This window comes from Thamnophis elegans, chromosome 5 (genome assembly GCF_009769535.1).
Source record: "Thamnophis elegans isolate rThaEle1 chromosome 5, rThaEle1.pri, whole genome shotgun sequence".
Taxonomy (NCBI): Eukaryota; Metazoa; Chordata; class Lepidosauria; order Squamata; family Colubridae; genus Thamnophis; species Thamnophis elegans.
Genome location: NC_045545.1, coordinates 51082636 through 51212160, shown reverse-complemented (window position 1 = coordinate 51212160; position 129525 = coordinate 51082636). Strand labels below are relative to the sequence as shown.

The following is a 129525-nucleotide window of genomic DNA, read 5'->3' as shown; positions in this document are numbered from 1 at the left end:
GGACTCGACCCTTCCAATACCAATTCCCTGCATTGTCATCCCTCTTGCTCTTCTGGATCTCCACCTCAGTTCGCTTTTTCCAGCTCCCTAGCAACTGTCCCCTTCCCGACTTGAAGCTGGTCAATATATCGGTGCCACTGTCATCCATCCTCGAGCTCCACCCAATATGAAGAGGGACCCATGACTTCTGTGGTATGTGCAGGCACCCATAGAGATTGACCGGTATTATTTTGGGCATATACTCGGTCACCTTGCTCAAATGTTCTGATTGTATTTTCCCAGTCTGAAAGGGTTTCTATCGAATAATCTGGATGTATTCTATCTAAATTTGATCTCTGGTGGCAACCCAGAAGTAATTCGGCTGGGCTCCTACCGGTGGCTACACAGGGAGTGATGTGTTGGTTGAACAAATACTTATTATGTTTCTCCTGATAGTCCCCCGGGCCCATCTAAGTCAATGCCTCTTTTGTCGTTCACACCATTCGTTCTGCCTGTCCATTACTTGCAGGGTGAAATGGCGCAACGAAGGCATGATGTATTCCTTGATTTGATAGGAATACCTCGAATGCAGTTGCCATAAATTGAGGCCCATTGTCCTATACCAACACGTCCGTCAACCCATGTGTTGCAAACATTTTGTTTAATACTCTGGTAACAGCATCTGTTATAGTTGACCTCAACATGGCCACCTCCAGCCATTTGGAATACGCATCGGCAACAATTAGAAAAGACATTCCATTTATTGGCTCTGCAAAATCAATGTGAATTCTAGACCAGGGGCCTTTCAGTGTTTCCAAGTCCCATGGTGGTGCTGAAGGAGGTGCTGGTCAATTCCTGGCATACTTGGCACAATGCTACCCACTCCGCGATATATCTATCTATATTTGGCCACCACAGATAGCTATGAGCCAATGCCTTCATCTTTACAATCCCAGGGTGGCCTTCATGTAAAGTCTCTAGCAGTGATTTCCTTAGCCTTGAGGGCATCACTATCCGGTCCCCCCAGAACTGGCAACCCTTTTGCACAGAAAGTTCATACTGACTTGCAAGAATGGCTTAAACTCTACACTTCCTGTCTCTTTAGCCTATCCCTCCACACCCAGTTTAACACTTGCATAACCGTTTGATCTTTTCTTGACTGGTTTGCCACTTCCACAGCTATAACCAGTTTTGATGCTCCTGGAGCTGGATCCTCCACTAGATTTGGTAGCGGACAATGGCTTAGGCCATCAGCATGGCCCAGTTCCATGCCAAGTTGATTATAAGTCTATACTTATATGCTGCTAAAAACTCCATCCCGTATGTCATCCTTGGGGACAGGACCTGTGGTGTTTGCCGTCCCACGCAATTAGTTCCAGCAGTGCTTATGATCTGTTACTAAATCAAATTTCCTTCCATAAACATATTCATGAAATCTCTTAATACTGGCAACTGCAGCCAACGCCTCTTTATCAAGTTGGCTATAGTTCCTCTCAGCTGATGATAGCGTCCTAGAAAAGAACGCTATTGGAGCTTCATGATTGTCTGGAAGATGATGACCTAAAACTCCCCCAACTCCAAATGGAGATGCATCACACATCTGGACTAATGGCAGGTGTTCATTATATTGGACTAGGACAATCTCCGAGGAAATTAATTTTTTCACTCCCACAAATGTGGCCGCTTCTCTGTGTCCTCAAACCTGCAGAGCCTTTTTTCCTAACAGCTGGTGTAGTGGTTCGGCCGCAGATGCCTTCTGTCACAAAAACACATTATAGAAATTGAGGAGTCCCAAGAAGGCCTGAAGTTCCATCTTATTCTTTGGTGTTGGTGCAGAATGTATTGATTGTACTTTCTCTTTAGTAGGGTGCAATCCAGACACATCAACCAAGCAACCCAGAAACTCGATTTGATTTACTGCTACTTTACACTTTTTTTCCTTTACCTTTAGCCCAGCCTCTTGGAATCTTTGTAACACTAGTTGCAGTCATTCAAATAGTTCAGGTATACTGGCAGCAGATATGAACATGTCATCAAAGTTGGGGAAAACTCCAGGGATGCCGTGTAACAACTGTTCCATTAGGCTTTGGAACAAATCTGGGCCATGCTTATCCCAACTGTAGGTGACGACAACAGAATGGGCCCGATGCATTATAATAGTTTGGGCTTCTGCAGTGGCATCGTCCATGGGGAGTTGTTGGTTAGCTTGGGCCAGATCTAACTTTGCAAAAATCTTACCTTCCCTCAGCAAATGTAATAGGTGCTGCACCACTGGTAGCAGATATGCATTCTGTTGAAGAGCCCTATTCAAAGTACATTTATAATCAGCACAAATCCAGACTGACCCGTCTGGTTTCACTGGTGTCACGATCGGGGTTTCCCACTTGGTGTGGTCCACCAGTTTCAGTATGCCTTGTTGAATCAATTTATTCAGTTGTTCGTCAACCTTGGCTTTAATGCAAATGGCACCCTTCTTGGTTTCATTCTTATTGGTGCCACTTTAGGGTCCAAACTGGGTACCCCTATATTGTCCCAATTTCCCATCAAACACATCGGTGAACTCTTTACTCAACTCTCTGATGGTCTCTCCCAGAATGTTGTGAACCCCAGTAATACCTAACCCCAAGGCCGCAAACCAATCCAGTCCCAGGAGGTTAGGCAGTGAGCCTTCTACGACAACCAATTGAAGTGGCACAGAGAAATCTTTATATTCTACGTGGAATGTTCCACTTCCTTTGATAGGGATATTATTTCCCTGATAATCTCTCAAATGGATAAAGCTTCGCGTAAGCTTCCGCTCAGCTCTGTGTGGCAACAATCTTTGTGGGATCTTCCAGGATACAATTGTTGTTGCTGACTTCCATCTGGCAGAGCAATCCTGCAATATGGATGGTAATGTAATTTTACTACTTCCCAGAAACCCAGTTTGATTGCTATTGGTATTTTTATGATGCCACGTAGCTCTTGGGTGGTTTCCGCCGCAACCTATGGATGAGGAGGACAGCCTGTGATCCTCGGTCACTCTGCGATCCTTGTTGGCTTCCCTCAACCGATGGATGTCAGTGTGATTATCTTCCTCATCTTTAGTGTCCCCCTGCAATTCTGTCTCTCCCCCATGGACAGTTGCTCCCCTTCTAGCCATCTGGCGGCTGCCTGACTTCTGTATCTCTTTAGTTGATCTTTTCGATGATTCAGTGGCTTGTACCTCCTCTACTGCTGTTTGTAATGTTAATGTTGGTTTTGCCAGTAATCGTCTCTGTAACCGAACATCCCGAACTCCACAGACCAATCTGTCTTGAAGGGCATCGTGTAAGTTGCTAAATTCACAGTAGATAGCTGCCTTCCGGAGGTCGACCATATAACAGCTGATAGACTCACCCTCCGCCTGGTCCCTATGGTAAAAAGCATGTCTCCTAACAATTCAAGATGGTCGGGGGGGCATAATGTTCCCGCAGTTTACCCAATAATCTGTTCCAAGGAACCATCTGAAGGGGCTGGGGCGCAATGAGGGCCCTTGCTATCTCAAACAGTTCTTTTCCACATATGCTCAAAAAAAGTGCTCGTTTGCAATTATCTGCGATATTTGTATAGTCATTAGCTTCTAATATACAGTCAAAAAGGATTAAATAAGAATCCCACATCTGTGTTTCAGGATCAAACGTTGCAAATTGTGGTGGGTTAGCTATTATCTTTCCAAAATGAAACAGTCGCCACTCACACATGCCTCTTAATTTTTGTGGCCTCTCAATTAGCCGTTCTCAATGTTGGCTCCAAGCCGAGGAATCCCACCTTTGTCACCAATGCAATGTTGTGCGTGGGGAACAGACAAGGAGCCACATTCCAACAATGCTGTTTATTCAAAATAAGAGCAGATTATGAACCAACATCCAGTTTACGGCCGACAGCTCCTTTTAAGGGAAGCTCTCAGCCAATTAACCAATAACTTTAAAATACATCCCGCACATGCATAGGAAAAGCCTCTGCTCATGCCTGCGTGGACATAACAGTATTTCCTCATTGGATCCCCAGGCCATTTGGCAGAGTCAGGTCTTCAACCTCTTGCGGAAGGATAGGAGGATGGGGACAAATCTCACCCTGGGAGATAACATGTTCCAGAAAGTGGGTTTTAGGGCACAGAAGTCGCTTCTGGATCCCAACAATCAGAGTTCTTTGACTGACAGGATCATATGATGTAGAGATGCACTGGTGGTTAAGGGCTTGAATAATCTATGAGTATAGCTTTCCTGTTTAGCTGCTTCATAGCCCCTTGCTAATGTTTTCAGGCTGTTTGTCCTAATGTGAAAGAGGAAAAAGGGATTATAATCTGTGGGCTTCCTTATTTTGGTAAGCTTCTCTGTCACCTCTTTCATCTTTGCATGTTGGAGACAATATACATCCCTTCGTAGATTGTCTGATCTACAAATTGCTGATTCTGTTCCTCTGAAAAGTGAGTCACACCTTTTTTATTTGGGGAAGTTTGAATCTTGTCCTGTCACTGGAATACTTGATGAAGTCTCTTCTCCGGTTGTCTGCATGTTTCCTTCCAGCAGGGGAGCATATGAAATCGACTGCTCCACTCTAGCAGGGCTGGACTGAACAGAAACATCAGAACAGAAATCGGGAAAAGATTTCCAATTCAAATTAGTCTTTCTTGCTTTAGTGCACATTAACAACAGTATTTGAACAAGCATCTTTTTATTTAAAAAAAGCCTCAGATGCAGAACTTTGACGTTTCAGCATTTTAAGGAGCAAATTCAATATTTTGACATTTGGATTTTGAACATATTCACATTTAAATGGGGCATAGAGATTTTTTTAGTTCAATGTTCACCCACAACTCAGAGACAGTCTATTGTGGAAATTGCAAGTACTTTCTTTCTTTCCCTCCCACTTGAGCCTTTCCCCCAAGGTTTGCAGGTCAGAATTGCCAATAAACAACAACCTTGACCAGGGCTGGGTTTCGACCGGTTCGCACCGGTCCCTGCGATCCTGTTGGTCGCCGAACCCGGAAGTAAGTAACTTCGCCGGGAACGGCGAAGCACACCCGCGCCCGCTCCTTACCCATTTTTTTTGAATTTTGCGCTTTCCACGCATGCGCAGAACGCCTGCACGATCCTCCAGGAGCAGCTGGAGCATCGCGCAGACGCTAGTATGCATGCGCGCGCCGCATGCGTGCGCGAGGACACCACGTGCGTGCACGCGTGCGCCGCGTGCGTGCGTGAGGACGCCGCCGGCCTCGTTCCAACCGATCCGGTTGGAACGGGGCGAGAAACGCACCCCTGACCTTGACCCAGCTATAAATATAGAAGGAGAGGCAAACAGAGAAGTTCAGAAGCAAGGGGGGGGGGGGGAGGCAGCAGAAGGAATGGACCTCCAGAGAAAGTAATGGGGAAAAGAACTACTTCAAAAGGAGTAAGATTGCCACCTGCTGGCTGTTAAATGTAGCAACAGAGAAGAAAAAATAGATAAGTAGAAGAACATGATATTTAAGAAGAAATCGTCAATGTATACTAGATAGTAATAAAGAACGATGTTGTAAAGTGTAGATAGAGTTCCTCAAAGTGGTCAATATTAACTCCCAATGGCTCAGTGGAACTATCTTATTATTTGTAGCGCTATTATTTAAAGTAATATTTATTACATTATTTAATTATGAGTACAGTATCCCAAAACTTTCTCATACCATCAAAAACCTTAATAAAGCAGGATTCCAATTCACAGAATGAAGTTTACACTATGCACATTACAGCAAATATGACAGTATGTTTTCACAGATCTCTAAATGAAATATATGGTAACAGTTTCTTAAACTTGTACATTTAAATCAACACTGAACAGGTTCTAAAGTTAGAAGTATTTAAAATATTTAAATACATATTAAAAATATTTAAAGAATTAAAGTGTGGCTTTATAATCTCCCTCTCTCTTTCTCATTATGTACTAATGAACATATTAAATAAGATATAGAATTCTTTATTGGCCAAGTGTGGACACTTTATTGGACACACAAGGAATTTGTCTTTGGTGTATATACTCTCAGTGTACATAAGGAGAATAAAGTACATTCATCAAGAATAAAAAGATACAGCACTTAGTGATAGTCAAGGTTACTAATAAGCGATCACATTGTATTAGGAAATAATTAAAAACAATATAAATTGAAAGATACAAGCAATATGGTTATAGTCATAAGTTGGAAGAGATAGATACTAGTAAGGAAGACAAAAATAATAGTAATACAGTCTTAGTAAATTATTTGACAGTGTTGTGGGAATTAGTTGTTAAGTAGAATGATGGCATTCGGGGAAAAACTGTCCTTTTGTCTAGTTGTTCTGGTGTGCAGTGCAATATAGCGTCATTTTAAGGGTAGAAATTGAAACAATTTATGTCCAGGATGTGAGGGGTCTTTGGATATTTTCACAGCCCACTTTTTGACTCATATATTATACAGATCCTCAATGGAAGGCAGGTTGGTAGCAATTGTTTTTTCCTCAGTTCTAATTATCCATTGAAGTCTGTGTTTGTCTTGTTTGGTTGCAGAGTCAAACTAGACAATTATGGAGGTGCAGATGACAGACTCAATAATTCCTCTATAGAACTGAATCAGCAGCTCTTTGGGCAGTTTGAACTTTCTGAGTTGGCGCAGAAAAAACATTCTTTGTTGTGCTTTTTTGATGATGTTTTTGATGTTAAGTGTCCATTTTAAGTCTTCAGATATGATAGAACCTAGAAACTTGAAGGACTCTACTGTTGATACTGTGTTATCTAAGAGGTGGTAGTATAGGAGGTAGTAGTATAGGAGATTTTCTTCTGAAATTCAACACCATTTCTACAGTTTTGTGTGTTTAGTTCAAGATTGTTGTGGTTCAGTGGTGGGGGTTCAAACATTTTTTACTATCGGTTCTGTGAGTGGACTTTGTGGGCATGGTGTGGCTGTGTGTGTGTGGCAGGGGAAGGATACTGCAAAATCCCCATTCCCTCCCCACCCCACTAACCTGCTTCCCAGCTTCATTCTCCTGTTCAGGGCAACAAAAGAAGATCAGCTGGGAGACTGGGAGGCAGTGGGGGCGGGGCCAGCCTATTTGCCGGTTCTCCAAACTATTCAAAATTTCCGTTACCAGGTCTCCAGAACCGGTCAGAACTAGCTGAATACCACCTCTGTTCTGATTGTACCACAAGGCTAGTTGTTCAACCTCCCGTCTGTATGAATAAGATATCTCGTCTTTCAAACATGGATCAATCAGGAAGACTAGGGTTGAACTTAGCACAATTTAATATCAAACATTTACAATAAAATGCCTTGAAATTTGTTTTAATGAAAAGCTTATTTATTAACAGTGCATTAGTGAATGAATTGATGGTCTCAAATTAATGGGATTTAGTAAATTAAGATTGCAATAGTTCTACTTATGCTTGGATCCAACTCTTTATTAACTAGCATAGTTCCCAAGGTTATCTGGCTTTGACTTACTTATTTTTGATAATTGTTGAACTCAAACAGAAACTGAACTTGCTAAGTACTTGTCACAGCAGCTAATTTGTCCTTTATTACTTCTGAAACATTTGAGAACAGCTTATGGCTGATTGATAACTTATCACGGATTTTCTTTGTTATTTTCTTAACAGAACTTTAAAAATCACTCAACTTCTTTTGTTTTCTTTTTTTAAAAGCAAGGGCACATAGATTTAAATCTAATTTAAAAATTGCCCTTCTATCCTACACAGCAAAACAAATGTAGATTTTTGGTATGAATCATATAGGTAGCCAAAAGTAAACAAAAAAATCACTAGAGGGCAGTTATTGGGAAGAGAAAGCTAGGGACACAACAGTAATAACTCTGCACATAATTTCTGGATCAATATTGACCCTGTACATCATGAAGTGGGTGATTCTGACACTGATGTATCTCCATCTATCAGAGGGAGTGGAGGGTGTGTGTGTTTCAATCAATTGTGATAGGACTAAGGATCTATCAAGGTTGGCTAACTGAGGACAATTTCATGGCAAAGTTATAATCAAGAGCCGAGGTGGCGCAGAGGTTAGGGTGCAGTACTGCAGGCCACTTCAGCTGACTGTTATCTGCAGTTCAGTGGTTCTAATCTCACCGGCTCAAGGTTGACTCAGCCTTCCATCCTTCCGAGGTGGGTAAAATGAGGACCCAGACTGTGGGGGCAATATGCTGACTCTCTGTAAACCGCTTAGAGAGGGCTGAAAGCCCTATGAAGCGGTATATAAGTCTAACTGCTATTGCTTTAAGTCTAACTGCTATAATCTTATTTTTTAATCTTATGTCAAAAATTAAAGCATAAGGCTTTGTGAATGTATTTCCTCTATTTCACAAAGTTCCTTGTTTTAATAGTAACTAGCAAGTTTTGACATTAGCAATTTTCAGTGATAATGTAGAGGTGATCAAAAAGGAGGCAAGAGTAACACAGAAAGGATAAGGAATATATGCTTCTAGCTGATCCTGAAGGAGTTTTTTTTTTAAATTCTGTGCAAAAGAAAAGAAAATCCCTCTAGGACACTCTTCCACCTAAAGAAAAAAGGGATGCTGGAGGAAGGAAGGAGGAACCTTTCAAGAAAATGTGAAGAGAAAAGGCATGTTGGAGTAATTCCTGAAGAAATAAATGGTCCATCCTGCTCTGAAATGCTACTGAATCTGAACTGGCATTTCTTATTAACTAATAACGAATGTTTGTGAATATTAAAAAATACAGATTCATAACCCTTTTTTTTAAAAAAAAGATGAATTTTGTGACTTAGGAAATAAATGAACTCATTAATTAGTTGTTGAACTCAACAAAGATAAGGTATAATTTAACATCTCATTTATGAGGTAAGATTTTTCCAAGCTGACAGTGTCCAGATGTGTTAAACAACAGTTCCCATCTTTCCTAATCAGCCACTGGTTGTTAGCTTTCAGAAAAATGAATTGAATAAGCATTGCATGCATTGATGTCACTGGAACATCCTTTTTGTTTTCATTATAGCAGTAATGGATTTCCCCATCCCTATGACACTCCAATTGAACTATTGTTTTTATTTCTGATATTATATGAATAGTCAGATTGACAGACTGGTAACAGAGAATATCAAAGACGGATTTAATTTCCATAATACAATTTGTTCTATTTAAAAATGATGTGTTCCTGGATATGCATTGAATTATTTCCCCAGTAGATCTTTTTGAACAACAGTTATTGTAGAACTGAGAGTGAGATCATGCTCATAAAGAAAGGTTGTAAGAAAATAATTTCCCCAGAATATTAAAAAATAGAAATCATATAATTATATAAATAAACTGACTTTATAAATCTTCCCTGAATGTTTAAGGCTCTCACTTTTTAATCCCTTCAGAAAGAACTCCAGAGCTAAAAGTCTGTAGCGATTCTCAATCATCTAGGTCATGGTTGTCACAAAGGTGCTTTTTCAGGAGGCAACTGGACTTTCTTGTTTTTCTTTGAAGACATTTTGCTTCTTATCCAAGAAGCTCCTGTGAGAGCTGAAGAAGCTTCTTGGATGAGAAGCAAAATGTCTTCAAAGAAAAACAAGAAAGTCCAGTTGCCTCCTGAAAAAGCACCTTTGGAACAACTCCAGAGCTAGTTTGCTGTTCATCTGTTTCTGTAATTGAAAACTTTAGCATATTTATTTTGTAAAGGAAATCAAGCTTCACTGTTCTTTAGAAGGACTGAAGCTCAAATACTGTGGCCACCCAATGAGAATTGAAATCTCATTGGAAAAGACACTGACGTTGGCAAAGATTTAAGACAAAAGGAGAAGGGGACGGCAAAGGATTAGATGGCATGAGAGTGTCATTGACACAATGAACATGAATTTTGGCAAATTTCGGGAGACAGTGATCCATGGAATTGTGAAGAAGCAATTGAACAACAACAAAAATAAATAACACATTTACTTTTTTTTTGTCCCTCCCTCCCAGCAATTATTTTTGGATATCCAGTAAGAAGAAATTATACAAATCTGTTTCCTGGTTCAATACTTGTAAACCTCCTTTAGGAAATAAATCATCCATCTATTCCATTTCATGTCCATGTCTTCATCCATTTTATTGCTTACAAGGGTTAAAACTCCTTCAAAGTAATTTAAAAATTATCCATTGCAGCTTGTCCTTGATGTATAAATTGATTACTTACAACAGGATTTGTCCATTTTATAAAGCAGTTTATCTATTTCCCCCTCCAAAAAGATAGGCAATAGAAAGCACAGTAACTTCTGTTATGGAATTCTGTTCCCTTCTTTTCTTATCAGAAAATGTCAAAAACAAACACTGGTTTGGTTTGGTTGGTTGGTTTGGTTTATTGGATTTATATGCCACCCTTCTCCCAAGGACTCAGGGTGGCATACAGCATTAAAAAACCACATATTACAAGTTAAAAAAATTAACTATTTTCTTATTATATCAAACTATAATTCCAAATCAGTCTGGACTGATTTGGACCCTTAAACTCATATTTATTTTATCATATTCATTAGATTTGTATCCTGCTTTTATTACTTTATTAACATTTAATTTTTAATTAACTTTCTGAAATCCATATTCTGGGCATTCTTTTGCTGTTTAATCAAAAAATTCATCTGTTCCAAAGGTTCTTAAAATCAAATTTGTACCATCTTCCTCTAAGGGCGAAGGGGACTCATCCAATGAATATAGAAAAATCTTGCTGATCTGAAAGGTCTTTCTCTGTCCAATAGAACAACAACAACAATAATAAAAAGAAACCCAAAAAGTGATTAGGAAATGAGGCTTGGTAGAGGCTCATGTCCATCAAAGGCTGTGTTGCAGGGATGAGCTTGGTAGCATCCTAACTCCCAACTGCTCATAAGCTACCCACAAAATAGAGGTAGGTTTCTACCGGTTCACATCGGTTTGGGTGAACCAGTAGTAGTAATTTGGCCTTGGTCGCAAAACCTGCAGCGACCCAGGCTGGCCATGCCCCCGAACCAGTTCCCCAGTCACCATTGCTGGCATGTTTTTTAGTAGTTTTTCATGTTCTTTGTGCATGTGCAGAACAATTTACAGTAAACTGTGCATACATGCCCAGTGCACATCTGGTGTGTGCACATGCGAAGCAAAACCGGTAGCAATGCTGGTAGGAACCCACCCCTGCCACAGAATGACAATTTCTGTAGTCTACTCAAGAAAATTGGTTATCTGGAAATGTGAATCATCTCAACAATCTCTCCTCCCTTTGGAGAGCTTTTCCTGGACTGGATCCTGCACCAGGAGTAATTTCCTTATAAATACAATCTTGTAATTCAGTGGGATGTCAGCTCACCATGGGCTCAGTGGAAGTCATTGTGTAGTATACTAATCTATGATTACTAAAGAAAAATGTGGAAATCTAGAATAGTAGTTCAGCTAATGTTTCTCACAGATAAATGAAACATGAAAAATGTTTTTATAAAATATATGAAGGACTAGCAGAAAATGTGAATTGGAAACATCTCTGGCACATTGCTCCAGTTAAGGATCTGGGGTTCTTTTATGTCCACAACTGGGAATGGAAGGATGAATTGACACAGTTATGTTCTGGAATATCAACTTTCATGCAGGACAGAACCATCATGCAGTTTTCCAAGGTTCAACAAAAAATTTAGCAAGCATAAACTAAGAATTCTAAAACGTAATTCAATCAAAAGTAACATTGTCCAACCTTACTAGAACAACTGATCCTTACTAGAGCAACTGGGATTATTCATTCATTTTCCATTAGCTCTTAAAACAATGGGAGCAGCTTCCAAGGAAATTGATTATAGTTTTTCCATTTTGATATATTACCATGTATTATCTTTGCTAGTAGGTAATGCTTTGTGAAGCCAAATTCTATTTGTTTTTTATTTAACATCAAGGGCAAAAATTCAACTGAAAGTAATTCAAACAGGGGAAAGTTAATTCCTATTATCCATAAGAAAAGGTATGTTGGCATTGGCTTAGTATAATAAGATTAAAGAGAGAGATAAGGGGCACAAGAACAAAGAGATTAAATAGCCGAGAACAGTTGCCTTGGATATAAAAGTGGAGTCACTGTAGCCTAGCTGTTGGCAAAAGTTTTCGATTCCCTGAGATAATTCCCCAAGAAGCAAAGTATCATGAAGTGGTTGATCCTGGCATTAGTTTATGTCCACCTGTCAGAAGGTTTTCATAGGTGAGTCTCTCAGCTAAAACCATACATTAAATGAAAATAGAATTGAAACAATCTAAAGCACATCGCTTTTAGTCAAAAAATAATGGCAAAATTATGTTTTTACCATTCCATGGGAAGGTTTAGTATTCCTGCTTCTTCACTTCTTCATTTGTTTGTGTAGTACTTGGTTGATGGGATATTATTCTAACAAAAATATTAAAAGTATACAGATACAATAGTTGTGATAGTGAAGGATATTCTGGCTCTCTTTCTTGGTATGTAGAATCATTCTGAAGAAAGGAAAATCCATTCGTGAAAATATGAGAGAGAAGGGAGTGTTGGAAGAATTTTTGGAAAAATACCATATTGATCCTGGATTAAAATATCAGTTTAATAAATTCAGTGCTACGTATGAACCAATGACCAATTATTTGGACGTGAGTATTTAAACCACAGAAATCTGTATTTTCCTTTCCTTCATCTGACTTTGTAACTCTAGCATTTAAATTTATTATTGGCACATTATGATAGCTCTTCTCAGAACCAATCAATAGGATGTTATTTATGTATAATGAAGTATCACTTAATTATTTCATCTTTCCTTTCTCCTATGAGCAATTATAAATTGACTTCTGATGCCTGAGCTCAGGAAAGAACTCAATCCATTTATTTATTTAAGTCAATTTTGATGCTACCTGATTATTCAGCAACATATTTTTCAGATTAATATTTTTTGCTGGATATTATTTTTTCTGATTATTATTCAGCAAAAATAGTTTTCTGTATTTTTTATGTGACACATGCCAATCACAAACATGTGGTTGTACCATTGTTTCTGACAATAATACCCAGATATGCCTATCTTGTTAAAGAGTAACTTAATGTAATATGTATTTGGGATAGTTTTTTTTTACTATGACTGGTGAGGATTCCGGGTTAGGGTTGCAATTTCTCTTTATTGATTTACTCCAATTGAATAAAAGACAGCAACCAGGAAAGTAGTCTGTGCATCACTTACTCTGAAAGAAGTGAGATAATCTACAACTGGAATAATAAAACCATTTATTTCTGAGTAAGTCACATTAGGGACGCGGTGGCTCAGCAGTTAAGATGCTGAGCTTGTTGATCAGAAAGGTCGGCAGTTTGGCGGTTTGAATCCCTAGTGCCGCATAATTGAGTGAGCTCTCATTACTTGTCTCAGCTTCTGCCAACCTAGCAGTTCGAAAGCACATAAAAATGCAAGTAGAAAAATAGGAACCACCTTTGGTGGGAAGGTAACAGTGTTCCATGCGCCTTCAGCGTTTAGTCATGCCGGCCGCATGACCACGAAGATGGCTCTTCGGCTTTGTAATGGAGATGAGCACCACCTCCTAGAGTCTGGAACGACTAGCACATATGTGTAGGGGGAATCTTTACCTTGGATCCAAACACTATGTTTGATAGTAACAAGAAAACTTGGTTTAAAGCATCATACAGTACAGTGTACACTCTTCAATGAACACGTAACCAAAGTTTGGTTTATTTGTCCATTTCATATTCACTAAAAAGATAAGTAACCCTTCAGATTTTAAAATGTTTTTTCTCTTTTTCATGGAGAATGGGCAATGTGAGACTAGGAAAAAAAAAACCTGTTTCCTAGGGCTGCCAAGATTTGGGCTGCAAAAATCTGGAGACTGTTAGACAGCCAAAAACACTGCACTGTGCCTCTTTGCTGTCATGTTGTAGTCATCTGAATGTTTGTAGCCCTAGAACAGGTTCTTCAGAGATACTTTTGAGGTCCCACTAGATGGCAACATTTCAGAGAAGTGACTGAGGATGTCTCTCCTATTTGATCTCAAAGATGGGCAGGTACTGCCAGGGAGCGATAGTATCTTACTTATTTATGGTAGTTACCAGTACTCCAAAGTTTTTGTGAAACCTTCTCACAAATATTTTCATTTGACAGTCTTTTTATTTTGGAAAAATAACCATTGGGACTCCACCACAAGATTTTCTTGTTCTTTTGGATACTGGCTCTGGTGTTCTGTGGGTACCTTCTACATATTGTACAACAAAGGCCTGTGGTGAGTAGTCTACTCCCTTGCTGAATGTTTTGAATGTTTGCTTCTAGACAAAATATTTATTTTTATAAATATAAACCAAATATATTTCCCCTTATTTTAAAACATTTATACCTTGTCCATCGGTAAGGAACCCTTTTGGGGTTGCAGATCAGTGGTGGAATTCAAATTTTTTTACTACCAGTTCTGTGGGTGTGGCTTTGTGGGTGTGGCTTTGTGGGCATGGCAGGGGAAGGTTACTGCAAAATCCCCTTTCCCTCCCCACCCCACCCCGCTGCTTTCCAGCTCTGTTCTCCTGTTCAGGGCAACAAAAGAAGATCGGCTGGGAGGCAGTGGGAGTGGGGCTAGCCTATTTGCCGGTTCGCCGAACTACTCAAAATTTCCGCCACTGGTTCTCCAGAACATGCCAGAACTGGCTGAATACCACCTGTGTTGCAGACCCCAACTCAGCCTTCTAGTCAGTGAGTGGATCACTGAAGGGAGGGGAGCTGAAAATTTGGGCTCTTTTCCCCCCCACTGTTTTAGGTGGTTTGAGGGGGTAAAGTTAGGAATTAAACAATTTTACCTGATTATGGTCTTACCTGCACCCTTATCTTTGTTTTTTAAAAAACATAAATAGTTGGTAGCTACAGTACAGTATTGGATTTTCCATTTCATAACTGCGTATTTCATTTGCCAGGGCAAAAATGACAATCAGATTATCAGGGAAAAACAATCAAAATTCTAAGTGTGTGACTGGCTCAAAATGACTAGAGCCATGATCAGCTTTTTCACAGTTTTTCACAGGAAGTGCACTTCCTAATACCTTGGGGGATTATTTTAAAATGCTGAAGATTGTCATGTTGCCCATACTTCTGCTTTGATTGGGTCTACAAAAGAGGACATCTTGACCTGGATAAGGTTGTTTCTTATCCTTGTCTTTTTGAAAAAATGCCTCTTTCAAACTCTTTCTACCACCCTACCATTTCAGTGTGAGCAAATATTTTGATGTGGACTTTTCCTACAACATGAGAGAATGAAAAAGTGTGGGTTAGTAGTGAAGTAAAGTGTAGATCTGTTGTGATTTAAGTATAAGGAAAAAAGATATTTCACTACACATAGAGCAAAGTTTCTACTCTATTTTTTCTTGTTTTCTTATAGAAAACCACAGTGTGTTTAACCCAAGACTGTCATCTACTTATTACAGCAATAACGAACAAACTTACATCCTGAGATATGGATTTGGTAGCTTGAGTATAATGCTAGGTTATGATACTGTGCAGGTGAGTGGATTTTAACCAAATTGTTAATTTATTAACTATGCAACACTGATTAATTCATTAGAATTAGCTCTTATTATTTACATTTACATTTATTTAGGGGGGCAATGCATAAAATAAGCATTAAAATGACCATAAATCTAAAGAGAATAAACATAATGGAAGTAAATTGGTATCATAATAAAAGCTATAGAAACAGTGTTCTGATTAAAATAACATACCTAACACTGAAGGTCCAACATTAGATTAACACATATAATCAGGGTATCTCTTATCAGCATCTGCAGGGGAGTAAGAAAAAAAGGCAATATAACAGAACTGCAGCAAGCAAAGCCCTGCCCTTTTCATATTTGTGATCAGCAACAAAAACACAACATCTTGATTCTTTCATCACTTCCCACAGACAATTCTGTTTTCACATATGGATAACCTCAACTTTTAGCAAGCCACCACTGTCCTTGCTGGACAGTGGCAAGCTATTCCCATGCTATTGCAAAGGAAATGATATGGAAGTCACCAGAAATCAAGCTTGACATTAAGACATTATGCTCACCATACTGTATATCTTTATTATAGAATCACAGAATCATTATCTTTATGATAAAGATATGCAAATTTCAAGAGAAAGTGCAGAGTTGTTTCAATGCTATGAATTACAAGTGAAATCCATTTTTCAATCTTCTCTCTCAGATCGAGAATATTATAGTTCAAAACCAACAGTTTGGATTGAGTGTGGAGGAACCCAACTATCCCTTCTACTATGGCGACTTTGATGGGATTTTGGGTTTGACCAATCCTACTCCAAATACCGTGGGATCAAACACACTCTTGCATCAGATGATGAGTCAAAACCAGATTTCTGAACCCATTTTTAGCTTTTACTTCTCACGGTAAGATTAACCGCATTATATTTGTGCCATAGCATGTAAGTATAATTATGGTTTTCTTCCAGAATGAGTTACCTGGAATACAGCAATTTACTTGTATTCCATGGCTCAATCCCATCATCACAAATATAATCAAGTTCAACATTCCAGCAACGAATGATATTGAAAGAGAGGGGAAGCATCAGGATAAGAAAGAGGTTTAAAATTATTTTTGAATTAAATCATTGCTGATTTAAAAACCTATGTTGTTAAGTGCAAGCAACCAGAACAGGTTCCAGGGTTTAGTCAAGAAGTTTGTTTACTGTTGATTCACCAGTTCTACAGAGATCACCACCTTTTCTTGGGAAAGCCTGATTTAATCCTACATGTTTAATCTCATACTCTTCCCCTCCCCCCCATAGAGTCCAAGGTGTAGAGTGTATCTCTTAACTCCTCCTATTGGGACCTCCCTCATTTCAGCTGTTGATTCCACCACATGTACTAAGGATTACTTTAGTCGCAGTATGAGTATAAGAAGAAGATTTGTACCCTCATTTGCACCTCTAATTATATTCTTATCTCACAATTGGAATTGTGAAAAGTTGAATTTTCACCTTTAAAAACCTGATTCTTAGTGGAGTGGGCGGTTAAGTGAAGGGCGTGCATGTCAATGGGGGAACCTGAGATGGGTGGATATTCAGCATTAATGCACAACAATGTGTACTCAGTTTACTTCTTTGTTATTTTGTAATTTTATTCAATAACTGTTTTTTAAAAAAAAACTTTCTGGCCATATTTCATGGTGAAAATGATCCTAGGACAGAGGTGAAATCCTCCCAGTTTGGCTTGATTTGGCCTGATTCAGCCGAACCGGCAGAGACGATTGGCATCAGTTCTCTGAACCAGTGCAAAAATTCCTGATGGTCCCACCTACGTCCACCTGGTCACCCTGTCGTCACTCACCTCTTCCAGCCGCTTGACCTGCCCACCCAATCTGAACGTTTCTCCCTTCGTCCACAGCAGAGCTGCTGCAGCCTGTCCCTTTAAGGTAGACCCAGGGAGTGAGGGGGATGGGGGGGACCATAAAGGAAGCAGCAGCTCTGCTGTGACCAGAGGGAAAAACGTTTGGATTGTCTCTACCACAGAATTCAAAGTTAAATGTAGCAGAGACAATCCAAACGTTTCTCCCTCCAATCACAGTGGAGTGGCTGCTCCCTTTATGCCCCCAGCCCCTCCCTCCCAGGGACTATTTTAAAGGGACAGGCTGCAGCAGCTCTGCTGTGAATGGAGGGAGAAACATTCAGATTGTCTGTTTTACATTCAATATTAAATGCAGCATTCACTAATGAGTGACATCGAGTTGACCATGCCCACTCAGTCACTGGACCCCACTACCAAGCCATGCCCACAGAACCGGTAGTAAAAAATTTTGAATTTCACCACTGTCCTAGGGTCTATACAAAAAGATCACAAGCAGATGAGACGCTATATCTAAAACTCTTTCTTTTGCCCATTTTTTTCTCTTTCCTCTCAGCCAACCAACTGTTCAGTATGGAGGAGAACTTATATTGGGAGGCACTGACCCCCAGATGTACACTGGGGAAATTACCTGGGCCCCTGTGACTGAACAGGCTTACTGGCAGATCGGTATAGAAGAGTAAGTGATATTTTTTTCTTCCTGATTTGTATCTGATTCCATTTTATTTGAATGAGCTGCTTCTTCACCCTTTATAAATGATGGAAAGATAGTCCTCTCACCTGTTGGTTAGGTGTATTAGAGTTTTGGCAGAACTGATTAATCCAATACTTATTTGCTACTTCTAAATATGTTTGTGGCAAGGAAAACAGGCCTTCTGCTGCCTAGGGTACAAATTTGGAAAACAGATGGGTATATCACTTCTCACCATCCACCCATCCAGCTAGCTAGCCAGTCAGCCAACTCCTCAATTGGCAAGTACTGTATCTGCCATCCTTGGGCGGAGTGCAGATCACTATAAAACATACCGGTATTGTAACAATAGCAATAGCACTTAAACTTATATATTGCTTGACAGTGCTTTACACCCCTCTCTAAGCGGTTTACAGAGTCAGCATATTGCCTGCAACAATCTGGGTCCTCATTTTACTGACCTCAGAAGGATGGAAGGCTAAGTCAACCTTGAGCCGGTCAGAATTGAACTGCTGACAGTTGACAGAATTAGCTTGCAATACTGCATTCCAACCACTGCCTCATCATAGCTCTTATTGTAAATATAAAACCAACAAACAGTCCAATGAGCAAGAATCAGTCAGCAGCAACAATAATAGTAACAATATTCATAATATCAAATCATCTTAATAAATCTAATTATATAATGAGTAGTATTATAGTTTTATTTCTAAGAATAATAAAATATTTTAAAATAACTCATTAAAAAAAGGCTTCATCGTTGAAAAGAATGAGATGTAAATGTCAAGTGAGTCTCTTATTAGGGAAATTTGAAACTATTACTGCATTCAGAGGTCTAGTAAGTTTAAATAAGAAATAAAGAAAAAGAAAAGAAAATATTGCTTTAAATATCAATAACAAATAAGTAAAATCAACCCTTCCATTAAGAACATGGAATGCCTTATGAGTGTTGGCTTACATTTATGGAAAAAAAATGATAAAAACCCATTAGCAATACAATCCTAAACATGTTTGGTCAGAAGAAAATGCTACTGAATTTAGCAACTATACTGCTGAACAAATATGTTAAATAACTTAATTTGCTGTGGAGTATGCAATCTGTCTAGAAGATACATTCTCTCACACATGAATCTATCTAATGTTTGAAGCTCATTCATTTTGCTTTTTTGTTGTTATTACATTTGCTGGTAATTGGCTTCCAAAATTTCTAATAGAGATCTTTCCAAGAATCACTTGCAATATTCATGCCTATTTGCTTCTATAAATACAGCAGAATCAGAGGTGGGTTACTGCCGGTTGGGTCTGGTTTGGTTGAGCCGGTAGTGGTGATTTGGCCTGGGTCACAGAATTGGCAGCGACCCAGGCTGGCCACACCCACAAACTGGTTCCCCGGTCTCTTCTGTCATTGCCAGCATGTTTCTGCACATGCACAGAACAATTAACAGTCAACTACGCATGCACAAGCAACACATGGTGGGCACGAGTGAAGTGAACCAGTACCAACCGGTACAGGAACTCACCCCTGAGCAGAATGTTTAGTGGACATACTAATTGTAAAATACTGAGCAATATTTATGCAATATTCATGGTCATAACTATGGTGCCAATATTTATGGGTAATCCTCCATGAAGATGCACTTGAAATGCAGATGCACTTCTGCATTTAAGTGTCCCACTGATTCTTAGGCATATGTAATAATCTTGATCAGCCTTCCTCAAATTCATGCCTTCCACATTTGTTGGACTTTACAATCCTGAATCATCATAGCCTTTGTGGGTTAGCCAGTTGGTAATGGCTAACAGTAACAGAGTTGTAAGGTATCTTGGAAGTCATCAGTCCAATCCCCTGCTCACGCATGAGACCTGTACTTGGGACTTGAATCGCCAAACTGCAGACATTTCTGATCAATAAGCTCAGTGTCTTAGCCACTGAGCCACCTGACCCACCCGAGCTGTATGTAGATTAAGAATCCATAGGCTTTTATTTATTTTACCAATTGTAGTCTGCTTTAGGTGTTTGCAACGGTTTTAGTAATATTCGGTGTTCTCATTATTTCTATAGATTTGCTATTGGAAACAAGGCTACTGGCTGGTGCAGTGAAGGCTGCCAGGGCATTGTAGACACGGGAACATTTTTGCTAACTATCCCACAACAATATTTAACGGATTTCCTTCAGGCTGTAAATGCTGCTAATGATGGTTCAGTAAGTAGAGGAAAGAATCTTGAACAAATTTTGTGATTGTTCAGGGAACTGTTACCATTACGAATAGAGAAATCTATTAATTTTGATTTCATGCAGTTCCTCATTTTCTTATTCTTATGTTTGTTTTGGCTGATTTTCACAAAAGGATGTGAACTTGTTTTAGGTTTTTAAAACATCTACGTGAACTATATGCATTTTGGAGTATGTACTCCAAAATAACAGGGGGTTGGAGTGTTGCATTCTATTCCTTACGACATACCTTTTTGTGCACACTTGAACATGGTTGGGCTACAACCATATAGAATACAATTTTTAAAATTGCAAAAAAAAGTTTTGCTAGCAGTTTGTAAGTAAGCTCAGAAGTATAAAATTTAAGCCTACTCAAAAGAATGCAAAAATAATTATTTTTTCTGTCACTCTAGTGGCCATAAACAGCAAGTTTGACAGACTAAAGAAAAGAGATAAAGGTTTATAATGCTGCTGTAACCTGGCCAACCTCCCTTATTGCCTCAATTTAACCTTCCCTTACATTTGTTTTTTCACAGTATATCGTGGACTGCAACAATGTCCAGAATATGCCTACCATTACCTTTTTCATTAATGGTTCCCAGTTCCCACTTCCTCCTTCTGCTTATGTCTCCAATGTAAGTGTGCTTTTCTAAATTCTATGTACATAGGAAACCAGTTCATTTTAAGATTAATTGATGTTCCATACCTCAATAGTAATGTCATGTAGAAACAGCATTATGCTGATGCTACTTTATTTATAATGAAAATATGTCCCTTAATGTGGAGCTATCAGATCTGTAATACTCCTTGTATAATTCAGCCAGAATACTTGCAGATGACACAGATGGCTGCTCTTGAAGAATTTGCTGCATATTGAAGCACATATAATATGGATTTTGTACCATGTCCTTTCAAGCAAAATTATAGAAAATTATACTCCTACGCAATTGCATAATAACACGGAGAACTTGAGTTAGACAATGTTTTTATGTCGTGTAGTTTAATCACAATCCAAATCCAGATTCCAGTAAAATATGATTGTTGTTCCTTCTTTTCTGCAAAAAGGGCACAATCTAAAGCAATTTGTTTCTTTTACAGAACAATGGCCGCTGTTCACTTGCAATTGAGCCAACATATGTGCCTTCCTCAACTGGGCAGCCTCTATGGATCCTGGGTGATGTCTTCCTTAAAGAGTATTATTCTATTTTTGACATGGGAAACAATAGGGTTGGTTTGGCAGCATCAGCCTAAATGAATTCGAATTTTATTTCTGGATTAATGGAACTGATTTCTGGATTCCAACAAAATATTTCAAACTAAATTTGTACAGCAAATTGTATGTTTCTCAACTGAAACTCAATCTTAGCCCCTTTACATAAGGTTTGTTCATGTAAGATCCATTGCTACAAAGAAATAAATTGTACCAAGACAAACTTGTGTTTGTAATATTCATTCTTTAACAATGTATATACTTTGGATTTCCTTCCACACTATATTGTTTTTTGTCCACAATGAAATTTCATCCTTTTCACAGTTGTTTTTTGTAGTAAGAAAAAAAATGGAAAAAGCTGGTTCAAAATATGGGAAAATGAAAATGGAAAATAATATGTCCTAACTGCAAAATGTCATAATTGAGATAAAGCATTTTGGTGATGAAAGTTTTTTCTAGAAGTATTTTTACCAGGATGAAACAAGTTTTGCAATACTGCCACCTAATGGACTTTGGTCCATTTATTGGATCAGTCAGAAGTTTGAATATTTCAGATATGAACCTTTTCTTCCTTGTCCCAAGCGTGTTTTTTCAAAAGGCAACTGGACTTTGTTTTTCATTGAAGACATTTGCTTTTCATCCCAGAAGCTTCTTCAGTTTTGACTGAATGGTAGAGGATGGAAGGATTTATACTCCTTGTAATCATCTGGTCATTAGCACTCCTTCTGAGACTGTTGAGGCCACCTGAAGGTTTGTTTATCTATGCCCTCAGGATCACCTGAATAGTGCAAATGGGCAGAATTGGGCAGAATGGGACAACTCGTCTCGGCCATGCTGTGGGACAGCTCGCTGTGAGACAATTCCACAATTCCATTTACTTATTTAAAATAATTTAAAAAGTTATTTTAATTTTTGTCATTCACTTTGTCCCTCCTTTGACATCTTTTCTTTAATCATTCTATTGGATATTTGATAGTACTGTAATTCTTGTTCCGTAGCAAGATGAGTTGGCCATGGTAAGTTGCTCCAAAGCGAATTGGTCACAGCAAGTTGGCTATGATGAGATGGCCATGGTGAATTGGTCATGGTGAGTTAGCTGTGGTGAGTTGTCATAGATCCTTCTTGCTGAAAGAACTGTATTGTAATCAGGAGATATGTAGGTGGTGTCATATCCCTCCTCCCCTGTTGAGAGAGGGCTGTTCAATTTTAATGTAGATGCTTTGACCCCTCTTTCAAACCAGTGGCCTCTCTATCCAGAATTTGGACTGTGCTGATTTCAAAAGAATGCCCTTTTGTCTTTCAAATGCAGGTGGACTGCTGAATCTTGTCTTGATGGGTTTGTTCTCCTGTGTTGTGCCATGTGTTTATGAAGTGATTGTTTGGTTTCTCCAATGTTAAGATTACAGATCTGTACATTGTCTCACTGCATTGAAATGCATGTCTCACTGCATTGTAATGCATATATAAGTGATATATACTGTAAGACTAAATGTTATTGCTATTCATACCCTATATATCCCAAAGCTTGTTCAAAAGAGGTGCCACATAATCTAATAGAACAGAAACAAAAGTAGAAAGGGTTTTTTTTTTTTAATAAAAAGGGATATTTCTGGAATATTTGCAATTGATTACATTATTTTGGTAATATTTTCTGCATTCTTTAATTGATATTACTTATTCTCAGCTCTGTGATTTTCTTATTAGCTTATTTAAGTTGTTCCAGTTTGGTTTCCAATTTGAGCCTGACACCTCCCTTGTATATTTCTGTATGTTGTTAAACAATGCTTGCAAAGTAAAGCAGACGTGGCACAATTCTCCTAAGCTTCAGTAATTGGCACCTTGATATCTTTATGTACCTTAGACATTTTATTAGAAACAATATTACCACACCTATTCATTTTGTTTCATTGAGACATATTTTTGTAAATGGCATCCAAAACTTTATTGTAACACATAAAATATAGGGAGTCTATTAGAACAGCTGCAGTACTGAAATATATTTTCATACACTCGACCACTTAATTGAGATCTTTCTTTTCAGGATATCATCAACTTGTTTATTCTATTACTTTATTGAGGCCTTAAGGGTGAATTATATATCAACATGCTGATGAATGAACAAATATTTTCTATCAAATTGTAATTGGTCAATCAGTGTATTTTGGGTTGGAAATCTGTAGATTAAAAACTTTAGTGAAATGAAAAATGTACTTCCCCTTTCTTATAGGGCATACTCATATGATATAGGAAGTGCTATCTCATTAGCATTTTCTCACTTAAAATACCTTCTAAGGTCACCAACCGTTGTTACCGTTGTTACATCAAAATACAGTAATGAGGAAAGACTTTCTATCATTTCAAAACAGCTGGATGATCCTATAAAAAGAGTACAAGTCTCTAAGTGTGAAATGTCCAATGAAGAAAAATATCAGTACATATGGTAAAAACATACACAATAATTATTTAAAACATTTATTTTTAATTTTGCTGCCTAATTGTTAGATGGGCACATTTAATGTTGAAAGATTTTAAAAATAACTGCTTATCTGCTGAAGCCTAAATTCTTGTTAGAAACATCATTTTATTGTTGTATACCATATAACATTGGGCTCGATGCAGAGGAACTGATGATTGGATTATTGAAATGAAAAGAACATAAGATTACTATGCCTCTATATTTCCCTGAATATGGTCTAAGTTTACACAGGCTGTAATAGTTGAAGCCAGAAAGAAAATTATTCTGAAATGTCTGGGACTGGAGACTTCAAATAGAGGGGAGCAATGAATAGCATTTGCAACATCAGGGGAGAAATGGAAGTAATGCTGGGAAACTTCTGTGCCTGGGAAACAGCATCACTCCTGTTTTCTCTGCCTTATACATAAAAGAGAGAGGGAATAATCAGATAGAGAAGCTGGTAATCAGGAAGCGCTAAAAGATATAATTTTATTTGTTTGGTCTAGGGCTTCTTGATATTGTTTCCTTTTAAGAGTAACATTTGTTGAAAGGAGATTATTTACACTTAAGTTTAAGTGGCGGAGACTTATTTCATATGGGAAACACTGGTTTTTATAGATACAGTCTTCTAATTTCATACCATAAACACTGGCTTAGTGGTTTAGGCTTGCATGAGTAAATCTTAATAGTTGAGATTGAAGCAGGATCACCCATGTAGTTAATGGAAAGTGTTATGGATTTATAGTGAAGTTAGTGTACCACCCATGTGTTCTTCTAGATCAGGGGTGTCAAACAGGCAGCCCATGGACTGAATGCTTCATGTGCGGGCTACACCCATCTGAGCTCCATGAAGGGAAAAAATGTCACGTTACGTTACATGATGGCAACGTGACACAAGTTTGACATCCGTGTTCTAGATGTATAGATATGTCTTAAGGCAAAGACACTTCTGCATAGCCACCAGCCTCCTTCTTCTTATCCTCTGCAGTATCTTCACACAATTGGATGAGCATCTTGGCTGAATTCTATCTTCCCATATTGTTGGCCATACCCCAACCTCAATTATTCCTCCACCTTGCAATATTTATTGTTAAAAGCAACTAATTGGTTATGGCAAAGGGTAATGATAAAACTATCCCCTCCACCACACAAACATTAAGGAGGATTCAGATAGTAGCATGGCACCATGTGGCCTTTCCATCTACTGCAAAGGGGGAAATCCTAGGAACCTTGACAAAACACCTTCAAAGGAATTGCTGCAAAATAGCCATTATTGGTTTTTTTTTGTTGGAGCAGGAGGTGAACCAGTAATTAATCGGCTCAGTTTCCCAAGTTCCCTGAAAGCTTCATAACATCATGGGGCTAAGAGGGGTTTTACAAATCTGATTTGGCTTCTCCCTTTGCATGTAGAAGGGGCTCACAGTAAGATCATCAGGTACTTAGAGGAAGGGCTCATGATTCACAAGGAGGTCAGTATATGACCACCCATCTGTACCTAGACATGTTAAATCTCAATCCTTTGGATTAAAGGAAGGGTGATTCAAGTGCTTTAAGGAAAGATACAACTGATTTACAAGAAATTCATGAGTCACCTGCAGATTCAATACTATTTATGTGGATTTAAGTACATGGCATGTTACTATAAACAGATGTTGATAAGTATCAGACACTATTCATAAGCACTATATATTATACTTATAGTATACAAGTAACTAACCAAACTTCCCCTGTGAGCATAGCAGAGTACATTATATAAAAGGCTTGTCATAATTAATACCCCATTGATTTCACCAGATTCCTCAGATTAAATAAAGGACCAACCAATAATGGGTAGAGATTTCTATTTCTACAATCAAAGTCACAATCAGAACTGACATTCAGCCAGTTCTGACCAGTTCTGGCGAACCAGTAGCGGAAATTTTGAGGAGTTCAGAGAACCGGCAAATACCATCTCTGGTTGGCTCTGCCCCTATCAATTGGCTGCCTCCTGAGGCAGAGCTGATCGGCTGGGTCTTCTGTTGCCCTGCACAGGAGAACGGAGCTGGAAAGCAGGTTAGTGGAGTGGGGAGGGAATGGGTATTTTGCAGTATCCTTCCACTGCCACGCCCACCAAGCCACACCACGTCCACAGAACCAGTAGTAAAAAAATTGAATCCCATCACTGGTCACAATGGTAAATTTTGCATGCTACAGTATAAGACAGCCATATTCATATTTTTGTTTTGTTCAAAGCTAATAAAAGGCAAATCATGAGAACAACCCTCCCTTATTGTTCAGAATCTCTCTTTCTTGAAACTATCCAACTCTTAAGAGTTTATGTTAATTTTTTTGGGAGTAATACAGCTGAAATCAATGGGCATTCCTCTGAGCATACAAGTATAGGTTTGCATTGTTAAATTAATAATCTTGTCATGACTGGATTCAACTTATATGTATAGATATTCTTACATTTGGCTATTTTATGTATTAATATTCAGAATATCAACTTTCTTTCAGTAGCTCATGTTCTCTTTCTTATACTATCCATTCTCCCATCCTTCCAAAAATCCATTTCCAGTTTTCAAACTCATGCCCATAATAAAAAATAATATAAGTGTAACATATAGAACCTAAGTAAAGTAAACTGACTGTCCTTCTCAATTAAAAGCAAAGGCCTAAATCTGAAGTCCCCTTTAAGCTTGATAACACTTTTTCTTGCTTCCCAGCCGTGCCTCCCCCCATTAGCTCAGTAATCAGTCAACTCTAGACCAAAGAATTGAATTTTTTATTCTTTATTGGCCAAGTGTGATTGGACACAAAATTTGTCTTTGGTGCATATGCTTTCAGTGTACATAAGGATAATAAAATACATTAATCAAGAATAAAAAAGTATAACATTTAGTGATAGTCAAGGTTACTAATAAGCTATCAAATTGTACTAGGAAACAAGCAAAAACAATATAAAAAACAATTGTGTTTTTTAAAGAATCAATGGATTTTCCCTCTCATTTTAAAAATGTGAGTTATTCCTATTAAATAATTATATTATGTATTTTAAGAGATTGAAGGCATAACAACATTTTAGCTAAGGTGACCAGATGTCCCGATTTCCCGTGTCCCGGGGCGTTTTTAAAAAGTCGCGATTTTCTGGCTTCATGTTGAAAGCCCAGTGGCTTAAGAAATCCTAACCGGGGCAAGACAAAAGACACTCTGTCTAACCTCTCTCTCTCTCTGTCTCAGTACTTTCATTGAAGATATTAAAACTTTAAAGCAAGAAAACGGACCCCCCCGCCCCTTTTACTCACTTTTATAAGAAAAGATGACCCAGTACCATAGAGCTTCAGGAAATACTTGGCTAGAGAGGTAGCGAGTGTTCCTTCCTGGATTTTCCGGAGGGGAGGGGCATGGAGGTTGGAGGTCGGCTCGTGTGGAAAAAATGGTGGCAAAGTTTCTTTGAAAAATATTTCCCTGACTAATTTCACCATTTTAATTTGCTCAGTTCTTTGTATTAACATCTACATCATTCTAGATTGACTTGGAGTTCCTGCCTGCTGGTAAGTGAGCTGGGTTTTTTTCTTTTATTTTTTTAATGTATTTTAAAATAATATTTTATTTATTGTGCATAGGATTATTTAAAATAGTTTTATTCTGTTTGGATTCTTTTTTTAAATTGTCTTAGACTATTTAAAAAAAGATTCTATCCAAAATAAATGGAAGTGAAACCATTTTTAAAAATTCTATGCACAATACTTTGAAATGTTTTACTTCAATTTATTCTGTGTGGATTCTTTTTTTAAATTGTCTTAGACTATTTAAAAAAAGATTCTATCCAAAATACAAAATACCAGCTGCAGTTATTCACTTAAGAACTGTGGCAAGAAAGGTGATATAGTGACCAAAGTTACAATGGCATTGAAAAAAGTGACTGATGACCATTTTTCACACTTAGCGACCATTTTCACACTTAGCGACCGTTGCAGCATCCTCATGGTCACACGATCAAAATTTTGATGTTTGGCAACAGATTCGTATTTATGATGGTTTCAGTGTTCTGGGGGTCATATAATCACCTTTTGACAAAGTCAAATGGGGAAACCAGATTCACTTATGTTACTAACTTATCAGCTGCAATTATTCACTTAAGAACTGTGGCAAGAAAGGTGGTATAATGGGCTTAGTGACCAAAGTTACAATAGCATTGAAAAAGTGACTGACGACCACTTTTCACACTTAGTGACCATTTTCACACTTAGCAACCATTGCAGCATCCTCATGGTCACGCGATCAAAATTTTGATGTTTGGCAACAGATTCGTATTTATGATGGTTTCAGTGTCCTGGGGTCAGATAATCACTTTTTGACAAAGTCAAATGGGGAAACCAGATTCACTTTGTTACTAACTTATCAGCTGCAGTTATTCACTTAAGAACTGTGGCAAGAAAGGTGGTATAATGGGCTTAGTGACCAAAGTTACAATGGCATTGAAAAAAGTGACTGATGACCATTTTTCACACTTAGCGACCATTTTCACACTTAGCGACCGTTGCAGCATTCTCATGGTCACATGATCAAAATTTTGATGTTTGGCAACAGTACAATTTACATCTGTAAATTGTAGTTATGTTGAAATAAAAAAATATTATAATAGTATTTTTGCATTGTATGAAAATTTTTGTTACTCCGTATAAATTTTTTTAATCACCCCCCCCCCCCTCAAAGGTGTCCCTCTTTACCAATCTGAAAATCTGGTCACCTTAATTTTAGCCCAATGTTGGAAGGATTTAATGTCATTGTTTGTAAACTCGAACAAGATGCTATTGTTAAAAGTGTTATTTTATATGCAAGAAAGAACCAATAGCAGAAATCCTGGATGATGCTTAGAAAACGGAATAGGCGAATAATAATAATAAAAAAGAACTCCAAAGGCTATGAATTTTCTGAGAACAGCTCAAATTTAAGGCGGGAACTCTCTGAACTACAATTCCCAGCGATCCACGCAAGAGGGGCGGAGCCAGAAATGGTTGAGTGCTGCCCTCTTTTGGGTATGCCTAGGAAGTTGAGAAACGAGAAGGTGACAGTAAATGAGGGGGACAGAGAGCTGACAATTAGGGGTCCCGGGACGGCGGCGAAAGTTGTAGAAGGAAACTTCTGCAACAGGTGGACTACTTGCTGCCAAGAGGAGCGGCCCAAGGGGAGCCGAGCAGCAGACGAGACCAAAACTTAAGTGAGTTGGCGAAGCGGCTTGGCGGTAGCGGCGGGCTTACTTTTTCTCCCTTAAGAGATTTCAGCGGTTTCCTGACCTTCACGGCAGGGTGAGTAAGGAAAGGGTGGGAAACATTTCAGACGGGCCGGGGAGAAAGGCTGAACACTTTGCAGTGCCTCTAGCCGGTGTTAACCGGGGCCGGCAAAAGTAACAGTAACCCTTGCCGCCGCTGTCTCTACCCACCCCCCCCCCCCCACATCCGCTGGTTGGGGCGGCAGCGGTGGGTCCGGCGCCTGATTTGACCCGAAAGACATTCGGGATTCCTAAGCCAGCAGGTGCAAGAGGGCGAAGGGAAAGAGGATGCAGCGTAGGGGGCAAAACCTCAAGCGGTTCCCGAGAGTCGGGGGGGAAACGGCGGGGGGGGGGGAACGGCGGACGAACCAGCGGACTAGGCGGAAAGCCTCGAACTCGGCGGGGCGTCCCCTGCTTCGCCTCTGGTGAGCGGCTCCCGAGCAACTTCAGGGAGGGCCGATGGACCCGGAGCTTGGAGTCCTACCACTCAGCGCTTGGGGTCACGCGTGGCGACAGGGAGTCGGGGTGGATGGGTGGGAAGGAAACCCGGGAAAGAAAGTTCCTTGGACTTCCCCCCTCTCCGTTTCCCCCCCCCCTTCCCCCAGGCGGCGAGAGTTGCACTTCCGAGCCGGTGGCAGAGCCGCAGAGCAATTGAGGAGGAGGGAAAAGCCGAGAGCGGCTGACTTCGCCCGCTGCCAGGCGGCGGAGGCGGAGAAGGGTGGGCGCTCAAATAAGAGAAAGGAGGAAGCGGGGCTTGGAGGTGGGGCTGGCCCGCCTCGCCTTTTCCGCAGCGCCGCCAGGAGATTACGGGGATCCAAGGAAGCTTTACATAACTGTTACTTCAGAAAGTGGGGAAATTCGGCGGAGGCTACCGAAGTTCCGGTAGTTTTGCTCTAGCCGGCAGGAATAGGAGGATTCCTGCCTCGGTTCCCCCCTAGGCTTCGTCCCGTTCGCTGCCTTCAAGAGACGAATCCCGAAAAGAGGCGAATTTATTTCTTTCGGCTTGTGAAACGGAAGTTTCCGAGGAGAAGTGCTGGAAGGCTTCTCGTTAGCGATAATTGACGTTTATTATTGTCCTGACAAAGTCTCGGGGAGTTCCCACGTGCTTTAGAGGTGTGAAAAAAAATGCCGGCCTCGTCATCCAGCGCCCGGCCTGCCTCAGGCGCTCTTGGATAGTTAGGGCTGCTTTAGATGTAATTGCCTCGTGTTGGGGAAGCTCTACCATGTGCCCTGCTCCCCAAACCTGCCGATGAGTAAACAGAATATAAGCCTTTCCTAGTGTGGGAAGGAAGGTCCCAGTTTCTCTTGCAGACTCCCGCTTTAGTGCTTTCTAGCAATGGTGGTTGTACTGGAAATGTAGCTGCTTGGAGGTTTTGTTTTCCAAGGGAGTTTACAAATTTGTACAAGGGAGGGGAAAAAAATGACTGAGCGGCAAACTTCTATCAGAACTTTATTGTATCAAAAATATCCTGGCAGATCAAAGTTAAGATCTAGGAATCGCATACTTGGGCTGCAAAAAAGATGTGATCATCATCACTGGTAGCAAAAAAAAAGTATCTTAGAACATTATTGCCATCTTCTAGTTTACTGTATTTATGCAGCTCTGATACAATATATTTATTAAAAGCGTTTCCCTGAAGTTTCTGATAGCAGTAAATTTAATGAAGGTGTGAATGTATTTATAGCTTTGGTGCTAATATAAGTTGTAATTTATTGCTGCAGTGCTTTAATGCTCTGCATAATCCTTAGATTTCTGAGAAGTACTGTACTCAGAATATTTTGTTAATGCCTGTTACTTTGAGGCTTGCACATTTTTTCTTAATGAACATGGGGGGGGGGGGAAGAAACCCTGAACAGATGGTAGCTCTGTGGACGCATTTTACTGTTGGTTGTGCTTTTAATTTCCTCTACCATATTTGTTTAACTTCATGCATGGCTACTTCCACCACCCGTATGGGGGCTGGAAAGACAGGTCTCTGCCTGATTTTTCTTGAGTCTATTGCTTTCCTTTTCTGTTTACAGATGCTATATATGCAGGTCACACAGTACTGGATAAGCAGATGCAAGTAACATGTCCTTTGGAGAAGAATTAAAACAAAACACGGAGTCCTGAGGATTCCTAGGGCTTGCTACCAAGATATACCACATATACAACCTCCATGGCCATAAAATCAACTGCTGAGGAGTAGCTGGGATTTTATGGCTAGTAGAGGCTAATCTCAAATTGTATCTTCTCAACATATGCAACAGGAAATATAGTGGGTCTAGTTTCTGTACTTTTGTAAGAAATGTGACTTACAGGTGGGAGAGTTGAGTAATCTTTATGGCCATCATTGACTAGTTTGGACGTGAAACCTCTGCAAAGCTGGGATTTGATTGTTTTGGTCTGTCCCTTGTTGGAGCATCTTCATTCAGAAAATAAAGCTGCTTGGGAGTGTCCATGTAGAGTTTTCTGAGTAGCTGGCAAGACTTACATCTAGGAAACATGCCTGTTTCAGTCTGGATGGCATAGATTTTTGGAATTGGAGGTGTATGTCTCCAGTTCCTATTCTCGCTAGATATATTTTTCATCTTTTACAAACACGGAATGAAAACAAGCTCTCTTAAAAGCTAAGACCTACAGCCTGTTTTGTCCATTGTGTTCTGGGAAATTTTCTAGTGTTGGCTTCTCTGTGTATATTAGAAGTGATAAATGTTTGCCAAGGATGGAGTTTTTTTCAAAGGCAGTTTAAAAAAAAAGCAATTATAAAACTAATTTTGAAAAGTTAAGTTTACATTCAGTGGTGTTAGAAAATAATTGGCAGGAATATGCAAATTCAATTATTTTAAATTTGGGCCACACATTTAATTAAGTCATGGTTTAACTATGGTTTACCGAATCTATCATAGTGGCTGCCATTATGCAGTATGTTGAAAAACTTGCTAAAGTGAACAGACTTCGGAAAATCCCATTCCTTAGTGAAGCTTTGTTGTTGTTAGTTGCAAAGTCGTGTCCGACCCACCCAACCCTTTGGACAACGTTCCTCTAGGCCTTCCTGTCCTCTACCATCCTCTAGAATTAAGCTCACGTCTACTACTTCGGTGACTCCATCCAGCCACCTCGTTCTCTGTCATCCTTTCTTCTTTTGTCCTCAATCTTTCCCAACATTAGGCTCTTCTCCAGTGAGTCCTTCCTTCTCATTAGGTGGCCAAGGTATTTGAGTTTTATCTTAAGGATCTGGCCTTCTAAAGAGCAGTCAGGGTTGATCTCTTCTAGGTTTGATTGCCTTGCAGTCCAAGGGACTTGCAGGAGTCTTCTCCAGCACCATAGTTCAAAAGCCTTAATTGTTTGGCACTCAGCCTTGCTTATGGTCCAACTTTCATTACAACTTACATTGCAACTGGAAAAACCATAGCCTTGACTATGTGCACTTTTGTTGGCAGGGTAATGTCTTTGCCTTTTAATATGGTGTCTAGATTTGCCATAGCTTTCCTTCCCAGGAGTCTTTTAATTTCTTGGCTTCAGTCCTTATCTGCGGTGATCTTGGAGCCCAGGAAAATAAAATATATCACTCCATTTCTTCCCCATCTATTTGCCAGGAATTGAGAGGTGGAACTGCCAAGTCTGAGCATGGCTCTTGTATTTTTAAAATGTTGTTCAATGTATTAAGCAAAAAGCAGCCAAGCTATATTACTACATAAATTATTAATATTTTAATCATGATTTAACATTGTGTTTATTTAATAAACTCTGTTTAAACAAACTGTAGCTTGGCATGAAGCTAGCACTGCCCAATTGTTGTACCAAAGAGAAATCCATCTGATGCCCCTGTTATTTTTCCACATTACAGAAAAAGCTGAATGGTTTAAAAACTAAAAAATGGCTTATTTTTCCTCTTACTCACAATGTCTAGATTACCATATTTTTGGAGTATAAGACGCACAGGAGTATAAAACACACCAAGATTTTGAAGAGGCAAATTTTAAAAAAAGTTTTTGCATGCTGTAGATCTCCCAAAAACGGCCTGTTTTTTTGTGAAAATGGCTCCTTTTTTGTCAAAAAATGTATGCATAGCCTTTAGGAGGCTTATAGTGTGCTTCTGGGGCTGGGGGGGGGGCAGAAACGAGCAAAAAATGTCCTGTTTTTTACTCATTTTTGCCCTCCCCACCCCTCAGGAGCACTCTGGAAGCCTCCTAAAGGCTATGCATGGCCATTTTTGCAAAGTGGGCGGGGTTATGGTAGGCTAAAAATGAATACAGATTCAGTGTATGACGAACCCAGATTTTCACCCTCTTTTTTTGGTTGAAAAAAGTACATCTTATATTCTGAAAAATACGGTAAGTGGTGAAAAAAATGTGACCTTTTCTTTGTGACCTTTGGAAGCATATAGTATGAAAAAATGCTAGAGTGAACACACCTTTCATCAGCTTTGCATTTAAGGGCTCCTTAGATCCCCATAGGTAGCTAGGAAGTGTATTCAAGTGAAGCATGAACTGATATGGTATAACAAGTAGATAGATAGCTCATCATCGGTTCTTGCTTGCTCATCAAACTGGAAGGAGCTGTCGGTTTTGCATATGGCACAACATTGAGAGAAAGAGTCAACAGTTAAACAGTGAGAAATATATCTCAATTAACTAGAAAATAGCAGAATTAAATGTAACAGAGAGAAATTCAATTTTTTCACTTAGGAAACAGGTTTACCAGAATATGGTACATGGTATTTTGCTTGATAATACAGTAGTCCTTTGGGAAAAAATATTGGAATAATTTATTTGCAAACTGAATATAAACCAGCAATATAATATGATTATGGAAGGGACAAATGAAATTTTAGGTTGCATCAGGGGAAGTATAGTTTCCAAATTACAGAACATAATCCCATGATTTTATTTTACTTTGGTGAGATCCCATCTTGAATATTCTGTGCATCTCTGGACCACATACTTTAAAAAATGTTCAGACTGGAACAAGTTCAGAAACAAGCAGTAAGAATGATTAGGAGACAGGAACCAAATCCCATGAAGAGACATTGAAAGAACTGAAGATTCTTAGCTTTGAGAAGACCCATTAGAGGGAATTTGATAGACATCTTCAAATATTTGAAAAAAATGTGGGGTTGGAGTTTTATGGGGGTGGGATTTTGATTAAAGTTGGGTATGGGCCAGTTGCAGAGGTTTGAAAAGCCTGATTTGTTGTGTATTTCTTTGCTAGATTTATATCTCATATTTTTTATGAGTTCAAGCTAGCTTACATAGGGGTCATCCTCCATTATTATTCCCACAGCAGTAAAAGGCTGGGCTAAGAGAGATTGATTGACTCAAAGTAACCCAATGAATTTCCATTGATGAGACAGATTTGAGCCTGGATTTCCACTCCTAATCCAGCACTGTATTCACTACATCACAGTGGCTCTCTTATTATACATATATTGTGGTATGACCAACAAAATGTTGAGTTGCTAAACAATCTGCAGTTAAAAACAGAGTGGGATTTAATTATAGTATTGAAAAAAATGTTTAGAATTAAAGTATTTTCCTCTTTGTCACCAGTAGAAATAGTATTTCTTACATAACTGAAATAAAATGGGACAACTAGTGGAATTTAGAATGGATGCGTGAATATATTCATTATTCTTTATTTGGTGTTATTTCACAACTTGATATTAAACATAGAGACTTTTTAAAAAAATACATATTATTGAACAACCTTGGTATTCTTTTCTGTTGACTTAATATATATTTATTTATATGTAATATATAAAGGTTACATGATTCATGAGCCACATTTTATGTGACCAAAGCAACTATTCATGCTATCTTGGTATCAAAGAAGAAGTATCTAATTATTACAAGGAGAACAAGAGGAGATGACTTTAAATGTTGACTCACTAAATGATAGGTAATTGGCAGAGTTAATTTGATCTCCCAAAATAAAACTTGCTATTACTTGTGTTAAAGCGCTACTGCAATAAGCCCAGGGGTATATTATCCATCCCAGAAGTATTCGCTGTGCCACCAATATAATTTTATGCAACGATTATTCAAATACAGCACAATGTTGTCACCACATGCTAGAACTTTGACTCATTCTGTGCCTTATCCTATTATGTCTTGTGAATCCCTCTTTCTTTGGTGCTTCAGTTTTTTCATCTTGGTTAACATTCTCTGCCATGGACTAAAATAGTTTTAAAAGAAATTATTGTAGATGTGCACTTATATTAAATTTAATGTTACATTCTATTTTCAGAATTTGGTGGTGAGCCTTGCTTTTTATCTAACCAAAACATCACCCCCTGACTAAAGAAAAACGTTGGCATATTTTCAGAAGCAGATGTTCTCAACAAATAAAAAAGGAAAGATTTATGCAATAAGTGATGTTGCCTGCCCAATAAGAAGTGAACTTTGCCCATGGATAAGGAATACTGACTGTCTGCTAGGAGAGTGAAAAATGGGAAACAGAATTGAGTATTTTGGAAGAAAATATTTGGTTAATTTTATGTATTTATTAGACTTTACGTCATTTTAAAATACATTTATGAGGCTTCTCAACTCCCAAAAATTTAGTGCAGTGTACAAGAATAAAAACAGGAAAGAAAACAACCCAATCAGCAAAAAATGATCAGCCCAGAGGGGAAAACCCCATATTCTTTTAACACTATCATATCCTTGAGCCCCTCCTCCCCATCCAAAGTCTAGGCAAAGAGCCAGTTCTTAAGGGCATATCAATAGGACAAAGTATGGAGACCATCCAAACCTTTGGGGAGGGGATATTGTTCCAGAGGGGAGGTGTCATAACAAAACAGATATAAAAAGGAATATTGTTTATTGCCTGTACTGTGGTATTCTGAACCAATTGCAGTTTCTGAGTAGTCTTTAGGGCAGTGCCATGTAGACTACATTGTAAAGTCCATGCACAAAGTATGAGTGACCACGAGTGATCCCAGGAATAGGCTCAAATGGTACACAAGATGAATTTGTGCAAAGCCCCTCTTGGCCACAATTTCCATTATTTTTTGAGCAGGAGCTGAAAGTACAGGAGGACTCCCAGATTATGCACCATTTCCAAGTGGAGAAGTTCAATCTCACCCAAAACTAAAGGTCAAGGGCTCCAGATCCAAGTGCCCCAACTCAGCAGCAGTCTTGCTAAGGTTGAGCCTGAGTCTGCCCCCTCCTCCTATTTATGCTTCAGCAATCTCCAGGCATTGGGACAAGACTTGGGGGGCATCACTTGGTCAATTTGGGATTGAAATATATACCGTAGCTAGCTATCATCACAGTACTGTACCAGTTGACAGATGACCACACCCGGTGATCTCATGTAGATGTTAAAAGGAGGTTTAAAAACATTAAACATTCTGGTACCTTATAGATCAGGGGCTTTGGGTTTGATCTTTCCTTCTTGTCAGTACTGACTGCAAAAACAAAGGAGGAGAAAAGAACAGGGCAGAATACTCTCGTCAGACTAGTAGACAATCCAGAAGGAATAATAGTAGTAATAATAAATTCCTTGTAGTAAGGAAAACATTACACAGTCGATTTGAGGGAAAAGTGAATAAAGAGATAAAAATAACATTTGGCATACAATTTGGAACATTAAAAAAAGAAACAGAAGGCTCAATTTTTGGCTGCTCAGGAGCAAGCTATTCAAACTAATGCAATCAAAGGCAGAATGGAAAAATCAAATGATTCAAAATACAGATTGTACAAAGAGGCAGAAGAAACAATAGATCACACTCTGGAACATCTGTAAAAATTACAATGTGTCAGTAAATGAAAAATTGGTGCGAAATAGAGTTGAAAATGAGCAGGTTTGTTTGTTTGACTTGTATGCCGCCCATCTCTGCTAGAGGTTTACAAACATTAAAAGACAGAACATCTAAACAATAAATAATAAATTGTGGGATTTCCAAATATAAACTGATAAGTAAGACCTACCAGATTTAACTGAAAAGAATAAAGTGCAGATCATTGATGTAGTAATATCAGGGGATCATAGACTGAAGAGAAAGAAGACCAGAAAGTATCAAGTATCCACACTGGGATATTTTGCTGCAGCCTCACTTGTACCTTTCATTCCATAAATTCACCGTGCCATAAAACACACCAAATTGTTGCAGAATATCCTTTCTATTTTGTGAGACTCTTTCCATTGTTTCACTGTGAATGTTGCTTTTAAAAAAATCTGTTGTGTATTCCTGATACGTGCAAATATTTGCCTTCCACTTTCAATATATGGATATTGAGATACTTTCCGAATGACACTGGATGGCCCAAATCCAGGAATTCTTATCTGCAGGAAGCTGTAGGAGGGTGCAAATGTAATTTTATTTTCCCCTTTCTTTCCATGCATCCATAGTTATATCTTAATGTGTTATATGATACTTAAAAAACAGACTGGTTTCATTCTGCAGTGTAGATTTGTTAAATAAATTGTTCTTTGGAAATAAAAAAGATACTCAAATGTTTTGATTTCCTTCCCAGAACCCAGAATGATTAGTATTTATATGTGAACAATATTCTTGGCTACATTTACTAAAACTTTCTTTTAAAAAATCCAATTTTTAATGATCATTTGTAATATAAATTAGTACCAAAGTGGGAAACAGATGATTTCAAGGGGGGGGACCTTGATTTTCTAATAAATACTCCCTCTTGTCATAATTTCTCTACTATCAACAAAATTACCAAGTGTTGATAATTATTATTTTAGTACTTGACAACTAGCAATTTCCTTCAGACTTGTGACTCTATGTGGTTTTGATCTCACTTTTGAACTTTGTGACATCATTCAATCAAAAAACCTACAGTATATGTACAAACCAACTGGTCTATATGCCATGTGAAAATATGTTTCCATTGTCTAGATTCACACAGCTCACTAAGCCATAAATCAGGTTTACAAATCACATCACTGTGTTCACAAGTGGAGCAAATCAATTTAAGGATGCACAATTTAAGGAAAAGGCGGTCCAGGATTGTTGTAATCCTGTAACGTTGATATTGTAGCAGGATTTCTTTCTACAGAATCCTTTTAAAGTACAATATCTGGTCAAGGACTAGAATGGCAATTGTCTCTCGCCACTCAGATTGTACAAACTTTAGAAATTTTTAGTGCTGAGCAGGCTTTGGTGAAGCCTAATGATTTTTGTTCGTTGCTTTAATGGCATTAGCTGAGTTTTCCAGAGTTGCCTAGCAGCTGTATAGTGCATTTGGCACAAAGCCTACTGGGTGAACGGCTGACCGAGACATGGACATCATGTTTTAGAGTAATTGACTTTAAGCTCTCTTTTAGATTGGATAGACAAGCTTTTTCTCAGGCAAAGCTTTGAACTGTTTAATGGACATGGTAGTGAGGTTCCACTGACATTAGGTGTGCATTTATTGATTTTATGCGATTTGACACTGCGCCTTTCGAAAGTGACTTTGGATGGCTCAAAGTGTATTTCCTCTGTGTGTATGTAGATGGTTCAAAATCCAGGATATTATAGTAGCGATTTCTTATGATTCAGGTTTCTCAGCAGATTTTCCATCTGTTTATTGATAAACTATCAAAAGTCTTGTTTGCAGAATTAAGGTAACACGGGAGTTTTTGCAGATATTTATCTTGAGAAAGGGACATATGCTTTCTCTTAGAGCAAATTATTTTAGGGTGTTTTAATTAGCAAAAGGATATACTTTCTTAGATCCTACAGGGCTTGTCTATGAAATTGTCTATGAAAAGCCTCCTTCCATAGAAGATATGTATATTGCACTATTGAAGGAGGACTGATAAGGTATCTGCAGACCCCTCAAATCCTGGGAATAAACTATTTCAACTCCTCCCCTTGGGACAGTGCTATAAGCCTTTGCGGGCCAAAACAACTAGACACAGGACAGTTCCCGCCCCCAGACTCTCATTCTGCTAAATACCTAATTCTTGAAGTACTGTCTAGGTGTATTATTCAAGTAGTATGGCTGTAGCATTATTATTTATCCTTCTGACTCCGATGATGATGATGATGATGATGATGATGTTGTTGTTGTTGTTGTTGTTGTTGTTGTTAATCTTTGGTGAGATTCACAGCCTTTGGGGCTCGTTGGTAACTCAACAGCTCGAATCCTAACCAAGGACCTAGGAACTGTTAAGGTAACATCGGAGGATATAAGCTGTCCCAAGTAGGGTGGTTTTTTGTAGAGTCAGAATGTTCAAGTCCGATAAATTTAGAATTTCCAAATAGCAAAGTAGCCCTTTAGGTATTGCTCCAAGGGCTCCAATTACAATCGGGACAACACTTGATTTCTTTTTCCACAGTCACTCAACTTCAATTTGCAAGTCCCGGTACTTTGTGATTTTTTCTTGCTGTTTATCTTCAATTCGTGCATCTCCAGATATTGCAATGTCAACGAACCATACTTTTTTCTTTTCAACTATTGTTATGTCAGGTGTGTTGTGGGCCAAGTGCCTGTCAGTCTGAATTCTGAAGTCCCACAAGATCTTGATTTTCTCATTCTCTAAAATCTTCTGAACCTAATGTTCCCAGTGGTTTTTGCTGTACTCAAATCCAAACTTTTGGCACAGTTTCCAGTGAATGATCTTAGCAATGCAGTCATGGCGTTGTAGGTAGTCAGTTTGTGAAATTTTACTGCATCCACTGATCAAGTGGTCGACTGTCTCGTCTTTCTCATTACAGAGGCTACATTTGCTGTTGGTGGTAACATGTTGAATTTTTACCTTCATGCAGTTTGTGGCTAAGGCTTGTTCTTGAGCTGCCAAAATAAAGCCTTCTGTTTCTTTTTTCTGTGCTCCTGATCTTAACCAGTTCCAAGTTAGCTTTTGGTCAGCTTTGCCTTCAATACTTTTCAAGTATTGGCTATGCATAGCTTTGTTTTTCCAATTTTCAGCTCCCTTCTCAATTACTTCTTTCTTATATTAAGCTTTTGACTTAGTTTTCTTTAAAAGGCCTCCTTTATTTACTTCCTTAATCAGTGGTTCTTCACTTTTCTGGATGTAATCATTCAAGCTGTGTTTTTCTTCTTCCACAGTCTGTTTTACTTGTAGGAGTCCTCGACCACCCTCTTGGTAGATATAATCAGTCAACATCACTTTTAGGGTGCAAAGCATGATTCATTGTCATAAGCTTCTTTGTTTTTCTGTCCAAATTGTCCAACTCCATCTGGGTCCAGTCAATTATTCCTGCAGAGTATCGAATCACAGGTATAGCACAGGTATTTATGGCTTTTATGATGTTTCCTCCATTCAATTTGGACTGTAATATCTTGCGAATTCATTGAATGTACTTGGCTGAAGTTAATTCCTTGGCTTTATTATGCATTAAGTCAGAGGCCTCTAAAATCCCCAAGTACTTGTAGCCTTCTTCTGGTTTTACTGCCTTTATCATTTCTTCATTCTCAAGTTCTATTCCATCATCTTCTATGACCTTGCCTGCTTTGGTTGCCATTGTTGCACATTTGTCAATTCCAAACTGCATACCAATGTCTTGGCTAAATTCTTTTGTGCTTTCAATTAATAAATTCAGTTCAGCTTTTGTTTTACCAAACAGCTTCAAATCATCCATGTACACCAAGTGCGAGATTTTCAGTCCTTTCTTTGCAAGTTCGTATCCATAGTTCATCTTCTTCCAAATGATTGTCAGTGGTAGCATTGAGAGTATAAAAAGTAGAGGTGAAAGGGAATCACCCTGGAAAATGCCTCGTTTAATTTCAACTTTACCCAGTACTTCTTCATTAGCTATAAGCTTCGTTTTCCAGAGGTTCATTGCAGTTTCCATGAATTTTTGTATGTTGCTGCTGATGCCAAAGATTTTCAGGCATTTCTTGATCCAGCTATGGGGAACTGAATCAAATGCTTTCTTATAGTCTATCCAAGCCATGAACAGGTTGGTTTGTCTTTTCTTTGAATTCTTTAGGATTAGTTTGTCCATCAGCATTTGGTCCTTTGTTCCTCTTGAATTTTTGCAGCATCCTTTCTGTTCTACAGGAAGCAAGTTATTTCTTTCCAAGTATCCATAAATTTGGTTTGCAATGATACCAGTAAGGAGCTTGTATGTTGTTGGCAAACAGGTGATTGGCCTATAGTTTCCAGGATCCTTTCCTTTTTCTTTATCTTTTTAGATCAAAGATGTCCTTCCAGTTGTCACCCATTAATCATTTTCAGGTGTTTTTAAGATCTGGTTCATTTGGGCTGCCAATCTTTTGTGCACACTTGTAAGTGCCTTTAACCAGAAGCCATGTAACTCATCTGGTCCAGGTGCACTCCAGTTCTTCATGTTTCTTGACTGTCTTTGCACCATTTCTTTTGTTATTTTCACATCTTCCATTTTATGCACTTTAATAGAATCCTCAATCTGTTTGATCCATTTTGCATTTCTGTTGTGCTTCTTGTTGTTTTTCCACAAATTCTTCCAGAATTTCAAAGCTTTCTCTTTATCAGGCTTTTCATTTGTTGTTACTCCATCTCCACTTTCTAAGCTCTTATAAAACTGGTGCTGATTTGCTCTGAACTGTGAGTTTTCCTTGAATTGAGTTACTCGGTTTTCATATCTTTTAATCTTTTCAACAACGGCAACAACCCTCTGCTTCAGCTCTTCAATTACTATCACAATCTCTTTATTCTCCAAATCGTATCTTGCTTCCAGGCTGCTTTTCACCTGCTTGTTCTTTAGCTGACCTTGCCTTAGGTTCTTCAAGTTGCTAAAGTCTCCACGAAATTTTTTGATCTTCAATTCCAACCAAATTTTCCATTTAGGCTTCCTCTTCTTGCCTCTTTGGTTCTTTTGTATTTTCAAACCCAATTCTTGGTGGTTATGAAGGCTGCTGCATACATCAGCTGGTTTGTTTCAGCTTATGGTTTGAATGGTTTGCACAGCCTCATTGACCTTTTTTAGTACATTTCTCAATTCTTTTCAGTTCACTTGGTTCAGCTTTGGCAAACGTGTTCTTTCAGCATCTTCCCTTTGATGCCTTATTTTCTCAGCTAATTGAGCAATGTTGGTGTTTGTTCTTCAGTGCTTCCTTGTTCTTTATCTTCATCCATTTCAGCATCTTCTTCCTCCCTTTTTTCCTCAGTTTGCTTTTGAGTCTGCAAATCATTCTTGATGTTACTCTTCTTTGTTGGTATACTTAGACCATTAGTTGCTTTCTCTTCGATTCCTATTAATTCTGCTGTAGTGAAAAATTTGTGGCTTAGAATTACATGTCGTTGGTCCATTAGCCTTTGTTCACTGATATTACAGCCTGTGTGGTTTACCTTCCAAATATGATACATTTGTTTTTGAAATCCACGTTTTGCTGGCTCAGACTGATAGTAAGCTTTCATAATAGAGATGTTTTCTTCCCTAGTAAAGATTTTTCACTTTTTCTTCCAGTAGCTTGTCAGCTCCATGCCCTGGTTGCCTAGCAGAGGGAGCTGAGCCCTGTAGCTCATTTTGCGCAGAATGCCCAGGAGCCATAGCATTCAACGGAACCCTTGTTAATCCGGGCAATGGTTCAGCTGGCATAAATTTCATTTTTTTTCATATTCACCATATTTGAATGGGTTGTGGAGCAAAATTTGTCTAGTCCTTCACCTAAGACCTGTCTGATGTGGTTGTAGCTGTTCAGCATATCCCTTAGGATCATTAGAGCACACAAGCCCCACCAACATCACAAGGTAAAGCTCCTCGGAGGGGATTATTATTATTATTATTATTATTATTATTATTATCATCATCATCATCATCATCATGATTATTCTATTGCTTTGCATGCACACTGAGAGCTTCTGCACTGAAGCCAAATTACTTCTGTATCTAATCACTCTTGGCCAAATGAAGTATTCTATATTCTAATATATTCTACTATTCTATATAAAAAGAGATAAACCTTTCTGGCTAATAGCATGCTTGGTTTCTAATCTGAACAAAATGCAAGAAGAGAAGTAGATTCATTTAGTGATTGCTTGAAGTTATGACCTCACTGAAAAAGTAACTTGCAACTGGTCTTTGCACTTACACCTGTCACAACATCCTTGCAGTCGAGATCAAAATTCAGGCACTTGGCAACAAGCATATGTGTGCAACAGTTGTATCATCTGGAGTGGTTGGGGGGGGTGTCATGTGATTGTCATTTGCAATTTTCCCAGTTGGCTTTAGTCAAGTAAAGTCAACGGAGGGAAACAAGATAACACTTATGTCATAAGCCATAAAATTGGTTGCAACTGGCTTAATGACTGTCTTGCTTAATGTCAGTCCTCCCAGGTAAACCAGACAGAAACACCGCTAGATGAGCTGATTTCACTTTATTGTAAGCCTACATTAACAGAATCTTGCAGGTCTGAAGGTAAGAATTTCCCAACCTTACCTTTAATTGCTTGATCAATTAGAGCAGAACATTCCTAAGTTTCTTTCTCTGGCCATTAAACCACTGAGAAACACTCCCCCCCCCTCTTGTCTCTTGTCTCTTCTCCTCATTCTCCAAGGTCATCCACCCATTCCATTACACTGACAGACGGAATTTCCAATTGCAATTGTTATAAGTCGAGGACCACTCACAGGCCTGAGGCTCAAAATTCCTTTCATTTCATTTAAAGCTGTCCCTATTTTAACATATATTGATATAAAACAGATTGCTTCCAGTGCATTTTGGCAGCCCATTTCTGATGAACTATCAAATTAACAACTGCTGCCAACAGATTACCAACAGATTTTAACAAATGGGTTACTTCTCCTTATAATACAATGAAAGAAGATGGGAAAGTAGATCACTTACCTTCCTGCTAATATGCAAAAGGAACACTTACGGAACTCTTACATGTGAGGTAATCTTTAGAATCAAAATTGGGACAATGGGGCAAACCCAAGAGAGCCTTTGATTTGCCCCATTGAGGAAATAATCATCTCATTTTCTTAGGATGCTGTATTGTAGAGGTATACCATTTTAAATGAAAAGTGTATTGTATTTTAAAGAGGAAGATGATGGCTATATTTTCCATACATCATGTTTTTAATTGAGAAACAGTTTGTTGTAATAGTGAAAGACATTGGTCCGGAAACTGTAAACACTTAAGAAAGGAAAAAGGTGATTAATAAAAACCAGCATATAATAGTCACAAATAGGTTATGCCAGACAAATTTTACTGCTGTTGGAGAGGACATTTACTAAATTAGAAGCCCAAGGGAATTCTGTGGGTACAGTGCGCTTTGACTTTGGTAAGACATTTGATAAAACTGGCCATAACCTCCTTCTGGGTAAAATGGGACAAATGCAGTTAGTTGAACATCTGTAGCCAGCACTTGGTCCTTAATATCTAGAAGGAAGGAGTTATATGGTGGGGTTCTTTGAGGTTTTGTCTTGGGCCCAGAATGCCAAGATTTTCATAAATGTCTTGAATAGGAGGATGCTCATTGAATTTGCAGGCAACACAAAACTTGGGGGATTCTAAAACTTCAGAAGATAGACTCAAGATTCAAAAGAATCTTGATAGACTTTAACATTTGGCCCTATTCTACAATATGCAGGTCAGTAATGAAAAATGTAAAGGTAAGGAAAGTCAGATGCAAGTGCATGAAATATGGCGCACTTGGCTTAGCAACAGTACTTATGATAAGGATTTAGTGTCCTGATGGAACATAGATTAAGCAGGAACTACAGCATACTGCAAGTGTAATCTTGCCGTGTTACCAGGCAATGCAAGCTTAAGCTTTATCAATAGAGATATATTGAGAAGTGATAGTTCTATGTTGCACAGGTTCATCCAATTCCAGTTGCCATAGTTCAAGAAGAATGCTGAAGAAGAGTGGAGAAAGAGTGCAGAAAATAGCAGCAAAGATAATGAGAATCTCGGAAGAACAGTTAAAGGAACAGGGCACACATAACTTAGAAAAATAAAATAAAAGGAGAGACATGATAGTGGCCTTCCGAATCAATGAGTGGAAGCTTTACCAAACTCAAAATAAGGAAGAAGTTTTTGGCTGTTGAACAATTTGTGAAAACTTCCTGTTTCCTAGAGATATGGGTGATCCATTACTTGAGATTTGCTGAAGTCCTGAAAGTTTGTTCCAACACTATGATTCTGTGATTTCAGATGACAGAGCCTCAAGCTATGATTCTGTATACTAAGCTAGGGCTTAAGCATAATTCATATTTGATATGATGCCTGATATGTATGGAAAGTATGCTATTTCCATATACATTGTTGAAAAAGTAAGGATTTGTTTAAAGTACTACATTGTTCCACCCTAATTTTGTGCAGGGAAAAATCAAAAGAACCATTTCCCTAAATTCTCCAGTGATAGGATGAACTGTTCAACAATTCATTGGCCAATCAGTAAACAGGTTTTGTTCATATGTGTGCTTATTTAACTTAACATATTTTTATTTATTCTCTCACTACTGCAAATGGCAGCAACAGAAAACTCACTGGCATATTGTGAAGAATAAAAAATGGAAACCAACTCCTTAGATATTGCAATTTTTGTGGGTCACAGAAGGAAGTGATGAAACGGACAGAATAATAGCAATAAATCTTTTTATTTGTATATTATATCTCACAGTACAAGGTTAGGCCCTGAGCGGAAGCATTTTCTCATTACATGTATGCTTTTACATTCAACTCAGATGATTGAAGGGGAAACAGATGGACTGAAAAGGGAAATCCCCTGTGTATCAGGCTAGCAGATAGTGAGATAGAGAATAAGCCACCAACATCCTACTTTGATGTTTCTCTGCTGTCATATTTACAGAATGTCTTCTTTGAAAACAGCTCTTATTTCACTATTAAATGACTGACAGCACTTTATTATCAGTGTAATGTACTCTCAGTATTCTATATCAGTTAGCAGCTTGGCTGCTATCATTTTGCTAAGTTTCTGAATATTCTTCAACTGTAGCCTTATAGAAAGCTCATGTCCTAGAACTTTGTAGGATCCCTCAAACATTGTGGTTTCTGGAAATCTATGCCTTTTCTGGCAACTTAGCATGGATAACTGACTCAGGGGCAGCCACATCTGGTGCTCCAGACATAACTGAGCAAATGAACTACTTGCCATTCTTATTGTTTGGGAAACCATGCACAAATACAAGCCAAAGATTGCTCCCATAATTTCTCTCTCAATGCAATTCTGAAAGTCATGCCAGAACTTTGCTTCCCTACTAATAGTAGATTTATTTGTTCAATTTAACATCATGTTCATGTTAACTGTTCAAGGGAAATGGCTACATTCTTGGAGTTAGATGCAAAAAGCAGTAATGCTATAAGTCATTCACAGGCTCCTCACTCCTCACTCAAGAACTAGATGACTTCTCACAACTGTTGCATATATCTACAGAAGACAACCTACCGGTAAATCCTCTTCAAAGGTTTTTACCATCTTGTTTTCCAAGACTTGGGGAATGTTTCAACCCTTCTTTCTAATGTAAAGTTATCTATTTTCCTCAAAGGAGTAATCAGGGACTCATTCCCCCAACTCTCTGTCATAGGAGATAAGATGTTACCTTCTGAGATACCATAGGTTAATGGCTTAAATATTAAACATTACATAAACATTAGCCAGTTTGGTCCAGTGGTTAAGGCACCAGCCTAGAATGCAGGAAATCATGAGTTCAAGTCCTGCCTTAGCCATGAAAGCAAAGCTGGGTGCCAGTTACTCCCTCTCAATCCAATCCAACTCTCAGGTTGTTTTGTGGAGAAAATAGGAGGAGAAAGATGGGTATGTTCCTCGCCTTGAGTTATTTATAAAAATAATAAAGGTAGGGTACAAATTAATTAAATAAAATAATGCACTAATAAGTAAATAAGTAACTGAAAAGGGTCTGATAGGAAGGACGGCAACCCCTAAAAAACAGTGCCTCCTATCCTCAGTCAGAAAGATCCTGTGATTGATAATATTGAAAGGTATTGAGAGACCAAAAAGAACTATCATGATTTTTGGAGAATTTAGTTCCCACTTTGGTCAACCATTAACACAGCCAAAGAAGACTCAAGCTTATACAGTTCAAATCAAATCAAGGGAAAAATTAAGCAGATTTACTAAGAGTAAAACTGGCAATTACAATTATAAATTTTACAGAATTGGACTCTTCATATGTCATGAAATTGATTTGAAAACAGAGATTCTTAGCATACGTTATTGAAACGTGCAGCTAAGTAGCCCAGTATATCTACCAATCTAACTGCAATCCTCTAATTCTATGCTCTTTAAGTACTTCCAAAAATGAAAGAATAAAAGTAGCTACCGTATTTACAAAAAGCAGTTTTGCATTTCTTCCTGGGAACACCCATGCAAAAAGAAGAAAATTGTCTCACACTCAAGCCTCAAGCAAGCAGGCATCATATTCAAAGCATCGGGAGAAGAGGAGTGGGTGGAAAAGGAAAAAAATATTGTCAGCTTGAAAACATTTTCCTCATCCTAAATCAGTCTGTTCCACATGTATCATTTCTCCTACACAATTGCTCACTTAAAGCAAAGTGAGGCTAAATTTCATGTTACATGAAAACACAAAGCAAGTGGCTATCTTTTTGTTTATACATTTGTTATGTTTACAAGCATACTTAACCTGGTTAACACTATTTTGAGTCATAACAAACAAGCTGGTTTCATATACTACCTGCTAAATCACAACAAAAGAGCCCTAATAAAGTTTAACACAGATTAAGTGTGGCATGCTGTGCAAATACATCTGCTGGGTATTTCGTTGACATGGGTAAGTGTGCTATGTGTCTATAAGAGCAAATTCTTCTACATTCCTAGCACTGATAGATGGACTACCATGAGATGTGGTGTTGGTTACCAACTTGGCTTTCTTCAAAAAAAGAATAGAACAAATGTATGGAAGTCATGTGGATTAACAGCTATTAGCCTAGGTGACAGCATGGCTGCAGAGAGACTAATGGGCTTCTTTGTGCAATTGGTTGGCCTCTGTGAGAACAGACTGCTGGAATAGATAGGCCAAGACGCTGATGCAGCAGGGCACTGCTTATGCCCTTCCTTCCTTCCTTCCTTCCTTCCTTCCTTCCTTCCTTCCTTCCTTCCTTCCTTCCTTCCTTCCTTCCTTCCTTCCTGTCATTTGGAGGATTACAACGTATGTTACTACATGCATGCAAAAAAGCAACAAAAGAGCTACATGCTATGCATTTATGCATTACAGAGTTTAATTATTTTGAATTATCATAATATAATAGTTATACTATGGATTAATGGTTTAATAAAGGTTAGTGGAATGCAGATAGAGCAATGTATGGAATTTAAAAAGTCAAGGCCACTAGCTATTTGGACCTGCAAATAATCATGTTTTCTTTTTAATTTTTGCCAGACTCTATAGCTCAGTTATAGGAGGTCACTAATTTGGTCTGTCCTTGATCCCTAAGTGGGAATATAATGCTGTTTCATTGTGAATATGAAATATTCTGCATTTGTCAGGTAACCCACAAATTTCCCAAACTCAAACAGCAGAGTTCTGGGACTCCTCTAGATGCAACCTCCCCAAAATGCAATGTGAATTACACTAAGGAAAAAAAATCAGCCAGTTTGGTTGTACTTTCCTTGCCTACAAACTATGCAAAGCTCAATCCAGTCATGTCTGTGAAGTGAATGGCAATTCATGATGCCAAGTAAAAAATATGTGTAGCAAACATGGCCAAAAATAGAGGAAAGTTGTATTCTTTTCCAAATATTACCACAGAATTGCTATACTACTTCAAACATCTTCCCTCTATTTTCTTTCCATAAATTTTAGTTCAAATTTCTCTCATCATCCCAATATTCTAAAACAGTTTATATTAAACTTTGTAAATCTGCGGCTATTCACCCCAGTCACTTACAACATATTCCAGCATCACTTAGTCAATGAAGTTATATAAATTTCATTATATTGTTGTTGTTGTTGTTGTTGTCGTCATCATCATCATCATCATCACAATTGTATCACAGCGGCTAGTTGTTTTGGCGGATTTGGCATTGATTACTAGTCGGGCCCCACCCAGGGGCCTAGGACGTCGTCACGTATTTTCGTAATATGCATGCGGATCCGAGCAATGCAGCTTTTTGCATTTGACATGATGATTTTGTCAATTTTTAACTGTTTTAAATGTAGTTCCAGTGCTTTTGGAATAGCACCCAGTGTGCCGATTACCACTGGAATTACCACTGCTGGTTTGTACCATAATCATTGAATTTCTATTTTTAAGTCCTGGTATTTTGTGATTTTTTCATGTTCCTTCTCGTTGACCCTGCTATCACCTGGTATTGCGATGTCTATGATTGTAATCTTATTTTTCTCAACCAGTGTGATGTCTGGTGTATTACTGTTGTTGTTGTTGTTGTTGTTACATCAGAAAAATGATGATACTGAAGGAAACTATAAGTCTAAAATGAACGCATGGCTCTAGCAATTATTTTCTGGGAACTAGTTATTCTAGTATTCTGGAAAGAAACTCAAAATTCATTGATTTTCAGCCCGTTTTATTTTGACAACCCCTTTCTTACAATCCCAAGGTCAGAAATTTAGGATAAATCCCATTAATTTAAATTTTGGTGCATTCTTAAATGTTCCTATATTCACAACTTTTCATTGTGAATATAAACCCTAGGAAATGTCCATTTCTGCAATGTTTGGGATTTGGCCTAAGTTCTTCTGATGTATATTTGCATATATAAAATATTTGAACACTTTTTGCTGAATACTGTTGTAGAAAGAAATATTGTAAATGGTGGAGTTAGGAAATCATTACAGAGTCCTTGATGCTCTCTGAGCTTGTCCCCCCACCCCCTTGCAGTCATTCATTACCTCACTAGGTAACATCATCAGTGCTGGTGAGTATGGGTTTGATCCCTGTTGATATACAATCGTTTGCCCTGATGTAAACATCTGTAAGCAAACAACCAAACTCAGAGAAGACTCCACAGTTCAACGCCCGAGATACATATACTCTGTGTCCCCGTCCCCCCATGTCTTGTGCTAATCACATTGGATTTAGCATACTCCACAGTTCCTGATCTACAATCTCTACATCTTTCCATTTAAGATTGGCTCTAGGTTTTCTTTGGTCTTCCTCTTCTATTAGGCAATCATTATTAATAAGAAACTAAATTGGTTTCAGCAATTTTATTTTTAATATGTCAGTTAGATTGCAGAATCACTGCAGATTTTTTATCATCTAACAACCAACAGAATACAAGCAAATTCTATTCAGCTGATTAAACTGCTGTTCAGTATCTGTTAAATAGTAGACTATTTAAAGTTACACAGAAGCCTTAGGATATTTTCCATAATACTTAATTCATTTATACCCAACATCAGAATCACAGAATTTATTTTATAAGTTGAAGAAAAAACATTGAGAAGGAGATATTTTCTGCTACATTATCCAGCTGCAGGAATACACACTTTCTCTTCTTCTGCCTCCATACTCTTAGAAGACAGCTTTTGTGGCATCATCAGCAACTGAACCTATTGTTGCTTCATTCTTTTCACATTCTTTAAATTGATTGTCTGTGATTTGGGGAGACAGAAGGGTCAAGTGCTTATACCAGTGATGGCGAACCTATGACACGCATGTCAGTGCTGACACGCGTAGCCATTTGGGGTGACACGCACAGGATTTCATGCGATTCATCCTCGGCTCCTGCACGGCCGCCGAGGATGAAAGAATCTGTGCTGGAGGAACGGGGGGGGGGGGCGGGACGTGTGATCTCCCCCGCCCACACTCACTTACTGTATCGCCACCGCCCCTTTCTGAGCGCAGGAGCTGCTGGTAAGGCGTGCGTGCCGTGTGCACACACGTCATCAGCGCGGCGAGGGAGGACCCGCAGGAGAGGAGCGCGGGAACAGTGTGCGCCTCTCTCCAGTCAGGCCGGCACAGAGAGTCTACTCCTGGTTAGTTAAAGAATTCGCCCTCCCCCTCACTTATCTCAGTTCACGGCAGGGCTGTGGAGTCTGCTGCTTCCAGCTCCACGTCCTCATCAACATGCCGCTCCAGCCCGCCCCCGCTATGCATATTCATATTCTTTGCCCTCGCGTCACTAGGAATATTCATAGCAGGGGCGGGCTGGAGCGGCATGTTGATGAGGACGTGGAGCTGGAAGCAGCCGACTCCACAGCCCTGGTTCATGGCACCCCAAACAAGTTCAATAATATCAAGGGCAACATACGAAATCGACTGATGAACAAAGAAGTTACTAAGCAGGTATGTTAAATAATTTGTTTTTGGTTTATTAAATACAATTATATATTGCAATTATACATTTTTGTAGTTTAAACTATAAATTGCGCAAAATTATGTTTTTGTCGAAGTGACACACAACGTGAGTTATGCTCGATTTTTTGCCGATTTTTGACACACCACACCAAAAAGGTTGCCCATCACTGGCTTATACCAATAATAGGGCATGTTATACACATCCGAAGGCAAGGAAATTTTGTAAAACCTCAACCACAAATCTCTGTGGATCTAATTTCCTCCCATCCTTGAGACAAGAGCCTTAATTTGAGACCCACTGTCTCCATGACTTTCCTCTTGCTGTGACTCAGGAACAAGAGCAGCAGGATTGCTGTCCGCACAATAATGACATTTCTCTACACTGCTGCTGTCAGAGGAGGAGTGAAAAGCATGGGAAGACATTCTTCTCTGCTGTCTGTCCCTCTTCATCCATGGGCTGAGCATGGATCATTTGCTTCCTTTACTGGCTAGAAAGCAGGATTGTGGCCCCAACAGTAGCAGCAGCAGGTCATAACCATCACCACATGGGAACTAAATACAGATCCCTCCAGGGCTGATGGCTGACTGTAGCTGTTGTGGTTGAGAGGCGTGATACTGTTCTCCAGCAAGTGCAGAGGGTAAGAGAAGGTGCAGTGAGTAATAAAGGAAAAGCAATGGATTCAACACTGTGCTGTGAGAGACAGAAGAAACTGAGAAGACCTCCTTCCCTGACCTTCATTCCGCTGACAGAATTGCAGCTTGGCCTGGATGCTTGGCTATGGGGTACAGACAGAAACGCAAATGGGAGAAGGAAGACGTGGGATAGGAAGGAGTCTGAGGTTGGTGTGATGGAAGGTGTGGATTGTGCAGAAGTTACGGGTTGTGGAAGGTATTCTATGAGGATGGTTTCTGAACAAATGAAAAAGAAAAGAATAATTTGTCAAAGGGTATTGGCTCTTTGGCAGCCCAGCCAAAAGTGGTCATGGAGGTATAGACATAGCAGGATGTAGGAAGTTAACACCCACCCCTCTCCTAGAAAAATGAAATATTCTAGGAAATATTAAAAATGCAGAATATTATATTTTCCCTAAGGAGAAACATGTTTCTAAAGACAAATTCAGAGCCTCATCTCCCTGGCCCCCACCAGCATATATTTTGGTGCCAACCTATCTACAAGACAAAGGCTGGGCCAGTTTATCTATGACACAAAAGACATGGCCCTCAGGACATGATAAGATTAGCCCTCACTCAAGATCCAAACCAGGACAAAGCCATTAAGCCATAATAGGAATGGACCAAAGCCTCTTCATTACATCAGCACCCAGCAAGATTCAACCAGGCCTGGGAGTCTGACAAACAATCAGAATGCATTTCTTACACAGGAAGAGGAAGCTCCAAAGTGAGGCCCAAGAGAGGGTATAAATCTATTTCCCTTTCTCACCCATGTGCTCTTTTTGCCCAGGACCTTAAAACCATGTGGTCGTCCACCATTAAACCATCTTTCCAAGCAGCCTCCATGTTTCCAGTGTCTTTCTTCCCACTTGGAACTGAACCCAGATGGACATTTCTTCCAACAAGGACGAGAGGGCAACATTTCTTTAGTGAGTCAACTACAGGTCATTGGCCTCCCTGAGATGACTCCTTTGTGCAGCACAAAAGGTTTATGCAGTATACTGACTTTTGTTTTCTGATGGAAAAAGTTTCTTTCCATATTTTTTAAAAGTCAGGGGCCATCTTAGAGCAAAGAGGCTATTAAATGAGTCTAGGTTATCAATAGGAAAGAACCAGATGATGGTAGCAGAGGGTAGCAAAATTGAAGCCCACAGAAATTTTGAAAAGGACATATAAATAAACTTTCTGTCTAAAAGTGAGTTTTGTGAATTATGTATAGTAAAAATGTACCTTGTGTGCATTCATGTACTTTTGTTTTTTCACATTAATTAAAAAAAAACCTAGTGATTGAGTCATTGGGTTAGAGAATTGCTCAGCTTCCTAAATCAATTAAAAAATCCTAATAAATCTTCCTCTACTACAATGTTGCTTAACTGTCTGGTTCAGGAAAATGTTTGACCCGGGATAGTTTTTCATACTGTGGTTGCTGAAAAAAGCCCATCCCTTTTGCAGCTGTGCTGGTTTTCCAGTGAAAATGGTGATTGCTGATTGAATATTATGGTATCACTAATGAACACAGAAATTATGAAAGAAAGGCAGTTGCACTTGGCAAATGCATGTCTAGGCAAAGAAGAGCAAGTGGTGCTTGTAAAGCCACTACATTGTGGCAGTTTTTCTTTGAGCTGCTTTTTATGTCATGCTCAATAAGGCATTGTTAGATAAACTATGACTTTGTGCGGTGCACAAACCAGTTCAATGAATAAAATGGATCCCTCCAGTGCTCGCATTCCTGTGTAAATAACCTAAAGACTTTTTTATATGCCTATAATTCTCAGTTACACTGACCATTGGCTTCCTAGAGCAGAGGTGTCAAACTCACGTCACGGCGGCATCATGTGACATATCAGGACTCCCCCCCCTTCACTAAACCGGGCATGGCGTGGCCAGCAACTGATGCATCCAGCCCGCAGGCCAGGAGTTTTGCAGCCCTGTCCTAGAGGATTATGGGAATGGTAGTCCAATACTTCAGAGCGGCACAAGGTTGGGGAAAGCTTCTTATGCTGTGGCATTAACACAAGACAGATTCACACATTGCATTGATTGGTTTTTAATCTACCTTGTTGTATGAAGCCAGCCAATCTGGTTATATGGCTTACAATGATTTAAATCCAGATACATTTAGAATTGACTATAGCTTAGTCATAGTATTTTGCAACAAAAATAATCTTCACTCAGAACTTCACTTCTGTACTCACATATGCACAAACTGCACTGCTTCTTTATTGTAATTCTTTGTAAATAGTAATAAATGTCACTGACTAACCTCTGTGCTCCAGATATGTCTGCATCAGTTCCTATCTTTATTCACCCTCTGACATGCACCTATAAATTTATTATGTCATAGACTTTATGGAGCTGAATATTATATGAAGTAAAGCTTTCCTTGATTTGCTGGATTAAAGTAAAATGTTATTTTAGTGTTTGACCTATGTAAGACCCTCTTTCTTTTCCTTGATAAAGGATTGTAATGTAAATATTTGGAGAGAAAGATGAGAATGAACTTTAGTTGCTCTGAAACATGATAGTAATTTATCTGTAAACCTTATGAAATTTTTTAGAAGATGTAAATGTATCAAAGTAGTGGTCAGTAGAATTCTTCTTATATTATTTTTTTAGAAACCTATTGGCAGTTGTTACTTGTAAATGTATAGCCATGAGAAGAGGTCATGAAGAGCAAAGGAGAAGTGCTTGTGAGTTTGATTTGTGCAACAGTCGAGGTCTTATTCGGAAGTTAAGTCACAGTCTGTTCTTTTCACTTGTTTATTATTGGGAATGAAGGACAGCTGCAGCCCCTGAACACAAGGGAGATTAATACAGCCACTGAAATAATTATATAATGGTAGCCCTCCCAGTAGAGAACTGCATATTTAAAAATATACTGCCTAGAACTGTGTGGCATACTTGCCAAATAAACCAGGAGAAACAAAGAGACAGTCTATAATTTCCGAGAGTCTAATTTCTCCCAAGTAAGTTTTTAAAATGGTTTGTATACTTGTGAATTTAGTATTGGTATAGAACTAGTATGAATGGTCTTTCAAGAAACTGAATGCAAAACAAAATAGTACTATAAGTTGAGGAATATGTTACGCTGCAAATGTTAAGGAAGTTTACTTAGTAGTACTTTATAAGAAATGATAATTTCAATTCATTTCTGATTATTATAATTATGTGATAAAATATTATTATATTTTCAGCTCATTTTCCTGACCCATGGGATGTGGTTGAAACCTGGAATCGTCATTTTTAAATTCTAATGCTGCTATATATAACTCCTTATTTTCTAAGCTATATCTGATGAGTGGACATACATTTCATGGCATATGCAAGTGGGGATATTATTTCCTCTTGCAGCTTTGTATGTGTAACAAAATTCAATTCTGCACTTTTATGGTATTTGTAAATTTAAAAGAGAATTGTAATAAAGGAGTTGGATTTATATTTGAAGCTGCCTTAAAGTCAACACTGAACCTGCAAAAAGAGGAGTATCAATTGCCCATGTAGACTGTAAGGATTGGAAGGGCTACTATGTAAGAGGCAGAACCAGTGGTGGGTTCCAGATCCCAGTGCAACAGGGCCCGGCGTTCACCACATGAACGCGTGCAGTGCGCGCATGCATACTTACTGTCTGCGATGCTCCGTGACGCCTCCATGACGCTCCAGCTGCTTGGCGGAGCATCACGCAGGCGTTGTATGCTCCGTGCGCGGAAGCCCTAAAGAGCTCAAATACAAGTAAAGATGGCAGATGGGCCCTCTGGAGCACCATACCGGAATGGTACCCGGTGCTCCCGTCAGGCACTGGTACACATTTACCGGGGTGTACCGGTCATAACCCACCACTGGGCAGAACTCTAGAGAATACATCCATCAACTAGCAGTCAGAAGACATGATGAAACTCACTAATCTTACATCACATGGACAGAATCCAATATAGTTTCAAATAGAAAACTGTAAGTATCCGAGATCAAGGTAAATCCAAAAATACTAGAGAAATCCTGGAAACTTGGCACTCAGATAAAGCAGCTATTAACAGGTCTATAGAGATAAACAACATTTACACACCATTCAAGAGAGACAATAAAAAAGCTAAAAAGGAAACAAAAAGACCAGAACACCTCCTCACCAACTATCGACACCCAGGTAAGCAGGAATTAACATTAGAAAAACAAGTAGGAAATAATGCTCTAATCAAAGGACTATCAACTCAGACAATCAAGCAGTAAATTACAAGGAATTATCTAGGAGAAAAGCACCCCCACCAATACTGACAGGACAAGCCAATATAAACAAAGAGCCTGTGCATATATCTACTGCCTTCTAGTACTAAATATGTTACGTGGTTGGGTAATGAAACATCTGCAGGAAAACAACCAAACTCAGAGAGCACCAAGAACTCCACAGTAAAAGAAACTGTTTCCCCACTCAAGATGCTACCTCCCCCAATAAGTGATAACAAGTAAAGCTGGCTCCATCATTTAACTCTCTGAGTCCAGCACTATTCCCGAGGCCACAGGCTAGGCTAGCTGCAGGGTTTCTGACATATAGTAATGATATATTACAGTTGGTTAACTGGAATGGTCAACCACTGTCTTTACTGTATGCAACCAGAGGTTCTGTGCATATAAACACTAAGCAACATTTTTTGTGTGTGTGTGTGATCAGGAGTACAGAAAGTTCCTTGAAAAAACATTAAATCTGGCAGGCTTCTGTTGTACGTAGAAAATAACGTTCTTATGCTTTACTGATTTTCTTTCCTAATTTAATTGTAATTTCTACAATTAAAGCAATCTTTGATGAATTTGCCCCAGAGAAAGCATGCATGCATGCATGCATGAATGAATGAGGTAGTAGTAAAATTTAGTCTTCAGTATGGAAGAGGGAGTCATGTACTTAAATGGTACAGCACATTGATTAGAAAGAAAAGAGATATTAAGTTATATGCGGTGCTCAACCTGATTAACACTACTATGATATTGGAGTCCACAAGTGACTTTTGATAAAGCAGAGTAACTTGCGTAAGTCACTTCTATGTATAGATAATATTTTGTCTTAATTTGAGAAAGACAGGAAAATTGTTGTGGACATTCATGCAAAAATCCAAACACAGGATTATTCAAGAGCTGGCACAAAGTGTCACTTTAGTTGAATAAATACATGCTTAAAAACTGCATCCAGTTTTGGTCACCAGGAGGTAAAAAAGATGTTGAGACTTTAGAAATAGTGCAGAGAAGAGCAACATAGATGATTAGGGAACCAGAGGCCAAAACATATGAAGAGCAGTTGCAGGAACTGGGTATGTCTAATTTAATGAAAAGAAAGACTAGGGGTGACATGATAGCAGTGTCCCGATACCTCAGGAGTTGCCACAAAGAAGAGGGAGTCAAGCTATTCTCCAAACCACCTGAGGGCAGAACAAGAAGTAATGGGTGGAAACTAATCAAGGAGAGAAGCAAGTTAGAACTAAGGAGAAATTTCCTGACAGAACAATTAATCAGTGGAACAACTTGCCTCCAGAAGTTGTGAATGCTCCAACACTGGACGTTTTTAAGAAGTGATTAAACCTTTTGTCTGAAGAGGTGTAGGGTTTCCTGCCTAAACAAGGGGTTGAACTAAAAGACCTGCGAGGTCCTTTCCAGCTCCTATGCTATGCTATGCTATTCTATGCTATTCTATTTTATTCTATTCTATCCCTGTCTAGTCTAGTCTTTTAGACTTGATTTATTTATCTAGGTAAAGATAAAGATTCCCCTCACACATATGTGCTAGTTGTTCCCAACTCTAGGGGGCAGTGCTCATCTCCATTTCAAAGCCAAAGAGCCAGACGTCTGAAGACGTCTCCATGGTCATATGGCTGGCATGACTAAATGCCAAAGGTGCAAGGAACACTGTTATCTTCCAAATACAAATTCAAATTTAATGAATTTATATGCTGCCCAATCCCGAAGGACTCCGGGCATCTTACAGAAATACATCAAAGATAAAAATTAAAAGAAGAGAGAAGAAAAGCAGATTAAAAAAAAACACTTCATGCACTCAATCTAGGTGGAGCTGGACCTCATTCCTGAGGTCAACAGCCCCAGGCCTGCCGGAAAAGCCAGGTTTTAGTAGCCTTTCGGAAGGCCGAGAGAGTGGGAAGGGTCCGGATCTCTGGGGGTAGATCGTTCCATAGGGACGGAGCAGTTACAGAGAAGGCCCTCCCCCAAGGAGTGGCCAGACGACATTTTCTGGTTGACGGCACCCGGAGAAGGCCCATCCTGTGTGAACTTATAGGCCATTGGGAGGTATGTGGCAGAAGACGGTCTCGCAGATATCCAGGTCCTAGGCCATGTAGGGCTTTAAAGGTGATAACCAGCACCTTGAAGCGCGTTCGGAGACCGATAGGGAGCCAGTGCAGCTTGCGGAGAATAGGTGTAACATGGGTGTATCTCGGTACACCCAGTATCGCTCACGCGGCTGCATTCTGGACCAGTTGTAGTCTCCGAACACTTTTCAGGGGCAGCCCCATGTAGAGCGCATTACAGTAGTCAAATCTTGAGGTGACGAGGGCGTGAGTGACCATTTGAAGTGCCTCCCGGTCCAGGTAGGGCCGCAACTGGTGCACCAGGCGAACCTGGGCCAAAGCCCCCCTAGTCACAGCTGAGAAGTGATGTTCTAATGTCAGCTGTGGGTCCAGGAGGACACCCAAGTTGTGGACCTTCTCTAAGGGGTATAAAGTTTCACCTCCCAGGCTTAGAGATGGAATATCTGGACTGTCCTTGGGGGGCAACATCCATAGCCACTCGGTCTTGTCAGGATTGAGTGCAAGCTTGTTCACTCCCATCCAGGCCCTGACAGCTTCCAGGCACTGGCACATCACTTCCACCACTACATTGAGTTGGCACGGGGTGGAGAGATACAGCTGGGTATCATCCGCATATTGGTGGTATTTAATCCCATGCCGGCGAATGATCTCACCCAGTGGTTTCATTTAGATATTAAATAGGAGGGGGGACAAGACCGAGCCCTGCGACACCCCATATTTAAGGGGCCTAGGGGTCGACCTCTGTCCTCCAACCAACACCGACTGCGACCTGCTCGAGAGGTAAGAGGAGAACCACCGTAAGACGGTGCCTCCCACTCCCACCTCTTCCAGCCATCGCAGAAGGATACCATGGTCGATGGTATCGAAGGCCGCTGAGAGGTCAAGGAGCACCAGGATAGAGGAATGTCCTCTATCCCTGGCCCGCCAGAGATCATCAGTCAGCGCGACCAAAGTGGTTTTGGTGCAATAACCAGGCCTGAAACCAGACTGAAAGGGATCTAGATAATCTGCTTCATCCAAGGTCCGTTGGAGTTGAAAGGCCACCACCTTCTCAACCTTCTAAAAAAGGGATGTTGGAGACTGGACGATAGTTTTTGAGGATAGCTGGGCCCAGAGAAGGCTTCTTAAGGAGGGGTCTTACCACTGCTTCCTTCAAAGGTTGCGGGAAAGATCCCTCCTGCAGAGAGGTGTTCGCGATCCTCTGGAGCCAGCCTCGAGACCAACCAGGAGGGACACGGGTCCAGGTGGAGGCACTTATCGCTCCCATGTCCTTGTCCACTTCCTCAGGGGTGACAAGCTGGAACTCACTCCAAGAAATCTGATCAAGGCCTTCCCTCGGCATCTCCACTGGTACTGTCCAATCTCCACTGGTACTTCCCACCAAAGATGGTTCCTATTTTTCTATTTTCATTTTTACATGCTTTCGAACTGCTAGGTTGGCAGAAGCTGAGACAAGTAATGGGAGTTCACTCCATTATGCGGCACTAGGGATTCGAACCATTGACCTTTCTGATCCACAAGCTAAGCGTCTTAGCCACTGAGCCACTGTGTCCCTCATTTTTTTAATTTACACTAGTTTTAATATTAAATAGAAAGGCTTTTGCTACTTGTGCCAGCTTTTGCCAAAGAGGAAGCTAATAAAACTTCCATACATTCTTGTGTGCTTTGTGAAGTCTCAGGTCATCTCTTTGTTAAGGATGCTGCCATTCAATTTTCTGGGTTTGCAATTAACATGTATATTTCTGCAGACAAATTGTTTTTTTGTATCAGTAGAATAGTTTTAACTTCTGGTGCTAGAAAGCTCATTATATTTTGTTTTTAATTGCATCTTGGATAATCTATTATTCTATTTATTGTTCTTTGAATCAGATTTTTGTCTAAATTAGAAATATCAAAGTGGCTAACAATGATATATGGATAAAATAATGAAGTTAAATGATTAAGAAACATAAACTAAATATATTAAAAAAACAGTAACATTAACATATTTAAGTTTATTTCAACAAGATAACAAATGTCAAAAGCTTTTCTCTATAGAAACATTTTTGACTATGGACAAAAGAATAAAACAGGGATATGAAGGTAGCTTGGGTTAGGGTTAGGGTTAGGGTTAGGGAACTGTCTCTAATTTTCTACTTATGCCAGCATCTAATGCCTCAAATGTAGATGAGTCTTTATCCTCACCAAATATAACACGTTACCATGAATTTCTGCAATAGCTTCCTTATACATGCCCTAAAAAAAGAATCTGTTGGCCTTATTCTTCTGCATTGTCCTTTCTATTCATCTTAGTCTAAGAATTTATTTAGACTGTCTTTTATCCAATTATCATGGACAGCTGCATGACAAATATCCCATTCTTCTCCTTGAATATGTGAATACTATAATCACATCTAGCAAACTTGCACAATTCAATGCAGTTGATATAGCAATTAGTTATAAGATTGTTTAGTCTTGTACTATAAATCGAAGTCTTTAAATGTTTTGTTCGTTTTACATAATAATAGTAGAATAATAATATATAATTGGTGATTAACTACATTGCTTCCTTTTATACTTCTTTTGATTGTACAGATACTCCTCATTTAGCAGCCCCACTTCAGACTGGTAACTCAATTGTTAAACAAAGTGGTTACTAAGTATTTATGATCTTACTTCAGCTTTCTTTCTGCTTTACAGACTTGAGAAGGTAATAAATGTGAGGATTGATTGTAAAGTTACTTTCTCATCACCATAAATGCAAATGGTTGCTAAATGAGGTAGTCAGTAATCAAGAACTACCTATATTGTACGGTTTGTTTTGGTCAACTGCATAATTATTTATTATTATTATACAATTGTATCACAGTGGCCAGTTGTTTCGCCAGATTTGGCATTGATTACTAGTCGGGCCCCACCTAGGGGCCTAGGACGTCGTAAAGTATTTTCGTAATATGCGTGCAGATCCAAGTAGTGCGGCTTTTTGCATTTGACTGATGGTGATTTTGTCAATTTTTAACTGTTTTAAATGTAATTCCAGTGCTTTTGGAATAGCACCTAGTGTGCCAATTACCACTGGAATTACCACTGCTGGTTTGTGCCATAATCGTTGAATTTCTATTTTTAAGTCCTGGTATTTCGTGATTTTTTCATGTTCCTTCTCGACGACCCTGCTATCACCTGGTATTGCGATGTCTATGATTGTGACCTTATTTTTCTCAACCAGTGTGATGTCTGGTGTATTATGCACCAGTATTTTGTCCGTTTGTATACGGAAATCCCACAAGATCTTGACCATCTGATTTTCAGTGACTTTTTCAGGCTGATGTTCCAACCAGTTTGTTGCTGTTTTAATATTATAATTTTTGCACAAATTCCAATGGATCATTTGTGCTACTGAATTGTGCCGCAATTTATAATCAGTCTGCACAATTTTTTTACAGCAGCTGAGTATGTGATCAACAGTTTCATCAGCTTCTTTGCAAAGTCTGCATTTCGCATCATCAGAGGATTTTTCGATTTTGGTCTTAATGGCATTTGTGCGGATAGCTTGTTCTTGCGCAGCCAGGATTAGTGACTCTGTTTCTTTCTTTAATGTACCTGCTGTTAACCATAACCATGTTTTTTCACTGTCCACTTTATCTCCCCCCCCCCAGAAATTGGCCATGCAATGCTTTGTTCTGCCAACTCTCCATTCTTGATTTTATCACATCTTTTCTGTACTCTTGTTTCGTCTGTTGGACCTTCAATAGATTTTTGTTCTTTACTTCGATTAATAGATGTTCTTGACTTTCTTTTAAATAATCAGCCAGTGCATGTTTTTCTTCTTCAACTATTTGCTTCACTTGTAATAATCCTCTGCCACCTGATTTTCAGGGCAGGTATAGTCTATTAGTATCACCACGTGGATGTAAACTGTAGTGCATTGTCATTAGTTTCCTGGTTTTTCGGTCCAAAATGTCCAAATCAGCTTGTGTCCAGTTAACTATACCAGCTGTGTATCTTATAACTGGTATTGCCCAGGTATTTATGGCCTTGATTGTATTTCCACCATTCAATTTAGATTTCAAAATTTTCCTAACTCTGTTGGTGTACTCTCCCCTGACAATAGTTTTTACTTCTCCATGCTTGATGTTATCCAACTGCAGAATGCCTAAATATTTGTAGGCTTCATTTTCATTGCATTTAATTAGTTGGCCATTGGGCATTTCAATTCCCTCACATGTAGTGATTTTGCCCCTTTTTATGGATACAGTGGCGCATTTTTCCATGCCAAACTGCATTGAAATATTGGTGCTGAATACTTGGACTGTGTTTGTCAGTGATTGGATTTCTATTTCTGACTTTCCATAGTTTCAAATCATCCATATATAATAAATGAGAAATTTTTTCAGCTTCTTTGGCTGTTTGGTAGCCTAATTTCATTTTTTTAAAGATAATGGGATCATTGCGATGATGAAGAGAAGAGGTGAAAGTGAATCACCCTGGAAAATTCCTCACTTGATATTAACCATTCCATAGGTCTCATTCCCTACTGCCAACTCAGTTCTCCACTGTTTCATCGCCTTTTCAGTAAAAAATATTACGCCTTTTTTGCTAATGCCAGTTGTTTCTAAGCATTTTATGATCCAACTATGTGGCAATGAGTCGAATGCCTTTTTGTAATCAATCCAGACCATATTCAAGTTCGTTTTTCTGTTCTTACAATTTTCTAATATCATTTTATCAATTAGGAGCTGATCTTTTGTGCCCCTGCTCCTTCTTTTGTTGCCTTTTTGCTCTACTGGCAAGATGATGTTTGTTTCCAAATAATCCATAATGTTATCTGCAATAATGCCTGTGAGTAATTTGAAGGTTGTTGGCAAGCATGTTATTGGTCTGTAGTTTTCAGGTATTGTTCCTTTAGTTGCATCCTTCTGAATCAAGTATGTTTTTCCAGTTGTCAACCATTCATCAATTTGACCATTTTGTAAAATTTCATTCAGTTGCCTGGCCAATATTGCATGTAAACCAGTCAGATATTTGAGCCAGAAACCATGTAATTGATCCTTTCCAGGTGATGTCCAATTCTTTACTTTTTTTATTCGATTTTTGACCATCTCAGTTGTTATTTCTAATACTTGCATTTGCTTGTTGCCAACGCTTTTCTCAAAGTCATGTATCCAATTTGCTTCCTTATTGTAGTCCTTTGCATTTTCCCACAGTTCTTTCCAGAATTCAACTGTGGTCTGCTTTTCTGGTTTTTCACTTTTGGTGTCACCATTCACATTAAGACTTTGATAAAATGCCGTTGGTCTGATCGAAATTGCTGATTTTGTTTATATTGGATGATTCGTGCCTCATTATCTTTCAATTTTTCTAGCTGTTGCTGTTATCTGCTGTTTTACAATCTCTACAGCTTCATTGATGTTTCTTGTATCCAATCTATATCTTCTGATTAGGTGATCTATGATTTTGCTGTTTTTAAGCCATTGATCATGCATGTTCTTTAAGTTGCTAGCATCTGCCCTTAATTTTTTGACTTTTTGTTCTAATCGGATTTTCCACTTTGGCTTTGATGCTTTTTCCATTGTGCAACTAGGTGCTTTGATTTTAATGCCTAGTTCTTTAGTGACTATTACAGCTGCACTGTACATTAACTGATTCATTTCCAAGATGGATCCCGGTTTGATTGTTGAAAGCACCGCATTAACCATTTTCATAATAGGGGCCAAAATTTTCTTAGGCACAGTTTTTAATGATGGTAAATGTTGCCTTTCTTCATTAGACAGAAAATGCTCCATGATCTTGTTCTTCAATTCTTTTTGTTTTTGAGTTAGTTCATCAGTTGGTTCAATGATATCTGGTTCTGGTGGTAGTGTTGTTATTTCCTCCCCGACATCTTCTTCTGGGAGTTCTACTACAATGTCTTTAGTTGTGTCTTGAGTATTGGTTGTTTCCGCTTGTGATGTTGTTTTTTTATTTTTGCAAATTGCCTGAATTTCCTCAAGTTCAACTTCACTAAACACTTTATTCCGTATAATAAATCACCTTTGATCTGCTAGCCATTGTTCACTAACATTTGAATCTGGATATTGTTGTTTCCATAATTCATACATTCGCTTTAAATAGCCTCTTTTTTCTGGCTCTGAGTTGTAATAACAGGCCATTATGGCACGATTTTCATCTGCACTATTGGCTGGTCCACTTGTAGCCCACTTGTTGACGGATGCCCAGGGATCTCAACATCCGCCGCGGCCCTTGTTAACCCGCACGATGACCGGTATAGAACTGGGATAAGCAGAAGTTTGATACTGTTAAAGGTGTTGTTGCAGGAGGGAAAGCTGCCTTTTGCAATTGACTGATAGTGATTTTGTCAATGCTGATGATTTTCAGGTGTGCTCCAGATGTTTTTGGGTTGCATAAAATTTGCTTTCCTTTGCCACAATTGTTTTTCTGTTTGCAAATATTTGTATTTTGTGATTATTCCCTTAGTTCTTTGTGTTCTATTTTGCTGGCTTATTATTATATACATAACAATGTGAATTCACAGATGGCTGTTCTTTAACTGGTATTTTATTTTTTTGTATCCTGTCGTTATTATTTTTACAAATAACTCAAAAGTATTGGTCTTCATATACATCAAGTTTTCTCAATAAACCTAGGGAGTTATAATGTATTGGCATAGTATATATCAGACTTGTGGCCTTTTGTAATTGATTTTATCAATGCACAGATTTTCTAAGTGCCATTCAAGATTCTACAGCAGTTTTTAACTCTGTTGCTACAGAGTAGTAATATGTAGTAATATATTGCACTACAATATGTAGAGTCTTCAGATTGGAATGGCATATAAATATGAATAAGTAAATTATGACATGTTTGAGAGACCAAAAACATGAACTGGATTGACATTGTTTTTTTTTAATTTCAAGAATATTTTGTAAAATCCTTTTGTGCCATGATACACTTGGCAACATTGCTCAGCATGTACAGTTGGAATAGTTAGCATGTTGGTGCTGCCAGGAAACCAAAGTCTGGAGAAAGCTCAGATGATGGTGTAAAATGACTACAGCTGTGTCACAAGTGGATGAACTCAGGACTTTGTTTTGGTTTTGGAACAGGAATTTTTAACTCTGTTACATCTATTTTAGGATTACTTTTCAATTTTCATCTATTTTCCACTTTAAAAGGTAGGAGAATAAAATCAGGCAGTGTAGTCAAAGACGATTCTTTGAACTGTAAAAAAAGATAGAGGGACAAAGTTTGGGCTTATAATCAGTAATGTAAAATGTTTTTCTTTTAATTCTTTGTCCCTTCTTCGTATTCTTCCCAAATCCCCCCTCCCCCGGAATTCCCAAGTATTCCCTAGTATTTCAGTTAAAAACATTCATGGAACTTGAATTATACATTGTTGATTGTTGTTGAAAAGCTCTTAAACTTTTTAAAGTTTGTTAAAATAAAAAATCGTCAGTGAAAACATTAACATTGAATGAATGAAAATCTAACAAACACATGCTATGTAGGTAGTAATCAGGAATGTGAAGAATGTCATAGGATTAACCAATGCATCAATTGTTTTCTGTGGAAAATCATGTTGGTAGTCTCTCAAATGAGCCCGTCCACTTTATTTGGAGTTATCATTCAGGATCTGCCACCTACCCAGAGTGGTAATGTTTTCACTGTACTAAATATCTCAGCTTCTTCAAACTGTGGTATTTGAAGCATGGAAGGAAAAACATTTGGCCTCTGACCCATTTACTTGTTAACAACACAACAGCCTACATCGCTGGAATGCCTGGGCTAAAACATTCTCACAGTTGAGTTGCTTATGGGCAGTGCTGTACAACTCTTGCTATTATTTGCAGCTATCCTCTGGTCTGTAAAACTGCAAAACTGTTGCAGAGGTTATTAATAGGTTTCTTCTCCTCTTTGAGCCAAGGGAGTAATTTTCTACCAGTCATCATGTCTAGTTATCATTGTATATCTCAACCTGGCTGAAACTTCATGGAAGAATTCTATTGTGTACTCTTGGGCTTAATAAAGATTCCAATAACCTCAGTTGCTCTATAGTTACTTTTAGAATGATTTCATGGAGGGGGGGGGGAGAATCAGGTACAGTTAAAAAAAAATGTCCATGACCAAGAATTAGTATACCACTGTCACTCTGTTCTGCAAAGTCCAATGACAAGACAGTGAGAATGGAGATCAAATCATAACATTCTTTTTAACTTAAAGTACTCTGAAAGCTGTACTGTTTCAGAAACATAGACTACTTCACCTATGGCAAGCCCATTTTCATTGCTATCATTTTAATTTATTTTACTGAGAAGATTTATAAAATACATTTTAAACTAAGCATTACAAATAAAATATAGCCAAACAGTAAAAGAAACCCAAACAACCTCTCCTCCAGATATGTTAAAATTACTGTGTTGTTAATAGTGTATTTTAATTTATCTTGCCCTATTTGTTAATTTGTTCATTTATTGCATTTACATCTGACAGCTCCAGGTTTACAGATGGTGCCCCCTAATTTACCTGCAGAGTAATGATTGTAGACTAAGAGAAAGTTAACTAAATTAATCTAAGAGAGGTTCATCATGGTCTAAAGCTGATATCTTAACCGCTATACCTGTATCATTCTTAATTAGGTAGATCTGTATCTCTAACAAAGGAAGAGCTAAATAATTACTTCACTTAAGTGTTTGTAAAGAACTACAAATAGCCCTTCAATGGTGTGGAATAAATACTTTTAAGTAGAATGAAAATAAATAATAAATAAATCTGTCTGCTGTTAAAAGGAAAGCTGCTTAATTGTTAAAAACAAAGTAGCAAACAGATTGCATTGGTTGGGTTTTAATAAAAGATTTGTTGTATGGATGGATTGGCATAGTCTCTTATATATTCCTCATGAGAAAATGAAACTAGCTACAAGCCTGAAACAAGTCTGTAATTCTTCTGTTTAGAGAAAATTCCAGTGTATACTGAGGTATAGTTGGAGTCCACAGGATCAATTCCATGCCACTACAGCAGGAATTTTTTTTGGGAGGCGGTAGAACATTATATGCTTCTACCTATATGCTCAGATGTCCTCTTCCAGGTACTAGTGATCTTATAAAATAGCTGCTTTCCATTAGGAAAGTACAGTACATTTTTCTGAAGAAAACTGAGGACAAAGACTCCGTACCTGATAGAGTTTCTTTTCCACAAAAGTATGCTTGTCCCAATGATATGGTGGTATGGAGAAAAGAGACTACTTAGAGCTGCTCACCCAACCCTACCTATTTAGCCTGGCTAAGCACATCAGAGAAACCAGCCTGCTGCGACTAAATCCTGAGTCTTGGAATTCTTTTCTTGTGATTCAGGCTTTAGCGAGATCTGTCAGCATCTGAGAATAGCTAAACGTCACCAGAAATCAACTTGGTGCCTTGCATCTCAGCAAGTGCTTATGGGATATTGTTTTCTGTTTGTTCCCCTAAGTAGGGTTATGCAAAAGCTGGAGTGTTGCTTTCTGAGGATAATTGTAGATGTTGATCTGAACTTTATGGGGGGTTCTAATGCAGTATTAAACTCAAGTTTTCTCACTTTTGGAGAAAAGTGACTTGCAATCTGGTACACTGCGTAATTAAGAAGTATTGCAGACTTCTGCATAATACAGGGTATATGCAAGCACAACCATCATGAGTGTGAGCTTATAATGGTGGCATACTACTGTTTCTAGTAGTTTTCCTGCATTTACAGTATGAACAATTCCTTCTTTGAATGAGTAAACAATTGATTCCATGTGGGAAATTTGGGTTTGGTCTATCTGTGGTTGATACTAATGGAAGGCAGTTCCAATCTGCTGAAAGTTGGCATTTCAGGGAATGCCTTCTTGATTAGGATTGAGCTCTCTGAGTTTAGTAACTGAAGCCTTCTGTATTTTCCACGGTTATTTAAAGCTTCCAATAAGGGAAGAGCTAAAAATAGTCTCTTCAGCTGGTCCTTGGAATATGTACAGTGAGTGGCATGCCTTGAGTGTCCTCTGAATCTCATACTCAAAAGAGAAAATGTGAGATGTATCTGATAACTAGTAAAATGTACTTCTCTTTGGCACCGTTTTTTATAAAAATAAGCTGGCTGTTTTACAGATTTCTTGCATTTCTGGTTATGAGCATGAGGCTTCTGGCTAGTCCCAAGACAGTTCTATCTCATCTCCTACATACTTAGCATGCCAAAATATTTGCTATCAGTGATTCAATATATTTGTGAGCCATGTACATCAACTATATAGTGATGATTTCTTTTTATAAAGAAATCTGTATTTCTGGTCTGTATTTATTTAGTAAATAATTATTTCAAGCAGCAGGAGAATTATTTCAAGCTTTGAAGACATGGCTGGTACCCCATTTTCTTTATATATGACTTACAACACTATTTAAAACAAAAATAATAATAAAGTTCTTTGGAAAAAAGATGAGCCTCCTTTGCAGCCTATACTCACTTCTTACAAACATGGTTATGGGTCTAAATGTGGCTAAATGGAATCATGTGTGTTTCTTTGTACAGATATCTGCATCTGAATGACAAGCAACACATCTTACACAATTGACTTCCCCATAGGATTAAGTGTAATGTGGTAAAGGAGAAATATCCATGTGGATGTATTTTTTACACGTGACTGACTTACCATGTTGAGAAATCTTCATGCAGTTGATATTTTAGGCACCTACAATCTCTCTAGTTGAATGAACTGAACTTCAACATTTTCTGGTTTTCTCAGGAAAACATCTTTTGAGTAGCAGCAACAGAAACCCACATCTGTACTTGATGTGTTTTGGTACTGCTTGAGACCTTACTAAATGCCTTTCCTGACAAAGCCTTCCATATGTCTTTGATTGTGATTCCAATTTATGAGAGGTTTTCAGTGGCTTTCTGAATGTGAGATGTTTTGTACAACTTATGGGAAAATAATTATCTCCCATGTAAAAATTCTTCTAGAATATTACTATTTACAAATGGTGGTCAAATAGCTATCTTATGCAAGCCAATGTGCTGTTATTATTATATTTGGTCTTGGATTGTTTTGGTTTGATTTGTGTAATAATGTTCCACCCTCCAGATGTGGTTTGACTGCATGGTTGTTCTGACTTCTGGAATTAACCATTCTACCATCTCTGGAGCAAGTCATTGTTTCTATTCTTTTATTTATATATTCTTAATGATTTATTTAAAAGATTTGTATGGGTACCCATCTTCAGAACCTTGGGAACGTCATGGATAATTATGCTCATGTGGTCCATTGTCCTTGAGAGGATGTGTGCGAGACATATGGAACTATAAGAAAGGGTCTTATAATGTGTTGCACAATTATTTTTATTATAGTTGTGTTGGAAATCACTTGGAATAAATGTTAGAAAGAGTGAATTATTTTAAACACTATATATTAGTTTCCTAAACCACATGATTATTTGCAATCATGATGATTCTTTGGCATTAAGGTTAAGCATACCTTTCAACAAGGAAGTGAAAAAGACATTCATTCTGTATATAAGAGCCTTGCAGTATTCAAAGAAGAATCCTACAAAATAAGAGTCACATGGTTATGTTCTTCACAGATGATAATAATCAGTCTTCCTAGGTCTAGGAAGACAGAGGAAGAGAGATCTGTGTTTGTTTGAATTAATATAACAATATACAGTTTGCTGGATCTCTTTGGTCATGCCACTATGTCCTGACCAGCTAGTATTCTTTTGCTTTTCCACTGTCAGAATGTAATAGGACATTCAGAGGGTGCTGAAAATGTAGGCAGGGCAAGGTATTGCTATACAGAGTTATTTATTGTGTTCAGTGTAAGGGATTTATCTATTTGTTCATTCATAGGAGGAGAGATCACTTTTGTATCACTCAAAGTCATGCGATTGGCAAATATTACCACTGAGCTTGTTAAACTCAACTCTGCTTTCCTCTCTGGATAAAGAAAATGTGCAACCTTTTGAAGTAGAATTCAGTTGTTGAATTTTCAGGGGCCTGTTTGTAAATGGAGATGACCTTTTCAGTCAAAGTTCCAAATGCTCGTCAGCTACTAAAGATCACATGAAAATATGTCAGGAAATGGTCAAATTCCAACAATGGTACTTACGTATAAATACCATCAAACATCAAACCATTCATATTTATATTGCAGTGCAACACGTATTTATCTGGCAGTATGACTCATTGAACTCAGTGGAGCTTTAGATAGTATGAATTGGAATGCAGGTAGTGTTTGCTTAGTGACCATTCAAAGTTAGGACAGACTTCCCCAGAGTTATTTATCCCCTGGTTCCAGAGCTCTGTTCTGATTTAAGCTTCCCAAAATCCTTGTCCTGACAAAACCCCTTTTTATTAAGCTAATGTGAATTCCTCTCATTCACATCCAGCAAAGTCCTGACAGTCTTTCAAGGGTCAACCACAGACCTTATCAGGCTTGGACAGCTGCCAGGCAATGCTACACAAGAAAATACTTGGCAAGGAGTCTCTGAGGGTCTTGAACAATTAAATCTTCACTCTAATTAAATAAACTACTTGTCTCCTGCAAACTCCACTCCCCGTTCATTCCTCTTTATTCCCTATGGGAGGGGCCATTCACCGTCCACCTGTGTTATTACTCCTGAGTCAGCCCTTGTTCCAAAACTGTTCCCTTCTCCTGGCAGCTCTGCACATGCACACATCGGGAACAGGCTCCAGCTGTTCTTCTGCCCCACTGATCTCCAACTCCGAAGGCAGTTGATAACTGTCGGACGGCCCTGGCCCCATCTCTGCATCTGATGCAGAGCATTCATCAGAGCCTTCCCCAAACTCCAGGACTGGCCCATGTTCCTCTCCAACTTCCTCACTGTCTGAGTCTGCCACCTGCTCCACTGCCCACTGGTGGGCCACAACAAGCTACAACAATGGCAACTTCCCTCCTTCATTCAGGCGATTTCATTTTGGCAGTTCACATTTAAGGTTATTTATAGGGTCCCATGGTCATGTGACTGTGATTTTTTTGGCATTTTTGGTCAGTTTCTACTATTTACTTCTGGTTTCCAGCATGGATTATTTTTATCCATTGAAGAAAATGGGTTTGTGTAACTACTATGGCTTCAGTTAACAACCACATTTGATTAATGATTGTCACAAAAAGTAATTAAATAGGGCACAGTCACATGGTGACCTAGTTAACGACTGCCATGACATATGATAATAATTCCAGATTCAATTCCAGTCATAGGTTGAGGACATCTGTGGTACTAAAAGCTTGACCACATTTGCTAAATTGCTTTTATATGAAATCTATAATGTTATTAGGCTAAGAGGAATTCTATCTATATTAAATTGAAGTGCCTTTGCCAGGTTTCCAAATTTTATTTTGAAAATCTGAAATGAAAATAATTCCATCCAGATGAGGGTAGACTAGTAATATTCAGTAGAGATTCTAAAAATATAAGAAGCCTGTTTTTTCAACATCAGAAGATGTTCATGTTTGGAGGTGGGGGAGGAAAATGTGAACAAGGGAGGTGGAATTCTATGAAGAAAAAATGGGCAGGAGTAGAGGTTTTAATTCATTCTCAGAAGCCAATCATTCCCAAAGTGACAATTTCTCCTGTTGTTAAGGAAGTTTCAGGACTGTTTCTAAGTAACTGTCCACTTATTGTATGCATTTGAGCTGTCATTGGGAAATAAGTGGACTCTGACTTGTATGTATTTTAAAATGGTGCCAATTAAAGTAAGGATTAAAGAAAGTAAATTATGCTCTTATTTAAACTTGGCCCTCTAATTAAACCAAAGTTTTATAGTTTAGTCCCAAAGAATAACTTCTTTTGCACAAATGAACTCAAAATGATCTCGTAATTCAGTATTCATTAACTCAATCTACATCTTTTCAGTAGTTGTCTCAGATTGATACTGGTATGTTGTTAAACCTCTTTAGGATTTTGGACTTGCTTTATGTTAATATATTTATATTTAAATCCTTGTACTTTACATGGTTAGAGGACTTTTGCCAACCTGTATGTATGACAATGCTAATGGATAGGACATTATTTCTCAGGAGTGAGATGAGTTTGCATTTAGTAAAGTGCTCTTAATCGTTAAAACAGAAAATATTAAAGGGATATAATTGAATACCCGAGTCATGCTTCTTTGGCAGAATGTAAGTGGGAGAAAGAATTTTAATAGAATTGTGAGAATCTCAGTTTGTACTCTAAAATGGAAAGTGTCTCGCATTCCACAGAGGCAAACTTGAAAATCTGATTTCAGTATGATGAATGCAATACAACTGCAGCTATGACAGTATGTGGGGAACCACAGAGATAAAAATTGTTTGGGTATTTTTGTTGCACTGACTTGCTGAAATAGAGCAAATACAAGATTACTATCTTCATTAGGGAAATATAAATGTTTATTTCTACTTCTGTACAGGCAGCATTTGAGAATGAAAGTAGCATTTTTTTGGCTTTATTTCATTTCATTCCTTTTTATTTCCTATTTTGGCTTTATTCCCTACAGACATATCAAATCCAGTGTGTCTATAAGCACAAATTTAGCAAGTAGCTAGATATTTTGGAGGAGGAGTTATGGAGACTTGCTGGTGACTCCTAACACAATTCCTAGTTGGTGGTTTTATAGCCCATTGGTAAGTTTAGGTCATATCAAGATAATGAGCTAAGTAGTCATGCTGTGTTGCAACTTCCTGTCTCTATGGTTGCTAAACAATTATTTTTTTAAAAGTCCTAAAATGAGGAAATTAAGGGTTCTAGTTGAGAATTTCAGATTAAAGAGTTTACTTGACGCAGAAATAAATAAGGAAAGGCTCCTTTTCTTCATTTTGGAAAGTAGCAGACAGGAATAAGCTATTCAACCAAAGCATTGGTTACTGCATGTGAGTCACATTTGACTATATGAATACCTTTTCCAAAACAACATATCAAATTTAGAGATTAATTTAATTTGGTCAATCCTGACATTCAAATCTGAAATCTTCTTTAACTTGTATGAGTCAGGAACGTCAAACCAATTAAAGTCTTCTATTTTGCTATCACAAATTGTGGTGCATTTGAATTAGTCAGCTAACCAAGAATCTGTATATCACTAATCGAGTCCTGAATTTATAGTACTCCTATGGTTGTATGAATTAACAATATATGGAGAGCAATATTTTCAATGAAACAAGAACTTTGTCTTATTTTTCTATTGTTGAGAAATTATTTAATGTGGAACATTTTCTGACTGGTGTTAAAAGCAGGAACTCTGTTTAAGGCAGTGGTTCTCAACCTGTGGGTCGGGACCCCTTTGGGGGTTGAACAACCCTTTCACAGGAGTCGCTTAAGACCACCGGAAAACACATATTTTCAATGGTCTTAGGAACCGAGACACCAATTTTATGGTTGGGGGTCACCACAACATGAGGAACTGTATTAAAAGTTTGAGAACCACTGGTTTAAGGCAATGTTGTAGCGATTTTCTTTTTGTCCTGAATTAGAGAATTAGAATTAGAAAACTGATAATAATTCACAATATTCCTACTGCAAAGCTTTAGCCTCTTTTGCTGTGTTTAGAAGCAAAAATGTAAGTTATCCATTGCTAAAACAACCTCTTTGCTGTTGTTTCCTAGATAAATGATTCAAAGTTGAGTGATAACCTGATGAGTCTAATTATTAGGAATTCATATTTGAAGTTATTAGAATTTTAAAAGGATTGGTCAGGATAGCCTTCTTCTTCCATGTAAAGTTCTACCATCAGGCTTTTGCTTAAAGGTAAAGAACCATGTGACTGATTCATGCAGAATAACTTTTTAATCCAATAATTTAGCCAAGATTGTGGAAACACCTTTAGCACATGTTTTATTGGCTGTGAAGCATGCAGTGTGGCTAAAATCCTATGTCTGTCTGTTTGGAATGCATTCTGCTGGCCATTGTGAAGCTTACTTCTCAGTGACTGTGTATGATGTTTAGACTGCCAATAGGATTGGTTGACTGATGGCCTACTGAACAGGGAATAATTGCATTTCTCTTAGTAATCCAACCTAGATTTTTTAAGGTAAAAAAAATGCCAAGTTTTATGTGTAAGGAGACTCCACCCAAATATTAATAACCTTTTAATGTTGTATGTGTGTGTGTGTATCTTTATAAGTTTTTATGAACTGGAACTCTCTTATTTCAACTTGTGGTCCATGGACCCCTGGGGGGCTGCGCTGTCATCACAGGGGGTCTGTGAAAGCTTGAAGAAATGTTATGATTTAAATCTTGGTAGTCTGTGCTCATGTTCCTTGGCACAAAAGGTATTTAAAGGGGATTGTGGTGAAGAAAAGGTTGAAAACCAGTGCTCTAATTCAACCAGAGATTATACAGTTGGATCACTTATAAGGGAAAGTTAATTTCTCCAGTAATGTGCATTTCTCTGCTTAGAATATTGTTTCAAGTGCAGTGTAGTTCTTAGAGCAGAGAAAATGGGTGTCTCTTTGGATATTCTGGGATCTAGGTACCATAGTTAGCTTTTCTAGTGTTTCTTCACACTGCATTTCTTGCTTTGAGAAGCTAGAGCATTTATTTATTTAATCAGTGGGCTTCCACAGCAGTGTTGTGTGTGTTGGTTTTGGCATACATTTGAGAATGCTGCCCTCCAGTATGCTTTTTCTCTGCTTGTTTCTTAGTGGCACTCAGAGAAGGAAATATAGAACAAAAAAGAGAAAGTAATGACAATAAGATTCTCTGCCTCCCCCCTAATCTTTCTTTCTTTTCTTTCTTTCTTTCTTTCTTTCTTTCTTTCTTTCTCTCTCTCTCTCTCTCTCTCTCTCCCTCCCTCCCTCCCTCCCTCCCTCCCTCCCTCCCTCCCTCTTCAGCATTTTGTAATTACTAGACCTCTGCTGGGACCTTAGTGCTGGCAAAGAATTTTGAAATAGATCTGATGGTGAAGTTGATTTTTATCATTCATAAAACTTCTCTTGTCAGCCTCAAAGTAAATGTTCTTCCAGAATCAGAAATGTGGGGGTGAGAGTTGATATTCTGCAACATCTGTTTTGTCTTGGACAAATTGCAACATTAGCAACTAGAAATAGAAGAGCTTCTCTGCAGCTCGGATAAAATTTTAGTATGAATTCTGGGAATATTAGAACAGTAAGAGTGTATTGAAGAGAACTCTAAGCATACGGTCTCACTTAGAGTAGGCGTCTCATCCCATTCTTTACCCTTATCTGATTGCTTGCCGGATGGCTCCTTGAATAGATAATCATCATCTCATCTTGAGGCAATCATTCCCATCCCTGTTATGATCAAGCAGATCTAAGAAGTGGAGCTACACATAAAAATCTCTGGAACTAATACAAAAGCTTCTCAAAGTAGTTGATCCACATTTTGCTAATCTTGTAGATTTAGTTTAATTGAACATCTGAGCTAACCAGTATACTGGACATTCTTAAAGGCCAAGTAAGAAAGCAATGGTAGTTCTCCTGCTCTGCCCAAGTTCAGAACTGTGAGGCATCACTCTTTTCCTCCAAGAATCCTGAACTAATTTTGTAAGCTACCATCTATATCTGGGATCTCCAACAGTTTCTGAGAAGGATGTATTGTCATTTGCAAATAGTGATAACATGAAATTTGTGGAAGTCTTTTGAAATTTGTGGAAGTAGTCTTTTTGAGCTTTTCCACTATTTCCTGCAAAAAACACCTTCAGAACCCCTAATTTTGCATTCACAAAGTTTGTAACACTATTATTGAGGGTTAGCAATGTACAATTCTGAATTGAATTTCTCAAAGAATTAAAATCCACATGCTTCTTTATTTGAAATAGATATGTCACATTGTGCTTTAACAATGAAAAGTGCAATCAGATCAACAACTAGAAATTGTGCTTTTTCTCTCTCAGCTCCTAAAGAAGAATGATTTAATATCATAAGCCATGTTGCCTTCTTGAGTAGAGTAAAAGCTATGTAATCTAACCCATCCCTAGGCATTTTGAACATGCTATATAGTTGCAGTCCTCTTAGAAGTTTATTTTCGTCTGTCTTCATAAATACATTTTATTGTCATTAGTCACTTCTTTCCCCCCTCCTCACATCAATGTTTGGAGAGTAGAAAGTTCAAAATTGATTTAATTTGAAACAGGCTAAGTTAATTGTTCTTACTGTATTGAAAAGAGTAATATGTACATTTGTTGTTCTGTATAACAAGTTGTATGTATTATGTGATATTGAGCAAAGATGCTTCTTGAAATCAATAATCATTAATTCTTGAACAAGCACAACAATTCCTACCAACAAATCAACCTTATAATAAAGCATATTAGTTGCTAAAGTGCAACTTTACCATGCAGTAAACTTAAAGCAATAGCAGATAGCACTTATTGCAAGAGTTAACTTACTAACTTAACTCTTACTGCAAGAATTATGCATTATAGATGAAAATGTTCTGCAATAGTGGTGGCATCTGCATCTTGTGATATACCATTGTTTTCTTGCATAAGAATACAGGCAAAGGGAAACATTAAAGATTGCATACAACAGACAACCAAGCCAGGTAGAAGATTTATTTTTCAGATTTGTTCCTGCACACTCTAATGAAGTCAGCTTGCAGCAGTTTACAGCGTTGTATATTGATGCCCCTTGGAGCTTATTACAGAATTTTCAAGGAAACGAAACATATTAATAATGGGGGTTTAAACTATTCAGACATATAAGCAGCTATGGTGGCCTAGGGCTGAAATGCTCTCTTCCCACTCAGAAGGTTGAGAATTCAATCCTAGGCAGTGACAGATATATCTCTATCATGGTGCAAAGAGAAAATATCTGCTGCAAACTCCATGGAGGCATTAGGAAGGGCATCCGGCCGGTAAACATTTAGTTCCATTCAGTCGCCCGACGTATCTTGAAGCAGCAATTATAGGGCCATAAAAAATAAATTATCCAAACATATGTTGGAAAAATCATCTCAGCCAAGACTGCAAGATCCCCCAAATTCCTCAGTGATCTTGCTGTTTCATCTTTTTTTTGGGGGGGGGGGGACCCTGATCAGTTTCTTGAAGAAACTCTTAAAGAGCAAGCAAGAGAATAATAGAAGAGATTTCATGGACAGAAATTCTCAAAGGAGCAGTGGCGGCTTAGTAACGTCCAGAAAATGAAGTACTGAAAATTCGTAATTTGTGATTTAATAAATTTATATGCCAGCCCAATCCCATAGGACTCCGGGTGGCTTACAAATACGAGAATAAAACAAAAAATAAAAATAGGGAAAAGACAAGAACAAGTTTAAAAGGAACACAACATACACTCAACTTAGATGGGGGCTGCACCTTATACATGGGTCAACAGCCCCAGCCCTGCCAGAACAGCCAGGTTTTGGTGGCTTTCTGGAAGGCTGAGAGAGTAGGGAGGGTCCGGTTCTCTGCGGGTAGATCGTTCTACAGGGCTGGAGCAGCTACAGAGAAGGCCCTCACCTGAGGGTCTGCCAGCCGGCATTGTCCAGTCGACGGCACCCAGAGGAGGCCCAGCCTGTGAGTTCTTATGGGCTGTTGGGAGGTATGTGGTAGGAGGCGGTCTCGCAGATATCCAGGTCCTAGGCCATGTAGGGCTTTTAAAGGTAATAACCAGCACCTTGAAGCGCGTCCGGAGACCAATAGGAAGCCAGTGCAGCTCACGGAGGATAGGTGTAACATGGGTGTATCTAGGTACACCCGATATCGCTCGCGCGGCTGCATTCTGGACCAACTGTAGTCTCCGAATACTCTTCAGGGGCAGCCCCCTGAAAGTTTCTCTGGACACCATTCCAGTGAGAAGAAGGAAGCATGTGTGTGTGTGTGTGTGTGTGACCCTCTGGGAACTGCCCAGAGTGCTTATACAATGAGATGGGCAGCATATTATTTATCGTATGGCACATTCCCATCACATTTCAATTAAAAAGCACAAGAGATTAAAATTATAAAATATGAAATCTAAATATTATAAACATATATCTAGATTACAGATATAATTTTTTGCTTCTTTTGTCATGGCTAGGAAATCAGTAAAGTCTCCATCATAGGCTCTGTTTTGGCATTCTGTCACTATATGTTGGATATAGAGCCACAGTCACTATTCGATGATGCTATTTTGCTTCACTTATAGAAAGTAGTCAGCACATCTTCCATGGCCAGTGTGAATTAAGTTCAGTGTAGTCCATCTCTCATGGGGCTGGTCAAATCCCACTGTTTTTTCAAGATGCAAGGCAAACTTTGACATTGTGTGTGGCAGTTTTCTATTCCATGCTGTTTTCACATACTGTGTATGTCAAATCATCATCTACAAGTACTTTAGCAATAGAAATAGCTGGATATTTGAATCTGAACCTGTTTCGCTCCAGGAATGCTACATCGTTCAATATTAGTAGTTGGGAGTTGTGTGTGTATGTGTACGTGTGTCTGTGGGTGGCGAGAAAATTATTTAAAAGTGGCCCGTGTAATTTTATATGCTTGAGAAGGAAACTACTCAACTCCTTGTTGAAGCCAGATTGATGATTCATGATACAACCCTACTGAATAGATAACTACTGATATGGTTTCAGGTCCAATTTAAAATAATGGCCATTTGAAAGACTGCTTAAATGAACTTGCACTTTGTCTTAAGATCACATCCAGTCAGTTATGAAATATGTTAGTACTACATCCTTTCCTTTTCAGATATAAATATTCTATATACTGGTAAAGTTCCTAAAGCTTGTTTATTTTCTCAATATTACTTCCCAGTTTTGTTTCTGTTTGTTTGAACTGGATTGTTTTGAAATGGTATATAAAACAAATCAATACATTTGAGCTATTTCTGTTAGAGAAGAAGTAGAAACAAAAACAAAGGTGATAGATTGCATGGATGTTTCTCTGCTGTCAGTAGGAATTAAGCTCAACTTGAAGGAACCTTTACTTTTGTTTTGTTAAACTCAGGAACTGAAGTTTTGAAATTTTTAATGCATTTATGTAAATAAAACCTACCAGCAAATAAATACAGGGAACAAACATCCAATGGCTCTGAAAAACGTTACCTAATCCTTGTTTGATTAGCTTTGATTATCTTGGCAAAGATGAATTTTCAAGTCAGATATTACAGATTCATTCATCCTGGAATTACCACTGTTATTCTGACATAGGCTTTTAATACGTAGCATAGATAGAATTTTCTCAGTGGATTTCCCTAACCACAAAAATCCTCCCCCAATCTTTTCTTTCATGTCCTGTCTATCCCATAAATTCATTCTTATTGTCTTCTTGCAAAGTTTATTGCTTCTTAATATTAATGCTACATGGTAGTATTCATTGATTTTAACTTTTTTTTAATGCTTGTGTCAAATGCTGCTGACTTCCATGATTATCATGTTTTGTAGTAGGAAGAATGAATCTTCCAATATAAGGATTTCATACTATAATTTCCCTATAATATGTTAATACATAGCAATATAATGTGCATGTTTTTATACAAGACATATGTCGTTAAAAGCATGCCTCAGTATGGTCAGATGAGTGACTTTGATTTTCTCCTTGTATGACTGTAGGAAGCCATATTGAAGAGAGATTTGAAGGAAAGATAACATCCCATATGTACCTCCCCAATCCTTGAGGACATCAAAAGAGGCCCTATTATAGGTGCCCCTTCCAACTTAAATTGGTGAGTAACTATTAGTTCTAGCACCTTTCTCTGCAGTGAAATCATTGATTGTTGGAACTAGTTGGAACAAACATTAACATGTTTCAGCTCCCCAAATCTGGACAACCACTAGTTCCAACAATTCTTACCAAAGTCTTACCATAGAGGAGAATCAAGGATTTTGTTAAGAATGATAAAGCTTTTCTTGCTATTACTACTTATGTGTTACTATAATTCCTATGTTACTGTTATATGTTACTTTATGACAAGAATTGGTAAATTGTCATGTATTGACAGATTCTTAACATAATTCATTTGGTCCAGAGGTGGGTTCCTACTGGTTCGGACTGGTCGGCCAAGTAGGTAGTAACTTGGGCCTACCACACCCCTAAAACTGGTTCTAGTGACGCCGGTGCCATCTTGAATTTTGGTTCTGCGCATTTTCTCCCCTTTTCTAACATTGTGCGCAGGCACAGACCTTTTTAGACGCAATAATTTTTTGCATGCTGAACCAGAAGTAATGCTGGCAGGAACCCACCCCTGACTTGGTCCCATTTTTATCCAAGCATAAAAATAACAGAAATCTCAAGGGATTGCCAACTCTGTCATTATTTAATAATCTGACCTCAGATGTCAGGCAAGAACAACAAAATTTTGTGAAATTAAATATCACAACACATACACACACGCATACACACACACACACACAGGCACACACACACTAATGTAATCTCTTTCCTAAATAAAACTTTTCCAGGGCCGTTTTTTTTTCTTTATACATTTCTGCTTCTGTTGTGATTTACTTTGAAACAACATAAAACATAAATTTCATAGCTGCAGAACATTGATAAATTGTAATGTACTGTAAGAGATATGGTCTCCTGAAAAATTTTCAGAAATTACAAATGCTATAAAAGTTAGTAATCTGTAACTGACTGTTGTGAGCATGCTAGTTATAAAAGAGTCACACTGGTTATTGATTCATTTCTGTAGTTATTTTAAACCACAAGCTTTGCCTTTAAGGCTATGGGTAGGTGGACAAATCTGAACATTGATTGACTGTTTTTTTTTCCCAAACAAACCTGCTTATTAAATAATATCTTAATCAGATATCTGCTCCATTCCTAGCTTTAGGCAGGATCAGTGGAGAAAATATTTGTAGTATGGCACCAAATTTCCTTCTTCACTGGTAATCTAGGTTATTGTGTTTACAGCCCTCGGAGAAGGTTATGAAGTTCTCAATAATATTCAATTGCTTTTAAATGCATATTTATTCATTTATCAAAGCAGTTTATCTTTTTCATCCAGAAAGACCTGGTGAAATAGAACATAATAAAAGAAAGAAAGAAAAGGGAATGGGAGGAAAAAATCAGAAGGAAGGGAGGAACAATAAATTCAGTTACAGATAGTCCTCTACCTATGTTCATTTGGTGACCATTTGAAGTTACAATGGCATTGAAAAAAGTGACGTAACCATTTTTCACACTTATGACCATTGCAGTATTCCCATGGTCATGTGATTTGCATTTGGATGCTTGACAATTGGTTCACATTTATGACAGTTTGCAGTGTCCCAGAGTCACGTAATCCCCTTTTGCAACCTTCTGACAAGCAAAATCAATGGGGAAGCCAGATTCACTTAACAACCAGTTACTCACTTAACAGCTTCCACAATTCAGTTAACAAATGTGACAAGGAAAAGTCATAAAATGTGGCAAAACTCAACAAATTTCTTACTTAACAACATAACTTGGGGCTTAATTGTGGTCATAAGTCAAGGACTACCTGTACTATTTCATAAATAGTCTATATTATGATTATGAGTCTGCTCCCCTTTATAAATGATATATTAACGCATAGTTTTTATTTATAAGGTTTTAAAAAATCTTTACTTTGTTAGCTGCTTTGAGAGATAAGGCATATAGAGTTCATAGATTGCACTGATCATCATTTGCTTGACATTTCACTCAAATCATTGCTACCTTGAAAGGTATAAATCAATGTTTTTCATAACTTGGCAACTTTAAGTTGTGGGCATGCTGCCTGGAGAATTCTGGGAGTTGAAACGTTCATGTCCTAAAGTTTAAGTTTGAAAACACTGGTCTAAATGGTGACTATGGACACTTTATAACTACTATCTCCTTTCTTACTGCTATCTTGCACACTGTTGTTCAACATGCGATTCTGGTTGGAATACCAACTAGAGGAAGCACACATGGAGTGCCAGAAGCCAGGATCTTTTCAACATGATGTGAATACTCTGCATCTATGTCCTGTCACTAAGTCTCTTGGTTCTTTAAAGAGAGGAAATAATCATTCTATTACCAGATACATCATTGTTATATTTTATGGTTTTCAGTTTGGTCAAGATGACTCTACAAGATCACTTTAAATCTAATTTCCAGCTTTCATTTTAAAAAGTGACAACATGCACTTCACAGCTGCTAATATTATGGAGTCCACTCAATGAAGCAACTGGAACAGAGTTGGCTCATTTTCCTTCCCAACTAGTGAAGGGAAAGTCCAAAGCAAAAATTTTGTAGATAACTGTGGTATATAGGCAGAGCAATATTTTTGCACATTGGTTGATATAATCTTTATGTAGCTATTTACAGCAGCTACTTGTTAGCTGTTTAGAATTCTGGATGGCAAAAACAGGATAATGCAATCTCCTCTCTATATTGGCATAGCTATGATCTGAGGAAGAGCAATATACAGTACTATTAAGATTCCTGGCCTCAACACATCATTAGCTAGTTATATGGAGCTATCTTTCTGTACAGCCCATGGCAGCACCCACTGGCCTTGTGAACATATCTTTTCTAATGAATTATTTTCTGGTTCACTAAAATAAATGTTACATTTAAAGTTTAAAGGAAAGAATTCACAATAATAATTTGTGAATGAAAGGGGTTGTTTCTCATGCGCTGAAGAACAGAACAAGAGGCTTTTGAAAGCAAGTGAGTAAACTTGGTATAATAATGGTGGCCTCATCAGGTAAAAGCTTTTAGCCAAACCTGTATGATCTGGGAAGTCAAGTAGGATCTGTTTAGCATTTGGGATGGGTACAATGTGAGAATTCCAGGCTTATGGGTTACAGTGGCAAGTTGAAAAAACCCAGAAGACAGTGGCAAATCATGACTGTAATGTTGCTAAAGAAATGTTGCATGGATGAACTGAAATTGTCTTTACTTTTATGAAGTATAGATAAAAGTTCATGCTGCTAGAAATGAATATATCAGTAGAAGGTAAATTAATGCAAGCAAGCGACTCAGAGATGCCTTCCTTTGATTGTCCTTCGTGCCTCTGTAGTGCACATATTCATTTAAGATGACTTTGAAATTCTGGGCATGGAAGGTCCTTGATTAAAGAGAACCTCCATCAGAGACACTTCACTTCTGTGCATGAGTGGTATCAAGAAGGGAGTCAAAAAGACTGGAGATCCTAAGCATACATATTTAGCAATAGGAATAGCAGATTTATATACTGCTTCACAGTGCTTTACAGCCCTACTATGTGGTTTATAGAGTCAGCATATTGCCCCTAACAATCTGGTTCCTCATTTTACCAACCTTGAAAGGATGGAAGGCTGAGTCAGCCTTGAGCTAGTCAGGATCGAACTGCTGACAGTGAGTTAACCTGCAAAACTGCATTCCATCCACTGTGCCACCCAATGCTCTTTAGGAATAAGATCCCGAATCCAATGGAATTTACTATAGAATAAGAGCAGATGGGTTTCCTTGTATTTGGAACTTAACATAAAGAATCCAGTTAACTCATTTTGTTACATATAAAAGGTTAAAACAGCTCAATATTTAAATAAATTCCCTAATTTCAATCTCAGTTTACATGGAGTAAGGGGAAAGTGTTAGATCAAGTGATAATTTGCAATCAGTATGAAAAAGGAAGGTTTTTTAAATTGTAGAAAATCAGTTATTTCTAGCATTTGCCATCAGTTTTGGTGTAGATTTTTATGGTAAATCAGGAAATGTTGGAAAAGCACTAAAAATATAAAATTCAGCTCCCTCCCCCCCCCAAACAGTTCTATTTTACCATTGTCCAACCTGCAAAAAAAGTTGGGAAAGCGTCTCATAACTTCCAGCCACCTGCCTTCACTCATAAAAATAAACATTTAGTTCTGTACAATTCTGGAGATTATACGCCATTGCCCACTTCTGGGATTTTTTTTTTTTGCTTCCCAGTCTGGTCTATAACTCTGGAATTTCCTGGGTAATTTCCCACCAAGTGCTATTCAGGTTCAACTCTGCTTTGTTTATTTTTTGAGGGGAGGGGGAGGAAGGAGATAATCAAAGTCATCCCAAAAAACTCTGGCAGTTGTGACAGTTTTCACCATACTGTAATGTTTGGAAATTATGCAGTCCCAACATATCCAGAGGGTACCCAAGTAGGGATGGGGCTGTGTACTGACCATTTTGCCTGAATTTACATGTAATGAAATGTTGAAAAGATGGAGCATTTCTTTGGACACCAGAGAGCTTCCATTCAAGATTAGAATTGCAAACTTTGAGCATCGCTCAAAGTGATGCTCTTAAGGGGCATATTTTACACAGTGTCAAAAAGAGGAATTGCATTGTTAATCAAGGAAATATTTTCATGCAACTGCACATGCAAATTTATATGTATAAATACACATTCAGAAATAGTGTCTAATTTTTAAAGAAACGTCTTACCAAGAAATGCCTGTTCAGCCCAGTGTATAGAGAGCAGTACTAGAAGATAAAACAACTATATTCTGCTTCTGAACAACAGGTACAAGCAGGGCTTTCTGATCAGTAAATCAATAAATAGGCCACCTGTTAGAGCTAAGTAAAAGGTAAAAACTACCAACTAATAGCTGGAGCACGAGCCAAAAAATGAGAAGAATTTGCCTGTGAGAACCTGAAGTTAAGAAACAGGCCTTGCTTGTCCTGAATAAACATGATCCCTCTTACCCCATGAGCGATACGATATTTATCATAATTACAATTCTAGTGGGAAAGGCACAGTAATTGTTGATGATATTGAAGAATCTTGAATTTGCCAATAACTTTCATGTTCTATTTCTTGAATGAATCTTTTCAACCTCTTTAATAGTTTGTTCTGCTCTGCAATAGTGCTATAGGATGATTTGATGAATTTCGAATAGTATTCTCCATGTTAGTGTTCTTAGTACATTCTTAAATGCATGTTAGAAATTGGCTTCCAGATGTATTTCATTAATTTGTATGAAAAAATAAGAGGGTCCATGGTGGCGGGACACGGCACATGATGGGGGCCCTCATGCTTAATTTTAAACCTCTCCTTGCAAATATTTCTGCTTCAAAGAATGTGAAGCGTTACCACTACATTCTTCTGGCAATCTTTCCCTGTTTTTCCACTGCATTGATATATTTTGAGTTACCTTTATTTTGTGTTCCCTCCCTCCCTCCCTCTCTGATAGTTCAGTTTAATTTTTCAAGGCACACGTCAGAAATGAGGCTATTTTAGTAGATATTTTTTTAACCAGAAGTAATAGATTAAGACCAAAACAGCAATTTTGAGACTTTCACACTGCCACCATTTTCCCTCCCCCAAACTGCCAAAGCAGTTTGAAAGCAATTGAGATTATTATCACCATCTGTTGGCTTGAAATGCTAAAAACAGGAACAATTTTTTTGTCTGGCATCAACAAAATCCCCATGGTCATACTCTAAACAAAAGGAAGGCAGAATGAAAGAACGAACCAGTAGCCTGCATCCTGTTGCAGAAGAAAAAGGGGAACTGATAAAAGTCTGTCAGTGTCATCCCTCCTGATAAAATTTGTGCTACTGAGGTGGAGTTGCAAAGTTGTCGAGCAGCATTTTATAGGAATGCTTTTATAGCAGTGATCTCCAACCTTGGCAACTTTAAGACCTGTGGACTTCAACTTCCAGAGTTCCTCAGACAGCAAAGCTCTGGGAGTTGAAGTCCACAAGTCTTAAAGTTGCCAAGGTTGGAGACCACTGCCTTTATAGGACCTGAAGCCTAGGAGCCAGGACAAAGAGTGGGGGAAACAGTTTCCTCCATTGGAGAAAGAGCATCATGATCATCTCAAAAATGAAAGCTAATTTTGTAGTAGTTTCAAATATTATGAAGCTGAGCTGGTAAATAGGTCAGCGTAGTTCTCCAATCACTGAGGTTATAGGAATTCTATTCTTAAACTTAGCTAGAATTCTTCTATGGAGATTCCTCTTGTATGTTTGGATAAGAATTGCTTGAGGGGCTGGAGTAGTGATTAATAGAGAGGCATAATAAGGTTGTGAAACACTTTGGATTCCAAAGGAAAAATATGCTCTGGAGAGAGAGGGCTGTGTGCATGCAGCGTCTGTCAGCAACTCATGCTTTCCTGGGATTATGCTGGCAGCTGAGGAGGTTGCCCTCATTTAGCAATCACTATTGGGATTGGGCAACTTTTTGTTAAGCTAAATGGTCACTAAGTAAATTGCAACTGTGTTTATGATTTTACTCCAGCTTTCTCCTAGCTTTACAGAACTGTGAAGGTTGTAAATCTGAGCATTGATTGCAAAGTTACTTTTTCATCGCTGTTATATCTGGTAACAATTACTAAATGAGGCGGTTGTTAAACAAGGATTGCCTGTAATTGTTTTGAGGAATTGTTTATAGATGCTACATAAGCATCCCAGTGCTTAGAATCCAAAATACTGCAGCGCCTGAAAGCATATTTTATTCACTTTCCTCTGGTTTACATCCATTTTTGTTTAAAATCCATGTTTTTATTGTAAGAGTCAAGAAAATATTGTAAAAGAGCCAAAATTTCCCATTTCTCCCAACGTGAAACTTCCACCGATGTCAGAATCTCACAGGAATTCACAATGGAATAAGGAGAAATCAAGAATATTCCTATTCAGAGTGTTAACATTATGTGAAAGAAAGTACATCTTCTTAAAGGCCCATTTAGAAGGTCTAGGGGTGGCATGTTAGCAGTGTTCTAATATCTCAGGGGTTGCCACAAAGAAGAGGGAGTCAAATTATTTTCCAAAGCACCTGAGGGTAGAACAAGAAGCAATGGGTGGAAACTAATTAAGGAGAGAAGCAACTTAGAACTGAGGAGAAATTTCCTGACAGTTAGAACAATTAATTAGTGGAATAGCTTGCCTCCAGAAGTTGTGAATGCCCGAACACTGGAAGTCTTTAAGAAGATGTTGGATAGTCATTTGTCTGAAATAGTATAGGGTTTCCTGCCTAGGCAGGGGGTTGGACTAGAAGACCTTCAAGGTCCTTCCAACTCTGCTATTTTAATTTCAATGACAATTTCTAGCTTTTTAAATCTATCCATCTACATTTTGGTTGAATCTTAAAATTCCTTCTTTTATACCGAAGTTTTGATAATACTGAAAACATTTCTGAGTAATTATGCATAGACTTCTTCGGTTTTCAGTTTATTCATTCATTTATTTTGTTTATTTCTTGCCTTTCCTCCAAAAGAAATCCAAGAACAATTTACACGAGACTCTTCATTTATTCACACAATAGTAGCCCTGTGTGGTAGATTGGGGTGATTGACCGAAGTCACCCCATGACTTCTTTGGTTAAGGGGAGACTTGGGTCATACCTTAATGACTGAACCACACTGGTTTTCAGATCTCCTATCCTATCTTCTCCACCCCTCCCCTCCCTGTCCATCCTGTGAGTCAGAGTGAAAGCAGAAGCTGGTGAATATTACATAGGGTGAAGCCAAGCAGAGCCAGAAGAGCTATTTAAAACTTATCTTAGTTTTGCAGTTCTCCTTGTCTTTTAAACAGCCCCCTTTGCTCTGATCAAGATCTTGTGATATAAAGGAATTTCCTAAAGGGAAAAACCTGGTAAATTGTTGACACTGCAATATTGATGATTGTAATTTTATAATAAATACATGGGAAGTGTCAGTTAGAATAGAGCTGGAAGGGCCTTGGAGGTCTTCTAGTCCAATTTCTTAAAAACCTCCAGTGATGAAGCATGCACAACTTCTGAAGGCAAGCTGTTCCACTTGCTAATTGTCTCAGTGTTAGGAGGTTTCTCCTAATTCCAGGTTTCTTCTCTGCTTGATTAGTTTCCATCCATTGTTTCTTGTCTTACTTTCTGGTGCTTAGAAAATAAGTTTGAGGGCAGCCACTCAAATACAGGAATATTGCTATTATGTCACCCCTAGTCCTTTTTTCTAGTCATACCCAATGCCTGCAACCATTCTTCATATGTTTTAGTCTCCAGGCCTTTAATCATCTTAGTTGCTCTTCTCTGCACATTTTCCAAATCTAACATCTTTTTTGTAATGTGGTGACCAAAACTGGATGTAGTACTCCAGGTGAGATCTTACTAAGAATTTATAAAGTGGTGCTAATACTTCACTTGATGTTGATTCTTTGCCTCTGTTTATACAACCAAGGATTGTATTAACTTTTTTGGCTGCTGTTGCATACTCCTCTCCATTACAAACTATACACAATGAAAGAGCAATTGTGATTGTAGCAGTGGAAGGAAAAAAATATTTTTCCTGAAAATTTACTGAAAGGAAAAAATATTTTTCCTGAAAATTTATTGGATTGTTAATTCTGATCATTGTTAATTCTGATCATTTTAAAGATAATCTGTCAGTAGGGATTCAGCCAAACTCTGGATTTAGGAATGAAGCACTGTTCATTCTGTTAGCAATTGAAGCATTATTCTTTTATGGCTGATAGCTAATTTTGAATAGTTTAACAGACTGAAAGGAAAAATGACAAATTATGAGAATAGTCGTGCATAATAATAGTAGAGCAACAAGCAGAATTTTTACACGAAAGACATTTCCAGTCTGTATATCTCCTGCAGAGATTTTATTTTATATAAAAATAAAGAGAAACAGATTTTTTTAAATATACCACTAAAATATCTATAAAGTACGGATAGAATCTGGCAGAGGTTTTTTACATTTCATGGTCTTTTTGGCTGTGGTGTTTACTTTTTCACCTCCTTAGAATTTTTGGATGTCTTCAGGTCCTCAATAGTTCTCAGGTAAAATATATATATCTAATGACACCACAGTAAGCCATGAAAGTTTATGTTGCATCAAAAAATGAAGGCAAATTAATTTTTCTTATCCTTTCAGTGCAATGAAGTCACTGTTTTATGCTACCACTTAATTAGCCAAGCTGGGTATAATTCAAGATGATGTTATTAAGTGCTTCATGACATAGGGCTTGGCTGCTTGGGGACTGCTTGTTTCCAAATGTTTCCGCTTATCAGGTAAGATACGTTGAGTTGGGCATGCTTTGGGTCCCATTGATTAAACAACAACATTGTCTAGAACCCAGAAAGCATGCCTTTTTTGATGTGGTGCCCTCTAGAATGACATTGCTCCAGGAGAGCCATATAATTCCCACTCTAATGCACAATCAAGAAACTATTAACATTTGGTTGTTCACCCAGCCTTGGGGATAGGATGGTTGTGGAATTGCTATGATTTGATTCTTTTGGTATTGAGCTAACTTCCTGGTGGTTGTGGTTTCTTTTATTTTTTACTTCTCTTTTAATTGTAAGCTACCCAGAGTTGCTAAGGTGTGGGATTGACTTCAAAGCAAATGAGTAAAACTAAATAAATACATAATAATAAAGTATTCTGAATCTCCTACCATTAGAGCCATTCCTGGATTAAGTATCATGAGTGAGAAGAAAAAAGCTTTTTCTTCCATACCACACAAAATGTTATGCATTCTATCACGGTCTCTCATCTTAATTGTTTGTTTAAGCTGAAAAATCTCTCTGTAAGCCTTTTCTTAAGGGGTGCTACTCTTACTTTGATTATTTGTGTAGCCCTTTTTCTCCATCTTTTCCAATTATGTATATAGCACCATTTTAAAGGACAATGATTAATACTGTATACAGTGTAGAATTCAAAGAGTGATTTATACTATAAGAGATTAAACATAGGCCATTTTATACCCCTTGAAATCTGTCAACACAAAAGATTGGGGACTGGTTTAGAATCTTGAGATGCTCTGGTTAAGGTAGTTTATTCTTGTCTTTTACATGTCTTAATTATTTTGAGAGACATTGGGCTGTAGAAAGAAATTAATGGAAAAGATTGAAAGGTATTATATTATAATAAGTGACATGCAGAGGTGGGTTCCTATCGGTTTGGACCAGTTTGGCCGAGTAGGTAGTAACTCGGCTGGCCACGCCCCTGAACCTATCAGTGGCGCCGTAGGCCCCGGCCATCTTGTTTTTTGCTTCTGCGCATGTGCAGAAGCAATGTTTTTAATACTGCACAAGCGCATGCCTGAAGCACATCCCTAAGTGAACCAGCAGTAGAAGAAGCCGGAACCCACCCCTGGTGATGTGGGATAGTTTTCTAGAGAGTTTATTTTGTTTAAAGCCCATTTTCTTTTTTTCTCGCAATTTCTGAACAAGGGTGTTCGGCCTGTGAATAAACCCTTTGTCCATTTGCATGGTAGTTGCTATGTATTGCCTGTGTTATGACAGCAAGAAATATGACAGCTTAATCTGCTCTGATAGGGTTTGTAAGCTCTTCACACTCCATGACTGAAGAAGGCAGCTTGTGAAAGAGTTGAGGCACTTTAAGGACATCAGCTTCACCAGCAGGGTGTAACCTCTTGGATGCATATTTAGGAATCCAAATAAGCAGCTGCATTCATTCTTAGAAGTGTTGAACAGGTCTGAAAAATCCATGAGGAAGCTTATTCATTGTAGGAATTTTCTTACTACAAATTATGATTGCCTAAACCTTAAATCAGACTTCCCTGACTTGACATTCTCCAAACACTTTCTCAGGTCAGTACAAGGAATGTCTATAGAGTTTGAGAGTAAGTGGGACTTATAACATTAGTGAGCATTGGTGCAAGAAAGCTTGGTGCAAGGTGTAAGAGTTAGTATGACTAGAAAACTCACGAGATGTATACTGAATGGCAAGAAATCCAACTGCTTACCCAGAATATTAGAAATGAATGTTTGAATTATATGTATAGAGCAAACATTATAGGCATAGAAAAAGCATGAGAAAGAATGGTTTCTATCTCAAACATCATCTCTTCTGTGAACTTTCTAAGCCACTGAGTCTCATCCTCTATCACTCATTTATCACATGAGCATAGTAATCTAGACTTTTTAAATGTTAAATTTAACTATTCTGTGATAGGCAAATACTGACTGCAATATGAAGCAAATTATTAGGAAGGAGATAATCAGCAGCTTGTTCTGTGTCATCTCTCTTTCTGGACTTTTTAAAAAGAATTTCCAAATATTCTTATTCTTTTATCATGGGCCTCTTGAATTCTACTTATGTCACATGCCAGAGCTTTTGGTAACCTGCCCAGAGATGCTACAGAAAGAAGAAATGAATAGGTTTTTTTTTAAAAAAATCCCTACATGACACATATTACTATAGAGGGAAGTAAGATTGTTACTTGATTTAAATCTGAAATTCTTCCCCCTCCCCTTTCCTTTTAAAATGAAAGCAAGTGATTAAGGAGGGTTATAGTTTTGGGATTTTGGATTAGCCCCAGAGAATTGAAAGTTCAATTTCACTCTCAGTCACAGAAACTCCTTAAGCGGCTGGCCATTTACTCTCTTCGATCCCAGCCTACCTCACAAAATTATTGTTGGGGGGGGATGGAAGAAGGGCTATGTATACTGTCCTGAACTCTTTGACAAAAGGCAAATATTAATCTAACAAGTAAATATAATTTATTACAAAAGGAACAAAGATAATAGTAAATGAAAAGTATGTGTAACTAAAAAAGCAATTTTTAAAAGAAAGTTATGTTATCATAAAATAGGACCAGTTTTTGGAAGAGAAATTTATATACATTATATAAATGTGCCCTTTCAAAGCTGTTTGTGGAGTCATTTTTGCACCAGCATTTGCACTTTTTAGATTTTTATGATGCTGCTTATAACTTGAAAAGTACAGACAGAAATGCATGCTGTTTATGCAAAAAATCTCACATTAATGTTAATGAATAATCACTTGCTTAAAGACTACAAGCTTGTAGACAAATGCAAAAAACATATGATCAAGCATATGTACATATTTTTGTTTTGCCTTTTCTCCTTAATTTGAAAACTGATGCAACGAAGGCTCAGTAAAGTGAGAAAAGGAACAAGTGTTTTTGTATTTTAACATTTGGGAAATATTGGTGAAAACAAATTGTAATTTGTTGTGGGTAGTTTATATCAATTTCAAAAGCAATAGTGTCCTTCAGCTTGCTAATTGAGTGCTCTGGGAGTTTGAGATCTAACACATCCAGAGCTGGGAAGACTGAACTAGAAGTAAAAACTAGATATGCAAAATAACAGGTTGTAAGTCACTTGTTCTACTAGACTGATTAGAAGGTTCTTAATGTTGAGAGGTTTGTTAGACCACTTTTAATCCCTTGTGCAAGTGATCGAAAGCTAGAATTTAACGCTAAATCCATGAGCCTCAACCCTTCCATTTTCTTCTTAGGGCTTTAGGTATCCCTAACAAACTTTGACACATCCCAAATATCAGCCATGGCATCTCGCATTGGTTTACGGATGCAGCTTATGCGAGAACAAGTACAACAGGAGGAACAACGGGAGCGCATGCAGCAGCAGACAATGATGCATTACATGCAGCAGCAGCAACAAATGCCAATGGCTCCTACCCCAGCCATCAACACACCAGTTCATTTCCAATCACCACCATCTGTGCCAGGAGAAGTCTTAAAGGTATAGTTGCGAGAATAAAACTTTGGTACTGGAGAGTGAAGGAGGCAAATAGAATAGCTTTTAAACCTGTTACGTTGCAAGAAATGAATGGCTGGCTTGCTTGCCTGTTTATTATTTATTTATTTATTAAATGTATGTGCCTCACATTTCACTATTGAGTGAGTCTTAACGGCTTACCAATATACCTGCTATATCAATTGGAAAAATAGATTGGAAAATGAGCAAGTTCCTTCATTTGAATTAAGCATTTGTGTGTGTTTAAATGCTTCCAGATGCAATTCAAGGTGCTGATGGTTAACTTAAAAGTTATTCATGGCTATTTATGGGGCCACCTCTTCCCAATTGTGCCTAGCCATCCTATTAGCTCCAACAGCAGAGGCATGTTCTGGGTCTCCCGTGAGATAGTGACCTTTTGTGTCATAGCACCTGCTCTGGAACCACTCCAATCCAGAAATCAAATTTTTGAAGAAATGAAAATCTGGCACTGCCATCAGGTTTGGGGCTCTGATATTATAGATAACTCATTTATGGAGGGGTGTTTTGTTTTAGTATGAACACAGCCTGTTTCTTTCTGAAGATGTATATATTTGAAAATTATGTGATAGCTCTTCTATTTCTCCAATACTTTTTAGGTTCAGTCCTTCTTAGAGAATCCTACCACATATCATATCCAAAGGTCACGAGACAAGAAGGTCCAAGAATATCTGTCTGAAACTTACGGGAACAAGTTTGCACCGCTACTTGGTGCTCCTTCTCCCAAGCCGCCTCCTTCAGCCTCCCCTGGGGTGAGACCATGCCATGCCATGCCCTCTTCTGCAGGCAACAGCACTCCAAACAGTCCAATGGCAATGCTTAATATCAGCTCCAATCCAGAGAGAGAGGTTTGTACGTTCTTTGGGGACACAGGAATTGTTGAAGAGGCTGGGTTAAAGCTGTGGTTAGGAAGCACTCAGGTTCTTTACCCTCATCCTGTAGTCTGCAGGATGAGGGAAAAGTCCAGCTGTAAGTCAATCACATGATTCTCTGATTATGTAACATAGGTGGGTGAGTTGGGGGGGTGTTAAAGAATGAAAGGTGGTGTTTTGCATCACACTTCTGTTACAGGAAACTATCAGAGAGAACTTGGAGTTTGGGTGATTCCGCTGAAGCCTCAGTCAGATAAAGTTGGTCAAACAACAACAAACCTACTCTGATTTGGACCCTGACTCAGCAAGTCCATCAGAGATGCTTGGGGTCTGTTCTTAGAGCAGCCCTGAGTCAGTTGGAATCAAATGTCATCTATTCAAATCAATCAATGAATCAATCTTACATTTTCCATGTCTGTACATTTATATACATTTTTGAAACCGCCATCAAAATGCATTTAAAAAAATTATGTCTGATAGCCTTTTTGTCCCTATTTTAGATAGATGATGTCATTGAAGATATCATGCAGCTGACAACTACTGTGGGTGTCTTAATCCAGAAATTCATATGCCCAATACTGTGAGTATGCCTTTAAAAAAAACTTTATTCCTAAGCAAAGAAGTGATCATTGGAGAAGGAAAAAAGCAACTGAAATAAAGTTACATCTATCCTTCCTTTCTTTCCAAATAATTAATTTGGTGTCACTGTTTTATAGGAGACCAATAGTAATATTTATGAATGCAAACATTTTAAAATAGTAAAACCTATTTTCATAACATTTGTGAGATGACACACATACATTGTAAATATTTGAGCCACCTGCATATTATGAATGGGAGATACATGGTTGGGAAGAGTGGTGAAGTGTTAAAGGCCACAGGATATTCCTGTCCTCTATTGGCCGATACTTTCTTATCCTCTATTTTCTGTCTTAGAATAAATGTGCATTTGTCTCCCTTCCTTCGTTTTCCAGCTGCCTCTGTCCAGCAGCCATATGAATGTCTATAACAGTGACCTCCAGATGACTCCTTCTGTGGTGGGCATTACCAGCAGCTCTTGCCCTGCTGATCTCACTCAAAAGAGAGAGCTTACAGGTAACATGGCAGGTTGTGTGGCCAATGTGTATATGCCTAAATGGTCAGGGCAATTTTTAGTGCTTGCTTTGCCTCAGACTGTAGGTCAGCAGTGAAACTATTTATACACATGCATGCATGTGTTTATAAAATGAAACTTGTTCTGGTTGGCCCACTGCTTTTCATAACAACTTGTTGTGATATCTTTAGATGCTGAGAGCCGTGCTTTGGCTAAGGAACGCCAGAAGAAGGACAATCATAATCTAAGTAAGTGGAGGCTGGTTAAAACCATGTGGCTGAAATGCATTCTGCTATATCTCAGTGCTCTTTTGTTGATCTAATTTGTGGTCAATAATTTAGAAACAGTATTTTTATGCACAAGCATGAGTGTGCTCTATTTATTATTCTGATGCAGAGAATGTAAAGAGATCAGTTACATTTAATGGTCATTGAATGCACGAGGAGCTGATTTACTACCCCGTGCAAAACCATGCTTTCATATAACTAATTTTATCATTTGATTTGCTTCACTATCTGAGTGATTCATAGAGTTCCCCCTCTCCCACTTAAAATGTCCTTTTGGTTTTGTTTTCCTTCAAGGGAGGGGAGGGGTTTTTAGTGATATATACATTCATGTAATAGCTGCCTTGTTCAGGAAAAATGCAGTCACACATAGTTTTATTAAATTAAAATTTAATAACCATCCTCTTGTTTGTAATCATAATATGATTACAAATTGTTGAAAATAGTAAAAAAAAACCTGTGGTATATTGCTACCCATGAATTAAATGAAGAACCCTTCTTTTCTTTTCTGGTCATATGTGGGGAAGTGACCTAACCTCTGATATGGTTCCTTATTATATTATCAGCCAGTAATAAAAGATTACAGCAAAAACCCTACTTGGTTTTTCTTTAGAAGATTGTAATATTTGGTATTTACAAAGTTTACAGCAGACCAAAAAGGAGCACAATTAGCATAGATCCGTGATGGCAAACCTATGGCACACATGCCGGAAGTGGCACGCAGAGCCAACTCTCTGGGCCCGTGAGCCGTTGCCCGTTGCTCTTCCGGGTTCCAGTGCGCTGGCCAGCTGGTCTTCACGTGTGGCAGCACCAGAAACTGGAAGAACAGCCACACATTGGTCATTGGTGCCTCAGAAACCCAAAGTTCATCTTCCCGGGATGCACATGTGCACTAGGGAGCTGCTCTTCTGGTTTCCGGCACATGCGTGCATGTGCACATGCTCCAGTTTTGGCACTTGGTGCCGAACACTGGCATAGACAGGATTCAGATAAACTATTTTATGCACATATCCAGAAATTACATATCTCAAGGTACTTCTATTCCTTTTGCTAATACTTGGCCTCCCCCTACCCCATTCACTTCTGCTCCCCTATTATATCAATACTCTTTCTTTTTATACCAGAGTTCACGTACTGCATCCTTGTTATACTTAAACACACGAACCTGCGGACTTCACCTTATCTGTTCATGTGCACCCAAATCAGCACATAGAATGCACCCTAATGAGTATTAGAACCAAAGAGCACTGCAGTTCTGTTATTCAGATGATTCACTATGCTGCTTGCTTCTTTTTAAGGTTTTGTTTGTTTTCTCTTTAATTAGATTAACACACGAAACATTTTGATTAAAAGAGGATGTTAAGGCTTTTGTTAGCAAACATATTTTTTTTTAAACTCAGAGAATTCAGGATAGATAGCTAGAAATCAGTTAGCATAAGGTGTTGACACATCTTTTGCAGATGTTTGCAGACATATTTGCAGAACCTGACTATCCCAAAATTTTGTGAGGTTGACATTACTGAGATTTAGTGCGATGTTGCAGGAAGATGGCGGAAATGACCTAACTTAAGCATAACTTTTATTAGAGAACTATTGAAAGATAGATTTGAGATGATCCTTAATGTTAAACATGACTCGAAGAGCACAATGCTGGGGTCACTCAGAAGCTTTCATTATATTTAAATGTAGTATCAAAAATCTAAGTTGTTTGTAAATGGTAATTTAGCTTTGATGATTTAATCATAAAAATATACAGTTATTTCTGCACATTGTTAAAAGGATATACTTAATGTTTTTATCTCAGTGTGTAAATTATTCTTAATGCTAAGTTTTTAAAACCACAAACATGAATCATTTAAAAAGAGAATCCAGTATTAGAATATGTAGAAAATGCCTCATTTGGAATGATATCTATCATAAAACATATATACATAAATTCTACTCAGAAGTTCAATCAACTCTGATACTGAAATACAAAGGAAAATACATGAAACTGCATAAATCATTAAACACAATGGCTTATCAAAAAATTCAATGTGTGGTATCATAAAATCCAGGAAAGAGACTGAAAATAGAGATGGACAACAGAATGCAGTGTACATATTAATTTTTAAATACTTCTTGAATCAAGGCACAAAGGAAGCAGACTGTTGGAATGGAGTGGGATCTTCAAATTTTGATTCTATGTTGCTCAAAGAGCAAGAGAATTTTGGGAGAAATTTAAAGCAAAGAGGTTCAAAATAAAATTATGGAGAAAACGGAAAAAATGATTAAAATCACAGATGTGACAGATGTTGAAAAAGTGGTTGCTACAAGCACAGACTTTTCTAAGTTATTTGATTGATCATGGAATATAGATGTTTAACATTGAATGTAAATACCCCCAAGCTAAAATTTAATTACTTGAAAAAGTTAAAATAAGCCATAATTTGCTTATAGGAAATCCACATTAGAAACAAAGACAAATACTCAAAATTACCAAAGACTTTCAATTTGATGGACAATTTAACTTTGGTTGACATATGGAGAAAAAAAAACCGCAATTACTGTACACTTATTTTTCAAAAAGGTACCACTATTATTGTTTTCAAGAATAGATAAGATGGATTTTGAAAAATTTGGCCACCAGGACTTCTAAAGTATTCTATTAAAGACTTTTTCTAATCACAACTCAGTGAATATTATTCTCAAAAGGAAACATGCAACTTTTAGATGGAGATTAATGAAATTGTTACAGAAAGACTGGACAGTCAAAGACTGTAAAAAAAATAACAAAAAAAATTGAGAATAACTTAAAAGCACAGACTTAAGAACAACTTGGGATACAAGAAAATTCATTATTACAGACTATTTTATTGCATGGGGGGGAACAAAAGAAAATATAGGTGATTTTATAAGAGATTAAAAGAAGAGGATGAATTAAAGAAATAAATGTATAACAAACAACATGATTTTATTAGGAAGTCTGATGGAAATTAGTGCTATTGTAAGAATTTTCTTACTACAAATTATGATTACCACCCCTAAATCTTAAACAGTGGTGGGATTTAAATTTTTTACTACTGGTTCTGTGCGCGTGGCAGGGTAAGGATACTGCAAAATCCCCATTCCCATCCCACTCTCAAAATTTCTGCTACCGGTTCTCCAGAACCTGTCAGAACTGGCTGTTTCATGGTCCCACCAGGAGGTATTTGATATAAGCCTGGCCACCATGGTTTGGACCCATTGCAATTTCTCTATTGCCTTGTATTTTTATAGGAAACTCAATACGGTAATCTACAGGAAATGGATTATAATAGTCAGATAAGATCTGTCCAATAAAGGCAGAAATGGTAGGTTGTATTGGAACTGCTTTGTTGTGTGAGCATCTAGATGGATTAACTGTTGTTCCTGTATTGGGTTAATGCAAAGGGAGAAATTTAGGAGTAATTGGAGTAATGCAAAAGGAGAATTTAATATTTTCTAAGGATATTCATCAGTATAGGCCCAGCCTTTCAAACCAGAGTTATTCTCCTTCTGTCATTGGTTGCCCGTTACTCAAATATTTTGTATTTTCTTAAAATAAACATTATCTCGTTATTTACTTTACCCTCTTTATACTTGTTTTTGATTAACAAAGCTGATATTTTTTATAATGTTTAATATCTCATACAGGATTTTTCTCTCTCTTTTTCTGTTCTAAGTTGAAAGAAGACGAAGATTCAACATTAATGATCGTATAAAGGAATTAGGGATGCTGATTCCAAAAGCTAGTGATCTGTAAGTTCTAGTCAATGGATTGTATTTCCTGTTCCCTCTTAAAGAGAGACAAGGGTCAAACTCTGGTTGCCTTGAGAAATAGGCAACCCAAGTAAAAGTTAAATAGGAAATTATTTTACCATGTCTGCTGTGTTGAAAACTATATTTTATTTCTGCCTTTTAAAAAACACACCAAACTTCTTTAAATTTCAAATGAAAAATTATCCAAATCAAATCCCTGCCTTTTTATTGTCTTTGTCAATACCTCTGAGGGATAATATAAGTGGGAAGGCTGACCTTCTACCCTGCATCTACTCTTTCTTCCAGGAAAAAAACATCCCTGCAGTACTCTGTTTCTAAATCTGTTTTACTCCAGTAGGCTCTGTACTGAATAGCTGCGGTTGGAGAGAAACAAAATACAAAAGAAAAGCAATTTTAAAGGAAACCACAGATATGGCTAATCTGTTTTTCCCTCATGCCTGCACACCCTGTGATTTGAATCCCTCCTGGTCCCCATTTTGTAGTGAGGTATACACTGAGCCTAGATAGAATGAGTTCTGAGTAACAATGCTGTAAAATGCCAAAATAGCACCAAGGGAGCAAGGCGGTATAAGAATAGCATCAGAAAGGAGCACCAGTGTTGTGCTCCCTTAAATAGCCATTGGCTGAGTGAGGAGTGAAAGCTGCTCCTTCATATTTCACACACCAGAGCTCTTTGCTATGGAAAGCTTATAAACAAACTAACACAACAGGCTACATTCAGATTTCAACAAGAGGGTTTGGTTAAAGATAGCATGTGATCAAGATGACACCTCATATGAATTTTAGATTAGAAGAACATTAGTCCTCCACATACATAAGTCCTATCATGTATTAGCTGTATGAAACAACTTTTGTTTAATTTCTTCAGTGTAATAATATACTCAAAATTTAGACTATAATCTTTGAAATTTAAAAGGGATTGTTTATGTGTCAGGACTGACTTTTCAAAACAGACCATCAAGCTTTAGTAGGCAGTTGCAATGGCTATTTTTAGATTTTTAAATATGTATAAAACAAAAGAACTGATTGCTGCAGTGAAGTAAACCAACTAGTTTTTCACAATTTTTGTGACGTGACCCTGCTTCGGTCAGGATGGATTGTGCCATTTGCCAACCCCTAGTGTTTGTAGCCAGAAAGAGGAACTGTGATTACGAAAATGCACACTGGTTGGGAACCCTGCAGTTGTAATCCCAACACATCTGGAGAGGCTGGGATGAGGAAAGAGTGTTTTTGAGCAAGGATCTGATAGCCAGAGAAGAGTTGAATCCGTACTAATTGGTAATGTTGGAAAAGACATTTAAAAATTATCTGGCATTTAAAAATTATCTGGCAAGAAAGCCATGTTGAAATAGAAACATAATGTAGTCAATAATGCTATGGCAAAACTTGCAGGTGGTACACACCACTGATTATTTTTACAAAATATCCAGCTGCAACAGGCAGTTTTTATATTATATATATATATATATATATATAATATATATATATATATATGTGTGGTGTGTGTGTGTGTGTGTGTGTGTGTGTGTGTGTGTTGTGTGTGTGTGTGTTGTGTGTGTATGTATGTTTATGTTTATGTTTATATATATATATATATATATATATATATATATATATATATATATATATATATTATATTATATTATATAATATACTATATATTAGCTTCCATGAGTGCTATCTATTTGCTTTGTGCATATCATGCAAGACGTAGCTGTTTCATCCCTTCAGTGTGTTCTGATGGAGAAATAAATATGTTCTGTAACTCATGTAAACATGCAATATGGCTGGTTATTGGCACAGCTTAATTTCTCCTGGGAATGTTAATGCTATGACATTGTTTATTGGTTCCTATGAGTTCCATATGACATCTACAAACTGTCTTACAATTGGATACATTTTTGGTACCAGTCTTGCTTTGTTTTCTGAGAGATTGCTTCATCCACCCAAGCTGATAAAGCAGCTTAAAAGTCCAGCAATTGGGGAGGTAGCACATCTGATCTAGAGAAGTCAAGTCATTTGGCCATAGAAAGTGTAATAAATTTATATAGTGTCTTGAATTACTGGCCTCTATGTCCATTTGTTTGAAAATCTTAATGAAAAAATTAACAGCAAGAGTTTTTCCAACTCTGGAAGTAATCCTTTGGAATGGCAACAGTTTTTTTCCTATGCTTTATTCCCAGAGATGTGCGCTGGAACAAAGGGACAATCCTGAAAGCCTCTGTTGATTATATCAGAAGGATGCAGAAAGATTTGCAGAGATCACGAGATCTTGAGAATCATTCTCGGCGTCTGGAAATGGCTAACAAGCAGCTTTGGCTTCGTATACAGGTAACCCCAATATCTTGTACTTTTTACTGCCTGTGGCATTTTTATGTGCTTATAGAAAGTGCTTTCTTTAATTATCTCACTGAAAATAGATTAGCTTAATTCTACTATTTGAATCAATGGACGCGGTGGCTCAGTGGCTAAGATGGTGAGATTGCGATCAGAAGGGTCGGCAGTTCAGTGGTTCAATCCCTAGTGCTGCGTAACGGAGTGAGCTCCCATACTTGTCCCAGCTTCTGCCAACCTAGCAGTTCGAAAGCACATAAAAATGCAAGTAAAAAATAGGGACCACCTTTGGTGGGAAAGTAATAGCATTCCGTGCACCTTCGACATTTAGTCCTGCTGGCCACATGACCACGGAGACTTCTTCGGACAGCACTGGCTCTTCGGCTTTCAAACTGAGATGAGCACCACCCCCTAGAGTTGGGAACAACTAGCACGTATGTGTAAGGGGAACCTTTACCGTTACTGTTTGAAAATCTTGCTTCGTGTTGTCATGCTAGGGAAAAACATAGAAGAGATTCAAAACATGGGCTACAAAGCCAATTCTTACAGTAATAGTCATTTCTGTGTGCTCACTGATGAACTCAGTGATTGTTGTGAAAGTCATACCATTTTTCTTAATACAACATTGCTCTCACATGGCGATGTGGCATCCAAGATAGCTTTGTTGGAAAACAGTTTATAGAAATGCTTCATTTTCATTTTCTTTTTTCTATCCTGAACTTCAAGTGCCATGGTTCCAAGTGCCCTATTTTCAGTTCCCTAGCATCTGATTTTGCTGCTAAAAAGTAATGAGCACTTTTGTTTTGTTTTAAAAAAATAAAGTGGAAATAGAAATGAGATGCTCTGGAAGACAAATTACTTTCACCATACCCACCCCAAATAGTTTGAAATTGCATAAATAAACTGTGCCTCTTGGATCATCAAATAGGTGGAGATTGTGTGGAAGACTGCAAAACTGAATGGAAGACTGGAAATGGGACAATTTGCCACTTAGAGTTAACTTTAAAAATTAAGGAAAACACCAAAAAATGGCTGATAAATATACCAGCTATTCCACTTTTGGTGCTTTCACCTGTGGGAAGTTAGTTATGGTTTCTGAATTTAGAAAGTTGCCTATCCTTGTTTTACTCTACTTGGTGTAGGAAAACATTTAAATGATTAATAAGAGCATTTATAAAGAAAAATGCAAATGAAACCAGTAAGGAAGAGATACAGAGCATATGGCTTCTGAATTTCTTCCCAGCACCTTCACTCTAGTTCAGTGGTTCCCAAACTTGGCAACTTTAAGACTTGTGGACTTCAACTCCCAGAATTCTGGGAATTAAAGTCCACAAGTCTTAAAGTTGCCAAGTTTGGGAACCACTGCTCTAGTTCATCAGAATGGAGGGAGAGTTAAAAATGGAAAAATTGGCAACATTCTTGATTACTGCCCAACTGTCTTTTCCACAAGGAACCATTAGGGTTTTTCTCTGGACTTCCTCCACAACCATAACCTAGATTTGACATTTTGAACTTAAGTCTTTCTTCTTTCAGCTTCTCTCTCTGTATGAATTTGACCTTGTCCCATTCTGGTTTTGAAGAATTACCCTGCTGACAAACCGAGTCTTGGACCCTTTGGATAAATTATTTCAATTTTTGTTAGATTGGAAAAATAAAAGAAATGGGGAAAATAATGTAGCTGTATGTATTGTAAAATTTGCATTTGCCATATGGAAGTAAAGACTGTTGTTTATTGATCATACTATACCTACCCAGTGTAGAAGGTCCCCAAGCATGAATCATAGTGTTATTATTTATTGCACACTGTTGTGTATTCATAGTAGAACAGAGCAGAGTGTCGGGGTGACTGTGATGCTTTTCTTGTGTAAGAATGCTTTTCTTGTATAAGAATTCTTTCTTTTGGTGCTTTGTTCTCAAGGAACTGGAGATGCAAGCTCGAGTCCATGGGTTACCAACCGCTTCACCTTCTGGCACGAACATGGCTGAACTAGCTCAGCATATGGTGAAGCAAGAAACTTCTGGAGAGGAGGGGACAGCAGAGCTCTTACAGCAACCACAACTGCAAGCTGAACAGGAAGCTCAGCACCTGCCTCACTTTGCTCCTCCTCCTCCTCCTCCTCCTCCTCAATCTCCTTATCATCAGCTGGACTTTACCCACAGCCTGAGCTTTGACGACAGTTGTAGAGGTTTCCATGACCCGCTGGACCCTAGCCAAAATGTCTCTTTCCCCTCCTTGTCCAAGAAGGAATTAGACTTGATGCTAATGGAGGATACTATGCTTCCTGTGGCTTCTGACCCCCTGTTTTCCACTGTGTCCCCAGAGGCTTCAAAGGCCAGCAGTCGGAGAAGCAGCTTCAGCATGGAAGACACTGATATGCTGTGAACAGAAGCCCTCCAAGGAGATTAGGAATTCAATATTGTTTATTTGTGAAGTGAAAATTCTTCATTTGACTTATATGTTTAGAATTCCTCAAAGACTTATGAGGCTAATAAGAAATGGATCCTGAATCAGAGACGGTTTGTGTTCTGGTGGGAATGGGAGAACCCTTAGCACAAAGGTTTGTCCATAATTCTTGAAATGTTAATCCCTCACGTTTTCCTCTGCCTTCATTAGCCAAAAGTGAACACAATCTGTCCTCATCTTCTGTGACTGAACGATGGATATGGTCAGTCTGATTCCTGCAGACATTTCCTGTGCCCTGTGCTCTTCTACTCCAGTCCCACAAAGCCAGTTAGAATATTTTCCCAACAATATGATTATGAACCACCCTGGACATCCAGGTAGTGCTGTGCCCTTTTGACAAGCATCTTAATCAAGATTTGCATTCAAATGTACAATAAATAACCTAAGGTCAACTGTGTCTATTCCCACCTTTTGATCTATTATCAACAGGCCAGTGGGAATGTCTTCTTTGGGTGTGCTTTCATACTGGAGTTCTTTTTTGTATTGAACAGGAACACTCAATATGCTCTTTAATAGGGTGGGGGATGTCACTAGTTAACTCTGAGTAATGATGGATGGTGATTTTTAATCCTTTGAGAAAGGAAGGGACTGTAATAACATTCACAGAACCTTTTTAATGTTTTCAGTTTCAATTAAGGCTGGGATACAACAGCCTTAATTAATGACTAGCACTTTGTTAGACCTTGATAGTTTTACCTAAAATTCGGCTTGGGCCTCTCCACTGCTTTTTCTGAATCTTTTTGGTTATCAATCCTTGACAGCTTAATGGCCATACAGGAATAGAAATGTATGAGCATCTGGAGGCATTTGAACAGCTTTTACTGCCACCAGTCATCCAAGAGACTGGGCAAATTGTTTTGCTAATTTGAACTAGATTTTACTTCTCTTTTTGTTGGTTTTTGCTTTTCAGTGGAAGGCGTGGGTGGTCTGATAGGTTGGTAGTATTTTTGTGTTTGAGAAGTATCAAGTGATATTATTTGATTTATATTAAGCTTGTTAGTCTATTCTGTTCCATACAAGCTTCCAGCTTGTATGATTTAAAGTCCTATTACTTTGTTTCTAAATTTAGGGCTGTGGAGAAACATAGGTATACTTTAAGTCTAAAGTCCACTTAATATGATTATTGAAAGAATTAAAGTAGAGCAGTCATAGCTCAGTAGTAAAACATAAAGGATGCATGCATAAGAACCCAGGTTACCACTGTTTCCAAATAAATTTCTCTTGTAACAGATAGTAGGACTGGAGATCCAGTATAAATCAAAGCAGGTGGGATCTAGACCACATCCACACCGCTGCTTTGCCCTTTCATTTGTAGCAATACATGCTGAAATACATCAGTTTGTTCTAAAGGCTGTGATTAATGGCTCTGATATTCCAGCCCTGACCATTTTCATCAATGAGAAACATCCTCCACTTGGCATGCATGATATTCTGATTACTCCATATGCTGATTCCCCCCCCCTTTTTCATCACACTCTTGACTGAATGAACATTTCTGTATTTCTTGCAATTATGGATGGATGGTTCAACTATCAACCACTAGATGACAATAGTAAGAATTTTTGTACGCTTGGCTAATATCGAATGATTGCCCAGAGCACGCAACTACTGGGTCTGTGCTGTTGAAACCTTAAAGTTTGAGAAAGGTATTTTGTTGTAGGAATTGGTATAGGAGCTGCATATTATCCAACTAACAGTATGTTAGAAACCAGGTCTCCTAAGACCAAACGTCACTGGAAACAGAATGTCGTGTGTATCATGTATCTTATATAAATTGCACATAGTATCCAGAAGCAGAATAGAATGGAAAACATCATCTTCCGAATGGAGTAGCTAAAATCATCTTCATGTTGCTTCACCTTCAGGTGAACAGTGAAACCCAGATAGTGACATATGGTGTGTTCTATAGGACACAGGAATGGCTTTAGGTTAAGGCAAAGTAGGTACTAGCCAAGGATGCCAAAGCTTAGGAGTCACCAATATTACCCCTCCTTCCTAGTTACCTTGAAAATGCAAATCTTTGTGTTAATAGCAGGAGATACCATCCATCAATGCAATCTTGGGCTCCTATATAGCCTTGAGCTAGCACTGTTGGAATGATTAGTGATTAGTAGAGGCCATAAGGAATGTAGAGGTGTTGAAGGGAAGGAGGGAGGAAGAACTGCTACAAAAAGGGATTTGAGCTCGGGCCAAGAAAATAACTTGAGAAAGTATCTCAGACAAGACCCTCATTAGTTCACCTGAAGATAAAGTGAGGGAGAGGAAACACATTCAGACTTGCAAGATTCAGCTATAAAAGGTCTGGCTGGCAATAAAAATAATCCTGACCTATATTTCTTTGGTTTTGTAGACTGGTGTCCCTTATTGGGCTAATGCTATCCTTGCACCCAAACAAGATACTATATAGATTTATTCCTAGAAAACTCCTAGTCTAACAATCTCAGTGTATTCTGTCTCCTAGAATGTGGTATTTGTAGCTTTTTAGTATACTTTTTTTTAGTCAAAAATTTCTCACTGACTTTTTTTTTTGGTCATTATTGCAACTGTTGCAATTCTTTTGTTTCTTAATAGTGAGGATGTGTTGATCTGCATTTAAGAGAAATAAAGAGAGTGGATAATTTGATTCAAGATGGAACAGTATGCTAGGAAAACCAAGTTTTTTTTTAAAAAAAGAAAAAGACTTTTTTATTATCACACAGCCAGATATATCCACTGGATTTGGCATTTTTATCCAACTATTCAGTTTATTATTATTTTATTCTCTGGAATTTGTACACTCCAGGCTCTGTATCTCCAACATGTGCATTCTCATCTAAATATATATCTCTAGTCTTTTAGGGATGGATGGAGAGCTAGATAGTTACCTTAGTACATAAGTGCTAAAATTATATAGCCTCCAAAGAAATGAAAACATTATAGTATAGCTTGAAGGGCTGTACAGGACTACTACTTCACCTTCTATTAAGGAAGACTTTAGAAGGAATTCAGAGGTTGGACTAGTAATGATGTTAGTCATATATGAAGATACTTCATGTGGCACCAAATCCAATTTAATTTTAGATTGTTTTGCAACATGATATTGGTGGCACAACTGGAAGTTCATTATTGTATAAGGAAATATCAGAATCAGAAAGCAGAGTTGGAAGGGACCGTTGAGATTTTCTAGCCCAACCCACTGTTTAAGCAGGAGACTCTATACCATTCCAGTCTCTTCTTGAAAACTTCCAGTGATAGAGTATTATATTTATATATGTATTTTATCATTCATGGAATCATTAAAAGGATAACTAGATGGCATTCTAGACTTTCAGTACCAGGATCTCTATGTTCCATTGTGTGCTCACAGAATCAGGTATTTAAAAGTATATCTCATAGAAATTCTGCTGTACATTTATATGAAATGCCCATGGAAGGATTATGGTCATTCTATAAATTCACTGTAGATCCTCTGAGAGGCTGTGTTTGTGTGTAATCTTGAGCTAGAGAGGAAATAGACAAACAGTGCCATTTTTATAACAATGTGTAAGCTTATGTACAGTGTAGGACATCCTTGGAGCCTTGTACCCACTGCCTATGAAAGTAAATTAATTTACGCAGTATAACAGAAGTTTAGAATTAGTGTTATGTAATAACCTAATGCCTATTTCAGTCACTTCATTCATCATAAACAACACTGAATGTGTGAATTTGTAGTGGAATATTTTTTCAAACAAGGAATGTACTAAAAGATATATTGTTGTACTTCTAATTCATATCAAACAGTATTTTAAAAAACTGAATAAGAAAAATGAATAACTCATTGAAAGTCGTTTGGGATTTCTGCAAATATTCCATTTTACTATTTCATGATGCATTGGGTCATCCTTTGAGAGCTACTTGCTTACCTAAGCAGAGAAACCATATGACCAGTATGGGCAGAAAAGCAGAGGAAACAGGAGAGATTTCCAACTTCCTGCCAGTTTCTCTACTGCTGTTGTGGGAAAGCTGGAAATTACTCTTTCTCCTCCATGGCTGACCCTCAGAATTGCCGGCCACTTTGCTGGGAGTGGGGGATAACAAAAGGAGTTGCAGACCATGAGGAAACCTGCACCTCTGATTCCCATCCCAGCACATCCCCAAGGGACCCCTCCCTCCAGGGAGGAAGAGGGCTCTCCTGTTGATTGCCAGTGCCTCCCAGTCAGCCCTACCTTGCCAATAGCATCCAAATCAATCCCTCCTCTTTTCTTTGCTGCCAACTCCTATTAAGACATTTCAAAGTTTAGCCTGGGTTCCAAAGCAGCCAATTGCCACTTGCCTGTTGGCCCTTGCCACCAGCTAATTGGGTGCAGAGATTAGAGGGAAGTGGGAAAGAAGGTGGGGATCCAGCCTTCTCATCTTCCCTTGTGCCATACAATTTACAAGTTTCTGCCAAGTGGGGTCAGAAGGATAGTGTCACTGAAGCAGCCACAAGTTCCCCAAATTTCATTCCAACAGTAGTCATGAGTCCTGGCATTCTGTAAGTTAACCCATTTGAATTGCCTTGGTTCAATAATTGTGGTCCTATATCTCCCAATTTTGCCCTATTGGAAGTTACATACAAACAGACACAAGAGCTTTAGTAGGGCATAGATGTTATGAGGTGCTTCTGCAGATACATTATGTAATTATGTAGACATGTATTGTGCAGTGTGTGTATCACTGATTTCCAAGATTGGTTGCTCAGAAAGCCTTAAAGCACTTGTTTTCCTCAGGATTAAAAACTGTTTGTAACTCCTCCTTAAAAGTCATAAAAGTGATATAATTTGTGAAACAAAACACCGAAAACTGGGTGAAAGATTTGTATGTTCTCTTTCAATAGCAGTAGGCTAGCATCCACCATAAGGATATACTTTGAGTATATAATGTTGTTGTGTTAGAAATCACAAGGGTTTAATATAAACGGATGACATGCATATTGTGTGTAGATCCTAACTGGAGCAGAGAGAATATTTTTTCAATTTGAGAACTGCGAGGGGGAAATCCTTATATGAGAATTAATCATACTTTTTGTTGTTAAAAAAAATTCTTTAAGAAAAGGAAAAGAAAAATGCACTGTGCTCTGATTCTGAAATGTTACTACTGTTTTATAAATAAATGTTCAAAGTAATGGACTGGAACAGAGGGGAAACAATCATTAAATTTATTTATTTAATATCAGTTGATATATTATTTGCCTGTTTTGGAGTTGGAGGAGCTCATTAATGCATTAACACCACGTCTATTATAAATTTGCTTCTTACCACTGAAAGATAATATGGTGTGAGGAAAATGGTATCTTTCATAAACATAACTTTCCAATGATTCCGGTTTTCTTTAGTTGTCACAAAAATAACGTGGAAGAGAAAAATGGCATTATTTGTAATAAACCCTGAAAAGAACTATATTGTTATCCCTAAATGCTGCTATTTTAGGAAAAAGCAATACTTGAACAATGAGCTCATTTTGATCAGAGAAAAGATATGAGAACCATTCTATTGTTGGAAAACTGAGTAAAGAATGTTCCAATTACAGCAAGGATCTTTTGCTTAAAAATACTGTACTTCTAATTTTTTTGACACTTATCAACTACATACTTTCTGCCTAATGGAAAAAAAACATATTTTGCCTAATGAAAAAAGCCATACAAATATCCTGATCTACTTTCAGTATTTTTCAATTGGAAAAATATTACATTTTTAATATTATATATGTATTAAATATTATATAAACCCTAAGGGGAAGGGTAGATTAGATTGTGGTTCACAGATTTAGGATAAATGTATCATTTTCAATTTTAGATTTAATCACATCCTATTGCTGTGCATGTGTATCTCTTTGTCTCCTTAAAGTCAACGTCAAGGAGACAATAATTAAGATGGTCTTCTTACATTAAGTGGCAAAGTGAGAATCATTTTAAAAACCAAAGCAAGGGGGAGAAAGTCCTTCATACCTGTAATTGTTACAGTGGTTAAAAATTGGACTTGGTTTAGGGCAGGGATGTCAAACTCAAGGCCCACAGGCTGAATCCAGCCCACAGGATGCTTAGATCTGGCCCTCATGGCTGGCCTGGAAATAGCAAAGGACTGGCCCATGGTACCTCTACAGGCCAAACTAGGCCATGGGAGCCCCTTCCCACCCACCCTGGACCCCCTTTTGGCCGGCAGAATGCTGCAAGAGGCCATTTGTCCCATCTCCCCACCCCCCAGCCAGCCCACAGAGGACAACTACAATGCTGATCCAGCCCTTTAAGAAATTCAGTTTGACACCCCTGGTTTAGGGGAACCCTGATTCAAATACAGCCATAATCATGGAAAGTAGATGACTTTGAACTAATCACTCTCTTAGCCCAATCTCACAGGGTGGGTGCTGCAGAGATAAAAACTTCAAATCTAACAAATGAAAAAAAAAACTTGGTAAATCTATCTTCAGTCACCTTCCAAATGGTACCTGTGCTGGGAGTTCCCCTCTTTCCATTTTCCAGGACCACCAACTGAACAGACTAACTCAGCTCACTGTTAATAGCAGCTGGAAACCGATGACCTGAAATGAGCATCCAGGGAGAAGAAGAACCTCCAGATTTTCTTCTTTCGGTCTAGCCTACGATATTGAGCAAAATGCTTGCTGTTTCCCTCCCAATGTTTGGCTTATAATTGATGGAATAGCAGGAATCCAGCAATTGATAAAGGTCAATTGGAAGAGGAGGGGAAAGTGGAGGGAGGGGTATCTGATGGTGCAGTATATGAATAGGGACAGCTGTGTCCAGCTTCCCTCTCTCACACCTGTATTTCTGAACCACAAATCTCATTTAATTCTATGATTAAAAGCTCCCAAAAGATCTCTAAATTGTGTGGATGTGCCTTAAAATGGCAAATGCAGTTCAGCACAAGCAAATACAAACAAATGCTCATGTGTGCATGCACACACAAAATTCTAGGCATCATGCACTTTAAATGGAATCGGAACCAGTAGCGACCATCAGAAAAGGAAGCTTATGGTCATTGTAAATAGTTTAATGAAAATATCACAATTTGCAGCAAACTGTGCTTATGGACTAAGAGCACCAGATGGTGCTGTTGGCATGGCATCCAGGAGTTTTTAACTGCCATCTGGTTTCAAGCTCAGAATTTTCTTTTATCCACATTTCAGTATAATTTTGCTGTACTGAATGTTCTGCACAGCATATCAAATTGACATACTAGTAGTTGCCATTCCTTGCACTTTCAAAAAGAAAGACATGCAAACAAGTATTGAAACTGCTTTATTATAAGTTAGTTATTTAGCATATGAGTTTCTATTTCTCCCCTTTTAACATTTTTAAAGACTAATCCAAATCCCACAGAAGTTAATGTAAGGGATGGGGAAGCAGCTATCAGAATGATCAATAATTAACAAAATACAATCTTAATAGCTGAAGAGTGCTTTAGGTTAGTAATTCCATATACTTTATGTTTACTTAAAAGTAAGTCCTACTGGACGCGGTGGCTCAGTGGCTAAGACTCTGAGCTTGTCAATCAGAAAGGTTGGGAATTTGGCAGATCGAATCCCTAGTGCCGCGTAACAGAGTGAGCTCCCGTCACTTGTCCCAGCTTCTTCCAATTTAGCAATTCAAAAGCATCTAAAAATACAAGTAGAAAAATAGGAACTACCTTTGGAGGGAAGGTAACAGTGTTTTGTGTGCCTTCGGCATTCAGTCATGCCAGCCACATGACCACAGATGTCTTCGGACAGTGCTGGCTCTTCGGTTTTGAAATGGAGATGAACAGCCCCCCCCCCCCCCAAGTCAGGAATGACTAAAACATATGTGCGAGGGGAACCTTTACCTTTAACTTTACCCAGGTCCTATTGGGTTTAATTAGATTGTTTCTAGGAAAAAATGTATGGGCTTGAAGCCAGACTTTTGTCTTTTGGTCTTTTGCAATATTATATTGATTGACTAATTTAATTTACAAGTTACCCCACCTCAGAGTAAATAAATGAATCTAAATATCATATTTCACATGAAATGACCAAGCTGTGGCTGCAAGCCTATAGGTACTTTTTTGGAATAAGCTAATTAATGCTAATTGCCTTATGTTGTTTACCCTGTTTCTGTCTAGAGCCATGGGCCAGATGCATCACGCACTAGCACCGCCCATGCCGGGTTTAGCAAAGGGGGGAAAAGTCTGATTTGTCATGTGACACTGCCGTGACAACATGAGTTTGACACCCCTGGTCTAGAGCTTTTCAGTTGAATATAATCTAAAATACGGACCAGTTTAGGAAGCACTTATTGGCATGATTGATTGTGAGGAGTTTTTGAAAGCATCATACCAATGTTAAGTAATACATTTTAAGGATCAGTTTAAGGATGAATTCAAAATCAAATTAAGTTTATTTCAATCAAAATTAGAGACCACAACAAATAAAAACAATTACAGAATATAATAGAAACTCTGGGGCATTCCAGACAAATGGAATGAAGTCTTGTGATGCTACAATTGAAATGAAATCAGTCTTGAAGTCTTGATTCCTTAAATAATGAGGATGCTATTGGAATGACCTTGTTTAATTCTTCAAGTCCGCAGTGCAGGCTGAAAACTGATAGTCATAATTTTTAGTTATTGGTCAACAAATTAGCCCAGAAATGCCTAATGCTATTTATTGCTCAGCAATTGGTGAAAAACTAGGATGCATCACTGTGTCCAACAAGCTTCAATTGTTATGCAAATCTCTCTCCTCAAAGAAAGCTAAAAGAAACTACATTTCAAGCATTTTTCTGCCTGCTCCTAGTGTTAAGCTTCTGTACCTCATTGCTTTTGTTCAATGGTGCATTCAGTCTGTCACATTAGAATAGCAGGAACTGCAAGACAATGAATGTGTGACATCTCTACAAGAAGCCACATTACTCATAAAACCGGATACTGCAATATGCAACTACAGTGATACTCACTGCTTGTAGATAGAAGTTCCCCATTAATACAAGCACTGCAACTTCAGCAGCAGGAAATCGGGACAGAGAGAAGCATTCAGTAATTGCCCATTCCAATGGGCGATTAATCTATTTTAGGAGCAAATTAAAATACGATGACACTAAGGGATAGCTAGTGTCAACATCCCATGGTAAGGATGATGATGCGTGACCCATCAAAACCGCGGAGGACAAAATCGCGCTTGACGAAAGCGCGCATTTGATGTCATCACAGCGCGATGAAAAAAATTAAAAATTGAAATAAAATTAAAATTAAAGCAAGCCGATTCACATAAAGGTAAGGGTTAGGGTTAGGGTTAGGGTTAGGTTAAGGGTTAGGGTTAGGTTTAGAGCGTTAGGGTTACGTTTAGCATTAGGTTAAGGGTTAGCGTTAGGTTTAGCGTTAGGTTAAGGGTTACGTTTAGGGTTAGATTTAGGGTTAGGTTAAGGGTTAGGTTTAGGGTTAGGTTTAGGGTTAGGTTTGGGGGGGTTAGGGTAAGGTTTTTGCTTTATTTTTACATTTTTCGATCACAGCGTGATGTTTTCGTCGCGCTGTGATGACGTCAAATGCGCGCTTTCGTCGAGCGCGATTTTGTCCTCCGCGGTTTTGTGGTGGAACCTGATGATGGGGTCATGTAAGCTATACCTCTTGCAGGTAATTTAGTACATGGGCTGTGATGTCATCATACAATCCACATCATTCTCCAGCTAACATAAGTATTTTTCTTCCAATTATGGTAAAACAAACATTTCAATTACATTAAATTAGATTAATATCCCTCATTGTGTTTCAAACACTTGTAAAGAAGTTCACAAGGATGTAATTACTTTAGTATCCCTTTTGTTGTGTCCCCCCTTACCTTAAAAGGTAAAGGTTCCCCTTGTTCCCGACTCTAGGGGGCAGTGCTCATCTCCGTTTCAAAGCCGAAGAACCAGCACTGTCCAAAGACACACCCATGGTCATGTGGCCAGCATGACTAAATGTCGAAGGTGCATGGAAACCTTCCCACCATAGGTGGTTCCTATTTTTCTACTTGCATTTTTACATGCTTTTGAACTGCAAGGTTGGCAGAAGCTGGGAAAAGTAACGGGAGCTCACCCCGTTACAGAGTGCTAGGGATTCGAATTGCCAAACTGCTGACCTTTCTAATCGACAAGCTCAGCGTCTTACCCACTGAGCCACCGTATCCCACTCCCAGTACCTTACATCTAGAGAAATAATACCTTGGATATTGGTAGTAATATACAGCTTTCCAAACCAGTAGCCATTGATTATGTTCATAACCTCTGAACCTGATGGAAAATAAGGATGGGATTTAGTGAACTGTTTGGCACAGGACAGGGATCACAGCTGCTGACTTAGCTAATTATGTAAAGCAGTTGTTAATAGCAGAGATAGAGGCAAGCATAGAAAGAAAAGATAAATATTGAGTAATAAAGAAGAAAAGCTGGAAAGCCCAAAAGGCAAGGCAAAATGCCAAACAAAGAGGTGGTCATGGAGGTGGGGAACTAAGATGGTGAAGACGTAGCAACTTCTCAAATAAGCTCTGATCTTGTGATAGGCCTTAACTTTTCTGGTTTAATCCCATGGCCCAAAAATGCCACAAGAGGCTAGAAAAGAAGCCGGCCATGTTGGATTTTTGGTAGCCTGTCCCATGATGTCAATAGGGCACCTGGAGAGCCAACTACTTCTGTGTGCTATAGAAAAAACTACTACTAGAAATCCATTAGAATGTCCATAGATGGAACAACTGCAAACTTATTGTGATCTCCCTATCTTATCTCCCAAACCACAAAAGCAGAAAAATTGATTTGAAAGATTTTCACTACTTACCCAGCTCAAGAAATGTTAAATGCATCATTTTGAGTTTCAGCGAGCCGTTTCTTCCCACCAGACTCACACAAATGAGCAAATTCTTATGGCAGACTCATCACATCCAAACTGTCAAAGACTAACTCTAAGAAAAAGTTAGTCCGTTTAATAAAGATAAAATAAAATTCTAATTTTCAGTAAGAAAAATAAAATAAAACTGTTTTCTTGTGCTATATATTTTAAGCGTTAGTAATAGTATAGTATGGTACGAAGAAGAGACTCTTTGCTTGCTTTTATATGACCACAAAGAGAAAGGAGTAGAGCAAATAATTATACGATTATATAATAATCATAAGGAAAGAAACCAAATATGTCAGAGATGTGATTTATGTAACTCAAATTATTTATTATGCATGTATATAATTATTTACTATTTTGGACATATTAGACCACAATTGCTTCAAAATGAAATGGGCAGCAAATAAATTTAATCAATAAAAATAAAATATTAAATGAAGATCTACCTCTCTGGAGGGGGAAAAGTGGAATGAAAGAGCGGAAGTGGATGGCTATAGCAAGGTGAATGGACTTAATTACACTAGTGAAGGGTGCACATTGGAAGGACCAGGTTAGGGGCAGACCATTATGAGAAAATCTAAATATTCACTAGGAGTTGACACCAACTTGATGGCATTAATTATTAAACAATCAATAGTTCTAGCAAAGGATTCAGAATCCCAGAAAAGCTGTTGAGTTCTCTGTTAGGGTAATGTGTTCATTAAAAGTCAGAGTGTTTGTTGAAAGTATGCAGCTAATACAAGTTCACTCTTTACAAAGCCGCAGAGATGGTAAGGCAATCTGAAGCAAAATAGTTTCAGAATATGGTGAAGAATATTTATTAATTTTTATTCTATAAACTCTAGCTGCTATTATTGCAAATATTTAAAAAGGGTCAATTTAATCTGATTATCTTTGTATAAACGAACACCCACCTAGTAGATTTATACATGAATGCTTCACTAACTTAAAGGTAAAGGTTCCCGTCATGCATATGTGCTAGTCATTCCAGACTCTAGGGGGCAGTACTCATCTCTGTTTCAAAGCCGAAGAGCCAGCGCTGTTCGAAGACATCTCTGTGATCATGTGGCCAGCATGACTAAATGCCGAAGATGCACGGAATGCTGTTACCTTCCCACCAAAGATAGTTCCTATTTTTCTACTTGCATTTTTACATGCTTTCGAAGTGCTAGGTTGGCAGAAGCTGGGACAAGTAATGGGAGCTCACTCCATTATGCGGCGCTAGGGATTCGAACCACCAAACTGCTGACCTTTCTGATCGACAAGCTCAACGTCTTAGCCACTGAGCCACTACATCCCTTTTTACTAACTTGGGGAATGATTTTTAAAAAACAGGATTACTAGTATTACTGCTCAGGACAAATCATATATTATGGGGAAATGTTACTAAAATACTAATGGGCACTCACATTCACACAAAATGGGAAAGAATTGGTAACTTTTCTCTGAGGATACATAGCCAATCAGCTTCTTTTGAGCAACTCCATATTCCGAACATCTGTCTGCTAGAACAAACTTTTTACCTGTATGATTGTTCTATTTTGCTTTGATCAATTGAGATTGCCTTATCATCTTTGTGGCTTTATAAAGAGTGAACCTATTAGGTGCATAGTATGAGTTCAAAGTTCTTCTATGAAGATTCTGACTCAAGTGGAAGCCAAGATACATGCAAATTGCACAAAAAGGTTTTCTTCTTGTCATCTGGATAGCACATATGGATGTGTACAGGTGTCTAATATTGCTGGAATGATGTCAGCAGGGGTAATGCTTAATTTTCACATACTTACAATGATTAATACTTGTAATATCTGAATGAGACTAATGATTAGTTGAAATTTAGTTCTAGTCAAACTCTCTGGAGAAACAGGGAATGAGTCTGTTCCATCTTCTGAAGACAGGTTTCAGATACTTGAAGACTGCTATGATGTCTTCCTTAATTTTCCTCTTCAGGTTGAACATATCAGATTCTTCCAAATATTTCCAAGGATATAATTTTACCCTTTTTAAAAAAAGGTAAGGTGATTTAACTGTGGGAGAGAGAGAGGGAGGAAGAGAAGATTCTCATGAAAGATACAATGCATTCTTCCGGATATACTGACAGTTAAATTACGGGGGTGGGGATTGAAAGTGTGTATTAAGAGCATTACTTTATACTATCTTACAGTAATCACAGATACAGGTGTTCCTGAGGAATAATTATAAATTATTTTAACTGCAACAGAAGCTTTGACTATTTAGAGCTCTAAATGGCCCCGCTAGGCATTCCTTCTTGCCAAAACCTTCTGAATATTGTAGGAAGTCTTTCAAATCATACAGGTTTCTGCTGAGACAGGATTAATATTACAGTTCTTCCTTTTCTAATTAAGGGGATATTCAGTATGTTGCCATGCATAGAATACCAAAATGGGGAAGGGTTTGATAGCTAAGGAGGGAACTATTCAAAAAAACTTTCTGCTCTATAATCACTCTTCCTTCAGCCTAAACCAAGAGGCTATACGTGGATGTTTTTTTTTCATTGTCTTGGGCTCACCAATGTACCCTTGCCTGGAGAAGCAAGATTTTGTCCAGAAATTCATACTGAGAGCCAGTGAGAAAGAAGGCCAGGAGGACGGTTTGTCCTGGACTTCAAACTCAGGTGGGTCTCAGGTTAGACATTTTCTCTTTCTGATTTCTTATTTTGTTCTGTGTGAGATCATTTCTTTTAATAGACACGGCAGAGGAACTCAAAACCTGGAAGTGATCTGGGATTCTGTGAAGTTCTAAGAGGATCTATTTATGCTTTAGTCACTTTGCATCTAGATTACTGTAATGCTATGTATGGGGCTTTCCTTGAAATGTATTCAAGTAAAAAACGTAACATCAGCATAAGATCATGATGATGTCTGGACTAACTGTACCCTTTTAATGCATATGGAAGGTGAATAAAAAGTTAAAGTTGAAGCACCAATGGCTGTAGCTTCACATAGCTATCTCTAGCTACAGCTTGAGAAAGTATATTCTCCATAAATAACATTATTTGGTGCTAACTTTAAAAATAGACATCAGTAGAGTTATTTAGATTTAAAACAGTAAATCTTAATATCTCTAGAATTCATTGTGATTTTCCATTTTGAAATTAATGATATTCCACCCTGATCAGTCATTACTTCCTTCATATGTTTTGCAATTTACTATTTAGCATAAAGAATGTGATTAATACCTCTTTGAGTTCTTACAGACTGGAGAAATATATAGAAATATATTATGGAAAGGACAGAACTACTTTTAGAACATGAATCAATGTTTCTTAGCTTTGGATGGCAAATGAGAATCCCTATAAATAAGAAATAACTGGATAGTAATATTGTAACATTGGCTGATTCCAAGTGGGACCTAGAAATTCCTTTTTAAATTTTAAGTTCTGTAACGAGAGGAAAACATAATTTTCATACACTAACCCTAAAAAAGGTAGATAGTATGCAATGAATATTGTTCATTTTTATATAACTTAAATACACACCTGATTTGATAATATCAAAAGGACCATGTATTAGATTAGGCCAAAGGCACTAATGGAAAACCCATAATTAGAAGACAATAGGTGAGCCATGGGTTGAAAAACAACATTGAAATGATATTAGGGCTGTTCCTGAAGTTTTCCTGGTATAGTTTTATCTCTTTATTATGTATTACATTTATGGGCTGCTTTTCCTTCAGGAACATATGGCACCACCTATAGCACATTCCTCCAGTTTTTACCCATAACAATGTAAGGTAGGCTGGACTCAATGTCCCAAAGTTATCCAGTGAGCATTTGTTGTTGAGGCTGGATTTGATTCTGAAATCTTCTGGATACAGGTCCAACATATTACCTATTACATTACATTACATTGTTTGACTTGGGATTTAAAATATAGACACCACCCTGCTATGCAGCCTTTAAAGAAAGAGGATAGGAAGAGAATTGATGTATTTGAACTTGATGCCACAGAAGACTCCTGCAAATACCATGGATAACCAAGAAAACAAATGCATGGATTTTTGAACAAATTCAGGTTTAAATTATCCTACTTCAGGTTTAAATTATCCTACTTCAGACACTTTCTACTGAACTTTTGGAGAAGAACTTTTGCTTTAACTTGAGCAAAACATCTGAGGTCACTATCTTGCAAAAGACATTGAGATATTCTCATCAACTCCCTTCTCTATTTGGGACATACTTCTCATGTCCTTAGTTGATATACTTGCCTCATCACCAAAATTATTAGAATAGAAGGTAATCACATCACACTCCATGTACATCAGGACTGACATCTCAAGTATCTATTGAATGAGGAACAGAGTAAGGATACTTCTTAAGGCTGGATAGAACTGATTAAACACACCTTGATTATCCTCTTTGTAAGTGGGATTTGGCAACAGGCATTAGGAAAGTTACTATGAAGGATAGTTTGACAGCTATGTACATAAGTTGATCATGTATACATTGACAAACAACAGAAAAAAAGACAACTGCTTGGCATAATATTTGCAAATGCTAGTTTATATTGTAGTATGTCAACTTAGAAATAATTAGTATAATTTACTTAGAAATACAATAATCAGTGCAGGGAAGATGATTAATATACTTATTCCATCTGCCATTAATGTCTGTTGTTAAAGGACAGTTTCAGACTTTCTACTTTATAATTCTTGATTTTGTGAAATTTTCTTCTGGATATCAAATAGCTAGTTCTCTACTTGACATCTACTTTTTCAGAGATATCCAGCGCTTAAGGGTCAAAGTATGCAATTTAGCTGACAAACCTTCCCCAGCGGTACAGAAAATCATTCAGGATTTTAGAAACATAGAAAACTGATATCAGAAAAAGATTTTGTGGTCCATCAATTCTACCCTTTGAGGGGTTTTTTTTGTTTTTTAATTTATGTATTTGTAATTATTACTTTTTATTTATTTTTATTTTAGTTTATACTTTTTGTTGGGTAATGGCAGTGGTGGGTTTCAAATTTTTTTGGAACCTATTCTGTAAGTGTGGCCTGTTTTGTGGGAGTGGCTCAGCAGTCATGTGACTGGGTGGGAGTGGTTTGGTGGTTGTGTGACTGGGTGGGCGTGGCCAACTTGGAAAAGGTGGTGAAACTCACTTTACAATGCTCTTGCTTAGCAACCAAAACTTTGGGCTGAACTGTGGTACAAGTTCTCTTTCTCTTTCTTTCTTTCTTTCCTTCCTTCCTTCCTTCCTTCCTTCCTTCCTTCCTTTTGTGCCTCTGCTCCTTTTTCTTTCTTTCTTTCATCTCTCCCTCCCACTTTCCTCTTCTTTCTTTTTCTTTCTTTTTTCTTTTCTTTCCTTTCTTTCTTTTTTCTTTCTTTCTTTCTTTCTTTCTTTTTTCTTTCTTCCTTTCTTCCTTTCCTTGTTTCTCTCTCTCTCTCTCTCTTTCTCTTTCTATCTTTGTCTCTCTCTCTTTTTTTCTCTCCCTCTCCCTTCCTTTCTTCCTCCCTCCCTCCCTCCCTCCCTTCCTTTCTTTCTCTCTTCCGTTCTCTCTTTTTTTCTCTCTCTCTGCCTCCCCACTCTTTCTCACATCCCTTCAATTATATTCGTAGATATATTCTATGAACTAAAACCAGTGCCCAATAAATCCTATGATCATGGCATTCTGTGTCCTACAAGCCAATTCACAGAGCTCCCAGTTCTGCCTCTTACTGCTCTGGGGGTTAACCGAATATGGTTAGTCGTCCTGTTATATCTTGGCCTTGGTTCCCGCCTTTTTAGCAGAGTGGCAGAGAGGGCTAATTTCAAATAGCTTTTTTTACTTTTGCCGAAGCCAGATTTCTTTGCTGCTTGGTGGGTGACCTGGTGGGTGTTTGAAGGTGTTAGGCATGCCATGGAAGGCACGCATGCCACACACACAGACATCACACAGACACACCGCGCTTGCCGCAATGCAAGGCACATGTGTAAGGGGGACTGGATCAGCTGGGAGGCTGCCAAAAAAGAAGCCTTTCTTTCTCCGCTGCCGCGGCTCGCAAAAAAAAATAGGCAGGGATGCTGGCCAGCACTCTCTTCACTTACCACTCGCCACCACTGCCCCCATGGCCCACCGGCTGCAGCCCTGCCTGGCTAGGTGGCTGGCCGGGAAAGCAGCGAGGGGGCGAGGGCCAGTCATCATCCCCACCTCTTTCCTCTGCAAGCCATGCCAATGGAGAAAGAGGCTTCTTTTTTGCCAGCCTCCCAGCTGATCCAGTTCCCCTTACACATGTGTGGTGTGTGTGTGTGTGTGTGTGTATGACAGTCGCCTCATTTCCAATGTGGGGGGGAATCCATGCAGAGGGAGGAAAAACACATGGATTTCTTCCCCATCCCCATTGGAAACCAGGTGGCTGTCAACGAGAAAGGAGTATGCACTATGTTGCCTTCTCACAACAGCCAAATCCTCGCCTCCTGTTCCTTCTTCGGCTGTTGGAAGAAGCCCACGTGCTGCGTGCTGCGTGCTGCTCCCTTCTCTTTGACAGCTGCCTAGTTTCCAATGGGGGGGGGGAAATCCATGCAGAGGGAGCAAAAATGCATGGATTTCTTCCCCACACCCATTGGAAACCAGGCAGATGTCAAAGAGAAGGGAGCGCATGCCATGTGGGCTTCTCCCAATCCTCCTCTCCAGCAAAGGAAGTGGGTGGGTGGGGCAAGCCTGGTGTGGACAGGCAGGGCGAGTGAGTGAGTGGTGACTGGGTTGGCGGGGGGGGGGCAGGTGAGGGGGCAGGCCAGGGGAGGGAGCGTTCCGGGATGGGGCCTCTGGAAGCTCAAGTACGGGAAGGCATGCTAAATTTCATGAAGGGGTACGTGCATGATTGACTTACTACTTGGCTGGAAACCATCACTGAATGTTGAAAGTGAAGATCACATGACCTCAGCAAGTCGCCTAGCAATGCAGCAGCAGCCATTACCCTGAAGCAGCAGCAGCAGCCTTCTCAACTTGCATTGGGAGTCATCATGGGTCTTAAATTTTGGACTTTCTGTAAATTAGCTCATTTCAAATACCTTTGTTCAAAAATTGTTGCCCTATAATGCACCTTTTGCTCAGGTAAAGGCCATAATCAGGGGTGGGCTTCAAAGTTTTTAGCAAGGGGTTGTCTACCAGGTTTCTGGGTGGGGGTGGCCATGGTAGGTGTGACCTAGTTGGTCTCCTGCACCACAACAGGGGGAAAAAGTTTTTGCCCTCCTCAGGCTCCAGAGGCTTTCCTCAAGCCTCTAGAAGGGTGAAAACGGCCTCCCGAGGCTCCAAGGCCCTCTGGAGGTCAGAAACAGCCCTGTTTCTGGCCTTCCCAAACTTCTGGTAGGCCCATTTTTCACCCTCCCCTCCCCTCTGCACACATCCTGCACTTATCTGCATCCAAAACGGGTTGTGTGGGGACTCCTGGGAGGGGTGGGCTGGGAGGGGCCATCAGGAATAGGATTTGTGGGTTCTCCGAACTGCACAGAGTGTTAGCTAGAAGTTCTCCTGAACCCCTGCAAACCCCCAGCAGCCCACCCCTGGTTATAAAAACAAGAATTTTATAAGCGTATAGATAGATTTAGCACCAGTATGAAAGCCAACCCTCATCAGCAATATCAGATTTATTTCTGAATCAGCTACTGCTCTGTTGTGAGCCTGGAGCCAATAATCGACGCGAGGTGGTTGGAACTTAACAACTCTTTATTTAGCAACAACAACAATACAATGAGAACTGGTGGGGGCTCGTCTGACAGCTATTTATACCATCGCCGTCAGACAGGCAGCCAATCGGATAGCTGTGATTTTCCTGCTGGATGGCAGGCGCGTCACAGCCAATAGGAACTGCTTCTGCAAAACCCTGCAGCCGGTGGATATATCTCTGAGGACTTAACAGCTACACTACAATATAACTGTAGCTGTCGCAATGTTAGATTTGGGGCTGTTTGTTTTGGAAACCCTGTGTTTCAGTTTCCCCACTGGAGGGAACTCTTGCTCCTCTTCCTGATCTCTTGCTCCTCTTCCTTCTCCTATAGCAGTGGTCCCCAAACTTGGCAACTTTAAGACTTGTGGACTTCAACAGCAGAGCTGGCTGGAGAATTCTGGGAGTTGAAGTCCACAAGTCTTAAAGTTGCCAAGTTTGGGAACCACTGTCCTATAGCTTTGACTCCTAGAAGGGAAATGCTTGCTTGACATTGGCAGCTTTGCAGCTCTCCTTATTTTGGACCAAAAGAGCAGGGATTAAATTGACAAGTGTTTTGTTAGTTTCTCCCTTCTCTTTCCTGGAGGAGCAACCACCCCCCAGAGTGCCATATGGTTCCCTCCTCTTTCTCTTTGCCTTTTGTGTAGAGCTGGGGAGATCTTTGTAACTGCAGGACCTACAGCAACTCAGGGCAGAACAGTGATTTCTCGCTCTTTTTTCTCAGCTTTTCAAGGCCACCTAAGTGAAGACTGTAACAGATCGCCTTCAAAGTGCTTCTGATAAATTGGGGAATGAAAATGCTGGTGGTGTGGAAGTGCCCTGGGTGCTGTAGTCATGACAACAACTTTTCCCCCCAGTAACAATCCTCTAATTAATTGCTCAGTATTGTAATTAAACCCTTAGGGAATGTACTGGGTTTATGTCTGACACTAACAGTTCAGAGACATAGCAGAGAAGCCATGTATGGATCTCACACCATCACAATATTTCTTAACAGGGAAGACGAAGAACAGGAATCCTATGGCCAATTATTCCAGTTGGGATAAAATCATTCAAAAATGGCTGGTGTATGTGCTATGACTGTGCTTTATTTTCCCATCATTTTTGTTTTTGCTGTAGTAGCTTTTCATCAGAACTGTGGTGTCACCACCATTGATCTATGAAGCATTCAATATTTGCTACTTCACCTTTTTTAATTTGGGGACATTAGGAGGTGTAATCAAGACATCAGGTTTTAAGGCGTAAACTGTTTCAGTAGTTTTAATTTGATGGGATACTATTGAGATGAAAGGCTCCTTGGTTTTTTTTAAAATTGAAGATACCATGGGCTAAGTTTCCTATTTATTGAAGATTTCCTTGGGAAAAATTATATATGGGAAGTGTATTATATTAAATTGATTCCCCTAGATTTCTATTTTAATGGAGATACAATGACAAGTTGTTGAAATTCATAGGCTAAAACTTATTCTCTCTCTCTTTTTATTACTCTGTTTTTGTTGTCACAAAATTGTCACTATGGGCTATTCCTATACCATATATAAACATTTGGGAAAAGCAGAAAATGTTCAGTGAACTGTGTCTATTCTTATAAAAAGTCAGCAAGCTTCCAAAACAGATTTGCTAGGATGAGCGTAAAAAAAAAAATACCCAGACTATCTTGGAAACTTTATTAAAGAAAAAGAGAGTGAAAGAGGGAGAGAGTGTGTGTTCAGACACTTAAAAAAAAACCTCATCCTGATTTGATTTATCTGGGGAGTGTGAACACTAAATAGAGAACAACGCCTGAAGTGTGAATTATTTCCTATATTAACACAGAGGAAAAACTGATAGCCTTTTCATGTCAGGAGAATAGTAAGAACGGGAGGAGGGAAAGAATGACATTGTTCAATCTCAGGGTTTGCTCACTCTTTATCAGGCAGAGATCAAAATTTATTCCCAGGATGAGGCCTGCGGCCTGACTGAGGCCCTAGAGATTTTTAAGGGCCTAATTAAGAAAACAGGATGAAAATGGTGAAATAAGAGGCCAATTTACTTCTTGCAGAATAGGGAGATCAAATCAACTTATGAGCAATTAATGTGCACAAGGAGAGAATAAAAGAATGCTGGGAGATGGTAGAGGGCCTCATTTTAATGACATGCTCTGGTGTGGGTATAAAGGATTACTCTGAAGGTCAGATGTAGATTGAAACGACCTTGCAAATTCTTAACCCTCCTTCCAATTAATAGAACCAACTCAGAAATGCAAAAGACCAGTCTAACGTTCCTTTGCGATCAGAAGGGAGAAACAGAGGACGAAAGGGGGTTTCCTTCAGTTCAACAGTGGTCACAAAGGATGAGGTTTGGAAGGGCCGTTGATTACAGAATACAAGTCACCCAAGGAGGGGAAATTTGTGTCAAAGCTCTAAGCAAGATATAAAAAGCCAGGTAATATTACCTGGGGTTGAGTTCATTATTAACTCTGCAGAATAAGCCAATAACCTATGACACTAAGAATTGCTACATGGGAATTTTCATCCCCCGGTATATATATGAAAACCATGAAGTTGACTAAATTAATATTTATATTTTTTGAATATAATGTTCATGAATTTCATCTGCGGTCCATAGCCACATCATATGCGATACTATTCTAACAATAGTGCTGGATGAATTTATTCAAAACATTTTAGTTGAATTATAGATATTTTCCCATAAATCAAATTCTCTTTTTTTGTCATTTTCTAGGGAAGAGAGAAAGGTTCATTTGCAAATCTTACTGAGAGGTATATATCCTGTTGAATTTTCATATTAAATGTATGTGACTTATGAATGTAGTTATGCAGACTTTTTCTGAAGACTTCCCTTCTGACAACAAACTTAAAATGATTTGTTCCTAAATGTTGCCTTCAGAATGATTTACTGTAAACTATTTAGTAGATTAACTATGGGAATTGGATTTGTTACTTCTCAATCTCCATTAAATCTAAAAATGTATCATTTGTGTCGATTGATGATATTTGTGCAATATTATACAAATGATGCAAATTAGGTCGTTTGCATCACATCACTGGTGTAATTACATCATTATATAAATGATTTACATTGACACGAATGACATCACACAATATAAATTTAAGTGCCTTGTCAGCTGCATGGTGTATCAATTACAAATTAAAACCCATTATTTAAAATGGCTGCACACAAAGAAGAGAAAGATTTAATATAATTAACAAACAGAAAAAATAATATTACTTTTCTATGTGAGTTTTCTACTTCCAACTGCCCCATTCCAAACTAGCTTTTTCAGTTCTAAAACGTTCTGCAGATTACTTTTTCACATTTTGTATGGAGCAAGTAGTTTGGTTGTAATAGCTTAATACTCATTGAGATAAACTCAATTAGCATGGCTAGGTGAAGTTAACAGGGGAGATGACCATATCAGCCAGCTGTGATTCAAGCAAAACTTGTGAAAAAAGTGATTAACTTAATCAAAGTCATTTTATTATGATCATAGTCCCAAATAGGATTGCTTCTTTTCTGGGAGGATTGGTTCCCACAGTTATACATTTAAAAATATACAGTTAAAAAAATAGATTGGACTCCCCCCCCCCCACCCTCATTCTACTCATCTTACCCCTGACTCCCAATGAAAGTTGATGTTGAAGGGGAAGCTTGTATGGAACTTCCATGGCCACAAGAGAGAGCCAGATAGTTACTAGAAAAATAAAGTGAGGAGACAGAGTGTCTTGATTGATTCTTAACTAAGTAACTGCTATCACAGCTGAACTGAATGGTTGCAGAGACATTTGTATCTGACAGATTTAGTGGATTTGCATTAGTGGCAATCTGGACATGGTTCTTAATTATATGAATTTCAATTACAAAATGTGAATGATTAATAATTTTAAAAAGTAGGTCAGGAAAAAACAGCCAGAATTTTGCACTTGCTTACTTAATGAATTGAGACAGATATACTGACATGAAAGCTTGGATGTGTAACAAAAAGTAGATTCAACCCAACATACAATTTACTTCATTATTGACCAGGGAGAGCAGCCTTTACTGCAGCCAAGGTGCACAACCAATTTTGAGGGTGTAGGATGAGCTGTATGTTTCCCGTAGCTCTGCACCTTCCAACATTTAGCTACTAGTCCTTGGGTCAGTATCTGCTCCAGGTAACTGCCCTGTTCCATCTAATGATGCATCTGGCCACTTTTGAGGGTTGTAGGGAAAGGAAGAAGGTTGCTTTAGCATAGGAGACCATCACCTGTGTGAGTGAATTTCCTTCAGATTTCAGTTTGGTTTTGCAACTTCCATATTTATAGGCAATAAGATAATGGGGAATGCTCAACTGACTTCTGTCAGTGAGAAAGCACCATTCTTAAATTTCAAGTATTTTTTTTCAAAGAAAGTCTAAGAATCTTGAGGGTTTGAAGATTTTCAGTAAAGGCAACTATTCACTAAATTATATTTGGGAATGAGAAAGACAATAAGACATCCTACCTGTGATAGGATGAAGCATAGCAAAGAACTATTTTTTTACTCAAGGAATATAATGCTAGTAGAAATGTCTCAAACTTTTAGTCACTTTGCATTTTACAGAGAGAAAAACAAAATTACTCTGCATTCTATGTAATGGATTACATGCCAAAGAAGATACCCCCCCCTCAAAAAAAACAGCCTGACAAGTTCTCTAAAAGGCCTACATCAAGGGTATCAAACTCGCATCGTCATGGTGTTGTCACGTGATGTATTGCAACTCCCCCCCCTTCGCTAAACTGGGCATGGGTGTGGCCAGTGCATAATGCATCTGGCCTGTAGGCTGTGAGTTTGACAGCCCTGGCCTAGATGGAAACTAGAACAGCCTGCTGAAAGAACAGTATCATTGGTGTAGTATAAGGACCTGGATATCTATAGCATATCTGTAATCTAAAGGGCATGACTATCTTCATACAATAAACTTTTGAAAGATTTGCAGTTAGAATAATTATATTCCTAAAAGAATATTTGAAAAAGACCAAATGGCTTAATTTAGATGATAGAACAATGCTCAAGATAAAACATGGTTGTAGAGTGCCTTCTCTCAGTTTCTCTTTCTCTCTCACTAAACAATTTTCTTCGTTCATTTTTGTTTTTCTTAGCTGTAACTTTTCATTATCCAGTGGTGGGATTCAACTAATTTAACAACCAGTTCTTTGCCCTAATGATTTCTTCCAACAACCAGTTCCCCAAACTGCTCAAAAACTTAACATCCGGTTCTCCCGAAGTGGTGTGGACTGGCCGAATCCCACCACTGCTTATAGCCATCTTGAGCCAAGAAAGATTACTGATAACCAAGAATGCCCCTCAAACCATGATTCATAACCATGATTTGTAGTAGGTTTGCAGGCCAAGATTTGGAAAGAATTCTATATAGTTCTAATCATCTATTAGATTCTGATGTTGGCCAACTATAATCAGCCATAACAAGAATAGGTGGAACTACTCTGATACTCTATAATTTATTTTGAATTCTATACATAGTTCAGTTGGAAGGATTTGAAACTGGATATCTGATTTGTACCTGGGTTTTAGTGTCCTGTGGAAATGGGGATTAAGTAATAAGCTGTAATATTTGGCTATCCATAAATGCTAAAGCAACAAACTGTTGTTTCTACTTCATAGTCTCTTTTGTCCTGATAAATAAGTATCATCAATATTATCTTTTGGTTGACTTGAGAAATATATAATCACTTATTAGTTCTACAACTGTTGTGAAAGCAGCAGAGTTTATCTATTGAAGGTTGCAGGTTCCTGTGTGGAATATAGAAAGAGGCCAGTTCAAAATTTAAAAGATGGAAATATATTTTCATGTAAATTTAATTGACAGAAATTGATCTAAGAACAATAAGGTTAGAGCCACCTTTTGTGATCGTTCGTTCACTTTTGCAAAAGTTACACCAAAAAAGTTATGCCAAAAATGTACCATATTTATTTTCCAATCTTTGGTATTTAAAAGCATTTCCAATAGAGCTCATAGATATTTCATTGAAAATCAAAATGACTTGAGACTGGAGAAAACAACAATATTTTCAGGGGTGATGTGGACATTTTTGAAGGTAATAAATCTGTGAGAAGAACATATTGCATTAGATAGTTCTCAAAATGGGGGAGAGCAGAATGGCTGTTCATTTGGAACATGGGATTGTTATATATTTTTATCTCTGTGAAGATCCTGCCTACAATACAGTGTCACATACCACAACATTCTCCCCAGAAACATTAGTTGTCCCATCTCATAGTATGCAGGCAATAAATGTATATTACTGAATATAATGTAAATTTAAATTTAAATGAGGAAATCAATGTCTTAAATTTAAAGAGGAAATCAAACTTCTACTTCATGAATACTTTGTATAAAGTGAAGGCCTATCTTTGGAAACATTGGACTCTGATCTCCCAGTAAGTCCCTTGTTTGGCTTTCTTGATTACTGGATGGATTTAGTAGTCAATTACCAATGGAATTACTAAATTACAAGATAGTCATAGCAGTAATATTTGGGTGGGGGAATTTGAACCAGTGCTTTTTGGAGATTTTTAAAAAAGTGTTTTTGTTTTTGTAAAACTAGCACTATAACATGCTATTATCCCATGATTTTTACAATATATTATTTGGCTAGAGTCATTACCATTCTAATTTTATCTGTAATATACTACATAACTTGGACTTAATTTATCTGAAGAAACATGTTTTCTCATATCAGGGTACCCAGTCTCCCTTCTGTTCTATCACCCTATTCATTAGAAAGCAGCTTGTATCTCCTAGAAATATGTAGGTCTTCCATTTCTCTTTAAGACATGTATGACTTCAGCAGTGGTGTGTTTCAAATTTTTTTAGAATCTATTCTGCGGGTGTGGCCTATTTTGTGGGCATGGCTTGGCAGTCATGTGACCGGGCAGGTATGGCCAACTTGACATCCCTCATGCACACTCAAGCCATGTGGCAATTTTTTTGGGAACTCCTATGAAGGGAGGGGGGAGAAGAGAGGGGAAAACCTCCCAAAAATAGACAACTGGAGGATTAAGGGCTGAAATTAGGGAGATCGGAGAAGGCAGGACAGAGAGGAATCCAGTAGAAAGCTATCACATGCTGGTGAAAGACCTTTGGGAGAACGGAGGAGGCATGACAGAGAGGAATCCAGGAGAAAACTCCTGAGCTTGCCTCTGCTGTCTGGTGGATTGTGCTGCTGGACCTCTCCATGCTTCTCCGTTCACCACCTCCATTCCCAGGTATGGGACTTGACACCGAATTGGGCTAGGATAGTGCGAATGGGCGGGGGGAGCGAGCAATGGAGTGGCTTCCGGACGGGTGGGGGTGAGCGAGGAGCGACAGGGCCGGAGCAGGTGTTCCGGAAGTAACTTCTGGGTCCATTGGTTGAACCTCCTCTCACCGGATCGGTAAATTTCACCATCCGGTTCTCCCGATCCGATGCGAACTGGCAGAAACCCACCACTGGACTTCAGGTACATGAAGTAATACTGCTTTCAGATGGCCTTTGTTTTTCAAAGAGAAATCTTCTCTTGTATGATTCTAGAATGGCCTTTCAATTTTAGAGCAATGAGAAATGTAAAAACCTGGAGTATTCATCTTGAACAACAACAACAAATCAGGGGGTTGGGGAGAAAGTAAAGGAAAAGGAAATGAT

At 38.4% G+C, this 129525-nt stretch overlaps 2 protein-coding genes across 2 annotated transcripts; both read left to right on the top strand.

Moving 5' to 3' along the window:
- The first annotated feature begins 12091 nt into the window (after window positions 1-12091).
- Window positions 12092-21444, top strand: LOC116509251 (gastricsin-like). The gene is made up of 9 exons (XM_032218336.1): window positions 12092-12147; window positions 12410-12563; window positions 14072-14189; window positions 15327-15448; window positions 16136-16335; window positions 17846-17968; window positions 20043-20184; window positions 20730-20828; window positions 21292-21444. The coding sequence occupies exons 1-9, from the start codon at window positions 12092-12094 to the stop codon at window positions 21442-21444; spliced, it is 1167 nt and encodes a 388-aa protein (XP_032074227.1).
- A 7449-nt stretch (window positions 21445-28893) lies between these two features.
- Window positions 28894-108535, top strand: TFEB (transcription factor EB). Its single transcript, XM_032218345.1, is given in 11 exon segments — window positions 28894-29149; window positions 79710-79822; window positions 92259-92503; window positions 93136-93384; window positions 93909-93936; window positions 93939-93988; window positions 94383-94503; window positions 94693-94749; window positions 98469-98544; window positions 100749-100896; window positions 102818-108535. Coding segments are annotated over 9 exon segments (1392 nt in total). The 5' UTR covers window positions 28894-29149; window positions 79710-79822; window positions 92259-92305; the 3' UTR covers window positions 103283-108535.
- Window positions 108536-129525: the final 20990 nt, after the last annotated feature.

Bases quoted from the DNA above. Each gene is read 5' to 3' on its own strand.
- LOC116509251 (XM_032218336.1), top strand. From the start codon at position 12,092: ATGAAGTGGTTGATCCTGGCATTAGTTTATGTCCACCTGTCAGAAGGT. The intron at 12,148-12,409 runs GTGAGTCTCTCA...CTTGGTATGTAG, and splicing joins CTGTCAGAAGGTTTTCATAG to AATCATTCTGAAGAAAGGAA. The intron at 15,449-16,135 runs GTGAGTGGATTT...CTTCTCTCTCAG, and splicing joins TAGGTTATGATACTGTGCAG to ATCGAGAATATTATAGTTCA.